Source organism: Tachysurus fulvidraco, chromosome 8 (genome assembly GCF_022655615.1).
Source record: "Tachysurus fulvidraco isolate hzauxx_2018 chromosome 8, HZAU_PFXX_2.0, whole genome shotgun sequence".
In the NCBI taxonomy this organism is placed as follows: Eukaryota; Metazoa; Chordata; class Actinopteri; order Siluriformes; family Bagridae; genus Tachysurus; species Tachysurus fulvidraco.
This window is the reverse complement of record NC_062525.1, coordinates 18106101-18250279: the sequence shown is the minus strand read 5'-3', so window position 1 is coordinate 18250279 and position 144179 is coordinate 18106101. Positions and strand designations below refer to the sequence as shown.

The 144179-nt window shown below is 38.3% G+C and overlaps 8 protein-coding genes and 1 long non-coding RNA gene across 15 annotated transcripts in view; 6 read left to right on the top strand and 3 right to left on the bottom strand.

Moving 5' to 3' along the window:
• Positions 1–10427, top strand: part of llgl2 (LLGL scribble cell polarity complex component 2) — a 16843-nt gene extending 6416 nt beyond the window's left edge. The window contains exons 3-26 of one of the 2 annotated variants that reach the window (XM_047817630.1): positions 8–105; positions 680–761; positions 1400–1515; positions 1987–2145; positions 2593–2755; positions 3121–3253; positions 3538–3592; positions 4193–4347; positions 4499–4710; positions 5014–5081; positions 5579–5732; positions 5856–5960; positions 6153–6445; positions 6830–6977; positions 7115–7265; positions 7350–7466; positions 7589–7755; positions 8121–8385; positions 8483–8645; positions 8771–8799; positions 9412–9459; positions 9840–9882; positions 9959–10020; positions 10099–10427. In XM_047817630.1, the coding sequence (XP_047673586.1) occupies positions 8–105; positions 680–761; positions 1400–1515; positions 1987–2145; positions 2593–2755; positions 3121–3253; positions 3538–3592; positions 4193–4347; positions 4499–4710; positions 5014–5081; positions 5579–5732; positions 5856–5960; positions 6153–6445; positions 6830–6977; positions 7115–7265; positions 7350–7466; positions 7589–7755; positions 8121–8385; positions 8483–8645; positions 8771–8799; positions 9412–9459; positions 9840–9882; positions 9959–10013 (2979 nt within the window). In that variant the 3' untranslated portion in view covers positions 10014–10020; positions 10099–10427. The remainder of the gene's footprint in view (positions 1–7; positions 106–679; positions 762–1399; positions 1516–1986; positions 2146–2592; positions 2756–3120; positions 3254–3537; positions 3593–4192; positions 4348–4498; positions 4711–5013; positions 5082–5578; positions 5733–5855; positions 5961–6152; positions 6446–6829; positions 6978–7114; positions 7266–7349; positions 7467–7588; positions 7756–8120; positions 8386–8482; positions 8646–8770; positions 8800–9411; positions 9460–9839; positions 9883–9958; positions 10021–10098) is intronic. The other variant, XM_047817631.1, reaches the window with a different exon arrangement.
• A 2314-nt stretch (positions 10428–12741) lies between these two features.
• Positions 12742–14988, top strand: chac2 (ChaC, cation transport regulator homolog 2 (E. coli)). 2 transcript variants are annotated; one of them, XM_027140480.2, is made up of 3 exons: positions 12742–13245; positions 13321–13356; positions 14535–14988. In XM_027140480.2, the coding sequence occupies exons 1-3, from the start codon at positions 13111–13113 to the stop codon at positions 14928–14930; spliced, it is 567 nt and encodes a 188-aa protein (XP_026996281.1). In that variant the 5' UTR covers positions 12742–13110; the 3' UTR covers positions 14931–14988. The 2 variants fall into 2 exon arrangements, with proteins under 2 accessions (XP_026996281.1, XP_026996282.1); XM_027140481.2 differs by lacking the exon at positions 13321–13356 and having other exon boundaries at positions 12833–13245.
• A 628-nt stretch (positions 14989–15616) lies between these two features.
• psme4b (proteasome activator subunit 4b) lies at positions 15617–36384 on the bottom strand. 2 transcript variants are annotated; one of them, XM_027140476.2, is made up of 47 exons: positions 35905–36384; positions 34702–34842; positions 34468–34584; positions 33983–34036; positions 32672–32716; positions 32191–32340; positions 31821–31884; positions 31658–31732; positions 31444–31566; positions 31223–31315; positions 30180–30445; positions 29805–29991; positions 29413–29502; positions 29248–29312; positions 28923–29073; positions 28673–28771; positions 28512–28581; positions 28361–28428; positions 28046–28261; positions 27575–27732; positions 27286–27381; positions 27134–27189; positions 26973–27029; positions 26725–26780; positions 26507–26605; positions 25432–25494; positions 24248–24343; positions 24028–24159; positions 23407–23616; positions 23127–23263; positions 22889–22942; positions 22648–22777; positions 22473–22554; positions 22008–22161; positions 21840–21906; positions 21612–21737; positions 21346–21498; positions 21138–21242; positions 20939–21030; positions 20015–20146; positions 19148–19442; positions 18465–18593; positions 18154–18309; positions 17904–18066; positions 17686–17819; positions 17446–17584; positions 15617–17118 (listed from the first exon to the last, which is right to left on the bottom strand). In XM_027140476.2, exons 1-46 carry the CDS (start codon positions 36099–36101, stop codon positions 17450–17452), a joined length of 5538 nt encoding a protein of 1845 aa, XP_026996277.2. In that variant the 5' UTR covers positions 36102–36384; the 3' UTR covers positions 15617–17118; positions 17446–17449. The 2 variants fall into 2 exon arrangements, with proteins under 2 accessions (XP_026996277.2, XP_026996279.2); XM_027140478.2 differs by lacking the exon at positions 33983–34036.
• Positions 36385–63516: 27132 nt separating this feature from the next.
• On the top strand, positions 63517–78368 carry thbs2b (thrombospondin 2b). The gene is made up of 21 exons (XM_027140645.2): positions 63517–63930; positions 64183–64254; positions 64497–65053; positions 65795–65879; positions 69723–69934; positions 70307–70541; positions 70637–70807; positions 70906–71082; positions 71960–72133; positions 72244–72371; positions 72471–72623; positions 72743–72961; positions 73575–73682; positions 73807–73966; positions 74078–74196; positions 74279–74513; positions 75384–75611; positions 75699–75970; positions 76170–76267; positions 76550–76689; positions 76783–78368. Exons 2-21 carry the CDS (start codon positions 64188–64190, stop codon positions 76788–76790), a joined length of 3546 nt encoding a protein of 1181 aa, XP_026996446.1. The 5' UTR covers positions 63517–63930; positions 64183–64187; the 3' UTR covers positions 76791–78368.
• A 10441-nt stretch (positions 78369–88809) lies between these two features.
• On the top strand, positions 88810–94656 carry kcnk1a (potassium channel, subfamily K, member 1a). The gene is made up of 3 exons (XM_027140630.2): positions 88810–89641; positions 92133–92528; positions 92645–94656. The coding sequence occupies exons 1-3, from the start codon at positions 89287–89289 to the stop codon at positions 92896–92898; spliced, it is 1005 nt and encodes a 334-aa protein (XP_026996431.1). The 5' UTR covers positions 88810–89286; the 3' UTR covers positions 92899–94656.
• Positions 94657–99350: 4694 nt separating this feature from the next.
• slc35f3a (solute carrier family 35 member F3a) lies at positions 99351–108798 on the top strand. The gene is made up of 8 exons (XM_027140450.2): positions 99351–99558; positions 99901–100115; positions 104576–104921; positions 105208–105427; positions 106407–106532; positions 106645–106837; positions 107055–107144; positions 108016–108798. The coding sequence occupies exons 1-8, from the start codon at positions 99542–99544 to the stop codon at positions 108255–108257; spliced, it is 1449 nt and encodes a 482-aa protein (XP_026996251.1). The 5' UTR covers positions 99351–99541; the 3' UTR covers positions 108258–108798.
• A 235-nt stretch (positions 108799–109033) lies between these two features.
• On the bottom strand, positions 109034–122579 carry entpd1 (ectonucleoside triphosphate diphosphohydrolase 1). Its single transcript, XM_027140631.2, has 10 exons — positions 122318–122579; positions 114034–114161; positions 113658–113775; positions 113289–113439; positions 112076–112235; positions 111627–111839; positions 111283–111540; positions 111056–111166; positions 110828–110965; positions 109034–110709 (listed from the first exon to the last, which is right to left on the bottom strand). Exons 1-10 carry the CDS (start codon positions 122331–122333, stop codon positions 110500–110502), a joined length of 1503 nt encoding a protein of 500 aa, XP_026996432.2. The 5' UTR covers positions 122334–122579; the 3' UTR covers positions 109034–110499.
• Positions 122580–129202: 6623 nt separating this feature from the next.
• On the bottom strand, positions 129203–130057 carry LOC113638986. Its single transcript, XR_003439737.2, has 3 exons — positions 129707–130057; positions 129601–129627; positions 129203–129522 (listed from the first exon to the last, which is right to left on the bottom strand). It is a non-coding gene; the product is annotated as an uncharacterized LOC113638986 (long non-coding RNA).
• A 665-nt stretch (positions 130058–130722) lies between these two features.
• aldh18a1 (aldehyde dehydrogenase 18 family, member A1) lies at positions 130723–143223 on the top strand. 4 transcript variants are annotated; one of them, XM_027140606.2, is made up of 18 exons: positions 130723–130820; positions 132127–132227; positions 133756–133976; positions 134151–134300; positions 134421–134525; positions 135003–135161; positions 136723–136813; positions 137065–137189; positions 137287–137431; positions 137524–137597; positions 137718–137817; positions 138233–138453; positions 138577–138714; positions 138980–139175; positions 139288–139409; positions 139883–140069; positions 140362–140457; positions 141736–143223. In XM_027140606.2, exons 2-18 carry the CDS (start codon positions 132146–132148, stop codon positions 141930–141932), a joined length of 2409 nt encoding a protein of 802 aa, XP_026996407.1. In that variant the 5' UTR covers positions 130723–130820; positions 132127–132145; the 3' UTR covers positions 141933–143223. The 4 variants fall into 4 exon arrangements, with proteins under 4 accessions (XP_026996407.1, XP_026996409.1, XP_026996408.1 ...); XM_027140608.2 differs by having other exon boundaries at positions 130724–130820; positions 133825–133976; XM_027140607.2 differs by having other exon boundaries at positions 130746–130898; positions 133825–133976.
• Positions 143224–144179: the final 956 nt, after the last annotated feature.

Sequence of the window (144179 nt, the reverse complement as noted above, 5' to 3'; positions counted from 1 at the left end):
TGTGTAGACAGTAGAGCATGGCTTTCCTCACCAACCAAGCGCGTTGGGCTTCAGTTCCAGCCTGGGACTCCTCGCTATTGGCACCAGATCTGGAGCCATCAAACTGTATCCTTAACCTCAAGTTGGAATAGGAAAGAGTTTTGGTGTTGGATCAGAGAAGGGAATGTTGGGCTGTTGTGCTTTGCTCTCTCAAGTTTCCACTTTCTGGAGAAACTTGAGAAGAGCATTTTAATAGTGGGTTCTATTACGATTTTTGTGTGAGCCGTTCCTGTTTTCTCATCTTATGACACACCCATGGGTGCTGTGTTCTGTAAAGGGGTGTGTATATATTCTTCCCACAGAATTGCGTAATGGGTGACTATTATCGATCTATAACCAGGTTTATAGGTTTGCAAAATTATAATTCTTCTCAATTTAGTGTCTTTTGTTTGTGTGTTCTTAGAATAGTAAAAATGTTAAAAAAAAAAAAGTAAAAACAGCAAGGGACCTAATTGGTGATCTCAAATCTTTTTTTCTTCTTCTTTTTTTTTGTAAACAGGAATGTTAATACTGACTGCTCTCTTCAGCCTGTTTAAAAGCTTGCTGAATCCTTCTCTTTCCATTTTTTTTTTCAAGATCCATATCCTTCTGACATGGTGGTACTTTGCATAATGATTTGTTTCACTTAACTGTCTCCCAGCTATGGAGCCCCTGGTGTTGAGTTTATGGGGCTGCATGATGAGAATGCTGCAGTTACGCAGGTGCACTTTCTCCCACACCAGGTATATCTACAAACTATATGATGCGTTTTGATTTTTATATATATATATCTTGCTACAACTGACACGCGATACCTGTCAGAAGGGGCGCGCCATATGAAAAACCAAATGGTGTGTGTGCAACATTTATCACTGCTGATGAAGTTTTATTATTTTCATAAATATTTACATGTAAAATGTTGAGCCACAAAACACCCTTGGTTTGTTTTTAATATATAAGGAGGCATGGTCTAGTAACAGCATGCCCTAAAGTCTTTTATTTCATTCATATCAAAGACGAACCGTTAAAATATTTTGCAGCTCAATATTCTGAATATTTGTAAAAAGAAGAAAACAATCTGGTTTTTTTTTGTTTTGTTTTTTACATATTGCTGATATTCTGTCTTCCATAAGCGATATATTCACATCAAAAAGTTTCAACATTACTTATTATGCATTCTGTTTTAACAAATTATTGGACATTTTTGCTCTTGATTTAAATTATTTACGAACGTCAGAGCCGTACTGTTTCAAATTAATTAATGTCATTTGACTAATCAGATTTGTGGCTTCAAGAGTTTTCTGACCCCAAACTGTTTACAGGCAGGATATTTATTTCTTTAGCTGTCAGTTGCCCAAATACCACCTTGTTATGTTTAAAGGTTGAACTGGTGACGTTACTTGATGACAATAGTCTACACATGTGGACACTTCGAGCCCATAAAGGTGTATCAGAGCTGCTGGAGATTGGACGCTTTACGCTCACTGGCCCACCTGGGTGAGTCAGTTATGGTTACTAATGTCTGTAAGGCGTCGTCATGTGATGTATGGTTTATTTTTTTAAATTACCTATTTATTAATCAGACAATCATGTTATTTGTGAACACACTGACATATATATGTACATGACGTATACTAACTCCTACACTTCGAGACACTACTGATACTCACATGGTGTGATGATGCATTCAGACATGAGCTATATAGTCTCAGTGAACATAATTTCCATTTAGTCAGACATATTGACTAATATGTCTTTTGCAAGTGCTTGTGGTACCATGTTTGACTTATGAGTCAGGATGTAATGTTACAGTTGTGGAGAAAAATATTAGTTATTAATTAATTTTTTGCAAATGATGAAATAAAACGAAAGCCTTTCATATGTTTGTGTCGTAAAAGCTTAAAGTTAAAAAAATAAATAAATGTAATAAATACATTTTTGTATCTGTGCTGGGTTTTTTTTTGGCAGTGCCATTCCTAGTGTGACGCGGGTGACTGCCGTCCTGGCCCACTCTTCAGGTGAGCTCCTTCTGCTGGGCACTGAAGCGGGCCATGTGTTTGTGGTGGAAGTGCCTGGCTTTAGGGAGCTAGAGGAGAACAATATCAGTGTAGAGGACGTTCAGAGCAGGTACAGTGAAACCTCTTTCTCAATAGATTTTAATTCCTCTCTTTCATGACAGTTTGAAGAGTTTCTTGCTCTAGCATGCCTACTAAACCTGGCAATTAGCTGATGGTTTTAATAGGGTGTCTCTGAGCAGAGAAATAACTAAACTGTTTTGGAACAGGACTGGAGTCAGTATTTGCTTTTGCTGTATGTCATTTTGCTTGCCCTTTTCCATTATCCTGGTACCAGCCATGAATTTTGTTCAGTTCTTTGTTGAAATATGTTGTGTCTTTGATATTGAGCTCAGGAAAAGGCCCTTGATAAAAAAGCAAAATATTTAATATTCCCGAATCAAATTGTTTTCAATTCCAGGCTTTGTCTAATTATGCACTGTTTGTACTCTGATTTGAGTTGATTTGTTTGTTCAGTGTATCTTGTTGATGCTCTTTTTTCTTTTTTTTTCTTTTTTAGAGTTCCAGAGGAATATGTGGGTCGTAGAAACCTGGAGTGTGTGGAGGCTCTGCAGGAGAATCCTCTCAACCCACGGCAGGTGTTGATAGGCTATAGCCGGGGCCTGATGGTTCTGTGGGACCTGGATCGTCAGTGTGCCATTCAGCACTTCTTATGCACACAGGTACATCTTTATGCCGGTGTCAGAGCCAAGGCTTTTTGTCATATAGTCACCCTTATAATCAACCTTTTTTTTCCCCTCAAAACTTTTTTTTCTGTAGACTCATTAATGTTCCAGACAGACATATTGTTTATGCCGATTTTCTTGACTAGTTATGCTTAGTTCTACAAAAACACACTCTGTCTATATTTATTTCATAATGTTTTGATGTGACCGTTGTAAGTGCACATACTGTATATTTGTGCATGTTTGGTTGGAAGTATTGTTAAATACACCTAGCAGAACAGTGTAGAATTCACGGTGCATTGCTAATGTGGTTCCTTTTAGAACTTCCTCACAGTGTTTCTTCTTTATTGTTCCCTCTGCAGCAGCTAGAGAGTGTTTGGTGGATGGAGGATGGAGGATTCATTCTTAGTTCCCATAGTGATGGCAGTTATTGCCACTGGACTGTGACAGGAGAGAACCCACAGACTGAACCAGAGAAACAGGAGACACCATACGGTAAAATGTCCTCAAGTAATTAACCAGAGTAGGAGCTATGTTGGGGACTTCCTCCAAATAATTACTATAGAAATAATAAAAGGTTAGGACAAAAGCATTAATATGAACGTTTCATAGTATGAACTGCTCGTGCTGTTATATAAAAAATTATTTGTACCTTCTCACCAGTTTGATTTGAGAATTTATCAAGGCTGTGGTATAAGGCATCCAGTTGGTCGTCTTTGGATGTGTATTACGTATATCGGTTTCTTTCTTTATTGAATTATTGTTTTGACTGTGTTCAGGATCCTTCCCGTGCAAGGCGATTTCCAAAGTTTTACAGCTGACAACAAGACAAGGGTCAGTATGAGTTTGTGTGTGTTGGGATTGGGGGATGGGTGAGATCCTGGTGAACCTGGACAGGTGTGTTTGCTCGTAATGCCATTAACCAGAAATGTTCCTGTATGACTCACCACTGCCGGTTAATTTTTAACTTCTGTGTAGAGGTTTATATTAACCTCCCGAAAGTCATTCCGAATGCATCTGTTTTTCATTCTTTAGTTATTTACTCATCTTCCATTCCAATTATCATCATACAAGTTGCATCGGAACAGTTAATATCGTGTCCGTGTCATTATCGGTATCGTATACGAAATGTTGTTTGTCCAAGACCATGGTGCAGTACTGGTACAATACACAAGAGTACAAGTGTACATGTACAACACTATAAGACGAGTTCAGGACAGCAACTAAACATGACCACGCACATTAGCTCGATAGGACAGTAACAGTGTTGTGTAGGAAAACTAATTAACAGGTTTTGGAAACCTATTGTGTAGTTTCACAGCAATAAATGTAAAATGAATGTAGCAGCAAAAAGAGTCTCATTTAAGCCTGGCTCTGTTGTTTGTGCGATGTTTCGATATTGTTAAATATTTTTAATGATTCTTTTTCTCCCAGGCCCCCGTTCCTCATCTTTAGTGGTGGCATGCCGAGAGCTAGCTATGGAGATCGCCACTGCATTTCTGTCATCCACAGCAAGACTCATGTAGCGCTGGACTTCACCTCCCGTATCATTGACTTCTTCGTCATAAGGGAAGGAGAGCCCCAAAAAGGCAAGTACAGCCTTTCAGTAATCACATTAACAGACATTGTAAATGACAAACACTTTGCGTACATTGTGCGAACTAACGCTGTTTTAATTTAATTAAAAATAACAAAGCAAGACTTGTAATGGTATCTATAATGTGTGTCTGTTTTCCGCAGGGGACCCAGTTGCATTGGTAGTGCTGGCGGAGGAGGAACTGGTGGTGGTTGATCTACAGACTGAAGGCTGGCCTGTGTTCCAGACCCCATACCTAGTGCCTCTACATTGCTCAGCAATCACCTGCTCTCATCACGTCTCTTCAATCCCGCTTAAACTGTGGGAGAGGGTGCACGCTGCTGGCAAACTGCAAAACACAAACTACTCAAAAAAGGTATTCGGTAGACAATACGCCCACTCGTGTTCATAGCTGCTGAAATACTTTGCTTCCTACACAAGTTTATGTACTTTGTTTAGCGCAGGAATTACAAGTGGATCCAATTATTTATAAATTGAAGAGGCACATGCAGTTTACAACACCCACAATATAAATACCTGTGTGAATCACTTCAGTATCGTCTCTGTTGACTTAAGCATTGGCAAAATGTGTTGTTTACTTTTATATCAAATGTACAAGTCTTCCTTTTTAATGTCACTTTCTCTATCTGTTTGTTTACTTTGTTTGCTTACTTTGTAGCATTGGCCAATAGATGGAGGACAAAACCTTGCTCCAGACCCCCCACAAAGAGACCTTTTGCTGACCGGGTGAGTGACCCGCAGCTTGCATTTATGCCCTTTGTGCATTGTGCCTTGGTGTAAATATTTACTTCTGATCTTTTTTATTTATATGAGATTTTGAAAACTAAGAGTTTTTTCCTGCATTCAAGGTTTGTTTTTTTAATTTTTTTTTAAAAGATCATAAGAGACTTTAAAGATTGAAAAAAATCTAAATAATATTTAGAGCTAAAACATTCTTAAGACATACATTTTTTTGACTTAGATTAAAAACATTAATAAACAAAAGACCCATTTGATTTACATCATGTACACACAAATAAAATATTTGAAGGCTGAATTATCTTGATATGACACTATTGTGGCTAACATAAATGTGCATCAAAAAAATGGCCAGTGTAGGTCAATTTAAACAAATCTACTCAGTGGTACGTATACAGTATTTCAAATCTGAGGATCTGACCTGACCAGCCTGAGAAACATGGAGTGTGTTAAACATATTGGTATCTGTGTGTTTCTCTGTGTAGGCATGAGGATGGAACAGTGCGTTTTTGGGATGCCTCGGGGGTCTGTCTCTACCCCGTATACAAATTGAGCACATCTGCGGTTTTCCACACCGATGCTGACCCCAATGAAAATATGAACCAGGGCACCGAGGGCGAGTGGCCACCATTCCGCAAGGTTGAAGTCAAATAACTTTCTTTTCAAATTTATCTGATTGTTTACTAAAATTACGTGACCACTGTGTGACCGTGTATACATAGTTGTGAGTTCTTAAGAATAATTGTACTGTGTTTATTTTAGGTGGGCTGCTTTGATCCATACAGCGATGACCCTCGACTTGGTATTCAGAAGATTCATCTGTGTAAATATAGCGGTTACCTGACTGTGGCAGGAACTGCAGGACAGGTAAGGTCTCAATGACTGTATTTCAACAGTAGAAGCCATCGTGTGTACATACAAGTCTTGCATTGCTGTATTTACCACACAAAACCATGTACTATAAACTGAATTCTTTGCTACTCATGGTCAGTAAATCAGACTGCTCAATAGTCTGGAAGTTTTGTAAAAATCTGGCTCTTGTAACTGAATTTGTTTTAGATTCTTGTGCTGGAAATGAACGATGAGGCAGCTCAACAGTCAGTAGAGGCCACAGTAGTGGACCTGCTGCAGGGGCAGGAAGGTTTCCGCTGGAAGGGTCAGGCACGGCTGGATCTCCGAGATGAGCCGGTCACCTTTCCCCCAGGCTTCCAGCCTTTTGCCCTGGTGCAGTGTCAGCCACCTGCAGTGGTCACAGCAATCGCTCTTCATTCTGAATGGAAGTTGGTGGCCTTTGGGACTAGCCATGGCTTTGGTGTCTATGACTACCAACAGAAGAATAATGTCTTCGTCAAGTAAGCTATTGTGTAAATTTACTGCTTTATCATTGTTGCATTAGTCATGATTGTGATGTGTTCTGGAAAACCTAGTGTGTAATTATAGTGTATAAAAGTTGCTTATTGTTTTGTTGCTACTTGCCTTGGAAATATACTTCAGGCTGTTGTTATGGTTAGTCATCTTGGCCTGGTATTGCTTGCTGGAAGCATTAAGGGCTCAGACTTGGATTTAGTCTTTATTAGATTATGTTCATTACGTTCATTACAACAAATGTCTAATTGATGTATTCCAGCCATTGAACATCCGCTATAAATGACAGTCAGTATAGTGAATATTAGTACTTGTTTGTTTTAGAAGATTAGATGACATTACACAGCCCTACTGACCATCTCCTCCTGTAGGTGCACTCTTAATCCCAGTGATCAGGTGGCCCTGGAGGGGCCGTTATCTAGAGTGAAGTCCATCAAGAAGTCTCTGCGCCAGTCTTTTCGCCGAATTCGCCGCAGTCGAGTCTCCATGCACAAACACCACACTAACAATGCAGCCAAGGTAGCTTTCTCTGCCATCTATCTGTTTCAGCACCACACACATTATTTGATTTATAGTTAGTATTTAGTCATTCCTGATGCATTGCAAAAACATTCTCGTAAATTACATAACTCCTGTTTGTGGCTTATTCAAATCAGTTGCAAGAAATAAATGCACGCCTGGAAGCAGAAGCTCTACATGAAATGGAGCTTGCACCAGTCCAGAGGAAGATTGAAGCTCGCTCTGCAGACGATTCTTTCACTGGCCTTGTCAGAACTCTCTGTTTTGCTGACACATTCCTTAGTGACAGTAAGTAGGATAATGATGAAGATTCTTTCTTTTTCTATTAATTATAGTATGGAGTAAATTCGGTAATGGTGCTCTCTTTCACAGGCTCTCATAGCACACCCTCCCTATGGGCAGGAACCAATGGTGGTGCTGTCTTTGCCTATATGATTCACCTTCCTCCTGTTGAACGGAGAATGGATGACCAAGTGGTTGCTCATGCAGGTAAAACCCATCACACACACACTATCTGATGCACTTTCTCACTTTTTAGCACTGTAAAGAAGAATATTTAGAAATGTTAGATTCTCTTTTTGCCAATTTGTGTCTCTACTCTCCCTCCTTAGCTAAAGAGATCCAGCTGATGCATCGGGCTCCAGTTGTAGGTCTGGTGGTTTTGGATGGAAGGGGAGCCCCCTTGCCTGAGCCACTGGAAGTCGCCCATGATCTTTCCCGTAGCCCTGATATGCAGGGATCCCACCAACTGCTTGTCATCTCAGAGGAACAGTTAAAGGTCAGAAAGGGCCTGATTTAATATTAGCTTCCAGTAAAATGGTTGTTGATGTGAGTTTCCTTACTATTTAAAAACTCCAACCTTTAGTTTCGGATGAGTAAAGAAGAGTTATATGATTTTAATGTATGCTGTTCTTGTTGAAACGTTTTTTTTTTTTTCTGTTTTTTTTTTAAATGTACTTTTTTTAGTCTTTAGTATGCATTTTTTATTTATATATATTATTATATATGGACTAAATTAGGTCTAATACTCTCAAGTAAAATTTAGTTTCTTCTTATTTAGCATTAAATGCTTTTATTGGTCTTTTGTTTTTTGTGGTTGTAGTATAGAATGTATAGAATTAATCACCTTGTCTTTGTCTATAGCTATTCACATTGCCTAAAGTGAACAGTAAGGCAAAGCTTAAGCTGACAGCAGTTGATGGTTCGCGGGTACGTCGGGTGGGTGTGGCCTGGTTTAGCAGCAGTCGCGTGGAGGACTACGGTGAAAGCAGCTTGGTTGTGTTGACCAATCAGGGCGAGCTACATGTCATCTCTTTACCATCAATCAAAATGCAGGTGCACTATCCCTGCATCCGAAGAGAGGATGTCAGCGGGATTGCATCCTGTGTCTTCACCAAGTATGGACAAGGTAGATTTGGGGGCACACACAGTAATACACAGTTAAAGTAACAACTTAATTACTCGCTCTGTGAAATGCAACACAAACATTACTATATTGTTTTTAGGACTCTACCTGATCTCTCCATCTGAGTTTGAGCGTTTCTCCCTCTCTGCACGCTGGGTGGTAGAGCCACGGTGTTTAGTGGAAGCTCCTTCCCAAACAATACCCACATCACCCCCAGGTCAATCTCACAGAGACCAGCCCGATGGAGCATCCACAGAACACAAGTAAGATTCATTGATATTGGCTCAACTAATGAGAGCACTAGCTGTTATTTTAAGAATGCCTTTTTTTTTTTGTTTCCGAGTTCAGCAAAAAAAATTTCACTGTGTGTATGTTTTTGCCATTTCAGGAACTATAGCAGGAACAATAAAAATTATGGTAAGTGGCAAATGGATTGTTTAATCCAAAAAGCATTGCATCATTTACTAACCACGCATGTATTCAGTGCCTCACTGAACAACTGGTTTACATTTGCTTCATATGTTCGTGCCTCACTGTTCTCTAACTGCATTATTTTAACAAAGCCTGTGCTTTTGTGAAGCTATACGTGTTTGGCTATATTTGTAGACACAGCTGGAGTGAGCATGATATTTTTTTTCTGTGAATAATTTTCTATAAGATGTCTTTTAGCTTCAGCAATGTAGGTTTGATGGCAGGATTTTGAATAGCGCAAATTAAAGATGGACTATAAGTTCCATAATTATATATAATAGATCCATTTTGTGTGCTCTTGTTGAATGCCACCATAAATTACAAGACTTGTGTTTCGTTTTGGCAAAATTCCTCACCGGAAAAAAAAAATCCATCACTCCAGTAGTTTTAGCCACAGTGGTTAAGTATAAGCAAAACAACTGACACTTTCCCCACTAGATGCATGCTGCCAAGGAAAAATCACCATCATAGCCCAAAAACGTCTTTTCTAAAGTGTTCTCTCAATGTTGTTCTCTGGCATGCTTTTGCTGAACTGACACGAATGCTTGTATATTACAGAGAATTCTGCTAGACAAGTAATGGAGCATGCTTTGCTGAACGATGAGAGTGAGTACATCACTAACTAGTGGCCATATTAGTTCCTACTGTAGCAACTGGCAAAGATGGCCACGGAAAGTTGGGATGTCCAGGATTTCATCCGTAGGGAAGATCAGCATTAGGAATATTTTTAGATGGTTTCATGTTGCTTGCTGTTTGTTTTAAAAAGTTTGATGTGCAATATTATGCATAAATGACGTCCTCAACCCTGTCTGCAAAACCATGTTAATTTGTGTGTGCATGATCCATAACAAACTCATATGTCTGCACAGTAACAATACTGTTATACATGTACATATTCCTAATATTTATTCAGGTGGTGAAGATGTTACGTTGTATGTTTTGCATTTAACATTTTCTGACATTTGTCCCGTCCCCCACACACACAGGTGTACTTCAAGAGATCCAGAAGTCTCTAGAAGATGATCAGATGTGAGTATGTTAATCAGTGTGTACGTCAGTCTCAGTTTCACAGGATATTCGTGATTCATGTTGGTTTTGCTTGCAGGGTGTTTTTGGAAAACAGTGTAAAGTCCAAGCCATCACCAGGCAAGAGGCTGTGAAATAAAGGTATGCTCTTGCTTGTCTTTTAAATTGAGTGATCTTAAACAATTTCTGACTTGTATTGTTCCCCCATCTTGATTACAGAGAGATCTTTTTAGAATTTCTGTGCCTGAAATGTCCACTCTGGCCTGGCTGAAGACCTAAACACTACTGCTAGCATCACTACTGTACGTAAAGCCCTGGAGAGAAAACCTGCTCCAGTTAAGGGGTTTTGAGTGAGAGGGAACCGCTTGTGCCTGCCAAGACCAACCACTGTATCCATAACAACCACAAACCTGCCCCCAGGCTCCAGCTTTAAGCACACCCCTTGCCTTTCTGTGAGCTGCAGCTGCATCATTGAATAGCCACGGAGCAAAGTCATGGTGACAAGGGCAATTGTTTGTCTCATTTTGTTTTGTTTTTATGTGATTTTTTTTAAAAAAATTATTTTTTTTTTGTATTTGTGATTGAAGAATTGTTGAAATATTAAGGAATGGTGTGTGTCACACAGAGAAAACATGCTGATAGTTACTGGATATAACATGGAGTTTTGTTCTAAAGTGCTAATATTAAGCTGACAAAGTGCTGACAGTGTATGTCATGTTCACAGAGTACTCTAAACGAAGTAGCAATGCCTTTTCCCAACTATCCAGGCAAAAAAAGTATATTTCTGCTGGTACTTTTCCACTACTGTGTAGCACACATGCTGTCATTTTTGGGGGATGCAACTTTCTAAGGGGATTGGTTTCTAATCTTTTTTAAATGTCTGTTTTTTTTTTTTGGTTTTTTTTTAATATGCCAGTTATGCATTATGTAATTTAGGAATGTAATTTTAAAATATTGTAGTGAAATGTTTAATATATAATTGAATGAAGACCTGTACCTGTTTTTAATGGCAGACTGTATTTTCTGATCTAAGGAAATATTTTGGTACTGTCTCTTTAAATGCTTTTAGCATTTACTTTGGCATGTAGAGTATATTTTTGTAGTTAACTGATCATGTATAAAACACTATCATTTGTATTTTGACACTACCATTAAGTCTGCTGAGTAAATTTTTTTATGATTTCCCCACACAAAAGTCTCATTTCATATTTTTTTTTCTTACTTTTAGAGCATGTAGGCTTTACTGTTGGACAGCATATACTGCCATTTGTAAAAACATCATTTCTGACCTCAGCTCCACTGTCAGTCACTTTGAGTACAAAGCATTGTAAATGTATTTATGCAAATGTAGCTTGTTGATGACCGTAGATTACAATAATCGTTTGCATTACAAATGATTTGCGCAGACAGTAAAATAATTTCTGGTTTAAAAGCTAGAATAGGATCAGTGTTTCTCTCGCTTTGCTTTTGTCACATGCGGAAGTCAAAATTATTTTATAATCCGTTTTAGTTAAGGAATCAACAAGTACAGAAATGTCAAACAAATAGTTTTTTTGCCTTCTGACAAAAAATTTGTTTTGCTATATTAACCTGGATAATAATAATTAAGGAAATTGTATAAATATACAAAGTAGAATAATATTCTGACCTATTTATTAAATCACTAAATGATAAATACATTAACTCTGAAAATGGTGAGAGGGAAAACAGATCTCCCTGATAAAAACGAGCTCAATAAGACTAACTTCATATATCAGTTTCTGTGCTACATCACTACCAGAGGTCATCTAACATGTAACAATGATAAAACATGGTTTACGGAAAAACACTGACACCTTCGTCAGGCCAAAGAAGATGCCTACAGAAATGGAGACAGGGTCTTGTACAATCAGGCTATGATTTCACACTGAATAAGGAGATTAGTGTGGCTAAGAAGAGCTATGCCAAAAAGTTGGCAGATCTGTTCACTTCTAACGACTAGGCTTCAGTCTGAAAAGGCCTGAAAGCCATCACCAACTACAAAACACCATCCTCCAGCACTGCGGTGAATCAACAACTTGCTGAAGATCTGATTTGAGTTTTATCTGAGTTTTATTGTAGATATGAAACTCCCCACACTCATTCTGACCATGTCTTTACACAACCTTTAACACCACCAGTACCCCTCTCCCCCTTTCCTGTGCTCCAGATCACTGAAGATGATGTGCGCCAGGTCTTCAGAAAGAAAAAAGAACAATGGCACCAGGCCCAGACGGTGTGACACAAGCCTGTGCTGACCAGCCGATCCCTGTCTTCACACAGATCTTCAACAGATCACTGGAGTTGTGTGAAGTCCCTGTTTGCTTCAAACGCTCAACCATCATCCCCGTCCCAAAGAAACCCAAGATAACAGGACTTAACGACTAGAGACCTGTGGTGCTGATGTCTGTCGTAATGAAGTCGTTAGAAAAACAGGTTCTGGCTTATCTGAAAGACTTCACTGGACCCTTACACAGGACCCCCTGCAGTTTGCATATTGAGCAAACAGGTCCATGGATGATGCAGTAGACTTAGGATAATATTACGCAATAACAATGTGCAATAATCTTATATTTATTTATCACCTCCATCCTAGAATCGAATAGAATGAGATACAGGGATGTACTATCATCTACAGCACAACTCTACATACAATTTCTTTATTTTTCAATTATGTGTCAATATATTATTACATATTTAATATTGTAACATGTTACAATAAATATTTGTATTTTTTTTATTCTCAACTTATTTTTATGGTCAATGTGTTGTTTAAATAAATTCCTTATATGCACAAGCATTCTTGGCAATAAAGCTCCTTTTGTTTCTGATTCTAATTCTAATAAAATAATAAAAGTCCCCAGACTCTACCTTATGGACCAAACACTGACAATAACACAATATTAGGGCAAATATATATATGTTTAACGTGTCGTTCGGTGTTAGTATTTTTTGTGATATTTAATATTTATTTTAAACTGTTATTAACATTTATGTTTGTTTCTTTGTTTGCTTTAATAACACTTGCTCACAACGCTTCCTGAATACGTGCTTCCGGATCGGGTGTCGGTTGAGACTCGGTTCAGAGTCAGAACTGTCACTGATTTGTTCACAACACAAGCAGCTCTAATATGAAATAATGAGCTGATTATAATTTCAGGTAAGACGAGATCAGGTTCGGAGCTGGAGGAAGTCGGCTGCTTTTTCAGAGACATGTGGGTTTTCGGTTACGGATCACTTATTTGGAAAGTTGACTTTCCTTTCGAGGAGAAACGAGTCGGTTTCATTAAAGGTTTCAGTCGCCGGTTCTGGCAGGGAAGCACTGATCACCGTGGGGTCCCTGGGAAGGTAACTAACACTTCATCCTGCACCTTACACAGTATTTTAATAAACAATAACCAGCCTTTTTACCCCTGTTTCCAGCCTGGACGTGTGGTGACGTTAATTGAAGATCCAGAGGTACATTTACGTTTCCATCATGACTTACATTTTATCTTAGTTTTATACAACTGGATAACTTATGTTTAAGGGCCTTGTTCAGGGGCCCAACAGTGCCAGGTCCAGCACCTTACCCACTAGGCTACAATATCCCCCACAAATGGTCCTGTTCATCCGCTCCTCTCTATTGTAGTGTAGCTGTTGGGATTTGTGTTCACACATTTACATTTACAGCCTCTGACAATCTAGAGCAAATTAAATATAGTTAATATATGCAACTGAGGAGTTAGGGGATAAACAGGGGCATTGTCATGTGAAGGGAAATCCTAATGCTTCAGTATACAGACATTCGGGCAAGTCGTGGCCTAATGGTTAGAGAGTCTGACTCATAATCCTAAGGTTGTGGGTTTGAGTCTCGGGCCGGCCACGACTGAGGTGCCCTTGAGCAAGGCAATGACCCCCCCCAACTGCTCCCTGGGTGCCGCAGCATAAATGGCTGCCCACTGCTCCTGGTGTGTGTTCATGGGGTGTGTGTGTTCACTGCTGTGTGTGCACTTTGGATGGGTCAAATGCAGAGAACGAATTCCGAGTATGGTTCACCGTACTTAGCCGTATGTCACGTCACTTTCTTGTCAGCCGTGTCCATTGTTTCAAATGTTTGTAAAATCAGAATCAGGTTTATTTATTTATTTAGTGTTAATGTTTTAACACAAGGAATTTGGTTCCAGCTGTTTGTGACTCTCACAAGTACAGACATGAATAACATCATACTTCACAAGACAGTACAGACCATGTGATACAATATAGACGGTACGAGTATTCAACACGAATACAGAATATATGACAGATCAGTCATGTACATAGTGTGAGAAGTGCATGGTAGTGCAAATAACAATATTGTGCAATATTCTGCTTTTTGTACACTATACAGCAGCAGTAGTGTGTGTAACATATACAGATGATGTGATGACTGGCAGATCTGATAATGCAGTACTTGTAAATATGAAGCAGGGAATATAATTATGGTGAGTTGTAATCAGAGTGATTGTCTGGGGAAAGAAATTGTTCCGTGTCTGGCAGTTTTGGTAAGAACTGAACAAAAAGGCCCACATAGGAGTTTCCACACATTTTTTCCATGTATTTTTACACTTATATTAAGTCTAAGATATACATTGTAAAATATTGTCATTGTTGTGCAGGGATGTGTTTGGGGTGTTGCTTACAAACTTCCATCAGGCAGAGAGAATGAGGTGAAGGAGTTTCTGGACTACAGAGAGAAAGGTGGATATAGAGTGATGAAAGTTACATTTTATCCTAAAGAAGAGGAACATGAGCCCATCCATGACACACTACTCTACGTCGGATCCTGTGACAACCCAAACTACCTCGGACCAGCACCTCTGGAACTGATCGCACAGCAGATCGTCGGCTCAGTTGGACCCAGTGGAAAAAACACAGAGTATTTATTTGAGCTGGCTGATGCACTCAGGGAGCTGATACCTGAAGACACAGATGATCACCTGTTCTCCTTGGAGCGCTTGGTCAAGGAACGTCTACAGGAAACTGCAGTTACACACCTTCGTAATGATCACTAAATTAGATGTTGTATTCACATTTGAGGGACATCAACTGTATAAAATGCACTGAAACTCCCCCTGCTTACTGAAGATGTTTACCTTTTGAGTTATTACAGTACACATTACATTTTCAGTTCTTTTTGACTACATGCACACACACTCCCCTAAACTTCCCATCTTTCTAGCACGTACAAAGTTAACGGCTGAAACAGGGGCCTCTTGTTCTTTCTCCCTAATCTGACACACAGAATTTACTGTAAAAGCACATAGGATTTTATATAATTAATGTAAATTTCCACTACACAACATAAATGGGTAGCTCATATATGATCACTAATGTAATTGCAGGTTATTAAAATCTCAGGTTTTATTTCATTTTTGTTTCCCTAATATATCATCAAATAATTTAAGTGGGTATGGATTTTCTTTATATTTATGCAACAAGAAAACTTCCCTGAAAATGGGACAGTTATAAACAAGTTATTCTGATAATGACCATTGGTCTCTGTAATAAAACATTTAGAACAGCATGTCATTTGCCATTTAATCTATGCAAAGCTTGTAAGAACAATATCTAGGTTATGATCTCTGCAGTAGGAAAGACCCGTAATATTTAGCACAGAACAGAACATTTAAAGTGCTAAAACTGGGTAATGCTTCCATGGGAAATGAATGAGATACGAAATAACTAACCAAAGAACAGATTGTGTTCCTTTTTTTTAAAAACATTTATTGGCATATTCTTAGGTAAAACAAGCAAACAAACAGTACACCTAAAAAAAAAGAAAGAAGAAAAAAAAAATAAAATGTCATTGCAGTTTTGGCACTAAGCTACACAGTGTTGCCAGTATGGATGTGCCACAATGAAGAACGGGCCTATCCATGGTTCACTCCCAGCTGGACTTAAACAGGCATAATGTAAAGATATTTGATTGTGTAAATAAACATGTCAAACAACAGCTACTGCTTTTACATAAGGGTGGCTTGAAGTACAACGTACAAGAAAGAAAAGTCTGTATATAGATGGAGAATGATGTGAGGATCCCCAGTCACATGCCACATAACATTAAACTATGAACGTGTGTGCCAACACACACACACACACACACACACACACACACGTGACAAACCAACATACACATGTACTTCAAATATTTTCATCTCGCACATAATTCCACTCTCATGACTGGTGCCTAAAATTAGTCTGGCAAAAAAACTGTTCTTTTCCAGTAGACTTGACATGTAAATCTTAGTAAAAGAATTACATTATGCATAGATATGTGCATATGTACAGTATATATACATACACAAATATAAATACAAGAATGAGACAAAAATAATTACGACGGCATGTGAACTGAGATCATTTTGAGTAAGACCCCATGAGACAGTACAGAGCTTCTGATGATCACATACTACAGTAGCACAGACTGGTGTGTCTGGTGGTGCTGGTTTTTTAAAGGGCCTCAGTTTCACCATACCGTACGCAGGAGGATCGCTCGGTGCCCACCTTTAGACTTCATTTGGCCTTGATCGAGAAAGCGTCAATCTAAAGACTGCTGATACTACATTAACCCTCGAAGCTTAAGTGCTCATTTCAGATAACTGTTCATGTGACATTTCTTGGCATTCGTTTACAAACTTCACTGGGTGAAGTGACAATAGTAACTAACCTGAAGCGATATTTGTGGTTAATGTATTTTCAAACAAATAGATCTTAATGCAAAATGAACAAAAATGGTTTAAGATTTTATGAAAAACATCTGTGAAGTCATGTTGGCTGTCAGTGGAAAGAAATGTGAGACCATAGTGGTAGAACTGCACCATACCTCTATTCAGACACAAATATCCTGCAGAACACTGAGACGCCAAGGACGACTGTTTTTAATAGATTCTCAATGCTAGACTGAAGACTAGTTGGATTGATCTAGGAGAACCATAACTGTACATGATAACACTGCATTGCCACAGGTGTATAAACAAGAAAGGCAGATGGATTCTCGTGTGAAAAATGTGTGACGTTAAAAGAAATAGGAAATGGCCCAATTTTTGCCTGCAATGTAAATGTAGTCAAAGTTAAATAACTAAAATGAATTTTTCCTAAAATTTCCATATCTCAACCTGTCCTCACAGCTTCTGAAGAGACCAGATATTTATGGCTGGAAGAATGGCTCGAGTGGGAGGTCAAATCCACAGGAGGTCGGTCCTTGATCACACATTCATGTCCACACATAAAGGGGGGGAAAAAAAAAAAAAAAAGAAATCTGTACAATAATAATATTACAGATTGCAGGCCATTTAATCCTGCTCAAATAAAGCTTAAATATTAAAGTATAGTAAAAATGTGGGTTAAATACATACACTGTACACAACTTGCCACTGCCTCATCTCCGTAAATGTTTAAGTTATTGCTTTGCTATGCTTTTCCATGTCTATACTTGTCCTTATCACGTTGTGCTCTTAATATTACACGCCAAGTAAAACAAAAACAAAATCACAAAAAATAAACAAGCTCCAAAAAGACCCGTTTCACCTGTCTAGGCGTAGTAGCATGGTGACACAAGCAGGTCTGTGAGCACCACTAGCTGGTCATCTGTGAACTGCTGCTTGTGCTCCACCCAATTATCATGGTGAGTCCGGCGGAAATTAGATAAAGTCTTTTTCACCGTCATCTAAAACGAGTTAAAACAGAATTTGAGGATTAAAAAAACAAAAACAAAAACTTGGAGAGCTTCAGAAAAGGCAGAAGTGAGAGTTAATAAATCTAGTCCACCTCAATGGGTTGCGTGTCGTTGAGGTGGGCACTAAGGTCCATGAGCAACTGGGGCATCCAAGTGGGCACATCATATGGGCTGGACAGAATGCAGGCACTGAGACCGAGCACTCCGGCATGACGCCGCACTAGATCTGGACACACACGTTCACATCAAACTATACATGTTCACACCATGTGAGTTCTATAATAATTAAAGCAGTATCGAAGCGCCTTACCGACTGAGGGTATGGTGTCCACGACAGAGCCCAAGTCTCTCTTCCTCTTCTTAGGCAGCCTGGTTTTGCATAGAGCCTCAAAATGAGTCTGCATGGAGATGTCCATGGTAAAGAAGTTACACTGCAGGAAACCACTCAGAGTAGTGGCTGCCATTTCTCTCACCTGGGAAGAATGAAGCAAATGCAAGGGGAATAAGGGATTGAATTTATTGAGATTTAACAGACAAGAGTAGCTTAGACGAGGGTGTACCTCTAGCTGCTCATCCTCCAGCAGCCTGACGACGAGAGCCCGTATACTTTGGACTGCTTGTTCATTGCTCAGGATTGTGAACAGGTTGTAGAACACCATTATTTGTAAATAGGTGAGCACAGAATAGCGCGCATGCCATGAGCTGCTCCCTGCAATCTGAGCACATATAGCACTTGTAGCATACAACTAAAATCTTGACATGGAAGAAGACTTAGAGTCATTTTAGGGATCAATATATTACAGAATATATATGAATACAACTGAATTATCTTGGGCCCATCAGGCCAACACATGATTCAGCATACACTCACTTCTTTCAGCACGCTGAGTACCAGAGGAATCTGCTCTGGATAGAGGAGGCCCTGAGACATGAGAGACAAGCAGGTCTTTGCATCCCTCTTCAGTTCATCGTAGCTGTCATCATTCTCTACAGGAGCGATCTGCACATGCGGATATAAAAGGGGAAGAAGCTTTACATACTGCATAAAAGACGGTAAGCGAACACAGAGAAGACGTGCCAAATTTCTGAGATGTACTGGGATGCTCGGTAGGAACAATATTGTTTACAATGCAGTTATTACCATATAGTATTAAAAAGTTAAATAACCATATCATAGCTGACCTATGACCTATTTTTTTGCCCAGTCCATCACTGGGACCATTTTAAAAACCCCATTTTCCTCTTTGCTCAGAAAGAGTGGCCAATCAATTGACAGGGCAGAACAATTGACACCCAGAAGACAACACTGATTATACACGTTACAGTCCAACTTTTGGCTGCAATCTTTGCTTTGTTTGGTCAGCCGTTTCTAAAAAATAGCAACAATACTGAATTGTTTATAACCTGAGAAAAGTTGCTGCATCTAATACATTAGAACCAAACAACACACACATACTACGGTATCAGTTGCACATTAGTGATGAGTAATGGTCTTTATTCATTGACAGATGGGGTAATAAGGACTACGAAAAATAATGATAGTATGTGAGAGACCTTGAAAAGCAGAGGCAGGAGCTGGAGCTGCTGAGCTACCGGAGTGGTGAAGGAACGTCCGGCGCTGGCCATCAGCCACTTGAGTACGGTTTTTAGAAGTTTGATGGCCTGAGTTCTTTCATCCTGCTCACCCACTCCATTTTCTTCCACTACATGGTTCTGGATCTCCTCTTCCCCTTCCAGCAGTGGTTTCAGGCAAGTCATGATCCTTTCTGTGAACTCTGTGATGTGAGGGGACTTTGTGGGTAGTGTGTTTGGCAGACTGACGTCAATCATGAAAATGTATGTCAGCACGCTGCAAAACCGGGAGAACAGGGGATGACGTTTAAAGAGAGGGAAAAACAGAATTAGGCAAAAAAAAAAAAAAAAAAAGTTCAATAGATTAAAACAAACACATGAGGGCAAGGAAATGTATTTTCCTCAGTATTCTTACTCGTTCAAAATGTGTTATTCTGTTGGGTTTTTTTTTCTTAGCCAATTCCCGCACACCGGTAACAGAGCACATGGCACAATATCATTCAAATTAAGGGCAGACTATTTGGTTATATTTGTTTTTGTTATAGGTATTTGGTTGTCCTAATTGTGGCAATGATCTCACATGGTTTTGTTCTACAAGTTGAACATATGAAATGAAAGGTAAAATAAAAAGAAAAGAAAATAAATAAATAAATATGATGGCATGTCAACTGAGATCATTTTTGTGTAAGACCCCGTGAGACAGTACAGAGTTTCGGGATTAAAAAAAAAAAAAAAAAGTCGATCTGGATAAAATGCTGTAAATGTAAATGACTGATGCAAACAAAACACTGTTACAGTAGTGACTGTGCATAAAATATGTACAGTATGGACATATAGTCTGCATCTTACCTGCCGATACGCTCTCGTACATTTTTGTACACCTGAGTGAGTTTGGGCTCTAGGTAGGTCAGAAGTCTATGCAGCAGCTCCGGCACCCTCCACTCCTGCTGAGCCAGACCCCCCTGTAGCACATACAGACGACTGCACAGCAAGTGGGGGAAAGACAAGCAATTTTATTACTGACATTACGCAAATCACAACATCATAATATAATTTTTACACACACACACCCACACACACACACACACACACACAAAGAGAAAAAGGTCTTGTTATGCTTTAGCATTAAGTGTTATGCATTGCACTTGGTGATGCAACTGCTTGGACATGGAAACCCATTTCATGAAACTCTCTAGTCACTGTTCTTGAGCTAATCTGAACACCACACGAACTTTGGAGGTCTGTAGCTATTGACACTGCGGAAAGTTTGTGACTTCTGTGCACCTCAGCATGCGCTGACCCTGCTCTGGGATTTTACATAGCCTACCACTGCCTCTTTGTGGCTGGGGTGCTGTTGTTCCCAAATGCTTCCACTTTGGTAGAATACCATGAATAGTTAACTGTGGAATATTTAATAGTGAGGAAATTTCACAAATGGACTTACTGCACAGACGGCAACCCGTCACTGTACCATGCTTGAATTCACTGAGCTCCTGAGAGCGACCCATTCTTTCACAGATGTACGTTGAAGCAGTCTGTATGCCTAGGTGCTTGATTTTATACACTCTTTGTATACACATTTTGTATCCTAAATTAATCTTATACATATTCCTTGGCACAAGCTTTAGAATCTTGAATGTTTTCATATAAATATAGACGTATAACTACTAAACTGACAAATGGTATCGGTTACATTTTCTCTTTTTGTAGTTAATAGACAAATACATTGAGGAAAGATGCAGTCTTGGGTAAAACCCATGAGTCCCTTCTTACCAGGCATCTACAAAGGACCCTCCTTCTCCACTAAGAGGACATTCCATCAGCATCTCCAGCAGCCAGTAAAGTTTCCGTGGGTCCCTGCTCTCCTAAAAGTCAAGACAGCATTCTGTTAACCGTAATTCAACGATGAAAAGCTTAAAAAAACACAAACAAACAAACATTAAGATGTGGGTAATGGATAGGGAGAACATACACAGGCAGTAGCTACACATGTGCCCCAGTCAGTGTAGGTTTCCACTGTGATGTTGGAAAGTGCTCTTCTCATCAAAGGAATCAAGAATTTCCACAGGGCCTCCACCTGCACTCAAGAATGAGGGGAAAAAGAGAAGAAGTATGACAGAGAAGAAAAAAGAGGACATTGTTTTAACATTAAGTTTTAAGGTTATACTTTAATTCCTCACCTGACTAAAGCTCCAGTGCTTGCTGCCTCTCGCTAAGCCAGCAACGATCTCAGCCACACAGCGTTGTGTACTCTCGTGGGAATCACCTGCCAAACGCTCCATGTGAGGTTTAAGCACCGGCAGGAAGGCATCACTGTAGTTCCTAAATAGACCCTGTACAATGTAGAACACAGATATATCTGAAATGTATGACCAGCCTACTGACAAAAAAGTACATTATATTGTCCAGTTGTGAATGAGAACTTTTTGTTCCATGAGCTTATAACCTTAAACAGGCAGAAACGACGTGGATTGAATTTGTCTTTTCCCTTGCGGTCCTCAAGTGACAAAAACTCAATGAGCTGATTGATGAACATTGGGTTCGAGAAATGGTCATAGATGATTCGTTCACTCTGTGAATAGAAAGGAACATTTTTTTGTTAAATCCTGTGAGAAAAGTTGTAACAAACTCTCCAGATAGAAGTAATACCATCTGACAGAGACCATGTGCTCACCTCATTCATCTCCTCTGGCCTGAGGTCTTTCAGCTGCTGCTCCAGAGGAGCATATAACATTAACTTTCTACAGAAAATAAAGAGTGATGGAAAAAAAAAGGTTAAGCTCAGACTCAGTGTGGTACAAATCCTGGTATTGGTGAGATGTAGTTGGTGGGATGTGCCTACTTCGGCCAGCAGTAGTAACCCCAGTGAGTCTTCTCCACAAAATGGAAATTGTCCCAGTCCTGCTGAGTGCAGGGTAAGCGATCTGCATGATACTGAAGCCAGTCATTTCCTGGTCTGTCTCCAGCTACCAATTCCTTTGGCTCCATCACTCCACCTACAACAAAGCACTAATACCATTAGCCTACATCCTGTAGAGCTATAGTTAATCATCATAGCTAATGAGTCAGCACCTGATATGAGACAGGCACGGATAAATTGTATGCGGTCACCTGGAATAAGTAGAATGTGTATTCAGCCTGTAATAATTTTCCCCTATTTGTCATTGCATGACTGATAAGTGATAAATTTCATGTGCCTGGTGGGCAAGCTATTGTATTTTGTTTGTTTGATTTGAACACCTCTGTGAGAAATAGAGTGCCTGTTACTGAAGTGGTGGTTCTTTAGCTATAGGGAGTGCTTACTCACTGATGTCACTGGGTGCGATGGCCACTTTTGTGCGGGGCCTTTTCAGCTGCTTGAGGATTCCTGCTACAGCAGATATTGCCACCTAGAGAAAAAGAGGGATATTAAAACAGATAATAAATGCAAAAACATAAATACTGGTACTATTATTTTAAACTGGCTGGCTAAGCAAAGTCACCTTGCGCACAACAAGTGCATCATGATTGAGACTTTGGACAAAGAAGTGAACAGCTGGAGAAGGTAGAGGATAATCATCTCTCAGCAGGAGGGAAAGGAAGCCGATGGCCATGTGCTCAAACTTCCATGGTCTTTAAGGTGATTTAAGACACACATTTAAAATTCGTTCATCATGCATCGTGCATGCGTGTAACATGGCTATTTAATAAAGGAGTAATGATTAGAAAATACATGGAACTTACAGGTCTCTTTCACTGAGTTGATCTAATAGATCATGAACCAGCTTTTCATAATTCCTGCATAGAATTAATAAACAGCATATATTTCATATATTTGAGGATTCATTTTATTATTGAACAACCACAGTGCTCTCAGTCAATCCACAATGTTAATAAACAACAGAGAGGAGAGGGAGAGAGAGAGGGAGAGAGAGAGAGAGAGAGAGAGAGAGAGAGAGAGAGAGAGAGAGACCATACTGACCTCACAGCTTCTAGATTTCTGGCTCGCTCCATGGCAAGTCCCTGGGCCAGCTCCTGTTCTGATGGAGGACTAATGTGAGCAACAGGGCTACCTGACTCTGTGATCTTGCGGCCAACCTCCACCGTGCTCTGGGGTACCTACACACACATGCACGCACACACACCACATATATCTGATCCACACCGGAGGCAGGACACTCCACAATATAACATCAGAATCAATTTCTCAGCATATTGCTCATGTTAGTAACAGAGGTGGGTGGAGGGCGGAAGTTACTTACGGTAAAGTCAATGCCGATTGTCTCATACTGACGATGGACTTTATCTGCAAGGTCATCAAAGAGCCTGACAATGGAGGGTTTCTCCAAGGACATGGCAGGACTAAGGCCTGAGCGCACAAGGGCTGGCCATGTCAGAGTAATGCAGTCCCAGTCATGCAGGTTAGCCAGACAAACACCTCCATGATTCCCCAACAGACAATACAGAGCACCCTGACAGTACAGAAGATTTTGTCTGAATATATTGAGAATATATATTTGGTTTATTACACATGTATTACATTAAGATTTTAGCTTATTTGGCTTGATTATTCTTTTTTTAATCTCTTCGTGGCTTTGCACATTCACATGTCACTTGTGCTGGCTTAAACACTCAAAAATGAAAATCTCAAAGCTTAAATCACATGGAAAACCAGAAACAACTATCGACAGTTAAACAAAAAAAGGTGTTGTGCACAATCATCTACTTTGCACAAATATTTGGAAAGCTAGCACAGATCTTGAACGTTTCCTCAAATGGTCACTGACTTTATGCCTACAGCACCGCAAATGAATCTGCACTACACATAAGGCATTAAACATGACTTGAGGGTGGATCCGTGATGATTCATTGTTTCTCTGTACCTTGAACTGCTGCTGAGTTACATCGGTTCGGGCTGGCTCGAGCAGCTCCAGCACTTTAGGAGTGAGGTCTCGACAGCAGAAGTTATAAGTTGCCAGAGCAGTGAACAAAACGCTTTGAGCCTTACTGCGGACCTGGGGGCAAACAGGGTATTTAGACCTACTGTCAATTCTGTAACAGATATGATTATTACAAACAGAATACTTATGAACTCCAGTGTACTTGACTGTAGGTGCTGGTGGACAGATGCAGAAGGTCTCTGAGCAGATCCTGGTGGACAGTTTTGTATTCACAGCCATCCACTAGAAGTTTACGCATCTGCCAGTGGAAAATCTCATTAAAACTACACACATAACCCTTTTTGTCTAAAGTGACCCAAATGCTTTATGTTTTTTTCCCCATACATCATATTTCTTTTACATATAAGACATGCAATCATAAATGAATAAAGAGTATAATAATAAGGATAAATAAATAAAAATACACACACACAATTATATGCATGTATAAGCCTACATATATATGTTTAGTGATGCGCGGATCTTGATTATATTCCTGCGTTGCAGAAAATCCACGGGTTGGGTAGTAAAAAATTACGTTTTTACCAACTTTGGGTGGGTTGCAGGTGGATGAGAGGCACAAGTCATTAATGATGCAAATTTTAACTACATACTCTAAATAGCAGATGAAAATTGGCTTTCATTCTGAAAGATCGATTCCCACAGCTGCAGCAGCTTGCTAGGAGAAGCTTGTGAATTCCTTCACCAAGCAGTGCGGCCGAACGCTCATTTAGTGCAACAGGCTGTGTTTAAGAGACATGGCAGAATTGTCCGTGTTCATCTGTTTGGGAAGTTAACATAAACGGTGACATTCCAGCTAAAGTGTGAAAGGGAGTAAAGCCTGTGTTTATGCTATTAATAAAATGTAGTTTAATCTGGCCAAAGAAGAACATTTTGTTTCAATAATAAAAAACAAACAAAAACAGACAAACAACTAAACAACTAAATGTTCATTTAAAAGCAGCATCCGTTCAGTGTATTAGGTTACGCGTGGATCACTCTAACTGCACCGAATACCATCCATTGTCCATATCATCATCATCCTGAAAACTAAGAATTAGAATAACTGTAATGTGACGTTCGGGTGTAGATATCTTAATCATAGAAAATTGGTAGGTGGCAGGTGGATGATTTATTTAAAGGAGCGGAGTCGGGTAAGGTTTTGAGCTAATCAGCGCAACTCTAATACACACACACACACACACACACACATATGTTGAGATAAAAACAATAGAAAAACAAAAGGTAGTACATTAGTGCTAACTGAGTACAGTGCATTTCCTAGAACTAAGAACTGGCCAAGGGTAAACAAATCAAGTGTACAAATGTCTCTCTCATGATTGATACCTCATGTTGCAGAAGTACTCTGTCTATGAGTAGGGCTCGTATGTGTTGCTTCTTTCCATGGAGCTATAAAACAAAACCAATATTTCAAAGTTTCGTTTAAAATGCACAGTATAAACAAGTTTTAACACATAAAAACTTTGCTTTTGCGTGTCTAGAACAGGGGTCGGCAACCCATGGCTCCGGAGCCGCAAGTGGCTCTTTCATCCCTCTGCTGCGGCTCCCTGTAGATTTGGAAAATAAATATTTAATTTAAGTTTATTTTATTTTAGTTAGTTAGTTTTTAAAAATACTTGCGAAATCCGACACACACAAGCAGACTCATTTTTGGTTTGCTGTAGCCGGCAAGTTCGAATTTTGAGGTCATGCAGGGCTGTCAAGTGTCACGCATTGAGAGTGACAGTCACGCATTTCGGTCATTTCCTCACGCTCTCCCGCCACATATCGTATTTCTCACGCAGAATTTTTTTTGACTATTTATCATATATTTAATAAGCCGCAGCGCCCAAAATGCATCAGTCCACACCGCTGTCTCTAAGGAACTGGGCAGGAATCAAGCGCGTCTTAGTTCTTAGTCGTGCCCGACACTTATCAGCCAATCAAAAAAAGGAGGCTACACAATAGCCAATCAGAAAATAATGGGAAAGATTTAAGGCAACAACCAATGTGGAGATGTCACGCTTGCCTGTCTTCAAAACTTGAGCGCCCTGGCCATGAATACGAAGATGACTCAATTAGACATTGAACATTTTATTTAAAAGTAACCTTCAACCCAGCATCTTTTTTCTTAAGGTTAGTTCAAACTGTTCAACATATTTTTGTTTGCCTGCAGAAATAAAATTTCGTTTACTCGGTAGCAGTTCATTGATTTCATAAATGCAACACACTACAGTTTTTTTCTATACTTTCCATAAAGGTAAAAAAAACAATATATGCAGTGTTATCTCTTTTTTTGTTCCCTGTGTTTTTATTTCTGTGGGAAACGGGCCCAAATGGCTCTTTGAGTGTTAAGGTTGCCGACCTCTGGTCTAGAATAAGAAAGCATTTTTCATCCAATATGTAATGGACAGTAACTCACTCGATTCTCCATAGATTTCTTAACCAAAGTAAAACTCTTCCAACGAGAGTCAAACTCGTGCTTGTGGGAGCCTTTAAAATGCATGAGGTCATTGATGATCTGAGAGACATAAAGGGAAATGACCAGCATAAACCAATGTATACTTATCCAAGTGTTTACAAAAGGTAATCACATGAATAAAACAGATATAACAGGGCTAACAGTTGCTAACATTTCACCTTGATGATGGCAAAAAGGGACTTGGTGTCATCCTCCGATTGCTCCAGGATGTAATCTAGGTAGAGAACCAAAAAGAACTAATTATTTAGTAGCAGAGTTAAGTAGCTCCAAAGGCTGGTGCTGTAGGAGTTTTATAGTTCTGTCGATAGAACCGAAAATCAAATGATGAGTACGGCACAATAGATCAGAATTTCAGTTTTTACTTCCTCGTATGTGAATATAAAAACTTTAAATGTAAAGTACTCACGCAGTAGCTGTCTCATAACTTTATAGATGGCCTCTCTGTAGTTCTCTCTGGACTCATCTGTTGGAATTGAGAATGACTTAAATTGCTGTCCAGGGACAATTTATGAAATATGGTTAGAAGGTTTGAATGATCATTTAAAGAGAAGTATTATTATGGCTTACCATATTCAACCCCAACATAGTTCTTTGTCTCCTGCAGTCTAACTGAGCTATTAACTCTGTAAAGGTTAAGACATATTAGCACAAACAAAATCTTACATGAACCTGTAAATTATCTTAAGAATAACAGATAAGTAAAACAAGTATTTTCGTACAGGCCAGTAACAGGGGGTCCATCCAAAGGGGGCAACATGCAGCCAGCCCCCAGTAAGCAGTGCTGCACAACTGACAAACTCTGTAGAACATCATCCCTGTGTGAAAAGGTCAAAATATTTACAACAAATACTGAACTCATTCAGAAGAAAACTGAAATGTTCGGTGCAAGTTATTACATACATCGATGCCCTTTGTTTAATTCTTGCATTCATTTCATTACCGATACCCCACCGAGATTAACAGGTATCTAGGTATCCATTCACCGCTATTTGACCCATGGTCACTGACCTGCTCATGTTCTGCTCTCCCTGGGCATATCTTTGCAGGCGTTGCAGCTCTGGCTGGAGTAGAAGGTCTAATATATAGTATAAAAAGGCTTTCTCCTCTGCACTGGCCACATGCCAATGGATCTGCAGGTTCCACAGGTCTCCTGAAAGGCCCCAGGCCTATAGAGGCAGGAGAGAGCAAGCAAGGATTACAAAAAACATTGTCCTTTCATGTCTGCCCCACAAACATTTCCCCATATCAAAAGTTGGGTGTGGACTAATTTAATCACGGCCAAGATTATTTCTGTTGTACTGTTTCTTTTTTAAATTAACACATTCTTATCCTATAAAATATTTATCTTGGTTTGCTTGTCAGCATTCAGTCTAAATAATCTCCACAAACACTGCTATCATTAAGAAGCATCTCAGCTGAAAACATGAGCAGACAGATATAAAACATCTCCCGTTCTTCTATCTACTGCAATTACAGTACCTTAATGGGCATATATTCGCTGAGTGGTCTGTTAAAGCCACCAGGCATGCTGCAGTAGTCTGTGGGGTAGGTAAGGGCCATGGAGCGCAGGACATGATGCAGCAGGTTGCAGGCCAGACTGTAGCCCTGCTTACAGCGCAGCCGCAGTGTCAGCTGCAGGATCTGTACCAACTGTGTACGGTATGGCAGCAACTTCTCTCCATCTACACGGGTCACCTATAAAGACAAGAGGAAATATAAATTCAGACATGTTTTGTTCTAACTTTGGACACTATATTGTGTGTTTTTTTTTTAATAGACACCAGGCTTCCACACCTCAGAAAGCAGCTGAAGGTTCCACAGCAGCTCTTTATCCAGCTCCTCTTCATTCAAAACATCCTCATCTAGTAAACAAAAAATAATTAGCGCACGGTTGCTCCTCCACACACAGCAAATGGGACAAAGCAGACTGATCTACTGTACATACTAGCAGTGATGTGACTGATAGCGTTGCAGCAGTGGGGCACGAACAGTCTCAACGACTCAGCTGGATGACACTAATTGAGAGAGGTGATATAAAAGTGAACGTGTTAAATTGCTATTGTATTCTCTAATTTCCTTGAACTATATACAGGTCTGAGCTCATACCTTAGCTGCAGCTCTGCACATGTCTGCCACCATTCGACCTGCCACACGTGTCTCAAAGATATTGGTAGTGGCAAAGTTAAACACTTTCTCAAGAGCCACCTGTTTAAAAATACCACAAATAGAAACTTAAAAGTCAGAATGTAATTACATGGAAGGCAGGAAACATATTAGTGATGAGTCATGAGTAAAGTTAAAGCATGAATAAAGACCACTGAGACAGAGGCTGTCAGGTACAGTAGGTGAAGCACACCTTGAATATTTCTATGGAACACTGAGTGAGGATGGTGCTGAAGGTGGAGGACAGACCAAGCTCCACAAGACTCTCCACGTGAGTCATTTTTTCTGTCTCCGTCTCTTCTCGTGTCTGCTCTAGAGTACTGCTCTCAATCAGTGCAAAGCACCTGCATACACGGATAGACATCACATTTCTGATACACAAGACACTGTATAACAAAAACGCCACGCTCTTTTTATTTAGGTGAAAAACAGGAAATTGAAACAAATAATTATACGAGAATACAGACAGAAAAAGAAACAGTATCATGTGGCATTTAAGCTCCCACACGATTAGTTACCTGTCCATAAACTGCAAGACAAAGTCCTCAAACTCAGCTGAGGCTGAACACAACTCTCTCTCTATCTAGAAAAGAAATACATTACATTATAATCCATGTTTATTTTTTTTGCATGTACATTCTAAGTGTGCTATAATAAACACGACAGACTCTAAAAACCGTCACCTCTGACAAGTCATTCTGCTCATGGAGGGCAGAGGAGCAGTCCACCAAAGGCACAAGGGTAGTAAAGGTAGCAATGAACTGGAATGTTATCTAAAATATAGAGGGGAAAAAGTTAAGACCCATTACTGTGACGATAACTCGGAAATAGCAATAAATGATGGCTTCAGTAAAAAAGTCAGTTAACAAATATGACATCGACGTGACATTTTCATGTGAACATTATACATGTCATAGTTACGCTGTACTTGAGGCTGTGAAGTCTGTACCGATCAACGTGTGTGAAGCATTTAAAAGCAGCTGTTGTTGCTTTGAACTTCCAGTTGTTTTGATATTTACTTGGAAGGCTTTATTAGGTTCACAAGTGCAAGTTATTTTAAGATCTGTAAACACACCATGCACTTGCTGAAATCATTGGGGTCTACACCGGGCAGAGCCCTCATCAGCAGTGGCAGCACATGAGCAGGGCCTTCTGGATAGTGTCGTCCACCACCGACCAGGCTGCGAGCCATACCAATCATACAGCTGAGTGTAGCGGTCAGCTGGTGTGGTTCTGTTAAGGTCTCCATGGCAGGGTATGTCCTGCAGAGGGCAAAAACAAACACACACACACACCCAAAATGTTCAAAATGTCATAAATCTGGTGAAAACTCAGTGCAATGCTTAGCTAAATTCAAAACAACAGTTCAGAAAGCCTCTTTATAATCCTACAGTAATTCCCAGATAGCCACAGAGAAAAAAATATGGCTATATTAAGGTCAGGCACTTACCTTTCCAGCACAGGCGGAATGACCAGCTCTGGTCTCATCAGAGCTAGATTCTGCAGTGCTTGGGCTGCATCCATGCTGCCTGTCTTACTGAACATGGCCATCAGAACAGGTTGCTTCATGCTCTCCACAAACTCTGTGATGTTGTCATCAGTAAGGCGATGGCTTGGGTGTATTGGAGTGATCCAGCAAGGTTTCTTATAGCGTTCGCGATGTAGCCGTCTAACCACACTTGCTGGCAAACGCTGCAGAAGCTTCATCAGCTTTACCTGCAATCAGAGCACACAAATACCTAGTCCAAAAATACTGTGTGAAGTAATAGGACAGAAAATGTCATGATAACACACATATACACATAAGAAACAAGAATGAATAAAGCATATTGTTAAGGAACATAAGTGTAAAAGAGAAAACAGTGCGAGCTGCATTTTAAAAAGCTATTAGTTTAAAAGCATAAGACATTCACCATTAATCACGCCGTTATAAAGTAATACAGAGTCTAATTTCAGTCTGTTTACAATAAATGAACGCTTTGTAAAAATTCTTTTGGTAGTCATCTTCTGAATGCGACACATAAAATCATGTAATATCATGGTATGCTTGCTAATGTGTCTGCTATGTCAGCTAAAGGAAAGATAAACTGATCTCGATCACATTTAAATGGTGTTTGCGTGTAAAAAGTCTATTTTGTTAAAATGACTAACTATGGCAAACTGTCCAGGGCATGTTTACTGTTGGCAGACAAAAAGCAAACATCCAGCTAACAGTGCAGTTACAGAGTAGTAAAAACTCTGGAATGAAGAAGTAGTGATGGACTTTAAAGTGGGGTCTAGGTATTTTTTGGAAAACAGGACAACGGCTATTTTCAAATAAAAAAAAGGGTATCTAATGTTTTTTGGGGGGTTGCAGTTATATTATCCTTAGCAAAGGTGATCTCTAATTGTATTGGCACAAGATACATTTAAAGCAACGTTCATCCAGGATTTGAACACACTTTCATATTGCTTCACTTAAAACCAAGCATGGAATTGGGTCAAATTTCTCACCAGCCAGCGGCCATTGTTGGAAGGGTGGTAGAAGGAGGCGATACTGTTAAAAAGACCATTGAGCTGCTTCTGGGCCTGGTTCTGAACCCCTCCCTTAAACAAGAAGGCAGAAAAAAGGAAGGAAATATTTATGTAAAAACATAAACCTATTTATCTCCCACAATACACAGATGTATAGTACTGGCCTGAACAGTGAGGCACAACACAATCCTGTGACTAACCAGCATGGAAGAGATCCAGAGGACAACATGGCCAATGTCATAAGAGTTTGTGAGGTACTTAGGAACCATCATCTGACTTGTACCGACAGGCAAGTTGAAACTTCGTAAGATTCTAGTGAAAATCTAACCATAAAACCACAAAACATTAGAACAAACCCAATAATACAACAAGACTTGAAATTTAACTGGATTTAATCTGAATTTACTTCAATACCTTGGGGATATAAGGGTCCCAGTTGATGTAGCCGATGTTGTCATTGGCCAACCGGGCAAAAAGATTCACAAGATTCTAACCCAGAGAAAAGAGAGAGACAGACAGTCAGAGTTTATAAATTAACTGGCTGTTTTAAAACACTAGCTCAAATACAAATACTCACCCCCTCCCAGCTAGGTAGATTTTGTACAGAGACCCACAGACCCATCAGCTCATCAAACCACAGCCTAAACACACAATAATACAAAGTGTTCCATACTTTAAATACACCAGCACTTTCCAATGCTTGGAAAATTTAGGAATATTGTGTGTCAAAGTATCACACAGTCACCACTGAAGACACGTTTAAAAATATGGCATGTTAATTAGTTTAAAACAAGCTATACAAATAAAATATCTAGTTAACAGTTGTGGGTAGGGAACAACAAGAAATTAAGCCAATAAATCTCTGGTTACTATATAATCAAAATTGAATTGTTAAAAGAAAATGTTTTTCCATCAATCTCAGTAAAATACTAAGAGAGCAACATTACTTGAAGCCTTTATGGTGCTTCTCTGGAGGCATGATGGTTGGGAGAAAAAGCTCCAAGTAGCTGATGGCTTTCTGCATAGTGACATCAAATGGGCACAGCAATGGGCGCCACTCATCCAATATCTCCTGCGTTGCTGAATCGGGGAAATACCTACATACACAAAGCATGTAAACTACACGTAGATATGTACTTATGTACAAGTACAAATGCCAAAAGACTTTCTATAGTAGGTTTTAAACTATGTCAAAATAGCTGTTGGGAAATAATAGACAAATTATTGAAACGTTCTGGTGTCTTAACAGAAAGCTGTAATCATCTCAAGATGAACACAACATACTGGCTCAGACATCAATGACTTGATTACATTACTCGCTCAACAGCGAACGGAAAATCTGATTATCGAATTGTGAACACGTCAACCTTTTAATGCCTTAAATTGACAGCATTACACTTTGATAGCTAACATTTGAAATGTACTCACAATCTGCAACTCTTCACCAGTGTCTTCAGCACATTCTCCACAGAGCTAACAAGGGAGAAGGGGAAAGAAAAGGAAAGGAAAAAATTCAGAACATGGATTAATGTAATAATTAACATGACATTAAAATGACACAGGATGCGAAAGGATTGCGTGCAAAGCAGCAATTATGGGATTTTGTTTAAGTCTAATGGAAAGATAATGAGACACAAACTTAACAAAATTTCAAAATGCATGCCAAAAATTGATTACAAAAAAATGTATTTGTATTTCATTACTGAGTGCACATAACTAAGCACTATAACAAAAGATAAACACCTACTAAGCCGATCCTCCACTGACACTGAATCCTAAAATGACCTTAGAGTGCTAATTAAACAATACGTTCCATTTAGTGATTTTTATTATATTTAGCGGTTTATTTAGTCAACTGTTTTGGAGAAAACAGAGATTCTATTACTGCGTGAATCAGCATCTTTCAGTTCCTCATAAACCATTTTGTAAATATAGTATCTTTTATCATGTGTCTTACAGCATGTGATAGAGTAAGTAATATAATAAATATAGTCAGGAATGTTGATATCCTTCCAAATACACTCCTCATCCCTCATTCAAAAAACATCAGCAGGCACGCTCTGTACACTCAATGCCACCATGACGAGGTGGAGGGGTTTAAAATAGAATGCTTACTGATACTAGACACCAAAAGGGAAACTTTCCAACAAGGAGCGCAACAAGTAATGTCACTGTATTTTATCAAGCAAGTATTTAACCATCCTTTGAGGCAAATAAAGATGTACCATTACCTCATCTGCACAGAAGGATTAGTGAGTATACACAAAAGCTTTGTAGATGCATCACTAATCATTCAGGTATCTGTCTGGCATAAAGCCCATAAGACAGTGGTGAGACAGAGGACCATTCAGATTGTGTCGATAAGCAGAAAACAGCCATGAAATACCAGAGAAAAAAGAAACTACTGTTTGCTTCTTCACTTAAAATGGTTTCAAACTGTGATCTTCACATGAACACTTAGCCAGGTTGATCCAGGTCACCACTTTACTGCAATAACAAGCTTGCCTACAGGTTTTAAAGTGAAATATAGTCAGTCTGGTGCAGTGTTGTTATACAGCACCACAAGGCTGAAGCTTTCTCAGGTCAGGGATACAAGGAATATGATTCAAAACAACATAAATGTAAGCTGTGTGAACTTTTCTTTCTGAATTTGGTCGAATATTCAAAAGCATGCAAACAACCCCAGAGGCTCCCATTATAAATGCAATCCAACATATAAAAAACACTGGCTGTGCTTACCGCTTGCGCACAAAATTAAGCATTTTTTGTTTAGGGGAGGCTTCTGCTTGATAACTGAATGTGAAAAAAGGAAAGAGGCATAAGCCAAAGCTAAACACAACATCAACTGATATCTTACACAGCAATCACCATTTCATGGGACCTTCTAAAAATAGCTGTGTCAGGTGTTATGTTAATTTGATATTCTGCCATTAAGAATGTCCAAAACAAAAATTTTACATACATCAACAAGCCACCATGTACTGAGCAGGGACTGTGTCTTCTATGAAGCATGCACAGCCTTCAGAAGCTTTTCCCCATGACTTCATTTTATTCAGCAGACTGACCCACTTAAACACTCAGCTCTAGCTCTTCCCCTCTCTTATGCATGTGCAAAACAATGTAGAAACATTTGTAATCATGCGTACCATCTATAATGAATTTTTCAACAGAGGTAATATTCTTCTGCAAGCACTGGACATCAGGATCCAGACTAAGGAACTTACTTTGGGAACCAGTTGAGCCCAAGATGTTCAGTTTTGGAGTAAAGGATCTTCTCATAGAGCTCATACAAAGGCCTCCAAGGCAACTCAAGGTCATCCTGTGAGAGCAGTTCTTTTTTTCTACATGAAAACAGAACAGGTTTAGCACAATATAAATAAACTTAATGCCGAAAAGTAAGCGTTCGTTATTGGACATTACTTATAAGTGTTACAACATGGTGCATTTAGGATACATACTTGAGTAAGGTGATTAGGAGTCGTGCAAAGCCCTGCAACATACTGATTTCCAGCTGAGGGATGGTGACCAGCTCATACAAGAGCTTAACAAAGAGCACATGGTCCTCTTTGCTGAACTTTCTCCCATAAAGACGAAGGTACCTGTCCATGTACAACAGTGTCAAGAGTAGAGCACAATTCATAAAATCGTGCCTTAAACATACATCACTAATAGCCTAACCTCTGTCCAATAAACAATTTACAATAAACACACCACAGTATTGAATATCAACTAAACAAGGAATTACATTCTCAAGAAGTCACTTGACCATATCTTATCTAAACAGGATGTTTATTGGCACTGGCTCTTGGTACAGAAAGAGTGTGAGGTGAGGTGAGGTTGTGTCAGGTCAGTAAGTTATGGATAAAGGACCTAAATAACCATTTAGTAGCTGATACTGAAACTACAATTTACTTTAGTTTAGTTTGTATACAACAAACCAGTTTCTATCCATAGAGAACATTATAAGAATACAGTACAGGCTATGCAAAACACTGAACTTTAACGTTTAAATAAAAATAGAAAGCCATAAAACGAAGCAAAAAGAAATCTGATAAACAATTATAACAAATCATTCCAGTTGGGGGGGTGGTGGTGGTTTACTTTTACGTGCTGTCTGTTGCTGGGGATGTGGGGGTGCAAATGTGTGTAATAGTATAACAAATAAACGATAACTATCATGTTCTGGCATTAAACTTAGAGGACGTAGCTAACTAACTATAAAACCGAACTTAAAAGTAAACTTCCTCCTACTGCGAACTGTTCGTTCTTAATAAAGCTATTCACACAAACTCCTGTAGAATTAGCCACGACCAGCAGATCATAGCAAGCGAAGCCAAGATCCGATAACTAGCGGATGATAGACTTACAAATACTAAGTCAAAACATTTTCTTTATTTAATTAGACTACTTTTCTGGCATTCTTTGTACCCTGTAGTTATAAAGTAAAGACTCTTACGTTGCTAAGCGATTTAGCAGCTGAGTGACTCAGGAGTAGCAGGCTAGCCGTTTGCTAGCTAACTAATGCTAGCCTGCTAGCTAGCAGCAATCTTTCCATCGCCTCGGACAGAACTATGCACCAAAGCTCTGATTATCTACTTTTTTTAATCGTTAACGACGACATATTAACTCCGAGAGCTTTTATATACTCGGTTGATACTCACGTTGAGAGTTTTCTTGTCCAGAACAAAACTCCGGGCCATAACTCTCTGAGTTGGACGGCGCGACCCAAGTTCCCTTTGATTCGAGACAAAATGTCATTGGATTCATCGTCTAGTTTATCTGCATAAGGAAGGAGTTTGTTGTAGACGATGTCTTTTTGAGGGACAAAACCTAATGTTTCTGCCTGCTCCTTTTTCATATTACGATTCCAGAATATGCCTCTTTCTTGTGTGGTTATCTTTATCTTTAGTCCTTGACAAGTTCCGTTAAATCTTTTATTTACAGATCTTCTCCTCTCGCTTTGCCATGAGAAACTGTAGCTTATTTCGGAGAGAATCAAACTTCCACCGGCTAAAACGTTATTCCTCGACGTTTCTGACCTCCCGGTGTCACACGTTAGCTTCAGTCATTCACATATAGTCAGTTTTCACACACTTGTATACACACACACACCACGAGTCATGCGAATACACAGTTCACCTCTGCATCTACAGGGCGCCCTCTATAGGGGACTTTCTGCCACTTCATCCTACTCCAGCTGCATGTCTACACACATCTGTACTCAAACGTGCAACTAATATAAACACTAATTGCATTATCGATGTCTAATATCTAATTCTGTATCTTAAAACTGCTCCTTTATAATAATAGTAGTAATACAATAATGCTCTTACTAAAGAATATAAGTCTTTTATTTTGTCAGATATACATAACAGCAAACTGAAATTCTTTCTTAACATAGGCCAACTTTGGAGGTTGGGGTCAGATTACAGGGTGAGCCATGAAACAGCACCCCTGGAGCAGAGAGGGTTAAGGGCCCTGTACAAAGGCCCCACAGTGGCAGCTTGGCAGTGCTGGGGCTTGAACCTCAATCCTCAACCCAGAGCCTTAACTGCTTGAGCCACCACTGCCACTAAAGGAATAGATTAGTACCTTTTGTTTCTGAGTATCTAGTGTTTAGAGAGGAAACCTACTGTAAGTGTTCACGTTACATACACTGAGCATGGCGGTAATTTTGGCTATTTATTACTAAAATTGGAACCTTTTAGTAAATACATCACACCACAGAATAATGCTCCTGTCTTTCTTCCACGTTTTACTGTATCTTCTATTTCTTTGCAAGATACATTAATATCCTAAATTAAAGGTGGACTATTTAGCTTACATCTGGGTGTGTTTGAGAGTTTAATAAATCCTAAAAAAATGTTACTGATCTATGAACCAGGTAACTACATTTTTGTTCCATATAGGACATATAGTGTCAATGAGATCATTTCAATCAACTCTTTGTGCATTTACCAGGTTTCTCATAATAGTATTTGTTGCATAAAATATTCTCTCATTGTTTTTGGTAAGTCCAGCTGCATTTATTATGATGTATAGAAACACCCAGCTTTTTTTTTTCCAAGGTCTGAGTTACGTCATTTTATTATTATTTTTTCGAAACAGTCCTTTCATCAATGTACCAACAAGATTGCTCTGTATTGAGGATCGCATACACAAACCTAGGTACACTCAACTCTTTCCAAGAGTTAAGCCAAGTCTAATCTCATCAAGCCAATCTCTTGCAGCCAACCGGAAATGTTACATTCTGCTACACCAATCATATGTGCTGACCTATTGCTGACAAACCAATCAGTCTGCTCGCTTGCAGGATCAGTTAGCTATATGCAAGTAGATTTATTCTTCTGGATCATCAGCAGTGTTAATGAAATCCTGGATTAACTAGCCTTCTGGTGTCAACACTGTCTCAACAACAGGCTCTATTAACTGAAGTAGACAGTGATAGAAATTAAGTAAGAAAGACACTTAATATGTTTACAACTTTTTTAACTCATTCATATAAGATTTTTCTACAGTTGTAGAGGCTACATTTATTGAGAATCTCAGTTCATTTGCTCTGTTACGGTTATTAAGAGCCAAATGATCCTCTTTCATTCCCTACAGACAATCAAGAAAAAGCCCCCTGACAGGAGACCCTCTATGTCATCATAAATAACATCCTTATAACTATTATCTCTGGTTTCCTTTGATTGTCACAGTGGTGACCCTTAGATCCAGCAGGATGACACTCATGCTGCATGCTGCTTAATGACCAACTAAAAGCTTATACATGACTGCCATCTTGAGGGTAAATTAATAAACTCCACAAAATATCCACAGTGTTTAAAAGGGAAGGACAAATTAACCACTTTAACTAGACAGCTATTTAGGCTCATATCTAGTAGTGAATTATTGAATAATAACAATGGGACGAAGAAACTAGCCCTGTGAAGGAACCCATATATATATATATATATATATATATATATATATATATATATATATATATATATATATATATATATATATATATATACCTTTCCTTTGTTCCAAAGTAGAACTACACAACTTTAATTCCAGTATCAAAAACTACAAAATATACAAAATAATAATGACTTCAATATTCAATATATAACATCATCCTATAACAAACAGTGTTTGCATTTTCTACACAATCTGTGGCCTGTGACTCAGGGATGGCTTTTATAAAGTAATTTTACCTGTCTACCTTTAGCTAGGTGTTAAATGGAGTTAAGAGACTGTAAATCATTTTCTTCCTGTCTGGATCCAGGGTTGACTGATCCTTGTTAAGCTTCTAAGCAGAGGCAATGCACAACATATGTCAAAAGAATGGGAGTAGTGCTTGGTCCACAGGGATATGATCTCATCAAGCTGATCTTTGGTGTTTAGTTTAGTTTGTGTCTATGGAACACGGCTGTTTTTCGGTTACTGGGTTTCATAGGAGTGTTTGGGAATCTAAGAGGAGGCCTTACCCGTATTCTGAAATTACAGTACAGTATGTGGATCACTGGCTCCTAAACACACTACGGGGAGTACAGCATCTGAAGAAAAGTGCAGTCAGCAGAAAACCTCTCATTTCAGATTACTGCACAACTCTTCTGCAGTATTATGTGGCCTTTACTGATAACTGCAGTATGTTTTATATTCCATCTGGGGGCAGTAAAAGTTTTTGTAGAGTCAAGACAAGTGCAGGCCTACAGTCAAATTTGGAAACCCAGCACAGGAACAGAAACAGAGATCTATATCTCTTAGGTAAAAATGAGTAATGCAGTAGATCCTGGCAGTCATTATTTAGTACTAAGACTTGGTAGTTATTATTCTTTTTGTCATTTGACTCTATGCCAACTAATATTCTCAGATATAACTGAAACATAAAAACAAACTATTGGCTTGGTTTTATTTATTTTTTATTGATTTTATTTACTATAGAAAAATTGCTTCTTGTGAACTGTAGCACTTGAATTGAATAAAAAAAAACCCAACATGCATTGTTTAACACATTGTTATCTCAGTGAGGTGGCAAAGTGCTTCCATATGAAATGAGATAATAAGGTAGCAACTCTGTGTCATATAAATAGTTAACGATGAACTCTGTCCTTCCACTTATTAACTTTTGAAAAGACAAAGAGTTCTACATCAGTTCTGTATTTTTTTCCACATAAAAAAAAAAAAGAAATTACAGAAAATTCATGCATCTTCTCAGTCACTGCACAAACCGCCAGAAGTAGAATTTGTAGATGAGGAAAAAAAAAAAAGACTTGTAGATGGAAAAATAACACACACTTTAATCCTGTTTTCAACCTTTAAACTGCATTGCATCACTACTTAAGCCTGAGGTAGTCATTTACATTTATGACATTTGGCAGGTAGACTTAGGAACATAGAACTGCCATCGTATGTCATGAAATATTCATTAAAGCCTTTTGTGTTTAACTGCTTTCTCTTCCTTGGCTATTAGTCAGGTAAGACCCTGAATAAACACAGTCAGTAAGGCTTTAGAAATGGTTGGTTTAAAATTGGTCTATTTCTCATTACAGCAGCATTATAAAGCAGAGAATAAAAGAGCCAGGGGGACGGATATCGGTGCCAGGGCAGGGTGACCTAAGTGTGAAAAGGAAAGTGGGACACCCAAGAAAGGCCGTTGACAGGCTTCTGGGATTTCCCGTGATGTGAACCTCACTTATGAGTTTTCACTGGACACGGTTCAGTTGGAAGTTGGCATTCATACTGACAGTAATTCATGCCCACATACACATTTCAACACTGTGTTTTTGCATCGTTTTTCTATGACCTGACATTTAGCTCTAATTTGATGACCAAGTGTTTTCACTTAAGCTCCGGTACAAATGCAGCCTGGTTCAAATACGCAAACTGCCCAGTCAGGATGGCAAACTCACAAAGCCTCAGCAATATCCTGCTGAGTAGACAGACTTGCTGTTCATCTGAACACTCTCTCACGCAATGAATTTCATAAGAAGACATGCTTCTAAGTCTAGGTTTTTCGAAACCTAAAGTTTTCTAGAGTTATTTATAACTAGTGTAACTTTGCCTCTCATAAAAGTGGCATAATAGGTTTTGTGGGCTGACTCAGTTCACACAGGGTAAACCTAATGACTACCAATATATCTATATTTTCCCCCAAATATACTTAATTGTTGAATTATTTATTTTGGTTCACAAGAATCTTACTAGAAACGAGAAGCTCCTTCCAAAAATTCTTCTGGACTCCCTGGAGTACATTTAGTGTTTTGTTTCATGTAGTGTATTCTCTCGTGAAGTAATACAAAGCATTAGTCTGGGCAGTTAATGTTGTGGAAAACAGATATGAGAAAGTGGTAAGATTTTCCATCCTTGAGTGATATGTTCAGAAATCCACATTGTTACATAAACAACCAGTGAACTCATTGACATGTGGGCACTCCAAGAGAGATAAAGATTATAGATTGCAGCTGGTGTGAATTGAAGGATAACAGAGAGCAAAAATCTTCTTTCTGTCTGTGTAAGGTAGGAAAAAAGAATATGAGGGGAAAAAAGGGAAATGTGAGGAAAAATTCTATTTGGCCAGAGTCTCTGTTTGTTTATTGTAATGTTAACCATGGGTTAATGATGGGAGAACATCTGTCCAACAATTCCTTTAGTTACCTTTATTTTCTTTTATTTCATGAAAAAAAACCCCATCTTGCTATCATATTACTGAGAAAAATGCATCTAACTCCTCTGAATGCATGATTAGTTACTGCATGCTATTAATTTCATGCAAATAGTTTTGAATATAGAGAATATGAGAGAACCGTAATAAAAGAACAGTAAACATGTGACAGAAATCGATAAATGAATGTAGCTCAAAGGCTTGAACCAATAACCATCTCTATTCAGGCACAAACGTTCATAACCTGGGAAGGATGAGTGATGAAAAGTAAGAAAGAAAGAGGGCTGTGTTCACAGATGGAACTAGAAAATGAATGCAGGCTTTTACCATGGTGTCAGCACATTCTTTCTAACAGGCCATGTTTTTACAATATCACCCATCCCTGTTTCCTCCCTGGAGTTATGGACAAAAGTAGCCTACATGTGACTCACTATTGTGACTGACTTACATCCATCTGCCTGCTGCAGGGGGTTATCTATGGGTTTCTAGTTGTCCCCACATCATTGAGCCTATATTAAGTAAAGCACTACATGACTCACATGTCCCTTTTTACTCCCCTTATGCTTTACGCCATTCACATTCTCAACACTCTCTATCACCTGGCTTTAGCTCTATGTTCTTATAACTTTATACTTATTGCTCAGTATACTTAATGTTTCTCTACAATGATCTGAATGTTCCACTTAACCAGACCAAACTTTACCAGCTTTATCTTGTCTTCGTTATTCCATGACAAATATGTAAAATTATGCTAGCTCATTTTCTGCATGATATCGGTAGTGTTTTTCAGGGGAAGACTGCTCGTGATGTGTATAATGGAAACCAAAATAATATACCTCTACCGTGATGGCAACTCTTGGCAAGCTGGTTAAATATATTTTATTGCAGTTAATAAAAGCTATTCCTTCTTTCCCCTTTCAGGCTTGGTTATGATTAGTAGCAATGATGCGGTAATGCGGTAAGTGCACCAGCCTCACCCTGCAATTAGTCTACACTGCTGGATCTGTGAGATACTACAAGGGGCGCTCTTCTCACCACACATACCAACCAGACAGTTCTGTCATCATTTTAACAAGCAACAGTGGAAATATTATATTAAACACATATGTATGTTTGACTTTAAAATATAAAGACACACTTGGCATGATATCAGATTCATATAGAGCTCTGGGGAGGTATATTAAATGCTTATATTAACATTCTTCTGAACCTCTTCCAGAACCTCATAAAGGTTAAAAATGGATGCTTAAGGAAGCATATTTGCAGCCTTTCACAAATAATTATGCTTCAAGGAAATCCCCCTTTTTTCTCACTGAATGAATTAGCAAACTGACACTTTTACAGGCCTATCAAAAATGGTGCTAATCTAAGGTATAAAAAATACAAACGTTAAAGGTTTTTTATTTTATTTTATTGCTTTATCCATTTGTTAAAAATAGAATAAAATGAGGAGCATTTTGTTAGCTTTTCTAATGTTTTGATGATTTAGACAATGAGCCAAATCAAGGAACACCCCCGAGCAGGAAATCTGACCCAAGATGTCTCAAATCCAGACTCACGTAATGTTTCCTTTTGCTCCCAATTTCCAAGACCTTTGCAAAGATAATTTGATGTGCTTTATCAGTGTACTTCCTCCATTTGATTGGTTCCAGATAACAGTTGCATTGGCAAAGAACAGGCCTTTGTGTACTCTAAAAAGGAAGTAATGGGCAATGAAAAATCTAAGTTGGAACAACATGTAGATATAGATGACTAAAATGTGTCGTACTAGGTTGCAGTTAAGGTAACCCATATGCTCTCTATTTTGCACTAGCCAAATGCTAACTCATTTATCTGAGCTTAACAAGGAGACCTTGGGGTGCACAAAGCTTTTTTTCTGATTTCATTTCAGTTTCAACACAGAAAAAAAATACATCAACTGATTGAGTTTACAGTAATCTAACTCCACAGTGCATTGTAAAACTCATGAAATCAGTGAATAGAAAGAAATAGTGTTCCATAAATATATGGATCCTTTGTGATATTTTCTTCAGGTGTATGTGTATGAACGAGATGATTTCCGTGAATACATATGGTATTTATCAATTCAATATGGATAGCTTGTAGGCCAAAGAAAACAATAATCAGGTAGACAAATAAATAGACAAAAGTGTCTTTCACATTGTTAGAGTAAACGTCTCTCCTTTTTCTGCTTCTTGGATGCAAATTGATCTTTCTTTCCAGCTTCCTTAATATCCCAAAGTTAAATAGGAAAAGGAACAAGCAGAGTGCTTTTTGAAGGCTCATGAAATAATATATGGGTATAGCTCTTATTAATTATGTGCACTGCCAAGCTGTGGAACATCATCTCCAAACGTTCCACAGAGCTTAGATTTTTTCCAGAAGTTACTGACAATCAAATTTGAGGCTCCCAAAAGAGCACTTCCTAAGCTGGTCCAGTTTCCCCTCATACTAATATTTTAGCACACAATAGAAAACAAAGCAGTGCTCTTCTATTTCCAGACTGTATAGTTAACAATTATCTGCAATGTTGGTTGGTGAAGTGTGACCACAGATGTTCATAGCTACTGCAGTACAGGATAGCTGTACTGAAAGAAGTGTGTGAGGCATCGCAAGTGAATTATGGCTGAGGATGCTAAGCACGAATAACGCTGAGGGAATATGGCAGTTTATCACAAAACTAAATCAAGGCCACCGTGCTGGGAAGACACGAGACAGAAAAATGAGGTTAGCAGAACAAACAAATCCCAACTAATGTGATCATGCATCTCACTTAATGCTCCACTGCAATCTGTAATTTTTGATAGTAGTGCTTTCAGCATGCACGATTAGCCTTAATTAGTGACATTCGCCACTGACTGTCTGCCTTAAACTGTAGCAACCTTAATGCTCAGTAAGTACACATGAGCAGCCCTGTAATGTTTGTCATATGTATCCCAGTATTTGGTTCAGGGGAGCCAAAATGGAAAACACCTGCCACAGTCTTGGTGATCCTCTGTCTGGTAGGAAAGGCCAAGCATCTGGTTTCATCTGTACTTGACACAGATGGTGGATTATTCTTAAAGTCCTGTCCATTTCTCTAGCACTCACTTGTGTCCCCCTACTTCATCTTATTTTTTTCTTTATTCGAATATCATATGGAACATTCCTTTCCTACTCTCAGTAAAAAACAGACAAAAATCCTGTCTGGATTCCTGCACAGCAGCAACAACAGTGATTGATAGAGATGTAGCTGTTTTCATCTTAAAATGTTGGATAAAACAAACAGCCATTAATCTACCAGTGTGCTTGAGTTCTAGGGGTCCAGGAAAAAAAAACAGCTACTCAGTGAAAACTTTATGGCAGCGACAGCATTAATGTCTTTGGATGGTTTCAGCGACTCTGTGGGATCAGACTCAACATGCTGATGCCAGAAACCGTCATTTATCTCCCATGATATACCGATCCTTTACCTATGACTCACAAGTACACTTGTGAGTTAAGTCATATTACACTATCTAAAAGTCATAATGCATCTATCTTATGTTTTTTTTTTAAGATATAAAAATAGCAAATTACACTAAGAGAGAATAAAAATAAAATAAAGGGAAAAAATAAGGCAAAAGTTCTTTTACAAATTATGAACAAAAAAAAAATAAAAAAATAGAAGTAGTAACTGAATATAGTACAGTGATGCATGTGAATATGAACTTAATGTCACATACTCTATATTGTTAAAGTAAAAAATGTGCATGTAAAATGTATCTATGATAAATAAAATCTGACATCTGGAATGCTAGATATATTTGGTATTTCATGCAGAAAGTTGGCAACTTTCTAGACAATTCCAGTAACAGCTAAAACATATTGAATTGTAACTCATTTGACTTTTCCACACAAAGCACAGCAATATGTATGGGAACCACTAGTGGTCAATAGAATTACACAGAATCGGACTGATAAGTTTGTAACGTTCCTGAAAAAGCAATATTAATAGTAGGTGAGCAATCTGAGCGGTAATGAAAAGTGATGTTGGGGGAAGTCAAAGAATCAGAATCAGAATCAGAACCAGAAAGTACTGTTTTATTCATACTTGCATATTAATATGAATGCAGATCTCGTTTTACTGTCACATACAGTATACAGCAATAGGTTCAATCTAAGGGATGTTGTGATTACCTATCTTTTTAAACTTAATTCCTAATGCACCAAACCTATGTGTCTGTCTAGGTGTTGACATATTTGCAAAATCATTATCATGTTTTTCTTATCCTACCCTTGTTTGAATGGAAATTAGATGCCACATAGGTAGTCTGCTACAAGATCTGCTTCACCCAGTCTACCACCTGGCTCAACAATCCCATCGAGGGTTATGGTGGTGGTTCAACGGTTAGGGATCTAGAATAATAAACCAGACTATAAGTCATTTTGGGTAAAATGTGTCTCTCAAATATACAGTAATAGTCTTCTTTTGACTATTCTACACACTAAGTCTTTTTTAATAAGCAAATAATTTTATTGCAAAGTTACACTATACAGCATAAAATCATGTGAACAGTAATATTCAGTGGGGATCAGTTCAGGGCTTTTGCAGGCCACTTCTTGGCAAGTCAACTCAACCTCATGAGTTCAAATCTTTGTAGACCTTGCTTTGTGCACAGGGACACTGTCATGCTGGAACAGGGTTCTGACTTTTAGTTATACCGTAGTGAAGGAAAATTGTAGTTTTACAGCTTACAAAGGCATCCTGTACAATCGTGTACTTCCAACCATTTGGCAGCAGTTTAGGGAAACCACATATGGTGTGATGGTCAGGATACTTGTCCACATACTTTTGAGCAAAAAGTGTATGAAATTTCATTAAAAGATCTAGAACTCCATGTTCACGACTGATGATGTGAATGTGTACTAAGGAAGTACATGACAAGTGAAAATACTGGCTTACCCTGAAATTCTTAGTAGTTCTTGGTAGTCTCTCAGCTTCCTCTGAGATTGTTAAAAGATTTCCCTTTTATATGTTGTTCCATCAAATCTAGGCTGATGTTAGTGTGGAAATACTTTGGCCAGATTACATAAGGACTTTCATAATTACTTCATAAATCTTTGTCCAAAACAAGGAGTAAACAGATTTACAATGATTTTAACAAAATCTCCTAGAGACAGAGTAGACAGAGCAGTGAGATTCTTTCATCAATCTCCATTCCCTGTTTCTATGCCAAGCTCAAAATAAACACACACACACACACAAAAATCTTCCACCATTTTTATTTATTATAACACAAACTTTTTTAACCCACTCAAAAAAAAAAGCATATGAGTTTTGCTTTGTATACAAAACTCATATGGGATTCAGTAATTATAGTTGAATGTACTTTAATTTATTTATCGGACAATAAACCTTTCTTAACCTACATCTGACATCCTTTTTCTCATGAAAATGGTTACATGGCATGCTCTCTGAATTCACAAGCAAGGCCAAGCACCATGAAAATGAATTATTCTAGCTGTACTATATCACACAAATCTGCTTTATTACAAATGTTTTCTTAGTTGTAAATAACCAGATTGTTAAAAAAAATACAGCATCAAATTATGCAGATGAAAAAAACAGATGCAGAACATGACACACGCACGCACGCACGCACGCACGCACGCACACACACACACACACACACACACACACACACAGAGTTAGCATTTGAGCTGTATGTCTATTAGCATGAAAATAGTAAAAAACACAGACACACACATGCACATACTCACACACACACACACACACACACACACACACACACACACACACACACACACACACACACACACACACACACACAGAGTTTTGTATATTAGCATTTGAGCTGTATGTATATTAGCATGAAAACAGTAAAAAACACACAGACACACACGCACACGCGCGCACACACACACACACACACACACACACACACACACACACACACACACACACACACACACACACACACACACAGAGTTAGCATTTGAGCTGTATGTCTATTAGCATGAAAATAGTAAAAAACATAGACACACACGTGCACACACACACACACACACACACACACACACACACACACACACACACACACACACACACACACACAGAGTTTTGTATATTAGCATTTGAGCTGTATGTATATTAGCATGAAAACAGTAAAAAACACACAGACACACACGCACACGCGCGCGCACACACACACACACACACACACACACACACACACACACACACACACACACACACACACACACACAGAGTTAGCATTTGAGCTGTATGTCTATTAGCATGAAAATAGTAAAAAACACAGACACACACACACACACACACACACACACAAACACACACACAGAGTTTTGTATATTAGCATTTGAGCTGTATGTATATTAGCATGAAAACAGTAAAAAACACACAGACACACACAAGCACGCATGCATGCACACACACACACACACACACACACACACACACACACACACACACACACACACACACTGTTTTGTATATTAGCATTTGAGCTGTATGTCTATTAGCATGAAAATAGTAAAAAACACACAGACACACACATGCACATACACACACACACACACACACACACACACACACACACACGCACGCACGCGCGCGCACGCACGCACACACACACACACACACACACACACACACACACACACACACACACACACACACACACACTGTTTTGTATATTAGCATTTGAGCTGTATGTCTATTAGCATGAAAATAGTAAAAACACACACACACACACACACACACACACACACACGCACGCACACACACACACACACACACACACACATACGCACACACACGCACGCACACACACGCACGCACTCACACACACACACACACACACACACACACACACACACACACACACACACACACACACACACACACACACAGAGTTAGCATTTGAGCTGTATGTGTATTAGCATGAAAATAGTAAACAACACACAGACACACACATGCACATACACACACACACACACACACACACACACACACACACACACACACACACACACACACACACACACACACACACACACACACACACACACACACACACACACACACTGTTTTGTATATTAGCAATTGAGCTGTATCTCTATTAGCATGAAAATAGTAAAAAACTCACACACACACAAAAAACCATAAAGTCCTAGGAAACTAGTAAAGAAATGCTACTCCTTCATACATAATACGACATCATATTAGTGAGATTGAGCACTTTTCAGTGCCCAGTGAATCACTGTGGCCTACTGTTGGCTGACTTAGCCTGTGTTCTTGGTTCATGTTTAAAAGGGGTGCTGTTCACTGGGAACTTGGACATGCAATATGTTAAAGTAATCATGCACATAACCAAGACCTGGCTACAACCTGAGGTAGAGGAGGAGACCTTTTCTCTCTGACTGCTTCTCCTCAGTCACAGAATCAACGGCAGAAAAGCAGACTCTGCACAGGCATTGCAATTATGCATGCAGGCCAACTGGAAAAAAGTCAGTAACTATATCTTTCTGTAATTCACATCCTGGCAGTAATGTTAATGTTACAGAAATTGAAGAGCATATTCAAACAAATTGATGCAAATTGAATTAATATGAACTGAAAAATTACTGCTGTTGAATCTACAGATTTGGGTTGCTTGGTCCCCAAAGCACATAAAGTTCCAGAAAACCACTAACAACTACTGATGACAACACAGAATACTTGGTCGCGATGGTTGCTATTTAAGAATGTAATGACTGAATGCTCTGGTTGCAATTTGGTTTCAGTGGATGTAAAGTGTTGCACAAACAAAATCATTATGTTAGAAGGTCTGTATGTGTTGAACTTATACTAAGTAGCTGCATATGGAAACCATGTTCCATTTGTTGGGCCAAAAGCAAAGCAAGATGTCCCCTAATATTAATGTGAACTTCTTGAAAAGTCATTATAAACGTGACGCATGCTGATAAGAAAAGAGTTTTCTGTTGTCAGACTTTTGAACCCTTCAGTAGTCCAAATTCAGTCCAGACAAAATGGACAACTGCCCAAGATGAGCTCCTTTGGACCCAAACATTGTTGGATTGCCAGCAATCAAGCATGTTCCTTACAACTCTGTCAGGGAGGTAGAACATTATATTATAACTATTGGCTCCCTTTATTAAAATTGAGTATCCTTTCACTACTATTAAGATAAATGTATTAAATTTGGAAAATTAATTCTGTGGTATTAAATATAGAACATTTTGATACCTCAATGTTATACAGGCATCTGCTAGAAATATGTGAATTTACTATCCATTGCCATTACTTATCACTAAAAATGTGTGTCTGCACATGCCTGTCCCTACTTGTAAGGCATTAAAGTGCTTCCAAATGTCTAATAAGAAGTCTTTTATTTCCTATTTTGCCCAAAGGAAAGTTTGAAATTTTATGATAAAAAAAATATGAGCCTAATAATTTGTCATTCGTGGGAAAGATACGGTATAGTAATTCCAAAAACATTTCCATGCACAAAAAATCTGAATACATTTATGGAAAAGTTTGCAAAAAAAAAAAAATGCAATGTTCCTGATCAAAAAAGTACAATTTTAATGGTAGGTCAACCATGTATTTGGCAATCGAGAAATTAACTCGATTGCTAAGTCAAGATGTTACCAAAAAACACTGATTTGAAGACAAATCTGAGCTTTTTCCAGTTAATAATCATCTCCGAACAGCTTGTGTCAAAGCGTTTTACAACAGCTGCAGTGAGCATTTGTTTATAATATCGTTTTTCTTTGTTTTCACTTCAAACATCTGGGTGACCAGTTGGATAAATGTGATTTAGGTGGACATCTAACTAAATAATAGAGTGATTTCATCACACATCATATTCAAAACTATTTGCTGCAGCCCCTTGACTAAGAAATATCTCATTTATGTTGTAAGGCAAAATGTATTCTTCTGTGTCAATTACATATGTCACAAAAAATTAAGCACGTGCAAATAAACAGTGCTTCAGTCCTGTGAACTTGACCATGTTGAACTTGACTTAAGTAGCATATGTTGTAAAATAGTGTTCAGTGCTGTAATGGCTTCCTCCCATGCCTGCTGTCTTTCAGTCGTAAAAAGGATCCACACCACTTTAGGTTATGATCTGTAGTAAAGGAAATCAGTAAACCAAGCATTTGAACGTTTTGCATTAAGCAGAAAAGTACCCAAAGCCTCTAATTAAAACCACCAGAGACCCTGCAATATGTCCGCCGGTGTTCTTATTCTTTTGTAGCTACACAAATGCAGGACAGTGAAGCAGATGGATCGGAGCAGGATGTAGCAGAGACAAAACATACACAGGTTTACACATGGCAATTCACAAAGTGTCACAAACAGGCCTTTGGAAAAAATGTACAATACAGTGCTCAGTGCAGAACAAATTTGAAGACATCCTGTTGGCTAACTTTAGTTTCCTTGTATGACCTGCATATAAATATTTATAACAAATAAGTTTTCTTTGGTGATGCAGAGGGGGGCACGGTGGCTTAGTGGTTAGCACGTTTGCCTCACACCTCCAGGGTTGGGGGTTTGATTCCCACCTCCGCCTTGTGTGTGTGGAATTTTTATGTTCTCCCCGTGCCTCGGGGGTTTCCTCCGGGTACTCCGGTTTCCTCCCCCGGTCCAAAGACATGCATGGTAGGTTGATTGGCATCTCTGGAAAATTGTCCGTAATGTGTGAGTGTGTGAGTGAATGAGTGTGTGTGTGTGTGCCCTGTGATGGGTTGGCACTCCGTCCAGGGTGTATCCTGCCTCGATGCCCGATGACGCCTGAGATAGGCACAGGCTCCCCGTGACCCGAGGTAGCTCGGATAAAGCGGTAGAAAATGATGATGAGATGAGTTAATCTGATGACCGCATGAAAGAAAACCACTCACTTCCAAAAGCTCAAGCATGCTTAGAAAACCATGTAACCAACTGAAGCTGACCACTGATAAAACAAAGTGAACCAAAAAAGAGGAAAAAACAGAGTCACACATTGCATGTGAATGTAATAAGTTGCTCTGCGGCATGTTACTATTGAAAGTCCCATTCTGGCTCTGAACACATGGAATAGTCAATTATGTAAAATTATGACCTGAACAAAGGATATGTTCAGAATCCTGCATGGAATACCGTAGGAAATGTTTGGAAATGATGTTCTCTCACTCACTTTGTCATATAAACTCTGAATGAAAGAATGAAAAATAATATTATTCCTTCACCACGAGTCCAGGTTTAATTGAATAATACCATGATTTTGGCAAGAAATAAATGTAACTGCAGATGTTACCTCGCTAATGAGCAGGGGAAAAGAGTTGCTTTAAGAGAAATGCTGATGGCCTGTTTTTTTTTTGTTTTTTTTTTTAATGGCTTTATAGTGGTTCCTCACACACAACACACAGACTACAGTGAAGCAAGACAGAGAAAGCAATGGTTCTAATCGAATAAGTTAAAAAGACAGTACTGATGCTCACATGGATAAAAATAAGAAGCCCTGCATAGGGTTTCCGCTTGTCTCAGCACAGAGAGCCCAGACTGAGCCAGAGAAAACAGCTGCACAAACTAAATCCTCATTCTTCTTCTTTATTTTCACAGGTTCGAAGTAAATTAAAGGTTCAGACTCTGTCAATCTATTTACTCAACTTTAATCAGCCACATTCACATAATGTCACACAAACATGAATTTTTGTAGGAGATACGGATAAACCGATTCGGATAAACTGATAAACAGCAAGAGCTTTTGTGATGTGTGAGCACATCCATAATATCCAGGTGTTTTGTCAATTCTAGCCATGCTGGTAAGTGTGCTGCAGAGTTCCTTGTGGAGTAGTTTTTTTTTTTTCTTCTTTACTCTCACCAAAGCATAAAATCCTGGAGAGAGTTGTCAGTCATAGTAAAGAGAGCTGGGCATCACCATAGGAAGCATCTAACATTTGGCTTCAGTAGATGCACTCCAGGGATTTGGTTTCCAAGCACTGTGTTGAGAGATGGGACGTAGACCTTGGTTTTGTTTTTTTTTGTTTGTTTCTTTCCTTTTTTTTTAGTGCTTATATGTGCACGTCTGCAACCTTTGTACCATCAATCAGTTTACGTAAGTTTGGTTGCATGATTTGTAGTGTATATTCGAATCACTTTCCCCAGAGTCATTTTTCATGCTCCGAGTATGCCTCTATCACTATTCTCAGTGTGGGTGAGTCAGGGTATGAAAGCTATGACTCACCATCTCCAGCCTTTTTCCACAGGAATGTTCCTTTGCCTCCCTGTAAATCAGCATTCACATCTGGCTGAGGTAATCCATCCAGCCTCCCCATCTCACCCCTGAAACAGTCCTCTATTAAACACATTAAGCTCTAATACAACTTCTTTAATTTAGTAATCATTTTTTATTTTAATAAAAATGATTTACCTTTTTATCAGCTCCGCAGGCACGAGTGTCAGTTAATATGGCCGTACATTAACTACGCATTCGAAATAAAGTTTTATATAAATAAATGTCATTTATATAATGTTTTAGATAAATAAAACTATTTTGAGAATTTTACTAATTGTACAAAGTCCTAAGCCCTAAACGTTTCTACAAAACCCAGACAAGCGAACAGACCCAAAAAGAAGGTCGCGTCTGAGGCAGAATTAGTGTTTAAATGGGAAATATTTTTCAGAATCTGTTGATCAGATACACTTTTGCTGTCCAAGCTCACAGCAGAGGTCTACCATGGGATGTGAACAATAAGAGAACGTGAGAGGATTTGGACAACTGCAGGCTTTGCTCCAAGATCAATATAAAGAGTTACAGTATGTCTGGGTTTGGTTAGTCCCAATTAACCCAATTTAAACAGTCTAAGAGAGGAGGATGAGGAAAAAAGAGTCCAGGATAAATATATTTACTAAGTGATTTTTCTTCTGTGGCCAAGTATCACCAGATTACATGCCTTGCAGGTAAAAGAAAGACATTTTTAAACATTCTATTCTCACATGAGGCTTCCCGAACTAAGGTTCTATATTTTTAATTTGATGAATTTATACTGTAAACCGATGCAAAAATGATGGAAAGTAAGTTATTTTCCCCCTTATTGATAATGAAAAATTTGTCATCTTTACATTTATACTGTATATGAACCAAGATAATATTCAGCCAAAAAAACTAAACATGGGGTAATGAAATCTTCCGGCACCCATCTGTCGTTTAAATGTGACATTAACACTCCTAAGCAAAACATCTGGAAATAGTTCAATATTATTTTTATAGTTGAATAATATTATTCAACATCTGTTACTTTGATTTTGATGTATACATTTTGAAATGATGGAAAATTTAGAATGATGGAAATCTACTATGTTTTATGGCTGAATATATCTAAAAGTTCAACAGAAAAGGTGAGGCATACGTGTGGAGTATCGCACAAATATTTGCTTGATGCGCTGGATCAGATAAAAGAGTATAGATATTAATTGTGTGTGTGTGTCTGTGTGTGTGTGTGTGTGTGTGTGTGTGTGTGTGTGTGTGTGTGTGAGTGCGTGCACGCGTATGTGTGTGCATGCTTGCGTGGCTTTTTAAAATGAAAGTGAACAGTAAGTGCCAAGTCCATATAACATATCAACCGTCTATATATCAACTGACACAAAAATCTTTAGAGTCGATGTCTTGGGGCTATGTTGTAGGCCTTGTTGCAACTTCAATGAAAGTGCATTAAGTAGTTATTTTAAGTGCCAGAAGGCAGTGAGAGAAATTAACACACACACACACACACACACACACACACACACACACACACACACACACACACACACACACACACACACACATTATGTAGAAAATATCACCGTAGGAATTTGTTTGCCAATCTGCATGCCTTTAATCTGTTGTGTCACATCTTATCCTTCCCCTACTATGAACTGTTATCACCTGGGGTAAGCCATGATGTATCTACAGCTCAGTTTCAGTTACCAGTAATAGTGCTCTGTAGTGATTTTTCTTTCTAGACCCTGGAGCTTTAAATTCCATGCCAGATCATGGCAGGCAAAATCATCACTAGTGTCAGATAAGATTATGCTGGGACTCAAACCATGTGTCCCTTTAAAAAAAGAGAGACATTTGTTACTGGGTCCCCATTCATTCCTTTTGACAGGCATTCCCAAATACTATGAGGCTCACAGGAGGTGCTTACTAATAAAAAAGCATATCTTATCCCACATGGAATTGAAGAGTGTCATTGAATTTCAGACGAGCTGGACCCCATGCAACCATATCTACCCCCTCTGCTGCTGAAACCAAAGCCATGGAATCCTTCTAGCAGGGGATTATCAGATGCTCCAAGTCTCTGGGTTTTTATTTTATTTTAAGAAAAAGAAAGAAGCCTTGAAGGCATTACAGTACAACATATTGTTTAGTATCTGCTGTCATGCAATAGATAAAGAAATACTGAGATATGTGTGAATGTATGTATGCATGAATGTATGTTCTTTTTCTCTTACCATGTCAAGCTCTCTCTGTCTAATACATTTTCCTGCCTGCTTGATCTTGTCTCTCTGTTATCCCTGCTTCTATCTTTTATCGTATTACCTTGTATTGATTTTTTGCTGCTATGTTTCTACTGCTCAACTGGAACACTTCTATTTCCAACACTTTATTACAGATGTCTTAAGAGTAACATTTTTAAATATAATACTGATAAACATGATATTTTAATGACAGACCCTATGTGTCCAAATATCCAGAACCTACAGTCGTGGCCAAAAGTTTTGAGAATTACATAAATATTGGAAATTGGAAAAGTTGCTGCTTAAGTTTTTATAATAGCAATTTGCATATACTCCAGAATATTATGAAGAGTGATCAGATGAATTGCATAGTCCTTCTTTGCCATGAAAATGAACTTAATCCCAAAAAACCTTTCCACTGCATTTCATTGCTGTCATTAAAAGACCTGCTGAGATCATTTCAGTAATCGTCTTGTTAACTCAGGTGAGAATGTTGACGAGCACAAGGCTGGAGATCATTATGTCAGGCTGATTGGGATAGAATGGCAGACTTGACATGTTAAAAGGAGGGTGATGCTTGAAATCATTGTTCTTCCATTGTTAACCATGGTGACCTGCAAAGAAACGCGTGCAGCCATCATTGCGGTGCATAAAAATGGCTTCACAGGCAAGGATATTGTGGCTACTAAGATTGCACCTAAATCAACAATTTATAGGATCATCAAGAACTTCAAGGAAAGAAGTTCAATTCTGGTAAAGAAGGCTTCAGGGCATCCAAGAAAGTCCAGCAAGCGCCAGGATCGTCTCCTAAAGAGGATTCGGCTGTGGGATCGGAGTGCCACACGTGCAGAGCTTGCTCAGGAATGGCAGCAGGCAGGTGTGAGCGCATCTGCTCGCACAGTGAGGCGAAGACTTTTGGATGATGGCCTGGTGTCAAGAAGGGCAGCAAAGAAGCCACTTCTCTCCAAAAAAAAACATCAGGGACAGATTGATCTTCTGCAGAAAGTATAGTGAATGGACTGCTGAGGACTGGGTCAAAGTCATATTGTCCGATGAAGCCCCTTTCTGATTGTTTGGGGCATCTGGAAATAGGCTTGTCAGGACGAGAAAAGGTGAGCGCTACCATCAGTCCTGTGTCATGCCAACAGTAAAGCATGTTGGCATGACATGGCCTGGAAACTCCCCAGATCTTAATCCCATTGAGAACTTGTGGTCAATCCTCAACAGACGGGTGGACAAACAAAAACCCACTAATTCTGACAAACTCCAAGAAGTGATTATGAAAGAATGGGTTGCTATCAGTCAGGATTTGGCCCAGAAGTTGATTGAGAGCATGCCCAGTCGAATTGCAAAGGTCCTGGAAAAGAACGGCCAACACTGCAAATACTGACTCTTCGCATAAATGTCATGTAATTGTCGATAAAAGCCTTTGAAGTGCTTGTAATTATATTTCAGTACATCACAGAAACAACTGAAACAAAGATCTAAAAGCAGTTTAGCAGCAAACTTTGTGAAAACTAATATTTATGTAATTCTCAAAACGTTTGGCCACGACTGTATTAACATTAATGGAGTCATTATTAACTCATTAAACTCATTAAACTCTCTACCTTTGTGCAAAACGTGGGCACAATATATGCTTTCATATTTTCATGTCCATCAAGGTGGGGGGGACGATGGCCTAGTGGTTCGGGGGTTCGGTTCTCGCCTCTGCCTAGTGTGTGTGGAGTTTGCATGTTCTCCCCGTGCCTCGGGGGTTTCCTCCGGGTACTCCGGTTTCCTCCCCCGGTCCAAAGACATGCATGGTAGGTTGATTGGCATCTCTGGAAAATTGTCTGTTGTGTGTGAGTGAATAAGAGTGTGTGTGTGTGCCCTGTAATGGGTTGGCACTCCGTCCAGGGTGTATCCTGCCTTGATGCCCGATGACGCCTGAGATGTTCGGATAAGCGGTCGAAAATGAATGAATGAATGTCCATCAAGTCTACACCACAACCTAACCATAGCAATTTCTATGATTTACTTTGAGTAACTTCTCCTTCTACTTTAACTTTCAGACCATGTTTTTAGATGTACTCAGCCAATCAGCAAACCAACATTTAAAATCTTTAGGGATTTTTTTTTTAACTGATGTTCAAACATATTTTTAACTGATATTTCCATCTCATAGCTTTTAAAGCAACTCCAGAATCACACATACAGTATGGTATCCCATCTGTTTCGTTGCAGATAATAAGAATAAACAGATGTAAACAGAACCTTCTGAAAGCTTTCTGAGCATTGTCAGACCCATGCCATTTATTCCAGACTTATTGTGTTTAGTTTTCTAGTCACACAAATATTATGTTATGTTGTATTTTAAATTGCATAACTTGGTCTTGCTATGCATGCATTTTCATTGCAGTTGTGAAAGAGGGTTATAAATTTTCTAGTTCTGTGTTTGCATTCTGGTTTTGACCTTTGCCTGTCTGTTTGCATTTGTCTGTCTTAACTGTGTCTGTGTCATATATTCTGACCTCTGCCATAGACCTTGACAGGGTCATTGTGGCTGGGGCACGAGCAGCCGAGTGGTGGCTGACACAATTACTACCATTCTTTGTTTATATTGCATGCTCACACAGCCCTTCATAAAGTTACAAGATTAGCATTCAGGTTTTATAAATGCATGTGGCCAAACAGCACATTTACAGTAACTCTTCATAATTAAGTGCTTCTAAACAAATGCCTGTAGGTTCACCTACAACACATGAATTAGAGAACGATTAAAGAACAGCTTTTTTCCTAGAGCTGTCTCTTTACTGAACTCTGCCCCTCGCTGATCCTACTGTCCTTCACTCTACTGCCACACTCACACTATGCTATTGCGCTAATGGACTGTCTAAACTAAAACTTCTGATCACTTGTACATTTGCTCAATCACACCCCACAATTCGTTATTGCACTAATGGACTGTTACATAAAATCATGCTCATTTGCACACTTGCTCTCCTTTTTTTTGCATTGCAGCTCACCATTGCATATAGCCACCTAATTTCTGTTCATAATAACAGCAATATATTATATTATGACCATAGTACATATCCTCCTGTATATTTCGGTTTATCGTAATAACAATATAAAAATATATTTTAATATAATATAAATATAAAATATATATTTCGTTTATAGCACATACCCTCTGTAAATTTTAGTTTATAGTAATAGACATCTGTATTTTATGTTCATAGCACATATACATTATATTCATCTGTATATTATATTCATAGAACATACATATCTGTAAATTCCTGTTTATAGTAATAGCCATATATTTATTACACCACATATCCTTCTGTAAATCTGTATATTGTTCATAGTATGCACACAACTGTAAATCACTCCATATTATCACTTTCCTAACTTATTTAAATCTTGTACAAACTGTATATCCTGCACTTGCTGCTATTGCACTCTGGTTAGACCTAAACTGCATTTCGTTGCCTTGTACTTGTACATGTGTAATGACAATAACATTGAATCTAATCTAGTCTAATCTAATCTAATCTAATCTGAATGTGATAGCTGTGCCGAAAACAGATGTTGAACTTCTGTGTTTTTATCACCTTACTCCTTCATGTATGAGAGACTATCCATAACCCTTATTAATCTGTAATTAGTGCAATTTGTAAGGTCAGAAGAAATAGAGGATTTTAAAATTTGGGGATTTTAGACAAAGAGCTCTTATGCAGACTTCAGTTATTGGGTAATCCTATGCTGGCTCAAAGGATACAAACCACCTGCTATGTGGAATACATTTCAGCAATCCAGAATCTTGCTGTGCAGCTAGGGATCATGGAATACAATTACATAATTGAGTACTGTATCAGCCAACAGACTGAAAATGTCAAATGGGCCTGTCAAAAAAGCAAGCTACAGACAAATTAAAGTAAAATTGGTGGGTTTGTTTTGCTGTAATGAGTGATTTATTTTGCTGGAATGGTTTTGGGTCCACTTAGCCCCTTTGTGGGAGGTGCCACAGCACATCAGTACAAAGTTATTTATGATGAAATATTTCTATGCTGATGAGAGTACTCCCTTCCATGATGAAATTATTCGCACCCACAGTCACACTGCTGTTTGTATTCACAGTATGTATACTGGATACTGTACGTGATTTGTGATCTGTCACCAGGTGAGGGGGCACGGTGGCTTAGTGGGTAGCACGTTCGCCTCACACCTCCAGGGTCGGGGGTTCGATTCCCGCCTCCGCCTTGTGTGTGTGGAGTTTGCATGTTCTCCCCGTGCCTCGGGGGTTTCCTCCGGGTACTCCGGTTTCTACGGTTTGCATGGTAGGTTGATTGGCACCTCTGGAAAATTGTCCGTAGTGTGTGAATGAGAGTGTGTGTGCCCTGTGATGGGTTAGCACTCCGTCCAGGGTGTATCCTGCCTCGATGCCCGATGACGCCTGAGATAGGCACAGGCTCCCCGTGACCCGAGGTAGTTTGGATAAGCGGTAGAAAATGAGTGAGAGAGTGTCACCAGGTGATGACAAGCTGCATTTAAGCTACTCAAACGGAACGGAGTAACTAGAATAATAGTAGGGATTTGGTACTAAACTGCAAAAAAAATACTTAAACAGGATGGCTCTGTTCTCGCTCACATGTAACATAGACCAGCTCCTTGTGAAATTGTTACAGCAAACCCAGTTAAACTTTTTAGGAGCAGAACGATTAGAATCACTAGTGCTCTGGAAACTATTTGACCTAGATTTTTCAACGAGAAAAGAATAAAAGAAAGTATGGCAAAAGAATGCACTTGGAAAAAGAAAACAGAGTTACAATGTCATGGGGCGAGGCCATATCAGTCTGTATTTGGGTGATGTCAGACTCATCTAGATAGAGTGTGAGAAAGCCTGGGTTATTCCTGCAGGCATCTTTTGAGAAAGTGTTACCATAATGTTGTACCTCATTAAATGCTTCAGTTAGCTCGGCTGCATGGCAACTTAATATCTCTCAAACAAAAGCCATAGCCTAGTCTTCTGCACAACTTTGCAAGCAACTACACCTAAACTCTGAATACTGACACAGACTCATATGCCTTGCTCTCGCTCTCTCTTCAGGTGCTCATGGTCACAGCTCATTCTCTGTCTCCTTTCAAACTAATAGTTCGGTCACTGCTCCTGTTCTTGACATCGTCTAAGTCTTTATTTCTCGAGTTTTCCGTATTTGTGATCTTCGTGTCTCAGTCTTTCATTCAGACCCTGGATCATTATCAGGCACCGACCTTGAGTCTTAGAAACATTTGAATCATACACTTTAGTCATACACTGATCCTGTTTCATGTCTTGAACCATTTCTGGTCTTTGTCACTAGCTTTGACTCTGTCAACCCTGCATATTTATTATTTTCTTGGCTTTGTAGAAGCCAACATTCTGTTTTCCTATTTTAGCTTAGACAAAAATTTATCAAGAGTAACTCCTCCTAGGGCTTTGGAGCCACATGCACCAAATTCGGATATGTTGTAGAACCTGGTCTGATGTTTGTTGCTATTACTTTTCTAAGCGATCCGAGTGCCGGTACTTCCAGTACCGGGTCACACAATGAGGGGAACTGCCTCGCGGGTATTTTGATGACATCACGTGATGTCACGTGAAAATGAAAAATGAGCACAACATGGACATGTGACATATCAAAACACTCAGCCAAATGAGGGGAACTTCCTCAAGAGTATTTGGATGATGTCACATGCTTGTCTCCACTTACCTCCAAATGTTTTGGCACCCTAGCTTTCTGTCCACTTGCCTCCAAAAGCAAGACTAACCCTTATGTTGACTTGCCTCCAAAAGCACCATCCTTTGCGAATACTTGCACCGTCAAAGCCAACATCAAAGTTTGTCTTGATGAACTTTACAAATCTAGTTTTGCTTTACTTTTGCATGGGTGCTACAGTCTATTGTACACACCACTAATCACAATGGGCCCTAATAATTAACCTCATTGTGTCTAATTTCTAAACTGTTTATTTGTAGGTTCTCTTATAGGTACAGTATTATCTATGCAATTCTGAGTTGTGTTACTTGTACACTGTTTCCATTGCCTTATAATTTTATTATGACAATGGACTTAAATGAATTTAGATCATATATTTTACTTCTACTTGAAAAGCCCTCACCATGAACTTAGACAGCGATTTATAGAAAGGCATGACTAACTCCCAAACAACCTTTCAGTAATTCACAAGCAGCCATAAACAACAAGGTAGCTAACCCAGGCATAACAATGGAAAAAATACTGGCCAAAACAAAACTGTCTCAATGCAATACTGATACAAAAGCAAGAGGGATTTGTTTTACTATCTGATGCCATCATATCACGAGAAATATGACTTGATCAGTGGTTCAGTGTTCTACTTTGCTTCAGGCTACTAAAGATGTTTGAACTTGAATAAAAGCAACTCAAGAGGTTGTCATCTTTTTGTTATTCTATTTTAATGATGATAAATGTGTTCATTTAAAGTCAAGTCTTTAAAAAAATAGATGGTCATTTATAAAAAAAAACTTTAAATGATAAGAGCTGTGTATGAAAAAGACTGCATATCTAGACACGGAATGGAAAAACAATCCCACTAATTTATTGCTTTATGTGAGATGAAAAGAAGATTTAAGGTCAGGTTTTCAGAAGGAATTTAGGAAATGTTGACTCATATAGTCCAATCATTTTGTAACGTATGAGCCCTCATAATGTAAGAAACAGAATTGTAAAAATAGTTTGCATGTAAACAGTTTGAGGACAATATGTTTTAAAAGTTGTTTATTGTAAATAAATGAAAGGTATACAGTATAAGTTACAATTTTTTTTTCCCCAGGTCCCAGACAATGGCAAAGATCTGTAAATGGCTGAGGCAATGATGTGTCATACTGCCCCTGTTCATGGTCAGCGCTTAAGGACTGTATGCCAGTCTGGAAGCAATTAGCTGAAAGCTAGCTATGTAAATTCTTTGCAGGTCAGCTTAGGGAAGAAGACAGGAACGATATTTCTGCTTGTTATGGACTTTAATACATTTCACCAGTAAAGGGAAACAGACATAGTTCATTTTAATAATGCCATAAATGGAAATAAACTTCAATGTGAGCAAGGTTAGTAGAAAATGTTACTCATGATAAGCCATACTTATGAGGTAGCTGAACTAAGGGTGGAGCTGAGCAAAACCAAAAATAGGAATTGATTTATGGGGCACTGCAACACAAGAGATCAACCATAAACACTCACTAAAACATATACACACCCTAATGGGATTTCTCTGTCTACCCTGCGCATAAATATGAATGTATGGACTTCAATGCATGGAAGTCCATGAAGTCATGAATTTACATTTCTCTGGATGATTTACTTTTAATATATATTAACTTGTCAAAAAGGGTATAACTGTCCCTAAAATCGGCAGGAGCAACATAACCGGTGCTAACTCACATAAATACATAGATACAGTATATAATAATGGCTAACAAACTAACATGCAACATCATAATGCCTAGTTTAGGAAATGACTGTGACTCTATGACATGATCTAACATTTATGAAACAATGTCATGCTTCATGCAAACCCTCTTTTTTTGTTTAGTGCTGTACAACATTACATCATTTCCTCATTTACACACGTTTCCCAAACAGGTTAACATTATAGTTTGATGTAATAGGTCAGAGCAATCATTCACACATCTTTTTGTACCTTTAAAGGAAATTAAATTAAAATGGAAATTAGAGGAAATTAGAGGAAATTAAAATGACCAGAAATAAATAGTTTCTTGATTGCTCTCTAGCATTTAAACTACAAGATAGAAAAACAATCTCACACCTGGGTTTATTCATTCGGAGGACACAGGACTTTTTGCAAACTGCTGCTTCACGAGATAGATTTTTCCACAGGGCTCAGAAAGCTGCACATATATATATCCTATAACCACAGACAAATACCATGTAATGTGGCAGATATTTTTGTGGAAAAGTTTGCATTTTTCATGTTATAATGTAAATAGTTTAGATACAGTTTGTTCATCATTTCTGTTCAAAAAATATATATTCCATGTAATACTACATATGTGATCATCATAATAAAATAACCCAATGTATTGTACCTAATTAGCTAATGTGGCATGCTTGTAAATCTGAAATGCATGTTCAGCAGTAGCCTGACCCAAATACAGCATATCAAGAGCTTTAGGAAGTCATTACTGCCATCCCCTATTGGGTTTTTACAGCAACATACGTGCTGGGACTCGGACAATAGAGGTTTGTGGATGAAAATCTTGAAATCCTTTGCTTGTGACTAATATGAAACAGATTTTACCATACAATCATATATCACTTGGAATTGTGCAATCTAGAACTGTGCAATAAATCTGACATTTCTAGGAACGGAACGATATTGTCAGCATTATATTATCACTTCCATTCTTTTTCCTAAGTATTTGTAATGTCTTAGACTAGTTATGATATGACAGTCCTGCTGTAATTTATATTCCACATAACACCTACTTTATTTTAAGGATTTCATTTATTGTCTTTGAATAGACTTCTTATTTATAATTCTTATATATAATATTTAAACTTTGATAATATTCAAGCTTTTGTGATATTTGTTTATTATTTCATTAGTAAAAGTATTGACTTCAACAAAATGACACCTTTTTATGTAGTTTATTATTCAATCCATCTAGTCATTGGTTTGTCTTAGCTTTAGGGTATTATCTTCCTTCCCAAAGAAGTACATTCTGAGTCCATTCCCAAGTAGCACAGTGGATTAAATGGCAGACAATATAAAATTAAGAATAGCTCATTGTAGACTCTTTGACTGACAATAACATATTGATTAGGTTTAACCCGGAGGTATAATGAAATAACCCACATTTATATTTATGGTTAAAAGTATATACATTTAACATTGCTGTTAAATGTATAAACTGGCACAAGCATTGGATGGGTAGCTCTGTTTTAGTGCTGTCTAACCCGGACCTCCTCTTGGCTAGGGGTAACCTTCAGATGATGGTGAAGTCATCCTAACCCTAAACCCCAAAGCAAAATTGTTGGTACGTCCTTTGGTGAGCAGAAAATCTATTACGCAAATAGCAGCCCCGATGCCGTCCGTACACTGCACACCCTCTTCATGCCTTAAGACTCCTCCTTACAACCTCAGAAACACACTGGCGATAAGCCCCGGTTTCAGACGCACATATGCAGGAGGAGTGCGCGAGGCTGGGATCACCGGTATCGATCAAATTTCAAGCTTTGGAGCACATACACTGCACGACTGCATCCCAACCCACGACCACAAGGTTTTAACAGGAGACGTGATTGACGGCTATCCTCGGAGTGAACACAAAGACCCTGCGTGCCGTGCGCGCTGGAACCTCCCTTTACGCACACAGTGCCTGGATTTCTTTGGTGACTTTACCCCCTGCAGATCTGATTCATGACAAGACCAGGCATCCACTTACAACTTGTTTGAGGACTTGTTTACCCCCATAACTTGTTTACCCCCATAAATCCAAGGACTTCATCTTTGGCTCAGGTAGGACAGATGTGCACTATAATTTTTGTGGATTTTTGTAAATGTGGAACCAATTATAAGACGTCTTTTCGTGAACTTGAACTTTTGCGCATGCAGTATATAGACTATTATGAGCATTATTTCTGTGAACTGTGAATCATATATGAATTGGTGTAACTGTTAATGCAGTTATTAATGCAAAAGGCATCAAAATCTATAATAAACTACATTAGAAGTGACTGCACATATAACAGGTCCTTATGCGTTGTTTAGGAATTATGATTCTCCGAAAATGTCACTTGGGGCTCGTCCTTTTGTTTCTGTGCGCCTCCGCCATCGATCCAGGTAATTTTTCGATTTGTTCTTAATACACATTCCTACTTTCACTGCGTACACGCTAAGAAAACATCAGCTCCTTAAGGTCTCTTACAGAAACTTTCAAAGAACCCCACATCAATGTTTCCCTTTCAAAAACGCATCCAGTTAGAACCCATTTTGGAAGCAAATAAAGATTAATGATCCAAACAACAGGGATGTCTGGGTTATTACATGTCAATTATTCCTATTGCTTCATGTATGTCTTTTAGACGAGCCGGTGGAGGACGTGACCGTATTTGACTTATTCGAAAGCAGTGGAATCACACAGAGGACCATCGGGGTGAAAATGTTCCGTGGCCCGGACCCCGATTCTCCGGCGTATCGCTTTATCCGTTTCGACCAGCTTCCATCAGTTAAACCGCAAATTCTAGAGCAGCTCGTGCAGCAAATTCAGAACAACGAGGGCTTCACATTGACGGCGACTCTGCGTCAAGACCGCGCGTCACGCGGCACTCTGCTCTCCATCGAGGGTCCCGGCGAGCGCCGGCAGTTTGAAGTGCTTTCTGACGGCAGAGCTAACACGCTCGAGCTGGTGTACTGGTGGGCCGACGGCTCGCGTAACGTCATCGCATTTGAGGATGTGGAGCTGGTGGACTCGCAGTGGAAAAACGTCACGTTGCACGTTCACGGCGAGACGGCTACGCTGTACGTTGGCTGCAGCCTCATAGACAGCTTCATTCTCGACGAACCTTTCTACGAGCACCTGGGCGTCTCGGGTGGACGGATGTACGTGGGTAAAGGTTCCAGCCGCGAGACACATTTTAGGGTGAGAGCGCATCCTAGTTCATGGTCTACAATTAAAACTATTGTTCACAACACCCCAGATAATAAGCAATCTACGGCTGTTACACGAACCTGGCTTAGAAAAAAATAAAGGATTAGTGGGTCCGGAGATAGCAAATCCAGTACACTGAGGACTTAAGCAATGGCATTTCCAGGAGGATTATAGGCCTGGGGTAGAAAAGTGGTGACAATAAAGCACACAAAGTTGTAGGAAACACATCAATATATACACAACAACGTTGATTTGGTTACATAGAGCAAAATGAATGGCAATTAAAATAGTACTGGCTTGTTCAGAAAACTTTGGATTAATTTTTGCCCTACAGTCCTTATACTATTTGTGTACAACATACCATGATTTAAATCAATATGAGTTAGATATGATTAATTAAGATATTAGGTCTGCCAGAACTCTCAGACATGTGATTTCAGGTCGAAGACAGATATAATGTACAAGGTGGCAGGTGGTTATTGCCATCCTGTGCCAACCATGTGCTGCCACCCTTGAATTGAACGAAGAAACATACAAAAGCCAGATTCTAAATAACTAAACTACTGTATAAGTATCATGATGTTGATTTCACACAACAGGTAATTCACTCAAGCTAGAAATTTGATGTGCCACTTCTTTGTGTGTGTTCTTTGTTTAAACAATTTTTATATCCATTCTGGCTGTCTGTAAGATCTTTATATTTAATCATTATATTTATATATTTGTGTTTAGGGGCTACTGCAGAACGTGCAGTTTATTTTCGACATCCCACTTGAGGACATATTAGAGAGCCAAGGATGTGAGCTGGCAAACACAGGTATAGTGTAATGCTTTTTCTATATATATATATATATAACATTACATCTTCAGACTCTTCCAACGTAAAGTCTGTCCTAAGAAGAATAAAACAGATAAGCAGCACTTTTTATATCAGCTGAATATTGAATCTCTGAAGTCCTCACTAGAATGGGGTGACAAGTCAGCGTTTCCATGTTTGTTCCTGAAGGGCTGCAGCAAACCAGCCCTGACGCATAAATTTCAACTTATCAGATTATCAAGTATTGAATTTAATAGATTGGTTTGGATGCAGTTCAGAAAAGAAGATATGAGAGCAGTGTTTTGGAGCTCCTGGAGCAGAATTGAGGAATCTCAACACAATGGTGTTCTGGAAATATTCTATAACAGTCCAGCAAACTGTCCCTTGTGATCATGTGAGTTTTTTAAATCACTGGCTAAAGAAGGAAATCGAAATGTCCTAAGTAACTCTGATTTTCTTACACTGATCCAGAACAGACACAATAGCCAAGCAAAAGAAACGATTAGTAACAGGATAGCTTAAGTGTATATTTGCTTGACGTTGTCAATGCCATTTGCTTGAAGGCTGGTTTGTTTGTATATTCAATTTGAATAAAATCCTATTAATAATAATTTGAAACATATATATATATATATATATATATATATATATATATATATATATATATATATATATATATATATATATATATATGTGTGTGTCAGATTTTACACACAGGTAGATATTGGTTTGTTCAGTCTTGTAATAAGATATGTCCTGGACCAAAAGGTCATCCATGAAGTCATGTAATAAGAGCAGCTAAGAAGGGTTTTTACACACACACACACACACACACACACACACACACACACACACACACACACACACACACACACACACACACACACACACACACACACACATAGATAATCGATGTTACACCTAAACGTAAGTCTGATCTGACCCTTTTGGTTTTTAAAAAGACCACTTTTTGTAAAACAAACAAATAAATAAAATTAAAAATGGTCAGAATTTGGTGCTCATCAAGATATAAACACACACACACACACACACACACACACACACACACACACACACACACACACACACACACACACACACACACACACACACACACACACACAGAGCCAAGCAGCTGACCTAACAGTCATTAGGGATTTGAATGAGTTCCGCAGACATGGGACTGAAGCGTGAAAAAATTTGCTGGCTCAAGAAATAGCACTCAAGGCCAACTAGCCCTCTTGATTTAAAAATCTCCGAGGTGTCTGTATGACCAGTAAATATCTCATGTATACAGGATCTACTTGGTGGCTCATTATCTCAAAACAACTATTCTGCAAGATGTATTATGTTTCCGCTGAATTCTCTATCTAATCCTCTTTTTATCAACTGTTATGAAATTTCAGTTGAATGTTTTTCGATGAAAATGGCAGATATAATCAGTACAGAAGGCTTGACAATCAGTTGAGAAGGCTTTGTTACATTTTTGCTGTACATACAATGGATATAAGTATATAGACCAAAAAAATTTTCACCCTCAATGTGAATTTACAAGATATAAAAAAGCATAACTGTGTCTTTTCAAAACAAATACTTTGCTGAAGTACGTTTTGATTTTATTACACCACTCAGTCTTTTTGGGTAAGAATCTGTCAGCGTGGCTTGACTTGGCAATATTTTCCTTCTTTTTCTTGCAAAAACATTCTAGATCCATCAACATGTAAGGGAATCTCCTGTGCATGCCTGCTTCAGGTCACCCCACAGATTGTAGTTGGATTCAGGTCTGGGTTCTGGCTACCTCATTCATAAATATTGATTTTCCTTTGGCCATTCCTCTGTTGATTTGGATGTTTGAAAGGTAAAATTCCTTTACATATTTAGCTTGACACTCAAAGGTTTTGCGCTAAAATGGAATGGTATTTTTTTTTTTTGCTATCAATGATTCCCTCCAGCTTGATGAAAGCCCAAGGTCTGGCTGAAGCTAACTAGCTCTAACACACCATGCTACTGCCTCTATGGTGTTCTTTTAGATATGCATATTTTTTGTACCAAACATAACTTTTAGAATTATGGAATTATTATACTCTTTGACATTGGGCACATCAGACCTTAACAAATTTGGCCACATAATTTGGAGTGATGTTTTTTGTGAGAAAAGGGTTCTGTCTAGCCACGCTAACCTGTAGCTCAGACGTGAAAAATATGAAAGATTGTCACATGCATAAAGTAATCAGTACTCTCCTGGCAGGCTCCCTTTGAATTATTTTTTGTTCTTTTACAAATCTTGGAGGGACGTGCTGTTCTCGGTGACGTGGTACTCCGTTCTCTCTGTTTACAGGGTTCCATGGTACATCTAATGTTTTGGGGAAAAATGTATACCGCACTCTTGAATGATACTTTTCAACAAGTGAGATAGCATGCATGCTTTGCAAGATTTGTGTGGCCTATTGCTTCAGCAGCTGGATGTAACCGAGAAGATTTAAAGAAACCCTATGAAACAGCTGATCTTTATCTGGGGTTAATCAGAATCAGTTTATTGATGACAGATGTATGATAATTACGTTTGAATATGAGATTGAATGTGATTCATTCTGAACATAGCCACATTCATAATTATATAAGGGTGGGTACACTTATGCAGCCAGGTTATTGTCGTTTTTTTTTTTTTTTTGGTAACTTTCCTGTTTTGCCCTCAGTTGTTTTTGACTGTTTTCATTTTTTTTAATGTAATTTCAAATTGAGGGTGGAGTTCAGATAAATGATTTAGCTTTTGTGTATAAATTGTTTTCTATCCGTTGTACAAGGAAGGGAAGTATGAAGAGTGCTTGGAAAATGAAATGATGTTTGATAAGAAAAATGCTTGCTTTACGACGCTGGCTTTCCTCTTTATTTCTCTTTGAGGAATGTAGTATTTATGTTCAAGATTTATCAGTGAGAAAGAGAAGGAGACGGAAGTGAAAACAAGAAATATGTTACACAACTAGCAAAAGCAACTTCTACTGTACATATGGCTGTTAAATGAATTTATCCATATTAAATCTAATTTTGAATAAATCTAATTAACTGGTATTTATCTACAGTATGCATTGCAAAACTTTGAGGAACATTGTTATAGTGACATATAGTCAGTGGTCCATCCCCAAAAGGCACAATAGTTTTATGGACATAATTTCCTTTTTAATAATAACGTTAAATTTGCCCCCCCAATCAAGTCCATGTACTGGCTCAAAGCTTATTGTTGCACATGTATGATGTCACTCCAGCAAAGGCTTCTAGCCATAATTTCACTTGGAAAAGCTTTTTTATATTTAAACCTTTCACATAATGAGGGTTCATTTCAATCAGGTTTAGACGACATGCTGAGGACCCCTTCCAAGCTTTTCTGCACGGTCTCTGTTTCCATATTCGCACACAGCCAGGCACATTCTAGCAGTATGCACGGGTAGCATGGGAAACGCTGATTGCTATCCCATCCACAAGGGCAACAGTACTGGAAATGACCCTGGCCTCCCATGGACTCCCATAACTCTAAATTACTACTCCTGACACTCACTTTTCCAGAACACATTTGCTGTTCTTTAGGCTGAATCCCATACATGTGACTTTTTTTTTAAGAAACTGAACATACATGTAAAACAAGCTAAAGTACAAGGGGATTACTAGGGAAACTAGAATAGGTCAAATACTGTACACATTCACATTCCATACTTTCTCCTGGATGACTGACAGCATGATGTAACTGAATTGTTACATTAGACAAATGAATGTCCCATTGTACGGTGCTTTGTCTGACACCCTTTAACACTTTAACTATCATGCATTTGTCTGCCTTTCTTTGCACAGAGGAGCTGAACACAGTAAGTGAGAGCGCTGAACTTGTGGATGTTGCCTCCTCCATCTCTACTAACTTGATCAGCCCGAACACAGACCCCCCAACACAGAGCCCCTCTGAGATGATGTGTGAGCGTTCGTGTGAGGAGTTGGCTAACCTCTTCCAAGAGCTCAAGGGCCTCCGGGTTGTTGTTAGCAACCTCATTGATGGCTTGCAGAAAGTGGTGAGTCTCTCAGAAAGTCTTTTTTGAGTTGAGACCGGCATGTCATTCTGCTGGTTTTGTGAACAGTCCCAGAAAAAAAGTGAAGTTGGAAATCCCACTGAGGCATTTTCATTGTTTCCGATTGCTTAAGCTGGGTAATTGGGTCATAATTGGTGTTTACACACATACCTGTGGAAGGAATTCTTGCGCAGTAAATCAGTTTTATGCACTTTTATAGACGTGTGGAAATTTATGACTATTTGATTAAGCTTGCTGCGTTAACCATATATCTGTATGTACTTGGGTAAATAGAACCCTAGTTGAAAAAAAAAAAAACAGCTCCATCTGGCACACGATTATGGGGATACTCATTTGTTTAGTACTGGATTTCAGACTGAGGAGAACACTGCTATGCGTGAGGCCTTAAATAAGATGCAGGATCCGGTGCAGCAGAGCATTTGCTGGCAGGATGGGCGACAGTTTGAGAATAAGGAGGACTGGATTGTGGATAGCTGCACAAAATGCACATGCCAGGATGGTAAGGTGGTCTGCCGTCAGATCACTTGCCCACCAGTATCCTGCGCCAATCCATCCTTCATTGATGGGGAGTGCTGTCCTGTTTGCCTTCGTAAGTGATTCTCACACTTCATATATCATATTTTTTTAGGTTATTGTGTTACAGCTTAAAAAAATGTCTTACTTTGTGTCTGTCTTGGGGTACAGCAATGGAAAGTGAGGATGGCTGGTCTCCATGGTCAGAGTGGACTCAGTGTACAGTCACCTGTGGCAGCGGTACGCAACAAAGGGGAAGATCATGTGACGACACCAGCAACACATGCTCTGGACCCTCGATCCAGACTCGGAGGTGTAGCTTAGGAAAATGTGACCGCAGAGGTATGGAAAACATTTTCTTTGTGCCAGTCATAATTCTCTGTGGGGCAAGTGGAAAAAGTGGGGCAAATGGAGAAAACATTGAGATCCTGTGTGTTTAGTTCGTCAGGATGGTGGTTGGAGTCTGTGGTCACCCTGGTCTTCGTGCTCAGTGACATGTGGGGAAGGGCTGATTACTCGCATCCGTCATTGTAACTCCCCTATTCCTCAGCGAGGAGGTAAAGACTGCGATGGCGAAGGACGAGAGACACAAAGGTGCCAGGCTATGCCCTGCCCGAGTGAGTTTGAGCGATACACACATATGCTCATTTAAATCCCATCCTTTCCCTGCTGCCCAAAGCTAAGAATGAGAGAGCGAGAGAGTGATGTCATTCTTTCCAGGCATCATATTATCCTTAGAGCCTGGAGGAAACACAGCTATAGGGCTGGCAAATCATACCACAGAGGCTTATGGATAAGACTCCCATGACACGCCCAATAAATGAGATTGTCCAGAGGGAAACAAGAGGCAACTGTGTTGAGTTGGAAGCAGAATAGGGTTTTTATAGCCAGAATAATCACTGGTTTAAGATCTAGCCAATCACTTGAATAGTTAAATGAATGTTTTAGCTGGTGAAAGCTTCAAAGATAGCCAGTGTGCACTTTACTTTGCTTACTTTATCTATTAATGGGCAGGATGTGTTTCAACTCGCACATCCTTTACCATTTTATGACCATTTTATGATAACTTTAAAAGTAGTAGACAGACATCTGTATGAGCTTCTGTACTGTATGCACATTACGTATATGAATATTGAAAATCTGATATCGATTTTCATTTTTTCTGCTAATTTGAAGCCAAAGCTAAATTAGTGCTTTGCCATCTCCTATTTAATAGGTATAATTATGCATTTTTCCAATTTCCCAAAAGAGAACAAAAAGAACATAAAAAACAAATCACAAACAGGGAAAAACATCTAACCAAAGAACAGATGTCGTGTCAAAGTAAATGCATACCCCTGAAGTTGAAGCAAAACAAAATCTTTCCATCACATAAACATTATTCTCACCATGCCACAATAAGTGTTTCTTGAACCCTGATCTGAGACTAGAGCTGACATGTGTATTCTAAAGCTAAATGTAATTGATGTATATGAGGTATATCTGTTCAAACAGTTGATGGTGGCTGGGGCCCGTGGTCGCCTTGGGCAACCTGCTCAGCTACATGTGGTGGGGGTCTGAAAAGTCGTGAGAGAGAGTGTAATAGCCCTGTTCCACAGCATGGGGGCCGGAAATGTATGGGAGATTCTATTGAAAATGAAGTATGCAACAAAAAGGATTGCCCTATTAGTGAGTATCCATTATTTCTTTTGTCATAGAACAGGTTTTTGTTCTTTATTGTTCACATTAATTGAACAATGCATGAGAAATTAAAATATTCTTCGGATTTTTTGTGTTAGATGGATGTCTTTCAAATCCTTGCTTTGGAGGTGTGGACTGTAGCACTGCTAATGATGGCTCTTGGGAATGTGGGCCTTGTCCACCAGGTTACCGTGGTAATGGCACTTTCTGTGAAGATGTGAATGAGGTAAGTAATCTGGTAGAAGAATGAACACATCAAGAATATTATGTACATTTTCTGCTCAGGACAATTTCAAGCTGTTAATCTCCCTGTGGTCTTGTGCAGTGTGATATGGTGTCAGATGTGTGTCATAAAGTGGGTGGGTTTCAGCAGTGTGTGAATACAGACCCAGGATTTCACTGCCTACCATGCCCTCCACGTTACAAAGGCTCACAACCGTATGGCCTTGGAGTGGAGTCAGCTAAAACAAACAAACAGGTCAAACAGAATGAACAGAGTATATTCATTCCTCTACAAGAGCTACTGTACAAAAACTGATGATTCCTGAGCTGTGTTTTAAGCCATGTCTTTCTTTGATTTATTTTTTTTTTGAATAGGTGTGTGAACCTTACAACCCATGTAAAGACAATACCCACAGCTGTCATAAGAACGCTGAGTGTATCTTCCTTAGCCACGTCACAGAGCCCATGTACAAGTGCGAGTGTCGCATTGGTTATGCTGGAGATGGCATTATATGTGGAGAGGACTTTGATCTTGATGGTTGGCCCAATCAGGATCTGGTGTGTGGAGCCAATGCTACATACCATTGCAAAAAGGTACTGCATAGCTGATATTTATTAAATGAGCTATATGCCAGTATATCCCTGACAAACAATATAATGATTAAGATATTATTCTGGAGTGACAAGGGGACAGTGTGTTTTATAGACTTTTGAAAAACATTAGGAAAAAAATGATTCACCCATAATGTCCTGCACGTTGAAAAAAATGAAGCATTTGTCTTTAATATACCATTCTCTCAAAGAAAACATGCAGTAATATATTTCACGTGCAGCAAAACCTTTGTATGTCTTTCATCTGGAGTTTTTAAATAGGGGGAATAAAAGTACAAGAAGAACTCACAAAAGTAATGATTTCATCGTTCTTCATGTTTGATGGATAATTGGCTGGTTATGTAATAACACACCCTGGAAAGAAACCAAAACTGCAATCTGCAAGTTGTTATATAATAATAAGGTTAGGACGTACAACATATGTACAAAACATGCACGAAAAAGAACAACAAATAGTAAACAAGCACCTGGGAAAATGAAGTGTAACACAGTCAACTGACTTTATGACTTCCCCTAGATTTCATCGTGTAAATGGGGTCGAACACTTAAACACTTATCATTTTCACAGCATTATTCATTTAATAACCATTTTTAGGACAACTGCCCAACACTTCCCAACTCTGGTCAAGAAGACCTTGACGGTGATGGACAGGGAGATGCCTGTGACAAGGATGATGACAATGATGAAATTGTGGATGAACGGGTGAGTGTTTTTCACAGTTTGTCACAAGCGAGCTAACTAGCACTGACTAGAACAATGTGCATAATGAATACACAATTCTGTGTTCTAACCATGTAAAATATTAAATTTACTATATTACTTTCAGGACAACTGCCCGCTAATGTACAACCCTCGGCAATATGACTACGATAAAGATGCTGTAGGTGATCGGTGCGATAACTGCCCCTATGAGCCCAACCCTGCTCAGACCGACACAGACAACAATGGCGAAGGAGACGCCTGTGCGATCGACATCGATGGAGATGGTACAAGACATGACCTATCCTTAATATATTACTGACATATCTTATTACCATTACATTACCATAAAAACAGGTAATGGTTATAAATGTTTCTTTTCTTTTCTTGATTTTCAGAGATTCTGAATGAGAAAGACAACTGTCCATTTGTTTACAATACTGACCAGAAAGACACAGATTTAGATGGTGTTGGTGACCAGTGTGATAACTGCCCTCTCATCCACAACCCACAGCAGGTCAGGACATTAAAACATGAGCATGAACTATTTCTGGGAAATAAATGTGAGAAAGCCTCATTCCTACTGCCCTGTTTTGTAGACGGATGCAGATAACGATTTGATCGGGGACCAGTGTGATAATAACCAGGACATCGATGAGGATGGCCATCAAAATAACCTGGATAACTGTCCCTATATTGCCAATGCTAACCAAGCAGACCATGACAATGATGGTAAAGGAGATGCCTGTGACCATGATGATGACAATGATGGAATTCCTGATGACAGGGACAACTGCAGGCTTGTGCCTAATCCAGATCAGGTTGATGCAAACGGTGAGGGCAGGATAAGTCTCACTTTGACCATGTGGAAGCTCTTGAGGCATCACTATCTCTAAGCTACTTTGTAAAATACTCTGTGATAACGTACTGTAGTAGGTCAAGGGTTCAAACCTACCTCGGGGCAAATTCCTCCTTCACTAAAATGGGATTAGACTTGAAATGAAGCTAAAATGCTAATACCCCGACAGCCAGAGTCATTAGTCCATATTTGCCTATACTGATTAAAATAAATGAATTTGGTTTCAGGGTTATATATGACAGGAATGCACCTAATGCTGTGGCCTGCAGAAAGCAAGCGCTGTGGGTGAGGATTTGAGAGAGGTAGGGGTCGCCTGGGGCAACAGTGATTTGTGATATGTTGAAACAAAGGCTTGTGAAGACTCTGCAGAAAATCAGGGAACTCTGAGACATGATACACATTTCTCCTGGAATGTTCCTCTGGGCTTCTCACATGTGTTTATTCCAGCGTATGAGGCTTCCTTCATTTGTGTGGGGTCCAAGCCTTTATTATTATGGTACATTTCATGTTTTCTATGAAGGTAATCCAAGACCCTGTCTCATAAAATATGAGAAAATAAAAAGAGCATGATAGGAGAAGCAATATGAAATACATCAATTCTAACTGGCACAAAAATGCAGAAGATCTGTATCTAAAGTTTTAATGACTGTCTTCAGTTAGTATCAAATTTAAATTCAGGATAATTATGATGGAACGGTGGATACAGATTTGTACAACTTTCGACGTCGTTGTGTTTTCAAGATATTTGTTTGAACTAAAACCCTACCATTTTTGTGGATTTTTGTATTTGTTTTACATATGACGCATTTGATTGGTGGTTGATAACTTGTGAATGCATTCCGCAGGAGATGGTCGCGGTGATGCCTGTAAAGATGACTTTGACAACGACAACATTCCTGACCTCTTCGACGCTTGCCCAGAGAACAATGGCATCAGTGTTACAGACTTCAGGAAGTTTCAGATGGTGCACCTGGACCCCAAGGGAACCCTTCAGATCGACCCCCACTGGGTGGTGAGAAACCAGGGCAAAGAACTGGTTCAGACTGCAAATTCTGACCCTGGAATTGCAGTCGGTATGCAAACAGAATGACAAAGCCAATTAGTATTCACTCTTCTTTATGTTTACTCAGCATTTATAGCATTTTCATTTGCAACGACAGGCTTTGATGAGTTCAGTGCTGTGGATTTCAGCGGAACCTTCTATGTGAACACGGATCGGGATGATGACTATGCAGGTTTTGTGTTCGGCTATCAGTCCAGTCGACGCTTCTATGTGGTCATGTGGAAACAGATAACGCAGACCTACTGGGAGGACAAGCCATCGAAAGCCTTTGGTATCTCTGGAGTATCACTTAAAGTTGTCAACTCCACCACTGGCACTGGAGAGTATCTACGCAATGCCCTCTGGCACACAGGCAACACTAAAAACCAGGTGGGCTTGCACCTTCTATATCAGCCATCCTGAAAGACCCCTTGATAAAGATGCTATAAAGTTATAAAGAAGATCATTTGAAACATGTTTGTTAAACAAACTGCAGTGCAGAGCTGCTAATATTCATGGCTCACCCATGAATAACAACTCTTTAAATGGAATTTGAGAAACATGCTTGTTTTGTCTGTGATACGTTCAGGTACGAACACTCTGGCATGATCCAAAGAACATTGGCTGGAAAGACTACACTGCTTACCGCTGGCATCTTATCCACAGACCCAAGACTGGTTTCATTAGGTATGGACTCACTCCTGGGTCACATTCTGTTCTTGAACAGTTATAACAGTTAATGCCCATAAATCTTATTTATTGAAGAATGTGTTTGAAATATTATTTTCGTTTGTATTAAAATGATTGCGTAAAAAGTCTAGATCTATAATCAGGAATAATTTAGATGCAGAAACCATGATCCCTTACAGTATATATGTATCTTGATGCAAAAAAGTGATGCAACATTCAATCTTTTACGTTGGATAAAAGGGAAGTGTGATTTATTTTCTGTCTCTTGTTTGCCTTCAGGGTTGTAGTGTATGAAGGCAAGCAGATCATGGCAGACTCAGGGCCTATCTATGACAAGACGTTTGCTGGTGGTAGACTAGGGTTGTTCGTCTTCTCTCAAGAGCTTGTCTTCTTCTCTGACCTCAAATATGAATGCAGAGGTGAGACCCATTGACTGAGATTGCAGATTATTTGTATATTTAGTGCAATGTTTAATGACGTAATTAACATGTTTTTTTTTTGTTGCTTTACAGACAACTGATTCTATGACTTTACACCTCCTGTCATTGAAATCTAAACTCAGAACAAGAGTTTCAGACCAGTCTTCTGAGAACATCTGCAGTGTTTTTCCACTTTATTAGAACGCACAGATTTATGAACTCCAGGGGCCTTCGTCAGACTCCATCTTGGACACCCAAGATAAGCGTTTAAGTTACTACAGTACATTCCTGTGTATTTTTAAGTGCCTCCGCAGCTTTGTTGCACAAATACCCTTCATGATAACAATTAAGTCCTGTCTTCTTGAATATAAACCCAAGGGTTTTAAATATTATACATTTTTTTATGTAGTCTTGTAGTCTTTTTGAATGTGTTATATTAGTCATAAGTAGTTTTGCATTGGTTACAAGTGCTGATTTGAGATGTATGATATTCAGAATAATACCGTTTCTGTTGTAACTTATTTTTCTGTTGTGCAAGTTTATGAATTAACAAGTTGTTTTTTTGCTTTTGCCAAAAATTGTAAATACTTATTTATTAGTTTTCACAGACATTAAAAATCATAACTGAATTGTAAAAATCTTATAAAGTACTTCTGCCGTTAAAATATATTCCCTACTAGGCATTAAAGGTATCGGAGTTTTTAACGGTAGTGAACCATTAGACATGATTGTGTTAATTACAATGATTTAGTTAAATACTCAATAATTCAGCATTTATATGGCCAAGAATTTTTTTCATGTGTCGGGATAGAATTTAACTTAAAAACGTAAAATAAACCTAAAAATAATTTCAATGGTTTCCAGTCATTATATGTTAGATATCTTTATTTAACAGAATGAAGAGCAAAAAAAAAAAGATATAATATGTTTGTAAATGAAGCCAATGTGAATAAATATAGATGAGTGACATATTAAAGGAAAAACCAACACAGTGTCTTTCCTTTAATTTGTTACACGTCTCTATATGTGGTTGGAGGTGGCATTACTTACTGTTCAAGTGACATAGAGTGACATGATGATTTAACACAAATTAGTGTTGCACTACTTTGGTGTAGTTGTAGATATGAATATCAAGTAGCACAGATCTTACTTTTCCATCAGCATCATAAAGAAAAGTAAAGTAGTATATAGAGTGAATATAGAAAAGGAAATCGAAGACAAAGAGTCCGTTCTATTGTCTTTTTTTTTGTTCAAAGAACTACCGGACATCACAGATTGTACTTGCAATAATGAACCACTAGAAGCCAAAAAAGCCAGATAACCAGTAGGCTAAACCAGGTTCATGCTCAATGAAACACAATAAACACATAGAATCAGTTAGCAGTAGTTTTTTTTTTTAGTTCTGAGAGTGAAGTATCATGTTCTTTTTAAATGAATGGCATTAAACTCATTAAAAAAGAACTTAATGACTGATCCACCATCAGTGGGTCTGTAATTTCTGCATGTATACCTACAATGCCTTAACCAGTTTCATATTTTGTATCACATTCCAGTTCCTCTACATTGTAGAGCTAAATGTTGTCTTTTTATGTATATTGAAGCAATTTTTTTGTCGCAAACTTGACGTTTGAAATAAATACATTATATAAAAGGGTTAATAAAAATATCTATTCATTGTATTTTTTATCTACTTTTCTTTTGGAAATACGAAAGGTGCAAATTAACATTATCTTACACACACACACACACACACACACACACACACACACACACACACACACACACACACACACACACACACACACACACACACACACACACACACACTTTCATCTAACCTAAATGATGCTTACTATAATTAAAGTAATTCAATAAATGAACAAAGATAAAAAAACTATGTAAGTATTGTGTATAGATAACACTGAGAGAACACTAAAGTCCTGTTTTTAAGCTCTCTTGTGATTTATGCAGTAAAGACAGTTAGGACATACCAGAAAAGGTTTTCAAGACAGGTTATATACTATGTTAATATCAGTTTTGATGATCGTCTGAGGTGAAGGCATCAGCCTTGTGATAAAAATGGCTCTAATGAAATCCCTCTGTGAATTTTTGGCTGTGCTAAAATCCACAGCTGTAAATCAATCCCAGCAATTGACTATATGGAAATAGCACGTTAAAATGTGAAGGATGATGAGGCTATCCAACTCTGGATGCTCTTTTCTGTTATTAAGTCATGTCTTAGAGTAAGTGAGGAGATTGAAGTGCATACAGTTTTTGATTATGATGGATTATGCAGTGGGTGAATATGAAATCCATCAGAAATATATATTCTCTGATGGAATGTCCCATTTCACAACTTTCAGATGTGATCTTTTAGAGTGTTATGGTGCAGGGAAGCTATTTGTTTGTCCGTGTATCCAGCTGGCACAACTATGTAAATAAAAGTCTCATTCAAGGGATGTGCTTTGTTAAATTCAAGTATCCTGTTATGTGTCAACAGCCATATGAAATTTATTTCTCGTTTTCTCCTACTTTCTCCCTCCTGCACACACACACACACACACACACACACACACACACACACACACACACACACACACACACACACACACACACACACACACACACACACACGAGCGTTAGCATGGAGATTTCTTTATTCACTTATTTACCTTGAGCACCATGTGACCCCTTAGGGGCACAAGCGCATAGCTTTACATCAGGCTTCTATATTCTATATACATACCACCCACACACACACACACACACACACACACACACACACACACACACACACACACACACACACACACACACACACACACATTTTTGGGGGTTTTCAAAATAAAAATAATGCTAATACAACCTCTAAATCAAACTATTTTATATTTATTAAACATTGCTCAGTTACTTTATATTTGATCAATGTAAAAAAGAGGTGGAAAAAATAGTAATTATTGCACTTGTTACTCAGTGTCATCAGAAATTGTGTATAATCAGAGCATAATACATTTGCTGACTCTTCAAACCTGGTGCTAACATCCAACAAACATGGACTGCGCTCAGCAGCTGTCTAAGTATCTAAAAGTCTCCAAAAAGCGTGTGCAAGCTGTACATATATTATTGCATAGTGAAAGACATTATTACTTTGTGTATAATTTGAATATGTAACTGTGCAGATGACAAATAAAATGGACTCTGACTTTAACTGTTGGACTGGGCTCCAGTTTACTGTTATAATTATGCTTTAACAGTCATATAAACACTTGCCAAGTATAAATGTTTTGGAGCCAAATTTGAAGAAAATAAAACAACTTTGGGTGCAAATTGAAAACAGGGCATCTCTACAGCAAAGGCTTATGTAGTATATGCAATTGTGCTTATTTGTAATCCTGTTTTACAGCAAAGTAACTGGGTGTTCTGCTGAAGCACAGAAATAACTCAATGAAAAGAAATTGCAATTACATTTTAATTATTTTCCTGTTTTCCTTTTAAACATGGATTAAGTGTCCTCAATTTACTTGATTTATACCACCGTGATGAAGGAATGGAAGGCCTGAGAGCCTGATGAACAAAGCATTCTTGATATCTGTGTGCTACTGTATTTGCCAAGAACACTTAAGCTGCATTGAGTTGGATGTTAAAACAGGAACCTTCAGATCACATCAGAAATCAGATTCACATCATTCCAGCTCACCCTCACCGTCACTTCAAATGAAACCAGATCTCCTTTGTGCCATGATGTGAATATATTTTGGTTCTTTGGCTCTAGATAACCGGATAATTTAAGTGATTATGCTGAGAAAAGTTATTCAGAAAAACTTCAGATAACATGGTGACTAAAAAGACCTCAGATGGTATGTTCTGTTCAAAAACACATAAAAAAGGCCATACTGTATATATAGGTCATGTACTAACATATTCCTTTCAATCTATTTGTTTGGCAGCAGTGGAACAAGTCTTCAGAGGCCAAGTGGAAAAGAAAACGTTTTCCATTTCAACGAGCCTCCTCAGACCAGTATAGTAACACCAGATGGACGTCTCTGCTATAGCACGATGGGGATATGAGGTCATGAAAATGGATTTTCCTGAAATTAAGGACAAAGCTCGAAGTTTATGTTATAATGTTCTATACTGAGACCGTAACACTCCATGATATTTATTATATTATAAATAAAACTACATGGTTACTCATTTGAGGTGTACCGATTTCATCACCGTCATTTTTGTTTTAATTCTAGACATACAAAATAATTTAAAGCTTAACTATGAAATCACTTTGAAGGCTTGGTGATCGATTGTCTCTCAGCAACACTAGTTGACATGTGTTCTTTTGCTTTTCTGCATTAACTATGACATATATGGTGTCATGTGATTGGCCAAGCAAAAAAACCCCAAAAAACCCCCCCAAAAAACCTTCATTTTAAATAAAAAAAAGACTTTATATCAACCCTGATAACACCACAGCCAAAATTAACAGGCCGTTGATCACTCACAGAGTCAGAAGTACTGGAATGCCCAGTTGGCATCAGCTTCCAAAGTTATCACCCAGTCTACAGTCATTAAGTGATTAATCACATCCTCATACTTATACTCGCTTATCAGCATGTTTGTAATCTGTAGTCTGGGGCTATTGGAGCAACATCTGTGCATTTTCTCATCTCTCTAAAGCTAGACAGTTTAGTGACCCAAAAATGTCAGACACTTTTGATGATCGACAGATATAAATTTGTGTTTAAAACTACTAGCAAAAAGCAGAGAATGAAGGAACAATCATAGTTAATTATTACCATTAATTCCACTTTTGCAGACTTCAGGAATGAGCCCTGGGAGCATTTAAGGATATGGAAAAAGGATACGTGAAAAAAGGCAAGTGGGGGTTGGAATGAAAGAGTATGATTATGTTCATTAATGTTCATCCAAGAAACAACAAGACTGCTTTGCTATGCACAATGCTGCCTTTCAGAAAATTCCAAAAACTAAAGGAAAAATCAATCTTCCTTGATGTCTCCCATTTCATGGTTGATTAGAATTTTTGAAGACACTTTTGGACACTTTTCCCACATATACCATGACTGTAAGCAGACTGTCAACAACTAAAAATCACATTAAAACCACCATAAGCTCAGACAGTTGATTTTTATAAAGGAAATAAGGTAGTTTGCTTATAATAAGAAACATCTGCATTCCACACTTTACTATCCCACATCTAATTAAGACACATGGAAAACAGGGCATTTAAAAGTTAAGCCATTATTTACCTGACATGCTGCGTATATTAAATGCCAACACTAAAAACTTAAAGGCCCAGTAAATAATTGTCTTCTGTGAGGTCTGAATAGTATAACATTAAACTTAGACCTCTTTACTGACACCTAGGGGATGGGCTGTTGTGGAAGATATTCTGCCCCAGGTTTAGTAGTATATGTTTATTATAGCAATAATAGGCTGTTTGTTATATCAATGTTAGTGCTTCCATGCTCTGAAATTAAAAACTGGGGTGGTTGTTGTTATAGCAAGTCTAGACAGTATTATGGCACACTTTAATTTAATTGATCAATCAAAATACCCAACTTCGTACAGAGAAACTCTGCTGCTGCATCAAACCACCCCATAATGAATTTATTTTACTATAACACTTTCTATCAACATAATCTAACAAAGCCTTGAATACTATATGTATTTTTCCCTTGAACTTTAGTCACCTTGTACCAGAGGTTTCCTGGACTGATAAGAGTTCAGGTGTTTGTAAGTCTGGTGTTTAAAAAAAAAAAAACATTTCTTGTACAGAAATTGTAGAATTGTGTATCTCTAAACAAAAAATGTACTTTCTCACTTCATCAATCTTTCTGGCTTCATTTTCCAAACAAGCGGAAATGTACTGAAGGACAGTGGCAGATGGAATAAGGAGATAATACATGACTTGGCTTCATCTCTTTAAGTGTGTGGAACCGTCTTAATAGTATTTGCCATTTGAGAATAGGAGTCATAATTCTTTATAGACTCTTTAAAATTTTCACTGAAAAACAGAAATGAGTTTTTATCTGTGTACCTCATTACATGTCTTAATATGCAATACAATGATATTGCTTGCATTTACATAAAGTTTTCTTCTGATTCACTTCCTAACCCTAACCCTGTTAATAGGTCTTCTGAGTGCCTAATCCTCTGTGTTAAAAAGAATGGCTAATTGAATTAACAGCTGAACACAAATGGATGCTATATGATTCAAGTCAGCACTAGGGAATTTGCTGTGTGAATATACACATATTCCTAACATTCTAAACATTTCCATAAGTGTCATGTAGCTGTAGGAGATAAATCAGCAAAAGTAACACATTGCGTATTCCTTAGATGAGTTTACAGCATGCATTCTCCTTATGTCTTTGCATAGCCTAGGCTAGCTTAAACACCCCAGTGGGGTGGCCTTGTTGGCAGTAATGAGTTTTCCAGATGCTTCTGTCCAGCAGATACAGTGAAACCAGTGCCATCTGGGAACTCTCCCTCTCTGTCTCTACTCTGGCCAGGACCAGAACCTCCCCAAGAATAACTGGCTTGTTCTGAGAGCTGTGTTGGGCCAGGAAAATGCACTTATTCTTAACCTGAAACATATGCAGTGGTATGTATGTGTTGTATGTGGTCCCAATCAAAGGCAGGCATCAAGAACTGCCTCTAAAAACCCTGAAAATTAATCAGACATCCTTGGGGAGTTATGTCATCAAGGTACTTCCATGTGCAACTATAGACAAGCCATGATCAAATGACACAGGATCTGAAAGCAGAACTGAAATTTCAGTATATTGTTACTGTTATGCTGTCATAAGCTGACCCTCATTATGTTACTTCCATACAAATTGTACCGGACACAACTAGCCAGTCTAGAGACTTACGGGACAGTTTGGAAGACACTGTATGTGCCATGATATTATGTCAAATGAGATGAAAAATCAAAGTGAATGTCTGTTCTCTGTAAATAGGACATGTAATCCCTGTTAGCTCCCTGGCTTTTCATCTGTCACTGTTTCATGCCAGTAGCAGAGAGACAAATGTAGTGTTGAGAGCTGTGGAACCTTAAAAAGAGCCTTAATGTTTTTATGGAGTTGTTCAGAGGAACATTTAAACATAGACATTTTCTTTAGTAGGTGAGCTGCTTTTACTTTTACTCAAATACATAAAAACCTACTAATGTATTCCTGCTCCTTCACCGTTTATGAAATCATAATTTCTCTGTTATCTAACAATTTGCTGAATGTACTGAACATAATCTCTATGTTTAGAAGTAATGCCCTGCATTTTGATCCTAAAAAAGCCAATTTTATAATGAAACTTTACATTAATCTTCCATTAGGCCTTTAGAATAACCATAAATCATACAGAAATTCTGAGCATGCAAGGCTAGAGAGAATTATATCATGAGGGCATGTAAAATGACATACATTTTTCCAAAATCACACTATACAAGCTTTCCATCAATGTGTTCAATAAATAAAATCACTTATATGTAGTCACTCCCGATCTGTGGATAAAAGGTTTTATCATCATGAAGACCCTGCATCATGGGCAGACTGCAAGGTTCAAATTTAGGACCACTAAGATTTAACCTAAACATCTGTACTTACTGATATTAAGATTCAGATAAATAAAGATTATACACTAAGAATGTGAATTATACACTGTGAATGGAGTAATTTTAAATTTGATCAACAAAAGAAATATGTTGATTGATGTGCATTTTGGTAAATAAGCAAAAATCGGGAACGTAGAAAATTTTCAATACCTGGGAATTGTTTTTGATCCATATAATTACCATCAATTAATATATAAAAAGAAATGTCTCAGACAATAAAATAAAGTAAGTAACTTTATCTTCTCTTAAACCTGTATTTTAAAATATTTTTATATCTTCTCTAAAAATATATGCTGTATAATAAATTATTATTCATCCTAAGGACAGTAAACAGTGACCAGAAAGACAAGATATGTGAAAGCAAATATTTTTTCTATAAGGAAACTTCTTTTTTACATTGTGGCTGTTAGAGAAGGACAAACATTTACTGATTAATTTAGAAACGTAATAACAAAAGAACAAAAATACTTTACTAGCTGGATAAATGTTCTAGAAGTTTGTCTATCTCAGCTTGTGGATTTTTGCATGGTTCTGAGTCCTGAAAGGTATTTCATTCCATCTATGTACGTATGAATTAATAACCTTTAGTCCATCTTTTTAAACCTGCATTCATTTTACTTCATTTGGACATATAGCTCCCTCTGGTGTTAGGTGAAAATGTGATAAAAGCCTGAAGCTGGAATTAGGGATTAGAAAAGGAAATAAAGTATGCTATATTGTTTATACACACATTTGGGTACCTTTGGCCAACGCATTGTGGAATGTTCAACACTCTACTAAGCCTGTATTTACTACAAATGATTTAGGCAACTAGGAAAAAGGTAACGTGTACAAACTTCTTGAGTCTTGAGTCCCATTTGTTGATAGATATAGGAATCCATTCATCCATCAATAAATGCAGTGCTTCCGGTGTCACTGCCTGCCATACATGCCCATAGCATAACAGATCCACCCTCATATTTAATATTTGGCAGGGCACACTGTTCCTCCAAATATATACCTAAGGTGATTAAGACAAGTTCCTTTTTTGCCTTATCAGTTCACAGCACATGTTTGCAAAAAGACTCTGGCCTGTTCGTTTGCATACATCACACAATCACTTTTTGTGAAGAGTTCACATGTAAGATTTCCTTCTAATGAATCTTCAGTTCATGTTTCTGCAACTTTGCAAAGAAAAAAAATCACCATTACTCCAGTGTCATCTATACCTTTCTGCAGATCCTTGCTTTGACTTGCAGTCCTGCATATATGCAGTTCTATCCGAAGGTTTTTCAAATCTTACTTCGACCTCTACAGTTCCTGTTAACTGCCATTTATTAATGACATTTCAGACAGTGGTAATTGTGCACTTTACAATCATAAATAGCCTTCCCCTACAATGTAGGCATCAGTTATCTCAGTTTCAGATCTTGCTTAGAGGAGCTCAATATTGTTCAGAGTTAGCACAATATTTGAAGAGTCTAAAACACAATGGAATTTCTTATTCCTAATTCTTGATCTACTTTTTGAGACCTAATGAGCCAATTAAGGTCTAGCAAGTGGATTCTCGGACTTTACAAAAGGAAAAGGTATTCAAACATTATTATATGCCACGATTACTATTTTTTTTAGATTAATATGCATAAACTATCTGCACATTAACATTGGCAGAATTTATTTATTTTTTATCTTTTGGCTTCAGGGGCTGTATTTACTTGGATTGATGCATATTAACCGATGCGTATTAACAATTCATTGTGCTGCCTACATTCAGGCCAGTTTCCCATGTAGTGTTAGGAAAATGCATCCTAAAATAGGATGGAATATAAAAATAACTTTTGACAAAAATGTAGACCTAATATAGTACAGCAGATGGATAGAAACCCTACATCAAATTCCTGTTTATCTCAATCAAATAGACTAGCTTTATTTCAGAAACATTATACTAAATCAACGGTTTAATAAACACCGATAATCAAATCAGAACACCTCGCTGATATATAACATTTAACTTTTTGTTGCCGATTCTAGCTCCTTGCTTCTCAAAAATGAAGTTGAGCTAACTTTGTGGCTTACAGTTTTTACCTGCTTCTTCTTATTCCTGCTTATTTCCTATTTTTTTGTTTGACTTCCTCATAAGCAGACCTATTCATGGATTCAGCACTTGACACACATGAGACAAGGTGTTTTGTTTCTGCCCACTGAGAGTTTTAGAGGGTTCCTCATTTTGATGTTTGCTTTTACTTCTATACTTCATCTCTGCATTGCACATTTTGTGTTTACCTACCTGTAGTGTACTTGACTTATCAGCTCATTCACAACTATTCATGAGATTAAAATGGACACATTAGATGATGAAAAAAACTAGACCATGAGACAAATTAGATCAGAGGGGGAAAAATGGGTGTTTATCTAGGGCAATTAACCACTCTGAGCACATGGACTGGTTTAGATTTTGTTTGGAAAAAAAGTAAAAATGTCATATTTTCACAATTTGATTACTGGATGTTTTGGTAAGTAGGTATTTGTAAGGGAAGATTGCCTCCATCAAAAGTTTCTCATTTCCACCAGGCCAGAGATCTTACATTTCATATTCCCTTCTAGATATAGTCCAAAATGGCTGAAAGACCTATTATTGGTCACCTTTTGCCAACTGGCCAATGTTCAGGGCTCACAGTGAACAGCCTATATTCAAGGCAGCAGCTTGCTGTGCTATTGCATGCTTGAGGCGCCACATGATGTTTCGTACAGTAAAAATGGATATAGATGCACCGATGTTTCTGATTGGTGCTGATGCTATGGTGTGATTATTTTTGTGTGAATTTTGTGTTGTTCTTTTCCAAAACAAATAATATTTCTTCTTTGGTTGTGTAGGCATATTATTGAAATAATAAAAAGCCTAAAAATCACTAAGCACAAGTCGTCTGCATGTCTGGCAAGACAAATCATCATGGATGTCAGCTTACAGTCCCAGAAAAACTGCTGGTCATCCCGAATGATTCATCCCCAGGTCAGGTTCTTGCGATATCCCAACAGAACATTCTGATCTCCCTTTTGGCCACTGCTCACAACCTTGGGGTAACAATGGACATGCTTATTCACTCTCTTGTAATTATAAAGACTGGATTACTGCTACTTTCTGTTGGCAGGTTTAACTCTGAACACAATTCATCCTCTGCAAATGATCCAAAATGCAGCTGTACGACTAGTTTTCAACCTGCCTAAATTCTCACACACCACACCACTGCTGCGCTCCCTGCACTGGCTTCTGGTAGCTGCACACATCAGATTCAAAACACTGATGCTTGTCTACAAAGCCAAAAATGGACCAGCAACCTCTTACCTCAAAGAGCTACTGAAAATCTACCTAATGATTATTTACCTGTTTGTTTTATGTACTGTGTTAAAAATAGGGGTCCCAATAAAATTTTAGATTTAGTATCCTTAACCTGTCACCTAGTGAACCAGTGTTGTTGTATTCATTGATAGAGACTTTAACACAAAGAGTTTAAAACAGCTCCCATTAGAATTTTTTTATATGCTGTTAACTTATACTGGCTTAAATACAACCCGAATTTTAAAAAAGTTGGGACGTTTTTAAATTTGAATAAATTAAAAAAAAAAAACTTCAGAAACTCATAACCTTGATGCCCAGACATCTTCACACTGTTTAGAAAAGAAGAGAAGTAAACATGCCCCCGTCCCAAATTTTTTGAGACCGGTAGCAGGCATCAAATTTGAAATAAGCTAATTTAATGGCTAAAAGTGTAAAGTTTCGGTGTTTAAACGTTTATGTTAACTATTTTCTATTGTGAATAAAATATTGGCTCATGTGATTTAAATGTCTTTTAGTTTTCATTTTATTCATATTTAAAAAAAAAACGTCCCAATTTTTTTCCAAGAATTCGGGTTGTATTGTTATTTGTGGTAGGACTAAAGTGCTCTTATATATGCCAATTGTCACTGCAAAAAAAAAAAAATTAAGCACTTAATGCACACATTGTTACTGTATTTATTGATGTAATTACTGCTCATTTAATATTGAGCACTACATGTACATATTCATTTGCTCAAAACACTTACGATGCAAACTCTATCTAATAATACTATACGTAAAACTGGAGGAAAAGTGCTTGCTACCTACTACAAGGACAAATTTGTACAATGATCAAGCTGCAAGGAAACTGGCCTTGCAACAAGGACAATGAACAAGACTTTGGTGTTTTTTATCTAGATTCACCATGTGACATTTTGCATATAAGAAACAGACAATTTGCTTATAGAGAAAAATCAACAACAGCATATCATTTCCTTGATATTCATACAGACATCCATTAGACAGGTTAGGCAAATAACTGTAAACGGTGTGGTTGTGATTCTTGTTGATTCCTCAACAAAAGTAGGGAATGAATACAATCACAATGAGGTCCATGTACAACCTTTTTATTTAGACCAAGAGAAAGGATGCATTCAAAGGAAGTTTTCTTCTAAAGCAGAAGGTGTGAAGCACCAAACCCTGCCCCAGTGACGCATTTTCATTACTGCTTCTCTTTTTCACTTCATGCTTGCACATAGTCACCAAATACATCTCACTAAACGGGTTCAGCAAGTCCACCGACTGATATCTCCATCGCCCAAAGGTGGAGACCTTGTCCTAAGGTATGCGGGTGGCACTGCGAGTTCCGTGTCTAATGCGACATGAACGACTGCTACAATAAGTTTACAGTAAACGTCAGCATTAACGCTGTGATTGAGACGCGCCCTGTCTGTCCTATAGGCTGAACCTGAGCGAGGTGACGCGTGGAAGGAAGCGACGCCATGCGCTCAGTCCTCTCGACACTGCTCACATCACCATAGCGTCATATCCAATATATCAGCCGACAAAAAACCTACACAGACCATCGTGTGCTTTAGCGTTACATACTGTAGCTGTACGTTCGATACCTTTCGAGGTGCTAGCTGTGTTTGTGTCATCACTCCGGCAACAGAAAATGCTCGAGTGTCTTTGTGGGAACTGGTGCTTGCGTGTGTTTGAAGGAAACAAATCGACGTGGTATTTTCTGCTCTTGCTGCTCGTCTATGTGCTTTATCTCGTTTTTGGGGCTGTCGTTTTCTCTCTGGTGGAATTGCCGTATGAGGACTTGCTCCGTAAAGAGCTCATTGACGCGAAGCAGCAGTTTCTGCGTGAAAATGAATGTTTATCTGAAGAGAAACTGGAGGCTTTTCTGTCCAGAGCGCTGCAGGCGAATAATTACGGCGTGTCCGTATTAAACAACAACACAACCAACTGGAACTGGGATTTCACATCAGCGCTATTTTTCGCCAGCACAGTTCTCTCCACGACAGGTGAGTCCGGCCATCATTGACTAAAAATAGTCTCAACTGTAAGCTATAGAATGTCCTATCAAATATTTAAAGCATTTCCTGTTTGCTAAGACAAACTAACGTCTCATCTTCAATAGGCCTCAATCAGCCTCACTGTTCTCCTGCTCTGGCCTTCTGTTTGTTACCTGGAAATTACATTTATGGTTAAACCCAGTCTTACTTTCATTCATTCATGTATGAATTTAAAAAAGGACCTTTTTTGTTGTCGGTCTGTCTAGGTCTATGTGTAATACACTTTGACAGCTCCTTTAAATTACGCATTGGCGCATCTCACGTATTTATTGAAAAAATGCAGTCAGATGTAATGATGATACATGTGATCAGTGCTTCAGTTGAATGTGATCAGTGCCTCAGTTAAATGTGATCAGTGCCTCAGTTGAATGTGATCAGTGCCTCAGTTGAATGTGATCAGTGCCTCAGTTGAATGTGATCAGTGCCAGTTGAATGTGATCAGTGCCAGGTGAATGTGATCAGTGCCAGGTGTATGTGATCAGTGCCAGGTGAATGTGATCAGTGCCAGGTGTATGTGATCAGTGACAGATGAATGTGATCAGTGCCAGGTGAATGTGATCAGTGCCAGGTGAATGTGATCAGTGCCAGTTGAATGTGATCAGTGCCAGGTGAATGTGATCAGTGCCAGTTGAATGTGATCAGTGCCAGGTGAATGTGATCAGTGACTCAGTTGAATGTGATCAGTGCCAGTTGAATGTGATCAGTGCCAGGTGAATGTGAACAGTGCCAGGTGAATGTGATCAGTGCCAGGTGTATGTGATCAGTGACAGATGAATGTGATCAGTGCCAGGTGTATGTGATCAGTGACAGATGAATGTGATCAGTGACTCAGGTGTATGATCAGTGTCAGGAGAATGTGATCAGTGCCAGGTGAATGTTAGGCTCCTAGAGCATGTGGACACAGAAGGACAGTGCAGCAGCACTGCAGGTGTGTTGAAGGTTGAGTGGAGGAAACTAGGTGTTGTGTTTCCTGGAATTAAATAACTTCATCCGGCATGGGGATCAAAGAAAGGTGTGTATTAACGCACTGCCCAGGGAGTAATCTAGTTGCTTTTTTATTTACTTTTATTAATACCATTTAAAATAAGCTTTATCCTAAAGCCTATACTAAATAATCTCCTCATGGGTAGAAGGCCATGAGCTGTTTACACATAACTACTGTATAACAAAAAAATGTTATTCTTATGTTACTGAACATTGAAATTTCAAGACATTAATATACAATATACAAGTATACAGTTAAAGCAAATGTTGCTCCACCAAAACTGTAGTACAACATATTACCATACAGTGTACATAACAGCAAATGCACTACAAATGTAAATAAATCTGCCAGACAAAGGGCATGCCAAACAAAGTAACGGTGTATAAATGCTGAGCATATCATTGCAAACATAACAATGTAAAATGTAAAAATAACAGCATAAGAGTGGAACAACATGATAATAAAAATATTATCGGTATTATGATACATGACAGACATTTTGACCTGTATGTGAATGAAGAAATATGATTAACGAAGAGACTCAATTTATTTCTGATGTATACACAAGGCAAAAAAAGGGGGGGGGGCATGTTTGGTTACAACTGTGCACATCAAAAATACCTATAAACAGAGGTTTAATATTGTAAACTTTATAAAATTTATTCAGCCTTTTGTTTAAAAATATGCTACAGGTTTACTTTATCTTATAATAAATCAATAAAATGTATTTAAATTCTTTATTTAATTAATGAAGGATCTGACTGAGCTCCATAGCAAGGACTGAGCTCCAAAGTTGGCTAAATTGCTAGAGTTTTGTTTCCTTTGCTATTGCTTTATAACTGTTATAACATGGATGTGCAATTGTGTAATGTTTGTTGCAATGCTATTGGACTGTCAGATTTCACAAGTGCACATCTTGGCGGTTTTCCACGAAAGAATCTCTAACGAACATACAACTTATCAACAGCAGATAATGCTGTGGTGTTTGTAAGTGCAAATAAAAGAGGGTGTAACGTGTGTGAGCAATCTAGTCTGGTTTGTTTACTTGAGCTCAGGTGGGTGTATAGGGCATCAGAATATTGAGACTGCCTGAGGGAGGAGCTGTTGCTGTGTCTAGTAGAGAAGGCCTAGATACTGTGGAATCTTTTGACAGCAGACATGAGAATGGGACATACATAATGTTGTTGACTTTATAGATTTAACATACAAGTATATTTAAGCTCTTGTATGCATCAAGGCCTGGTTTTCTCTGTCAATTTGAATGTTACACACACACACACACACACACACACACACACACACACACACACACATTAGAAAATGTTTGGTCACCTTAATTTCGAAGGTACAGGGATGGAGACACTGCAGAGCTCTAAGTTCCATACCAATAATATGTTGTACTCCTATGCACAAAAGTGTGTATCTCATAGAACCTGTGCACATTTGTGTTGTTAGGGTATGGCCACACAGTTCCTCTGTCAGATGAGGGAAAAGCCTTTTGCATCTTCTACTCTGTGGTTGGAATCCCATTCACCCTCCTGTTCCTGACCGCCGTGGTGCAGAGGGTTATGGTGTTCAGCACTCGACGTCCTGTAGCCTTCATACAGCGCCATTGGGGTCTGTCCAAGTCTCTGGTGACAAGTGTGCATGCATTCGTGTTAGCTGTCGTCATTGTCTCCTGCTTTTTCCTTATCCCTGCTGTAATCTTCTCTGTAATGGAGGAGAACTGGAACTTCCTGGAGTCTTTCTACTTCTGCTTTATCTCACTCAGCACCATTGGCCTGGGTGACTATGTGCCAGGAGAGGGCTACAACCAGAAGTTCAGGCAGCTGTATAAAGTGGGAATTACTGGTGAGTGTGAAAACTGAGTTCAATGTAAATGAAATGAACCTAACAAATAAATGTTTTGTATTCAGATGTCTAGTATGTAGCCAGTGTTATTGTATAAGTCTGTCTTTTCTCTTCAGTCTATCTGTTACTGGGCCTAATCGCCATGCTGGTGGTTCTGGAGACATTGTGTGAGCTTCAGCAGTTGAAGAAACTAAGAAAGTTATTTTATCTCAAGAAAGAGAAACCCGAAGACCAGCTTACAATCATGGAACATGATCATCTCTCTTTCACCTCTATGTCCGATCAAGGAGCCCCAGTCAGAGACTATAAGACAGATCTTTCCCCTGACATATCCCCAATGTCAGCCTGTGATTCTCCTGTCATTAGGTAAGGTCCTAAGCAAATGTCAGATTTGGATAGTGAATGATCAAATGCTTCTGAAGTAGATTAGTAGTACTTGAAACAAGGGTTGGAATACTTGCCGACTTTTACAAAACGGACCTATGATTGTAGCATTCATAGCATAGCTCATCATTGTGTAATAATAAATTATGAGACAGGAAATAAATCATGTAAAGTTTTTAAATTGTTTGTAGAATTGAATTTGTCCTTAACAGCTTTTAGGTACTAAATATCTATAGGGACATGTGGAGTACCTTAGTAATTTAAAGTATTTAAAAGTGGTAGAAATGTGTTAAAAAGGGATATATCGTTAATAAGAAATCAACGTCATTGATCATTCTGTGAATGTGTATTGATAGATACCTAATTAAGCACTTTTCCTGTGTGTGTATTCGTGTTACCAGTGCCACCACTGTAAGTGAGCTGTAATTATAAATGAAAATTATTATTATTAGTCAAAAGTTTGGGCACGCATGCTCAGAGAGGATTTCTTCATTTGTATTATTTTTCACATTTAAAAATAAGAAGTCACCAAAACTATGAAAAAACATAGAGTATAGAGGCAGTGACCATTAATTGTTAAACAAATTCAATTATTTAACGTTTTAGATTCTTTTTTAACCTTGATCTCACACACTTTACATGCCCTCGGTCACGCTTCTTAACAGCTTTTTATAAACGTTGTGTTATTAATACCCCCACCCCCACCCTTCACTTTAATATGGCTGTAGGGGTTGTGGTTTTTGATTGGTATGTGTAGGTGTGTGCATGTGGGTTGGACGGGGTGTATGAATGAAACATTCTTTGGTAAATGAGGAAAACACTAGGGGAAAAACTGAGCAACTGAAATGCAAAACAAGTTCCAAAAAACATAAAACGCAGAACAGCAGGAAACACATGACGAGGTCTTAGCGATGGAGGGTAATTGGCAAGACACGAGGAACGTGTGTAGAGGTGGGAAGGGAAAACACATGATAAATATTTAACAATCATTAACTTAAGATGAATTATAATCCCTTTTACTGTCTCCCACGTACAAACGGGGATGGGGGAAAATAAATATAAGTAAACATACATTTAAGATTAAATGTGCTTCATGCAGACACTTAGAGATCAATATAGTGTATTTTAAAAATGTGTAAGATATAAAAAATGCTAAACAAGCATTTAACAAGCTGTGTCCAAACTTTTGACTGCTGCTGTACTGTAATGTCATTAATGTAGTTGATTGATGTTGTGAGTAAATACTGACTTCACGCAATATAGGAACATCTTTAAAGCAGAAGAAGGTGAAAACACACCACATATCCTGGATTCATATATGATTTGCATTAACTGAAACAGACTGGATCTTAATGCTGTTATAATGCTGTATTAGCTGACGTTGCAGTAGTAAATACTGTAGTTTTTCACCTGAGGGCATTGTTTTGCGTTGTATTAGCAGTACGATGAAGGGCAATTACAAAATCAATTCTACGGACATGTTTTCAAATTGTGGTAATGGAAACTAGCTTGAAGCTACAATTCCCATGATCGGGATAATACATCATTCTTTTTTGTAATCTGTTTCTGTAACGTTGTTGAGGTGTTTATAGCTTGTTTGTTACAGTACATGAAAGTGTATGCTTTAAGACAGGGTATTAAAGAATCACTGCTACAAAATTCTTATGATCATTTTGTATGTTGGAATTAGTGTATGTAAAGCTTCAAAATTGTGAATAAAGAGTGCTGTCATGTAAAACTATAATACCTGTGCAGTCACCTGTAGAAATAAGAACTCTTAGGGGTTAAACTAGCATCTCTAGATAATTGTTAGTCATGTAAACACTGGACTCATCAGCCACACATCAGAATTATACTGTACAAACACAGCCGTGCAGACGGTGAGTTCATTTTGAGGGCATGCAACCAGGTTTGGATGAACTGCTGGTTTCAGTGAGGCCTTGTGACCAGCTGCAGCTGTACTGTGTGATGACAGCGTACCAATATGTCTGCTCAGATCTGTTAGCAGGAATATGTGCACTGCTACAGGAAGTCAATGATGTGCTACTTTTTATAGGCATGCTGAAATTGCATCAGGGTTATCAACTTCCACAAAAAAAAAAAACTGTTGTCAAGTTTGAACCTGAAAGAAAATAATATTTTTCTTTAAAAGAAAATATTTTTTCTGCTTTCTTCATTTTACAGGGTAGAACAATGTTTATACAGAAGGAGGCTGATGGCCTATCACTGTATATCACTTTAACACTCCATATAAAGCATTTAATATTACTCTCATTGATGTTTCCATACAAAATGATTTAATGCTTTAATTACGGCATCCTCAACTGGTTCAGCTGGTTGTTTGTCTTTATCAGGCTTATGGAAATGATGAACAAAACAGGTCGTCATATTTATGTACAATTTTATAGCACAATTCAGTTTCCCAAAGTGCTATACAATATCATAAGGAATATCCAATTAGTAATTACTCACTCACTCACTCACTCACTCATTTTCTACCGCTTATCCGAACTACTCGGGTCACGGGGAGCCTGTGCCTATCTCAGGCGTCATCGGGCATCGAGGCAGGATACACCCTGGACGGAGTGCCAACCCATTGCAGGGCACACACACACACTCTCATTCACTCACACACACACACACACACACACACACACACACACACACACACACACACACACACACACACACACACACACACACACACACACACACACACTCATTCACTCACACACTACGGACAATTTTCCAAAGATGCCAATCAACCTACCATGCATGTCTTTGGACCGGGGGAGGAAACCGGAGTACCCGGAGGAAACCCACGAGGCACGGGGAGAACATGCAAACTCCACACACACAAGGCGGAGGTGGGAATTGAACCCCCAACCCTGGAAGTGTGAGACGAACGTGCTACTAAGCCACCGTGCCCACCTCAATTAGTAATTAGTGTAAATAAAATACAAATTTAATGAAATAAAACAATAAACATCACAAGACTCAACAGAAGAAGTCGTGATACAACAGATCTTAAATGACTCAAATGCCTGGAAGAAAAAATATGTTTTTTAAATTAGATTTGAAATTGTCTACCATGCAGGATGCTTGGTAAGGAAAAAAAAAGGTAAGTTGTTTGAAAATCTTACGATAGAGGTATATCGAATCACATTATTAACGATTCTATGGGCTTCAGGGACATTGTGAAATATATAGACTTGCAAGATTGCAAGAATACTTGTAGAGAATCCATGGACAATTAATTTTATTTTGAATAAATAGTGCATACTATCATCAACAGGAATGTATTATGGCATGGAAAAAAAGCTGAGGGTGTAGTTCAGCTCACAGGTCGTAGCATTCTGTGATAAATTTAATAGAAATTCTAATTAACAGTATGTCTAATTCTATATAAAAATCTGTCTAAACTCTAGGAAGTAAGTAAATGGAGGTTGGTGTAAAATAAGTGTTTCTTTTAAAGATTAAATGTACAAGGTTTTATAATCAGAACTAAGCTTACTCTGATAACATCCATTCAATAGTGTGATAACATTCGAAGCGGGTGAACGGGGTTGAGTATGTGCAGAATAGACGTGGATATTTCTTCTTGTGGTATTGATCACCCGAAGGTGTCCAGCTGCTTATTAGTGAGCATTGTCAGAGCTTTTTGCCTGACTAAGCACAGGTCTCCTCACTGAAGCTTCCAAGAGGTGAGGAAGTTCATCTTGATCAGTCCCCTATGAACAGCTCCCCCCTCCTTTATCCCAAACACACACCCACCTGCACCGCCAGCCATCTTTCAAAACCTGGCTCTGGGCAGTAATGCTGCCACACTGCTGGGTGAAGATCCCACACATGATGTGCCGGCGCAATGCAGAGAGGCTATCAAACTCCGGCATTTCCCCCAAAGCTGCAGCCACTGACACACAGGTAAAGACTTCTAAATTCTATCATCTGAATCAGTAGTCTGCTAAAGTCTTGCATAGTCTTAAGCAGTAAACTTTTTTATGCATTTAATAATAACAAAATTATTTTTTATTTTATGTCTCCATTACACTGTTGAAGAAATTATTTTAGGATATTTTTGGAGTTCAGACACTCCTCACATAATGAACGATTTGATTGATTTGCTCCTTAAACATGGATCCAGTCACAGTCTGATGGTAAGGGGTAGAGGATACAATTATATTATATTTACACATGGTTCTGATTTGTTTTGTATGTTTCAGTATAAACCTACACACCATACCTTTCTAGAATTTAGCTTTTCAGCCTGAAATCCTTTTATTGTGAGTGGCCATATAATTAAAATAGATTTTTTTTTTAAATAAATAAAATACAAGCCATAAAAACATCAGTACAGCAGGACAGAAGTAACGACCCTGCAACTCTGTACGTGGCTCCCATGCTATCCTAAGCGGCCTATTTTAAGATTCTTGAAGTTTAGACAGGACAGATTGAGCCTGTTATAGGAGGTAAGACAAAGAGACCCCAGCGTGCCTTATTGATCTTTTTCCTTCACCCGCTTCTCCCTGTGTTGATTGTGAACTGTACTCTGTTCCTATATGCCTCGTCTCTGTGGTGTCTGGCTGCTTCATTTACTGCAGTTAACCTGTCCAACAAGACTTTTAATAAAATCAGTGCATGCAAACAAACTTAAAGAAAATATAAAAATGTCTGTACGGAATAAATGTTTCATAAGTGTGAATGGTTTTTCACCCCCCACATTTTTTTTTATTAATTTCAAGCCTCACAAATGTAGTTTATTTGGTACCAAACAAAACCCAGTCATTTGGTAACATTTTTTAAATATGGTATAATGTTTGGAAAGCTATTAGACCTGCAGCTGTGTTTGTATTAAGGAACTGTTCAGGGTGGGTGAGTTGGGGGGGATTTTCATGTTTTACTTCATCATATCTGTGAAATAGCTCATAATAATTTATAGCTAGCTAAACAGTTTTCCTGTCATTCTCATAAGGGCACAAAAACAGACTTGTATATTTGTCCAATGCAAATTTTAAAGTTGGGAAAATTATTTATAGTTCTATTAAATTTGTTTCGTCATCCAGAAACTGTACCCACATTATGTTCAACAGCACTTGTAAAATAGTGAGCTATGCAGAGGAAGAAGATCTGGTTTTCATTGATAACAGAGATTTCAAATACATGTTTTTAGGAACATGAAGGAGGATGACAAGTGTATTTAATTGCTATCAAAACACAGTTTGGATCCCATTTCTTTGGATCCCTGATTATGGACATGTATTTATTGAACAGAGATGACAGTAATACACAAATGACCCTTACCATTGTATTTTTTGGCCTGTGAATTTCCTTCAGATGTATTTAGTGTGTATGAATAGTTTGTGTGTTTTTTGGTTTATAAGGGAAATCTTCTGCATTAAGTCTATACCTGTCTGCAATATATTGTCTCTGTAGTGTGTGTGTGTGTGTGTGTGTGTGTGTGTGTGTGTGTGTGTGTGTGTGTGTGTGTGTGTGTGTGTGTGTGTGTGTTGGCACCACATCCAAGGTGTTTCCCACCTTGTGCTCCGAATCCCCTAGATAGGATCAGAAAATAAGATAAACGTAAAGGTAAAGGTTTACTCAGGTAAAGAGTTCAGAAAATGTAAATGTTGATTAGGATATATGGAAATTTCTGTGATTAATAGATATTATTAAACAAACACTATGATTAAAGAAAATACTATTGTATATGACTGTTCATATTTTTTATAAATGTCAAACATTACAAATTCTGCCATGGTAACGATAAATTATTAGAAGAACTGCATCTGATTTAAAACTTGTTTAAAAATGGCATCTTTGCTTTTGTGAGAATTCCAGTAATCAGTGCACGACTGCTTTAGTTTGATTAGTGATTTCTCTTCATTTCCTGTAGGGGGTCTTTCTGCAGGGTGTTTACAAAATTGTAGGGGTTTTGTGTATCGCTTAGCTGTGCACTAATTTCAGCTTTCTTCATTTTCCAGGACACGCGATACTATGGGGTAAATACTTGCTTTATGGTATATCATATTGACACATCTGGACAAAATGTCACTCGTGTGTGTGTGTGTGTGTGTGTGTGTGTGTGTGTGTGTGTGTGTGTGTGTGTGTGTGTGTGTGTGTGTGTGTGTGTGAGAGAGAGAGAGAGAGAGAGTGAGAGAGTGTGCGTGTGTGTGAGTGTGCGTGTGTGTCACTGTGTGTGTCACGGTGTGTGTGTGTGTGTGTGTGTGTGTGTGTGTGTGTGTGTGTGTGTGTGTGTGTGTGTGTGAGAGAGAGAGAGAGAGAGAGAGAGAGAGAGAGAGAGAGAGAGAGAGAGTGCGTGTGTGTGAGTGTGCGTGTGTGTCACTGTGTGTGTCACTGTGTGTGTGCGACGTGTGTGGCTGTGTGTGAGTGTGTGGCTGTGTGTGTGTGTGTGTGTATGTGTGTGAGAGAGACTGTGTGTGTGTGTGTGTGTGTGTGTGTGTGTGTGTGTGTGTGTGTGTGTGTGTGTGTGTGTGTGTGTGTGTGTGTGTGTGTGGCTGCGTTTTCGCCGCATGAACGCGGTACTTCTACAGAGTGCGCTGCATTGATTTCGACTCGAGCTCTCAGGGTCCTTAACATCGTCCTCTCAAATATGCTCATCGCTGTATCAGATGGAAAAGTTACCGGAGTGAGTTGTTACGTCGTGCTGGTATTATTTCTTCATGTTCTTTATCTGGACAGAATGCAGATCTCAGTTATATTTCAGCGTGGTCTCTCGACTTGCAAATGAATGCAAATGAATGGCTATAAGTTAGAAACGGTTGAGGTTAGAGAGATTTCTTTTTTCTTTAAGTGTGTAGAATCGTTCTCGATCTTTAAAAACCATCACTTGTGTTGCTGAAGCTCTGTTTAGGCTTCATGCTGCAAGAGAACCGATTATTGTCCCTTCCCCATGTAACCGGTGCAGAGCTCAAAGCTTTCTGCATTTGCGCATGAATTACTAAACTGCAGTCTTCTTTGTTTTGCCCAGTGGAATGTGGAAATCACCGGCTGCGAGCCCACGTCGTCTGTCAGACATCAGCCCACAACTTCGACAGTTAAAATCCCTGGCCGTCGAAGAAGAAATAAAGGAGGACTTCAAGTCTTCCCGCTCGGTGGAGGACATAAAAAACGCGTCAATCGAGGAGCGCATTCTCAGGATCACGGGCTATTACGGCTACCAGCCATGGAGCTCCAATGGCCCAGGTGACTCTGAGCATTACATCATTTTAATCACACTGATAACAATCATAATGATTAACAATACGCAATCCCAGGGAACTCGCCTATCTGGTCTAGAAAGCTCACAGGAGCATCCAGAACTGCAAACAAAATCAAATGCTCTCCAAAATATTTACACCGCACTGCGCTGCATGCTCTAATATATATATATTTTTTCATTCCCATACCATATAAAACTGTTGCACCACATAGCACCTGAAGTTTCATTTATTCCCCTTTTTTGTTACTTTATCATCATTTTGTCATTCGAACACTTAAAGGAACACTTTAACACATAGATCTAGAGAAATAAACCAATAAATAAATAAATAAATAAATAAATAAATAAATAAATAAACCCTTGATTTAAAAACCCAATATATCATGTATCTGTAAAATTACTGATCTATTTTGTCTCAACTGATCTTAGAGCATTTTCAAACTCCAACGTCTACTAACATCTAGTGAACTCCTGGCATTTGACTTATCTGATCAGAGGAATGTAGAGGCGTTCTTCTGGTTTTTCCTCCAAATAATTCTCTGGCATAGATCTAGGGGGCATCAAATTGTAGATTTAGTAATGAGGTGACCCATAATATGACTCTATACCCATTCTGCTCATGTTCAAAAGAGCTGTTAGTGTTGTCAATTATTGTGAAACTTGATGTATAGCTTCTGACGAGTTTTAGAATTTGTCTACTAAAAAATAGTTTGGCCTCAGATTTTTAGTGTGAGATTTAAGCTACCACAAAGTATAAACACGAAGACGTATTTATCACCTTTCAGTCAGCTCCAATTTTCAAGGTTAGACTGGAAACTATGTCAGATCCCAAGGTTTTTGTCTCTTGGAATCTGATTTAGTATTTTAGACCAGCATTGACCCAGATACCTACAGTCAGTGTTATGTTGGTGCATCTGCAACAAATGTTTTATACTGATAATGAACAATGTTACTTAATTTCACTTTACTGACAGAGTATATCACCCTGCAGCACCTTTTACATTAATATTGAATATATTGCACTTATCTAAGTTATAGAAAAGATTTACTGCAGTAATAAATCATAGAACACATTTAACATGTTAGACACGCACACACTCGCACACACTCGCACACACACACATACACACACACACACACACACACACACACACACACACACACACACACACACACACACACACACACACACACACACATACAGAAATATATCTTCTCTTAGAAACAAGGGATTAATCCTTTTCTCTTACTTCAGAAGAATGACTTCTTGAAGTATGAGGAACAATAGGCTGTCTTGCTTTTCATCTGTGACATGTTGTCATTTTTCTTTTTACTTGAGTGAGTTTCTCCAGACTTTTTATCATTGTTTTTCACCATTGCTTCAACTGGATGACTGGCTGTCACTCCTTGGAATATGACCTTTTCTCATTTAGGTACACCAAAATTGGGGTAGAAGATGGATGTTTTTATTTGATGAGCACTTTATGGACACTTTGTGAGTGTAATTGGTCAGACATGTACATGGCATAATGAACTTTTTTTAACCAGCTCTTTTTAAAAGTCTATAAATACGGTTTTATTGGTCTTCCACATCCAATAATTTGCTGTAAACACATCGGTTTTGTTGGATTAGTTCAAATTTTTGCAGAACCATGTGTAGCATGGTATGGTATGAATAACTGTGGCTTCATACCTTATTTTTTCCTAATCCACACTCTATAGTAATGGATCTTATTGCAGTCTGATTGAGACAAACGTTTGAAAAATTGATGTAATGAACAAAAAGATTACATAGATGTATAACTCGTACATAGGGGTAGATTACATACTCATCCCCCAACCCCCCTTGCCTCCCCCCACATTTAAATGAAAAAATAGATAGCTTTAAAAGTAGACTAAGCATGATGTTTAGTAGAGATCTTTATTAATAAATCCTGCATATTTGCCTTTAACTGTGTAGTTTACACCACATTATTCATATCACGACATCTATGGCACATTTGAAATATTGCATTGCTCAACCCTAATAGCTTTGTTATTAAGCTATTTATAGATGTTAGTTATTCCGACTAGCCGTCACTGATGAAGTCTATTGTTTGCTAAATAACATTACGTAATCAGTCATTCACACCAGTTCAAACGGCCTCTAAGTACAAGCCATAAACAATTCTGTTTTTGCTGTTGTGTCTTCTGGTCGATGAGTAATATGAATGAACCTTTCCTGTGAGTTTACTGTAAAAGAGAAATTAACTAAGACTATATTTGTTGAGTCATCGGCGGTAGAGGAAGACTCTCGGCTTCACTTGCTATCTTCGCCTTGATATATGTAATATGCATTGCTTGATTTGTATGCACTCTCAGGCAGCAGACTCTCTGTGTGTGCAGTGTAGTGATGATTCTGTACACCAATACATCTTGTTGATGCAGCTTTAAATCTGCTTAAATAACGTTTTAACGTTATTCACACTGAAGCATATTATTCTGCATTTACGACCAACTGTCAGTAACTACTGTGAAATAAGAAACATGTCTAGTTATGACATTTAGGAATGATCTGGATCTGCTGATTGCATGCAAAAATGTACCTCCATGAAGCTGAGTGCATAACAAGTGTCTAATCAGCAATCAGACATAAGGGACAGATTCTGTAGGACTTTACAGAAATGTAGGTGCTTCCACATTTCCCTATTCAAGAACTTTGTCAGATTACTGGAGCTGCAGTGGTCTGATGGAGGGTGATTGATCTTGTGACCATGGCAGTGTCTCTGTGCTTTTCGATTTGCAAGGTGAAATATGGAGGGTGGCTGCTCCTGTCTAAATTAAACTAGGATCGATGGTGAGGTGAAACCTAGTGGTCAAACAGAGTAACAGATCTATCAAACTATCAAAGAAAACACTGAGTCACTCCCTATAATAAGTGTGATCATAGGGTCTATTTGTACTGTGCAATTTAAGTACTTTTTTTTTATTCTGCATGTATCATAAATTGCATGAATAGCAGATAGGTATGTGAATGACAGAGAATGGAAATCCTGTGCAATATGTAAAAGCATTTTCTTTCTTTTAATTATACAAAGCAATGTTGTCGCTTGAGGATACTTTAAATTTTGTTTCTCGAACATTTTGATATGTTTTAATGAACATATCAAATCAAATCATATCAAATCTATTTAGTCAAATTAAATTAATTAAATTAATATTTAGCTTGGGGGGCAGGGTGGCTTAGTGGTTAGCACGTTTGCCTCACACCTCCAGGGTTGGGGGTTTGATTCCCGCCTCCGCCTTGTGTGTGTGGAGTTTGCATGTTCTCCCGGTGCCTCGGGGGTTTCCTCCGGGTACTCCGGTTTCCTCCCCCGGTCCAAAGACATGCATGGTAGGTTGATTGGCATCTCTGGAAAATTGTCCATAGTGTGTGTGTGTGTGTGTGAGTGAATGTGAGTGTGTGTGTGCCCTGCGATGGGTTGGCACTCCGTCCAGGGTGTATCCAGCCTTGATGCCCAATGACAGGCTCCCCGTGACCCGAGAAGTTCGGATAAAAGTGGTAAAAAATAAATGAATGAATGAATAATATTTAGCTAATTTCTCAGATGAATGAAATAAAACTTTGCCTATTTTTTGGCTAGGACACTTTGAGCTTTCTAGCAGTAGCGTACACTGGGTCGACATCATTAATAGGCTAATTTGTTACTGAATTTTTAATTTTTGAATGTAAACCTGAGTATAAGAGATTCTTAAGTAAAATAATTTAATGAGAAAATATTTTTTGCATTCGATTCCAAAAAACAGAATATTGGGTTATTCAGGCAGATCCTCTATAAGACATAATTAACTGGTTATTATTAAATCTTAGGAGTCATAGTCTTCTGGACGACTATTGCTTGGGGCCATCTGTCTGCCCCTCAGACCAGATTATTAACTGCTGCAATAACAGCTCTATAAAGCTCTGCTATAATAAGTTCCCGTGCTGAATTTCATTAACTTTTTTGTCAGTGTGTCATGAATGATGAACAGGTACATGTAGATGGAGCTTGAACTGATTGGTTAAACACAATAATTCTTTGAGTAATGTTGTTGTTATGGCGTAATAAGTATGGAACTGCGGATATGTGAACTAATGTAACTAGCAGTAAAGTTTACTGTTGTATATGATTCAGCAGAGAATATTGATTCTCTTCTAACTTGTAGGCACATATATAAATATAAATATATAGATATAAATATAGATATAAATATAAGCTGATGTGTCTGTGTCGAAACAAGCTGTGTTATTCCATGGTCCTGTGAAACGACATTTTTTGCCAAATTACACGAGTTATTATAGAGAAATGATGATTAAAACCCACTTGATTTCACCTTTCTTTTAACTCACTATGAAATGAACAGGCCACATGTAGGTTTTCTGACTATAGTTAAACTTCACACTGTGTTATGTTTGTGTCTGCAGTTGATGAGAAGCCAAACAAAGAGAGGGTGGAAGTGAAGGTTGACAGCCATATTGGGACAAACGTGATAAGTGTGGAGAGTACAAGTAGGCAGCAGACGGTACGTTGCTGTCTGTGCTGGACTGTAGCCCACCTGAAGCAGGCACTGTGGGGCGTCACTGTGGTTCTCTGTGTCTGTTCATCATGGACGGGATCCACTCAGCTGGCCAAACTGACTCTCAGACAGCTCAATGTTCCCTTCACGCTCACCTGGTTCTCTACCTCCTGGAACTGTCTTCTTTTCCCACTATACTACCTGGGCCACATGTGTTGGAGCAAAGAGAGACAGAGCATTCGACAGTGCTTCAGGTGAGAGCTGGCTGATAATCTTCAGAGGGCTTTGAATGTTGGGTCTACAAGAAAGTCCTGTTTTTTATCTGTTTCCTTTTGACAGCTCATAAGGATGAAAAGGGATGTTTTGTCTGTGCTCAAGCAAAAGTATTTCTTTCTTACTAACAAGGCCTGATTTGTATGGCACGTAAGTTCATGCTGATTGACATTCTGTGTATGTGTGTGTGTGTGTGTGTGTGTGTGTGTGTGTGTGTGTGTGTGTGTGTGTGTGTGTGTGTGTGTGTGTGTGTGTGTGTAAACACAGGGAGTGCTGTCAGTTCCTGGGTGATGATAGACTGTCAGTGAAAACTCTGCTGTCAGTAGTGGCACCATTCGGAGTGCTGTGGACGCTCACCAGCTACTTATACCTGCAGGGTCTACGCAGGATACCTGCAACAGATGCCTCAGCTCTCTTCTGCTGTAGCCGTGCGTTTGTCTTTCTCATTTCCTGGATCGTGCTGCGTGATCGCTTCATGGGTGTCAGGGTGAGATTGACACTGTGAGGACATTTAGATTTTCTTTCAAGTGCAGAAAACGGCAAATAACGATACAAAATAGCTGTTGGTCTTGTTACACGCTTCATTTTACTGTGTATTTTTTTATGCATTTATGTTTATTTACTGTCTTTTAGATATTACTTTTTTGTATGTACTTTTGAACAGGATTAGAATACAATGGAAGTATCTGTGTATATTACTGACCGAACATGTTTGTTCGTATACGTCCAAAAATGGATGAATGTCGCTGAGGTATTCTTCCATGCAACGGCCATCTGTTGCAATGACAAATAATCCCTTGGGAATTTGTCAGGGGTCATTCACACCTCATTTGAGGTCATTTGTGTTTCACACCTTTGTGCCACTCTGCTCTCCCCTGTTTTCATTGATGTCAATCTGGATTGGTTGATTTTAAGTAAAAACCTACCTCAAAACCAGACAGCTATTGGGCTAGTACTATCTTTTTCATAAATATCTTTATACCAGCCTTCCTTTTTAATGTTGTATATTTTGCATTACATTTTGTTCACATAGTCCAGGCCAGTTCATGCTTGTCAAAATTAATCAAAACCTGCCCTCAGAAACTGTATTGGAATGAAAGAATGATTTACATGCAGGGCACTTATTCTACTTTAACTGTGGTTAGAGATCTGATTTTGGTCTGCTTGCCCTCCTGTATGGTAATTGCAGTGAAACTTTTATGCCTCCCTAAAATGGGTCAAATCTGATATGGGGCTGTAAGTATTTATAAGCTTGTTTGTGCAAGAGAGACACACAGTGATGCATGAAGTAGTTCATACTTTTATTCATAAATAATAAAAGAGTTCACAGGATTCTTTCATAAAGTCTTTGCCACCTGCTTATGTGGTCCCTGTCATGATACTGTCAAAACCATCAATCTCTTCCTGTCAGCCTGCTTTAAATACAACAAAAAAAACAACAACATTTGTTTCTTCTTTGCTTGTAGATTGTCGCAGCTATTTTAGCCATTGCAGGCATAGTGATGATAACATACGCTGATGGGTTTCACAGTCATTCTGTGATTGGAATTTCCCTGGTGGTTGGATCTGCGTCAACAGCAGCCATGTACAAGGTAACACTAGATAGATCGTTTTATACTTCATATTGAGCACTAAAATGCTGCATTGTTTCATGCTGTGGCTGACTACAGAGTGATTTATGAGCATGCACTTTTCTCTCTGCAGGTATTGTTCAAGCTGGTTTTGGGTAGTGCCAAGATAGGGGAGGCCACATTGTACTTGACTGTCCTTGGAGGAGCCAACATGGTCTTTGTCAGCATTGTCCCTCTGATACTCATCCTCACTGGAGCTGAGGATTTTGGCTCACCCAGAGAGATACCTTGGCACAGTCTGTGTTGTACAGCTGCACTACTGCTGGGTAAGATTAATTTGTGCTACATTTTCATTTTGGAATGTGAATGTGTATACATACACACACACACACACACACACACACACACACACACACACACACACACACACACAAAACCTGTAATGTCACCCATTATTAATCATTATTGTGCTGATACTACTTTTATACATGTGTAATTCTTTGAATTGAACATGCAGTCTGATTTATCTTTTTTGTGCCCTAGCGTTCAATTTCCTGATAAATTTTGGTGTTTTGATAACGCTTCCTACATTGATTTCTTTGAGCGTTGTCCTCAGTGTGCCTGTTAATGCTGGTGAGTTGCCCTCATACCTGTGACATGGATGTTTCGGATAAACGTTAATAAATATTCAACATATTTCAATCTAATTTAAAAGGCGTGATGTCAAACATGGCAGTGCCTTTTGCAGTTCATAGTAGAGGTCTTCTCGGGTCTAAAAGATGTACCCGAACCCGACGTGCATATATATATATATATATATATATATATATATATATATATATATATATATATATATATATATATATATATATATATATATAAAGAAAGACCCGACCCGAACAAACCCGAAAAAACAGACCCGAGTCCGACCCGACCCGTTGGCATTTTTTTTTTAACCAGACTGGACCCGAATGTTGCGTAACTCTACACTAAAGTAACCGCTACAGCGTGGATTCAAAATTGATTGACAGGTCTGTTTCAACGAAAATTACAGTAGCTTACTGCCAGCCACACGTCGCCAGCCACACGTCGCAAGCGGTCTTGGCAAACAGAGGAGAGGTTGGAAAAGGACTCGAGTCGATGCACACACACGAGATACAGTACAGTATTTCGGGTCTTCTCGGGTCCTTTCGGTAAAAACACATTCATTTTAAATGACCCGAGACCCGATGCCGCTATTATTATACCCGACCCGTGTCCGAGGTACACGTGAAACTTTTAGACCCGAACCCGCTTGGGTCTCGGGTCGGACCTCGGGTTTTCGGATCTAAGTGGACCCGTGAAGACCTCTAGTTCATAGTCTGCAATGTCTGTGTCGTTACATGCAACTCTATTGTAATAACATTGTAACTATAATGATGCATATGTATTAGGGGCACTTAGTATAAACTGGATCTAAATTCACCTGACGTTTACATCCTGCTCTTTTTCCTCCTTTTTCCAGTAATAGACCGCTACATGTGTGATATCCAGTTCAACAGTGTGCGCATCATTGCCTTGTCCACTATCTGCCTGGGCTTTCTGTTGCTGCTGCTCCCAGAGGACTGGGATGAATATCTGCTTCAGCTTTACTCTATGGTGTATAACAGGAAGAAGCCAAAAGAGGGAAGCAGAGACACACACACTGAAACACTTAGCTCTAGCAAGACTGGAAAGTGCAACGCTAAAACAGCAAGTTCTTGTTAAGATGATGTTTGTTTCATGCAAGAGGAGCATTGCATTCATAACAATGCTACAGAAATAACAGCACTTCCACAAGAAGATAAAGCTATGTACGTAGGACTGCAGATTCGGAGGAGCAGAATACGCAATACCTCTTCAGTTGATATTTACAGAGACTGTCAAAACATGAGGTATAAGATGAACAATGACTCCATCTTTTATTTATTTATTGCATCAAAGCACAAGACTGCATAATGAAGCATCTTGCATAATTCAGAGTTCTAGATAGAAACTGATCTATGCTGCATTTGTTTTGTATTGAATAGTTATGTTTAATACAGCTGAATATATTGTGACCTTAATGAATATCCCATCCATTCTTAACCCAGATAGAACCTTCTAATACAATATAACACAGTATAATGGCAATTTATGGACTGAAAGCATATATGGATATACAGTACTAATCTTCAATTTCAATGCATTGCCAAAGCCTTCACAGTAATGCTCTTATTAAAAAGATATATATATATATATATATATATATATATATATATATATATATATATATATATATATATATATATATATACATATATATATATATGCACAGATTGGTTTTTCTATCTATCTATCTATCTATCTATCTATCTATCTATCTATCTATCTCTCTATCTATATAACTATATATATATATATATATATATATATATATATATATATATATATTACATAATATAATATAACATTATAACCACGGACACCATTATCAAATCAATAATTCATATAATATATTTCAATAACAGTGGCAATGTGTATTTATTATATTCCTGTGGAATTGTGGCTCACTGTAAACCTTTGTAAGGCATGACAGCTGTTTATTACTTTGACATGCTGAACAGCTAAAAATAAAGAACAAAAGAAACTAAGGAACTTTGTTTCTATTATGTATACTGTATATGCAGAGTATGAGGGCTCACTGAATGGCTTGATGAGTATAACAATTGTGTAAATGATATTCTATGGCCTTCAGAGACTGATGTGTTAGACTGTGTTCTTCATCACTACGATCAAAACACTGGCTGAGGTAATAATATTCCATAGTGTTCATCCTTCGAATACACTAACAGCAGCATCTATGCCAGGCACATTCACGCTCCTCGGGGTGAGCCACCATCTTATTAAAATGCTTTATATATTGTCACCCATCTGTATCTATTACACTCTATATGCCACATGTATATAGTATGCTTCATGGACACTATAGGCCAAATGTTTGGAAGCAACACTAACATTTTTAAAAAGCAGGATTTGACTGAATGTCTATAGAAGTCATGTACGACTAAATATGACTTAAATCATATTACGTTTTTAAATCATTTGGAATTGTTGAGAGTTGGGATTATTTGGAAAAATCTTTGGTTATACTAGTTGTTAACTAATAGCAAAAACACACATGAAGCTTCAGAAAGCACTTGCTTGCTTCCATACCTTTGGTCTATAGAGTACATGCCACATGAATAAAATAGCATTAGACAGTACACAGTGCTTATAAAAGAATGTGCCCCCATTTAACCAAACAGTCTGCCATTTTGAACTTCTATCATTGTTATATTTATCATACATTATAAACACTATATATTTGGATAAAAAGACAGAAAAATGAAACAGGTCTAACAGTGTACCTTGTTTTTCAGTAACAGAAACAGTGTGCGTGCAGAAACATTATAATGAATTAATACTGTAACTACTCACATTTAAGTACATTAAATGTAAATATGGCTGTAACATAGCTATAGGGCTACATTGCTAACACCTGCCTTTTCCTGTCAGGCAGTTATATTGCATTTTGCATAAAATATTTTTGTATGTGCAAGGATTAATATGGGTTCTTCATAAGGTTTGAAGGCACACAGTATACATATCAGTGCATTTTCTTTTAGATGAAGCCTACCGCCTTCTGTAATTTCAGTTATAATCTTTACTCCTGAGAGTTTTTTTTAAAATCAGCCTTTAAAATCTAGAAATCAGAAATGTAAATAAACATCATGTTCTCCAATTCAAGAAGATTTCAAATACTTGATTTCAGCCTTAGTCACCTTGAGGTATAGAGTCTCTATTGTCTTACACTGACCTGTTATTAAATCACACAGCTTAAAACTCTTGACAAGAGCATAAAAAGATGGTTATCAGTCCCATAGGATTAATTTTTCAGAAATATTTGTTCCATAAGGGCAGAGAGTAGAATGTCAGTCCTTGTCAAAGGCTAAATGATTTCTTTATGGGCTGGGCCAGATGGTCGGTGGAAGAATATACAACCAAGTATTAAACAGACAAAAATCAGGAGAGACAGGACAAGCATGAGTGAGACATAGCCCCCAAATGGCAGAAGTGGAGTGTCTGGCGCTTCAGCAGGAATCATGTTTGTCAGGTTCAGCATGTAACCCAGTGTCCAGCCAGCTTCACTGCCCTTAATCTGCACAAGCACAAAACATTATCACACACTGACATTGTCATACACTGACAGCCAAAATCAGCCATTTGGGGATACCAAATTTAGACCCAATCAATATAGCTTTGTGATTTTTGCATACCGTCCTGATGAAGTTAGTGTTTTTCCAGTCTTCAGCCTTGAATTTATATCCATCTTCAAGCAAGGTTATGATATAGGTACCCGAGAAGCAATATTCTGAAAGATACTTCTCCTTCACTCCAGGATGTTTCTGCTTTAACTGTAGTGGACAAAGTTCAATATAAGCATTGTTCTAATGGTGAAATAAACAGACTAATGCTCTTTTTGGGTTTGAAGGATAAGGACTTACAATGTTCCAGTGAGTGGAGCAGTAAGATCCCAGAATTTCTTTTGCCTCATCTAAGCTATGATTATTGGTCACGTTTAAAAAGTTCATGACAAAGAAGTAAGCAGAAAATGCCTAAAAGACAAATACTGTACATATCAGCTACATTTCACAATATGGACTGTATTTCTCAATGCCATTGATTTTATGCATGAATGCAAGTACTCAGCTTGTTTTCTGAACATCCTTACCCCAAATGTTCCTTTCACAGGCGGCTGGAAGACGTCATTAAAGGAACATCTTGAATAACGACAGTTAGAAGTATCGAAGACCTTCTTGATTGCTTCTTGGCATTTATTCCAATCGCCAATGCCTTTATGTATGAAAATCTGTTCTGTCTTGTATTGGGTAACCTTTTTGACACAGGGACTGTCAAAAACACTCTGAAAGTTCTTATTTATTTCGTAGCCTGGATGGAAACAAGGGTCCTCCAGAATTATGTTATCTGTCTTAGGAAAGAACAGATGAGAGTACAAGAATATAAGATTGGCTTAATATGTCTTAATCATTTACCCATTTATCTAAAATATCTCACCATGATAAGTTTTGGTTGTATTTGCTGTTCCAAAGAAAGCCTTAGCACTTGGTCCTTTCCATAACAAAGGAAACTGTGGGTGTAAAGATGATAATCGTTTCCATAGAGGCGGAAATCAATAGAGTTGTCTAGAGACTCCACTTCCTGTCCAGACACGAAGGTGATTTGAGTAGATGCTCCGCCGAGGTCAAGAGCTCCCATTGTCCCTGAAGCCTGCAAATCAAAAACATACATATATATATGCAGGTGTGTGTGTGTGTGTGTGTGTGTATGTGTATGTGTATGTGTGTGCGTGTGTGTATGTGTATGTGTATGTGTGTGTGGGTGTGTGTGTGTGCGTGTGTGTGTGTGTGCGTGCATGTGTGTGACTTTAGTTGAAGTCTATAATATTAATTCACGTATACCAGGCACCAAAAATAAAAGATAAAACACTGGAATATCTGCTCTACCTTTATGAAGTTTTCACTCAGGTAGTTGACAGTGATCCAACCAAAAGCTCCCTCCTCTTGACCAGTGATAATACGAGCTCCCTGATAGTTAAACGGATAAGTCTGAAGAGACGTCTCCACAGACTCCAACACCTTATCGGAGGCAATATCATTGTCCATCCTTAACAACACACACAGTGTTACCTATAGTTATTTGCTACAGCACAAGTAAGTGTATAAATTTGTACATTATGCTGTTCTGCACTATACTCCAGCACAATAGATTTAGCTTACACGGTGCAAGTTATTTATTCATTATTTAGAAACTCACAGGCATTATTACTTTCAAAGCTAGTGAGCTGGTGTACAAAGTTAAAGCATTGTGTCATTAGTGTATTAGCAATATAGTAGATATTGGTTGGTTGTCACTTGGGTTTGCTGTTTAAAAATGTTGTCTCTCTAGCAACAGGACAGTTGATGTGAGGCAAACCTGTGAGTCTGTAAGTGAGATAATTCTACTTGTTGTGCTACTGTTCTTTTTAAGTGCAAGTGCACTTGTTACCTGACAGTACAGATTAAAGCTGTATGATGACACATAGATTACATGTGTGCAAAGTACTGATCCAGACATTTGTCATATTGCACGTTTAGAAGAATGTACAATACACGTGGTATTTGTGTACACATAAGAATTGCCTGACCAGTAAAAATTGCATTAGTATTAGAATCTATATTGAGGTGGTAACTCAGTGGCTAAGGTGTTGGATTACTAATTAGAAGGTTGTGAGTTCAAATCCCAGGATTGCCAAGCTACCCCTGACCCGGAACTGTTCAGTTCAGGACACTCATGTTCTTTCACACCAGCTTTTTCAATCCATGTCTACATTATTCAAGAATTAATCTTCTGAAAAATCAAAATTCAATAAATTCCCTTGAATTTAGTTACTTAAATTATTATAAATATCAAAAGTGACAATAAAGGCCATGATAAGTTTGGTTGTCATAAATTATACTAATAAAGTATGTAATTATTTAGTGTTATTTATTCATTTTGTGTGAGACACTTAATTTTTAGTATTGTCAAGTCATCGTAATTACACTTATAATCAATGAGTAATAGATTTTCTGCCAAGGATCATCAGGCCCAGTGATTCATAAGCATCTGTTTTTATCTGAAGCATACTAAACATAATGATTGTATTGAAATATTTAGATGATATTAAGATATACTTACTTGAGTAGTCTCATGCCTGCTGTGGCTCCCAGGTATACAGGAGTTTCTTGGTGTCTGTGTATAGGTATGATCTTCTTGGCCTCATCCATACACTCCTTTAGTGACTCACCAGCCTTCTCTGGGGTCCCTGAGTAACTGGATATCCCTTTGCCTTTTAAAAATGGTGTCAGTTGCAAAGAAGAATGATTTACTAATTCAAGGAAACTCTGACACAGAGCACTTTTCTTAGAGAAGAGACATTTGCAGCATTGTGGATTCATTATTGTTTGGATATAATTTGCTCATGGGAAAGAATGCAACTTTTAATCAAGCTGGAAGACCTTTCCCTTGAAAAAAGGAACAGATAATAAATATAGTGTTCTGTTTTACCTTTTACACTGCACGCATGTTTTTGCCTGACCATGCCAGTGTTGTTCTCTTTCTCAGCTGGCCACTCGTAGATATAAACAGATGTGTGTGAAGACCCGGCATCGAGGACTATCCCATACTGCAAAACACAGGCATACATGAAAGGGGAAAAATCTAAATCTGGATATTGTTAGCAAGACTATAAACTGCCAGAACGTTCCGCACTCAAAATGTGTCTCCTTAACGGTTAGCACAGTGTCATCATTAGAAAATGATTAAGAATATGTACTGTAAATATGAACTTGTGTGCGTATTTCATGAAAGTATCCATGTATGCGTTCTGAATGATATATAAATAATTGATATCCTACATAAGACTCCAAGCCAGCTTTCATACCTTGTATTTCTGATGTAGAGGTTTGTTCTGTACAACTGCAATGGCCACCATTATGATGATTCCCACTGAGATACCAAAAGCGACAAGGAAGATGTGTGGCCTGTGCCACGGATTCTTGACTTTCGTTTCTAAAAAAGACAGTGAGAAGAGACGGCTTGATATCAGCTATGCATAACCAATAACTACAAACCCATGTTATGGTTTACTTATTATGCCAACTTTAGGATTTGGTTTTAGGCCATTTCTCAGTGTTTTTTCTTTTATTTAACTATTTTGAATGGATAATAATTGGCTAATGTCCATCTGAATAATACTAAATTACTTCATGTTGGGAAAGGGACACCTGAATAAATCTGTGGTTTGTGAGCTTTGTGGAAAATCATATAAAGAATTAACTATCATACTGTTTACATATTTACTCCATATCAGTTACTGTTGCTATCCTGTGTTTGGATAAAGAAGATGGGGAATTCTGCTCTGTGTTTGATCTGGTCTGGCCTTTATTTTTCACAACCATATCATTAAATACATTGTACTGATTACAGAAATAGCTGTGTGTGTGTGTGTGTGTGTGTGTGTGTGTGTGTGTGTGTGTGTGTGTGTGTGTGTGTGTGTGTGTGTGTGTGTGTGTGTGTGTGTGTGTGTGTGTGTGTTATTTTTTTCCTTTTATTTCTTTTTTTTTAATGGTCCTACAGCTGTGTAAGCAAAGTGCAGGTTATTATTTTCCCAGATACCAAAAGTAAGCAATATTTTACTTACATTCATTGCATCAGCTAGGAATGATGTCTTTAATGTAGTTCCAATTACTGCCGAGTTTGAAGTATTAAAATGCTGTATTAAGATCATGTGCTATGTGTTATTGTAATACATGCTCTCAAAAATGCGTTTAAAGATCTTAACAAGTCATTCTGCAGTTATAGTTTAACAAAACATGGATCTCTATCTGTTCTCATAACCCAGACCTCTATCATCATTTGTGTTTACAGTACTTTACAAGGCAAAACAATAGAGCTGATCTCAGTCTAAACCACAACAATCTCTAGAGCACTTATCTGTGGTACTCTAATGTATGTGAATGCTAACTTGCTCCTCAGAAAAATGAGTAGTTTCTCAACATTTAGTCATTGACCACTTATAATATATTATGCAATATTTCCCAAAGACAGTGTGATGCCAGAGCAAGCCTGTTTCTGGTCATTTCCAACTGGATTTCTGTGAATTCCTGAAGTCTCCCGTACAGATCAGTAACAAACTCTTGTTTGAAATTTATCCAAGCCATTACTATGGAGAAAGTGAAAACAAATAAGCATGTGTGAACCTCATGGTAAAAAAGAAATGTCTTTCAGCTACATTGTAAAAAGGAAGTCAGGAATCGCTCACCCTTTCTGAGTATGTAATCTGTCCTTAATCCTTTTTCCTATGGTAGTCCTGTATAAGTTCATTAACAGGAATTTGTAGTTCCTATAAATTTTGCTCTCTTCACCACACTGTGTCTTAAAATGGACAAAGAGAGTCTAAAGCCAGAGTGTCTGGGACTGAAGAAGAAGGCATAGCCGGATATGTGCATCATAGGTGAGACTTGTCTGTACTTATCCTCATTTGGCTGAGGTACATACAAGTGCAATCCATAGATTGTGGTATAATAATGTCTCAAAAGTCCAAAGTAAATAACAGTAGATTCTGCATTATACCTTCCATAGTTGAGTAGGATTACGGTTAAGGGGATCTATTATAAATACATCTAGTTCCTTAAAGGAATAATTACTAAAATTGGACAGTTTTAGCATTGCACTCACAGTTTGTTTTATATAACAATAACACTCTTACTAAAATGGATATGGACATTATTCAATCTCTCTGTTATGACATTCAGATCAGACTCTGGTCATGTTCATAACACTGTTATGATAAATGGTCCTTGACGTATTTTGTAGAAGAGAATAAAAAAAAAAAGTTTACTTTAGCGCAGCAGTTTGAAGGAACTGAATTATTTTGCTCATCTAGAATAAAGATTATTTTACATGTATTTATTTATTTATTTATTTATTTATTTATTTATTTATTTATTTATTTATTTATTTATTAAGTATTTCAATACATTTATTTGAAATACATGGCTATTTCACTTCATGGCTAAATAAATAAACATTTTTATATTACGTCACAATGTCTGTTGAATGGTCCAGAGACATTGATTTATTTTAAGAAACTCTCAGCTTCTCTGGAAGTGCTGATGACTACATAGATTTATATCAGTGAGCTTATTGCCAATGTATTATTGCTGCTATAACAATTTAGTCAGATTCTCCATAGCAACGCTTGTTTGTGGGGTTTGTGCTTTGTTTGTTTGAGTGCAGATTTGAAAGAAATGCCACTGCCAGATGTTTGAAAGATTCAGAGGACAGATAGTATTTATTAGTACTTCAGGGCAGAAGGTTTTCTCTGTAACATGACAAGCTGCTCTTTTATCTTAATCATGCCAAATGTAAGAAAACAGAGAAGCTGACATTTCTAACCTCTTATAGAACTAGGTTCTTTCAACACTTACTATAAATATGCGGAAAAAAACATAATGTGGCATTTTTAACTAAATTAGAAAAAAAAATTATCAGTGGGGGGAACGGTGGCTTAGTGGTTAGCACGTTCGCCTCACACTTCCAGGGTTGGGGATTCAATTCCCGCCTTGTGTGTGTGGAGTTTGCATGTTCTCCCCGTGCCTCTGGGATTTCCTCCGGGTACTCCGGTTTCCTCCCCCGGTCCAAAGACATGCATGGTAGGTTGATTGGCATCTCCGGAAAATTGTCCGTAGTGTGTGAGTGTGTGAGTGAATGAGTGTGTGTGTGTGTGCCCTGTGATGGGTTGGCAGTCCGTCCAGGGTGTGCATCCTACCTCGATACCCGATGACGCCTGAGATAGACACAGGCTCCCCGTGACCCGAGAAGTTTGGATAGGTGGCAGAAAATGAATGAATGAATGACTGAATTAATGAATGTTATCACTGGCAATTTGTGGTAAAATAAATAATTGCTATTTTTTAATATACATAATAGGAACTTAAGAACTCAACAGATCATTATTCTGTCTCTAGGTCTCTAGTGGTCTTTTATTTTTTTCTACCCATTGGTTGCTAGGTAAATTTGAAAATTGTGCACAATGATGATGGATTTCAGTATCAGAGTGGACCTTTTAGGAGAATATGATTGATTCGATGAGGATTCAGATTGTGAGCTCTGTAACTCAATTTTTACATGATCATAAAATCTGTAATGACCTCCAGAGGAGAGGAGAGGAGAGGAGAGGAGAGGAGAGGAGGCGGCGGCAGCATACAAGGTCCGGATATTTGAAATTACGTTATGGTGAATGAAGGTCTAATGGAGGTGTTTCAAAGTATACCTTTAACCAAAAATGAAGCCTTGAGCCAACACAGTAATCTACTTTTCAGGCTTACAAAACCTTGCATTATTATCTTTTGTCTGCACTTTATGTTAGACATGTGTCATCTGTTTTAACCACAACCATTATCCTGATCACTAAACTTCCCCATGTGAATTAAGCAGTTTGACTAAAATATAAGGCTATGATCTCAGCATTCTGCTTTATTGCTGTGTCATCGACTGAGATTAAAAGAATCTTAGACATTTTAAAATAAATGATATGGACCTGTGATGAATCACCCAAAATATCCTGTTGTAATCATCTGGTTGAAGATGTAATAAAGTCTAATTAATCATGTTCAGTGCATGAGTAATGTCACCAGTGAGGAGGATATATATATATATATATATATATCACTTATGTTGGGTAGGTCATGCTCCTGGAGTCATACAGTACTTAGTCAGGGTGACACACTGACTGCATTACGAAATGCATTTTTTATATTATGTTTAAGATAATGTCTGTGGAGGAAACGAAACAAGGTACTAGCAAGATTCTAGTTTTGAACATGGTTATTACGTTGGCTTTGTAGAAGTCAACATTCTGTTTTCCTATTTAAGCTTAGACAAAAATTTATCAAGAGTAACTCCTCCTAGGGCTTTTGAGCCACATGCACCAAATTCGGATATGTTGTAGAACCTGGTCTCAAGTTTTATGCTATTACTTTTCTAAGCGATCCGAGTACCGGTACTTCCGGTACCGGGTCTCAAATTGGCCTTTTTTCCCATAGGCTCTCATGATAAACTTTGGAGGTTTATAACTCGAATTTCGAACAATCTACACCAAACTCGGCCAGCTCCTTTAGGGTGATACTCTGAACAAAGTTTTAAATTGGTGTATCAACTGGCCTTCCGGTTGTGCCACAGCCCCGCACCCGAAAATATGCAAAATCAAAAAACTTTTTACAACATTGACATGTGACATATCGAAACACTCAGAACAATGAGGGGAACTTCCTCACGGGTATTCTGAAGACATCATATGATGTCACGTGATGTCACACGAAAATAACTAGCACAACATGGACATGTGACATATCAAAACACTCAGCCTAATATGGGGAACTTCCTCAAGAGTATTCGGATGACGTCACATGCTCATCTCCACTTACCTCCAAATGTTTTGCCACCCTAGCTTTCTGTCCACTTGCCTCCAAAAGTAACACTAACCCTTATGTCCACTCACCTCCAAAAAAGCACCGGCCTTTGCAAATACTTGCGTCATCAAAGCCAACACGAAAGTTTGTCATGGCGAACTTTACAAATCTAGTTAATCTTGTGTTTAATAAAAGACACAAGCACAGGTTTTACAGATAAAAATTAATGTCTAGAAAAAAAGCAACTGCCGTGCAAGGTTTGAGGTGCATGTTTGGGTGGTCTGCTTGGGGAAAACCATGTTACATGATTTCCATCAGATCAGAAAGCTTTGACCATGTGGGACTACATATGGTCACACTTATGATGCTAACACTCTGTGTTCTATTTAGATTTGCTTTCAATTAAGTGCTTCATTTTGTTTTAAAGAATTTATTGAGCAGTTGGATTTATGTGTTTTTTCTGGCTCCTTTAGGATTCTTTCCTTTTCTTTCCTTTAGGATCATTTTATTTAAGATAAAAGGGCAAGGTATATGTTTTTAAAACTTGACAAATGCCTACGCAGATAATGTCAGATGAGTTTTGTGCAGTTAAAGAAAAATCAGCATATCAGTGCTGTGTGGTCTGGCTTTGAAATGACTAATAGCTGCAAGACCGAGCTACACATGCAACACAACCCCCCTACCACTTTTCCATGATGTCATCAAAGCACAATGGCCATGTCTCAACAACAAAATAAGGTACTTTCTTACATTTAATCTCTTTCTGGTTATCAGTTATCTAAAAGGATCCAGTTGAATAAAATGATCCAACTATATATATATATATATGAGTCCTGAGAATTTGAAATAACTTTCTGGTGATAAAGTCGTCAATGATAGTCACTGATATTCATGCAAACATTCTTCAGTGTACAAAACCAACAGCATCGATACAGCATGTTTAACTCCTTTCAAACTACGACTCATAGAGGCTCACTTTTTTGCAGCCACGCTCCTTAATTTGTTTTAACAGTCAATGTCAGGATAATGATTCAATAACACTTCCTCTGCAGGAAGCTCTGGGGTACAGGATGAATCTCATTTTCTTCGCTCTTCAGTCAACACATTTAAATATGGAATGGCTTCAATGTTTTTTCAGCAATCACTTTAATTCCTAAAAACAGCGTCATCAAGGACAACATTTGGAACATTTCCAAATGCACTAGGAATTTCGACCTCCATCTTTACAAAGGAATAGTTACAAAGGGCATGATCCTTCTAACTTAAATTTTGGTACCACCACATTCTGCTGTTGTGATCAAATAAGTACCAGAGTGTAGCTCCTTACAGTGTAACAGTAATCATGACTGAAACAATATTTTATTAGTCATTGTTAATGTTTTTTCTTTTTTATTATGTCTGAGCTTATGTTATAAGGATGCATGCAATTATTTGCGAATTTATTAAATAAAATGTGGTTTACTAAAACTGATGTTAGGCTTTCGTCTACTGTACATAGACATAAACATGCTAATGTATATTGTGTATTTTTATCTGCATTGAAACTTTTAATGTTTTAAAGACAGTTTTCACACATTGTCTGCTTTCACAGGTTTATCTAACCTGATGTTCGTGGCTTAAAATGTCACGCTAAATGTGAACGATATGTGATATTACAAGTCACCCACGCAAGTATGACATTTCCTCACCCACAGGTTTGAAGTAAGCATTAGAAGATGGTAAACTGTGGCCATGAAGAGATGCACAAGATCAGCATTAATACTCAAATAGGCTGTCATTCAAATGGGTATTGATTGGTTTTAATTGGCCCAAAGTGCTCCAGGAAAAGATTCCTTACACCATTAAGAGTCCATGGTTTCATGTTGTTGGGTCCAAAAGTCTGATCCTACCATTTGTGTACTGTATCTCAACAAAAACGGAGTTTCATCAGACCAGGCTACATTTTCCTACTATTGTACTGTGCAGTTTTTGGTGAGACTGTGCCCACTGCAGCATCAGCTTTCTGTTCTTAGCTGAAAGAAGTGTATCCTCACATGTTCCTCTATAGTTGCAGCCCATCAGACTGAAAGTTCAATGTCTTACAAATTCTGAGAAGATACTCTGCTCACCACAATTGTACAGAGTGGTTATCTGAGATACGTTAGCATGTCAGTTTGAACCTAGTCATTCTCTGTTGACCTCTTCCGTCTGCAGAGCTGCTGCTCACTGACTGCTTTTTTTTGTTATTTATGACACCTTTTTGTTGTTTCAGTCTATTGTAAAATCTAGAGAATACTATGCGCAAAATCCCATCATACTCAAACCAGTCTGGCTTTCCCTAGCATTACACAGCTGGCCTGTATCTGCATGATTTTATGCACTGCACTGCACTGCACTGCATTATTTCTACGTCTTTTTATATTAGACAAACCCAACCATCCATTTTTTAATAATTTGTCCATAATTTATCACTGACAGCTATATTCATTTTGGTCATTAATCAGTTTGTAAAGTATGGGCTTTGCTTGCCTGTAGGCTTTTCCTCTTGGGCAGGGAAGCTTTGCTTGTCATAAATAACAACTAAAGCTCTTGAAAATGGAATCACCCGGGCCCCTCTTGGGGAACTTCCTCAAATGACACATGACTGGAATAATAAGGGAAGTTCACAGCCCAGAGTCTGGAATTCTGGTTTACTCAGAATAGTAAAATAAGAGGCTTATTGATGGATGGATCTATCCTACAATATGAGAATGGGAAATTAAATCCCAAACTTTTAATATGTCCCCTTTTAGGTTAATTCCATTTTTGGAACATCAAAACTAACTGTCTGCACTTTAATATGTACAATGGTTGAAAATGTTGCCAGCATTCTGTCTTCTTTGGGCTTTCTAGGTTTCCAGATGGCCTGTGTGCACTAGCAGAGGGAACCTTTGTGTTGCATAACAGTCTTTTCTCTCATTCTCCCCTCTGTTATAGTTTCAGACTTAAGCATTTCCAGCAATAAAGAAACCTCCCTACCCCCTCCCAGACTCCTTGTCAGCCACAATTGTTTGGACTGAGTCCAGCAGCCAAGTATGGACACATTAGAGGCCCATTCACTATCTCATGTATTCCTTTACAGGAGCTCCATAACTTCCATTACCTGCTCATCTGACCTTAATGGAAAGACGATATTAAATCAACTATCCTTGATGTACTTCACTGTCTTTGAGAATCCCTAATGCATTAATGCTGGGTGCAAACCATTCCAGTAGCTTCCAGTAGAAACAGACTATTTTCTCATAGACTCACAGGTTGACTGATACAGCCTGAGCACTACTGTATGTGCTGAAGTTTTCTTAAGCAGATGCAAACTTTAGAAGGTGTTACTAGGTCCTTTTCTACTTAATGTTTTCTGTTAAAATGTATTTTAACATTCTGATACCTTATTTTTAATTGATCTTCTGCCACAAACTGATTGAATTCCTATATTTAATTATTTCTCAAATATTGGTTAATGCAAAATGAAGTACATCCTGTCCAAAAAGTAAAATATAGTATTTAGACAATAAAGCATCTGGATAAGATATAAACCTAGTGTTTTGAAAAAGGCCGCAAGCCTTTTTCCAGACCAGATGAAATCATCTGTAAACCATCTGGATCCAAGCAAAACCTGAAAACCTCAGTTTAACCCCCTGCTTTTTGTGGCCTTTCCTCTACCAATCATAAGTACGTTTTAGCAGCCAGATTACACATACACGAGAATGTGTGTGAAAAAGGTTGTGCATGCCCTACCTTGCTGTTCATCCATTTGTGCAGCCTTTGTAAAGTCCTTTCTTGTTTCCTCTATTTGTTCTCTCTCCTCTCTCTCCCTCTCTCTCTCTCTCTCTCTCTCTCTCTCTCTCTCGTTCTGGGTTTCCCTCTTTTATCTCAGTTGTTGGCTTGTATTTCTCAGCAGGTCTTTTCCATTCTTGAGGTCCTTTATAAGTCGAGGGCAAGAGTGGGCGGGATTGCCTCCAGCTTTCTCCCTCCCTTCCTTCACTCGCACTCTCACAAACCTCTACTCACTAGCTCACTATCTCACTGTCTACTCGCTAATGTCTAGCTTAGAATGGAGCATTTGTATGTGTGTCTAAATAATGTGTGTGTGGGTGAGTGTGTGCATTGTAAAAGAGAAGCACATAGAATCTAAAAAGGAAAGTAAGACAGACTATCAGAACTATGAAAGAAAGTCAACTCGGTTCCCCCAGCCTCAATTAATAATACACACATTCTCCCTCTCTCTCTCACACACACTAGCTGGTATTGTCTCACCATGATTTGCGTTGTACCAGGCCTGACTCCTGAGCCAAGGGTTCATCAATCACAAATGCATGTTTGTTTAGTTTTTTTTCTCAAACTCTTTTTTTTCTTTCAATTATACTGTTTTTATATTGTCATAACTATGATAAAATATTTAACCCTGTTGTAAAAATCTGTCTCCAGGATTATATTACAGCCATTGTCCATGTACATTTTCTCTGTTTTCATTGAGGTTATGTCCCGAGGGAGGACAGAAGATACAAAGAGTGCTGACACTAGATAGTGTTAAAAGCACACAAGAACTGAAAGGTGGATTCCGCATGGAGTTTCATATAAACAATGGTAGAAAGGCTTGTTTACCTTATCTTTCTACGCCTATGTATTATAGCCAGAGTCATTTACTCTCTTGTTCATAACATTACCAAGGTACATTATCAGTATTTTACAAACAGATTGACATTGAGCATGGTGTCAGAAATACAGAGAGAGAAGGACAACAATTTTCTACATCAGCATTTTCGGTTCCCATGTTAAATGTTACATAAGGAAACATAAAAAGGGAAAGACTAGTTTCACTCTTTGCAATGGTACAGAAACAGGAAATCTAAGGAAGAAGATTCTTATCTCTCCACTTTTCACTGTCATTTTCATGAACTTTGTCTCAGTTTAAATATTTACTTTAAAAAGCACAAACAGTGGCATGGTAACGTATGTATACCCTTCGGAACAAAAAAGGAAGTAGACAAGGAAACAAAATGTAAAAGGTGACAAATGTTCGATATAAGTTTATAGTCTCGGATCAGAAAGTGTGCATTCATTTCCGATAGCAACATGGCTCTGATTAGTTCCAGATATAACATAAAAAAAATGTTCATTTAAAAATTTCTTTAATGATTTTGGGTATTTACCAAAAAAAATAAAATAACAATAATTTTGAGATGGTGATGTTATTGTTTAATTATAGCCATTAAACTTTTGTTCAGTTTTGAAACACAGGAAAGCCTTTAGGGCAGATGAAATTGTGCTTTGCAGTTTCTTGGTAATACAAGTTTTCAATTTATTTATCAAATTGAAATGTAATCAAATAATTTATTTAAAATTATTCCTTAAATATTTTTTCTACCTGTCTGTATGAAAACCATATAAAACACACATAAAGACAGGTAGAAAAAATATTTAAGGAATAATTTAAAATAAATTATTTGATTACAATTCAATTTGATAAGGTGCATACTGACCTGAAGTCAGACCGGTTTCCCATCTTTTCCATTTTTCCCATACCCATTGTTCCTGAGATCAAAAACAATGAGTCATTAGCAGATGTGAACCTAGAGCTGGAAAATATATTTATCATTATCAGTATCAAATGATCATATAACTATCATTATTATTATCGTTAGTTATCATTATAGGAAACTATCATTAGTTATCATTATAGGAAATAGGTATAGTCCTATACTATATTATTATTTCTTTATTACTTCTATAGTGTGTATAGGAGGCCGTCTAGTATCTGTGTGTTTATTTGAGACCACTGGAACAGAGGCCTGCATAGATCTGTCATTATGGCATTTTTAGAATGATGAGAACTCATGGAATCATGGAAATGATGTTAAAAGACATGGACATACAGAATGGCACATAAGTGACCTCACATATTTAGAACACACTTGGTGTCTCTGTTGCACTAAAATGCATAATTCATGAAAATACACATGTCCAGCCAGCTTCCTTCTGGAGAAAACATATGGACTACAGAAGGGGAACAGAATTAACCTCTTTAATTAATGTCAGAAAGCTTCATCCCTAGGAGAAAGTGTTCGGATCATGGAAACATAAATAATGTAAACCATATTGTTCTCTATTAGCATAAAGTGCCGGTATGACATCCACATATGGCCAATTAGTTTAGGTGCCTGGTGTTCATGTTCTAAAATAAAAGTATTTGTATTGTGGGATGAAATAGTCAACATTGTATAATATCAAATCAGATCGAAATCAGGTATGAATCATTTTCTAGTTGTGAATCTCACAGAAATGATACATGAATCAGCATTTCATAGCACTCAAGTTCCTGAGACATGATTCTTGAGTGAGTCTTCCCACTGTTCTATGTACTATAAACTAGATTTTAAATGAATATAGCTGCCAGTGGTAATTCCCAGCACTGTTTGCATATAAATGTATCCCCGTACATGATATACCATTCACATTTCATAACATCTAATGCTGATACCTGCTGAAATCTGATTGTATGATGGCAGCCAGTGTTTTTTTTTAGCTGAGTGAGTCAGCAATGTGAAAAATGTATTGAAGACATAATGGTGTACTGTAGATATAGATTAGGAGATAGATATAGCACACATTTTAATTTCATTGGCTTGTGGTTTGCAAGTAGGACTGTTACCAAATATAAAAAAAGCATTATTCATATACTTACTATTAGATAATGTGTTACTAACAGTTTTAAATAGTATAAATAACCACACTCTTTGTGGTTTTCTTCAATTGTCTGCTGGTTAATGGTGGTGGCAGGGCTCCAGACCTCAGCTTGAGAGCCGGATTTCCTGTCTTCTATGCACAATGTATGTCTACAAGTGGTAGATTGAATGCAATGCCTTCTTATATGCAATAGTTAGTGCCCTGGTCTGAGCAGTCAGGGGGCTTCTAGACCTTCTGTGGTGTGATGTGCATTTGTTCTAAAAACATTTCCTGTTTATAATGTCACCTTGTAAATTCCCAGGAGTCACTGCACAATATCGCCCACACAACCCATACAATTTGCACAGCAAGGGCTCACTGCTAGGGTTTCAGTCTTACTATACTTGTTTTGCTCTTAATCCAGAGTCTCACAAAGACATCTGGAAGGTATTTTACATTGCTGTCTTATTATCTAGAATGTAGCTATTGTACCTTGAGATCTTGACTGGAATAATCAAATGCTAAAGTATTGTAATTATTATTATAAACAACACTGCATGCCAAGCAGTTAGTGATATTTCTTTAGAGATGGTAAAGGACGGTAAAATCACAATTATGGACCTAGAGTAAGTTACATCTTGTGATTAATTATTTATTACAGAAAAGTGGACTGCATTCTTTTGTTTCTTTAGGCATTTGTATTAAATATGCATATGCATAGTTTTTTTTTTAAAGTCCCCCAGTGGTCCACTGGCAGGATCCCATACTCACATTGCCATGGCCTGGGTTCAATTCCTGAGTTTCATCAGAAAGGGTATCCGGTGTATAACCTGTACCAAATCTAATATGAGGACCACGTGATCTGCCGTGGCGTCCCCGAACAGGGAGCAGTCAAAATAAAAAAAAAGTTCCTATTTCAGAAACATTTATATATCACATGTGAGCATTGTGAATTGAAGAATTTGCATCAGATGAATTCCTTTAGTTCTGTACATTCTGCATTTCTTCACTGGCATAATTAGTTTATATACTATTCATGTAGTTATTGACCAAGTCTGACAAAGCATAAACTACAGCAATATGGTCTCTTACAGGAAGAAAATAATCAGAAGGAAATCTGGTGAAGTTTGATTGCAGAAGGAAATTCTTTGGTCTTTCAGATAAATATAGATTTTAGTGTTAGGGTTAGGGTAGGGTGTAAGTAGACAGTACAGACTTGTGTACAGTATTTTGTAAATGAGTGTAATGGAGGCTAGGTAAAATGTTTTAAATAAGGTTTAACTAAAAAGCTGGCCAAATGTCTCCACACCTCTAGATATCCCACTTCAGGTTAACGTTTGAAATGGCACCCATATGAGGATGAGGTTCCCCTTTGAGGTTTCTTTCTTCCATTCTAGGGAGTTTTTTCCTCACCACCTCAGACTTGCTCACTAGGGATAAATACAAACACATTTAAATAGATCTAATATTAATCTTGAATTTTGTATTCTATTCATCTTTATACTATTCTTTATAATAGACTTTTCTGCTTTGAGACAATGTCAATTGTAAAAAGCACTATACAAATAAACTTTAATTGAATTGAACACACACACATAATATGTATAATGCCACATTTTACCTTGTTATAGTCATCATTAAATACACACACACACACACACACACACACACACACACACACACACACACACACACACACACACACACACACACACACGGGTCTGGTGAGGAAGTGAGGAATTTTCTCTGGAATTATTTATAACGTCCATGCCCATCACATCAGAGCACAACCTGAAACATCTTTAAAAGACCTACTAAAGAATTGTGTAAACCTTTTCCTGGAAAATATCTTGAAACATTTATACAGATTTACTTTACAAAATGTTACAGATTTTTTTTTAATGAACTTACAAGGCAGAAGTTTCATAGATGCTTTACACACTGCTCTTCATTCCACTGAAGAGACACAGTAATATCAGATTTTAATCTTAAACAACATTTTTTCACCTACAATAATAATCATATTCTAAAATTCTGTTTTATAATAGAATAGCCTGTACTGTATCTAACATAAATGTCATACATACCACAACTATGATTTGATGTGGTCAGAAACTACTCCCATGTCACAAGGTCAGATATTTCTATCAGATATGTCTATTCTTGTGGGATAATTTGGTTCCCACAAAGATAAAGACATGCCTGCATGCTGACACCCAAATAGATAACCACATATGACAAGATTGCAATCTGGTACATTTAGGGCTGCATTAAATTAACATAATGACTATAACAGGGCTCCAAAGAACTTGTAGCTAAGTAACTGCAGACTGGAACGTGGATGAACTCTATGGGAACATCTGGGTGGGATCTCTTCAAGGAGGGATTTTTGTCAAAGGCTTTTCCTGTAGGACTGGTGTAGTCTGGAATACTGTATCACTAACAATCCAGAGCATTTTGGCAATTGTGTTTTTCTCTGATTTTTCTTTTTGCTTGCACTGCCCCCTGGAGACTGAAAGTGTCTACTATTTTGCATTGTGGTTGCTGTATGTACAGTCTTGCTGTAAGCACAGAAATATATAGACAAAGATATTACATTGTCTGATGCATTTGATGCATTTGATGTTGGTAAAATAATATGCACTAAAAATATAATAGTAAAAATACCATAAAACAGCATAAACTTTATTTATTTTACTACATTATTTACATTTTGTTATTGTTTATTAGTTTGGTTCTTTCATAAACATGTTCAAAATATGTGGACACGGGGGGCACGGAGAGTTAGTGGTTAGCACGTTTGCCTCACACCTCCAGGGTTGGGGGTTCGATTCCCACCTCCGCCTTGTGTGTGTGGAGTTTGAATGTTCTCCCCGTGCCTCGCGGGTTTCCTCCGGGTACTCCGGTTTCCTCCCTCGGTCCAAAGACATGCATGGTAGGTTGATTGGCATCTCTGGAAAATTGTCCATAGTGTGTGAGTGTGTGAGTGAATGAGAGTTTGTGTGTGCCCTGCGATGGGTTGGCACTCCGTTCAGGGTGTATCCTGCCTTGATACCCAAAGACGCCTGAGAAAGGCACAGGCTCCCCGTGACCCGAGAAGTTCGGATAAGTGGTAGAAAATGAATGAATATGTGGAGACCTGACCTTCACACCCATATGAAGTTCTGCTCCAAACCAGTCCTGCACAGTCCCTGACCTAAACCACACGGAAAACCTTTGAGATGACTTGGCATGACAACTGAATCCTGATGTTTGTGGCTGACCTCAATAATGCTCTTGTGGCTGAATGGGAAAATCCCCACACTCACACTCCAAAATATGAACTTCATATTAATCCTCATGGCTCTGTAATGGGATGGCCACAAACTTTAGGCCATGTGATGTATGTTTGTGAATTAAGTCCCAGTAGGTAAGTTTTAGTTACTGCAGGCATGTGTGTGGTTCTGAGGATGTCACCTGGCTTGGTGCAGTGAATATGCATGACATTTTAATTGTTTTCTGACTGTGTATCAGTGCCACCAACTCATCATGAACCTCATGATAACATATGACATAATATATATTTTTTTCTTTCAGCAAAGTAACCAGTTTCTCTTCACCTATTTATCCCATTTTCTTTATTTATGACAATATTTTTAAATCAACAGTTCACATCAGGGGAGATCCTAGGGTCAGAGCTTTAGGGGTGCTGAGCACCCAATGAGCCCCACTGCCACCACCCACCCTCTTTTCACACAAAAACAAAAAATATGTCTATTGAAAACTTTAGCATTTTAACATTGATTCAACTAACTCCAAAATCCAGATTTTTCATTTTTGAGATCATTTCAGAACACAAGCTTAGTTGTGAGAGTTCACTCAGACAGACACCTGTAACAAACACAAAACCTTCTTCACTCAGCTGCTTTTCCTGACCGTTAACTCCATGTGCCTCCATTTATATCAACAGTCATCAGATTGGTTTAATTAGATTCAACTTTATTGTCACTGAACAAAGTAACAGATACTTGGACACCAAAATGTAAATCATATTCTGTAAATTATTTACAAATGGCCATCTATCAAATTAACGATAAACTTGACCAACAGAGACAAACGTACACATGTACGCAGTTTATTTGTCACGCTGCTGTTTTTGTTTCACGCACTAGCAGTTAATAATAAACAGAACGCCATGCGTCTTGCGGAAGAACATTGTAACCGGCGCTACTTCTCTCCGTTTATGACTATGGACGTGTCACCCAGGTCCTGTGCTACTCCACAGCGGCGGTGACTCGCTGGAATAAAATAGTCCGAAAATAAGCATTTATTATAGGTGTACCGTAGTGATTCAGGATACTGACTCCAGTACTCACCGATATGGTTTTGGAATCGGAACAACTCTAGGTAAAAGGAAAGAAGTGTGAGACACAGCTTTGGAGCAACTCAGTTGATTCACAACATTACATAACGGGTTCTTACTCTGAGTGTGTTTCGCGCTGGATGACGGTCGTGCTGAGCGGTGCAGGTGCAGAGGAGTAGAAGTACAGAAGAGGATGACACCATTTGCTAAGGGGGATGTTTTCATTTTCATCCTTGACACACATTTTAAACCACAAACTACGGAGTATGTTTTGGACGTTATTTAACCATGTAAAAGAATAACATTTGTTACTACAAGTATTAGGTGTGCTGAAGCACCCCTAAAAAGGGGCTAGCCTCGCCCATGGCTCACATTCTGAGTTCACCCCATGATTGCCAGATCCTCTTCACTCAAGCAAACAAATGACCAACCAGAGCTCACAGATCTCTCTCTAACCATGTGCACTAATATAAATCATATTTTTAGTCAAACCAAATGCTTATGTTTAAAGTAACACTATATTTCACGCAACATAATGTAATGTGAAAATATTTATTGAACATAAAAGGTTATTTTTAAAATATTCCAGCGATATCTCGTATAACAGAATACATTTTCGTTAGTAAAGAACGAGAAAAAAACATTTATTGACGGAAATACCAGGCATTTAGATGTTAAAACTACTCTAATATCACTCTACAGTATATTACAAGCAACGTGTTATTTCTAGCGCCAAGCTGATGCAACCGCAAACCTGGCAACCTTGCTTTTTCACTATTTACCACACCTGTATTCCGACAAATATTACATTCTGTACAAGGATTGGCTAACGGTTTATACAAGCGGCTCACTGATTGGACGGTGACATGACTCACCCGTTATTCACATATATTTGAATACATAAATTTTCTCTTCTCAGGCCTGCATATATTTAGCAGTTAAGTATTTCTAGTGATAATATAAACTTCTGGTTCTTTACAGAAAAAAATAAACTACTGTAAAGTAAATCTATATGAAATCCATGTTTTATGTTAATATTTTAAAACCACGTTTAATATTTTTAAACAATTTCGCGTTGTTTAACCGTTTATATTGACGGATTTCTGATTTCTTTACCATCCGATCGAACAGGTTTTATGTCAAAACTAATCGTACAACAGGAGGCGGGAGTTATCCGGAAAACGGGTGTGAGAACATGCGGACGTCAAGCGGCTAAAAGTTGCAGCAGACGTGGTGAGTTGATGTGGCACTCGCAGCTAGTCATAGACGTTGTACTTGAACCGAGGAAACGACTCCTGGATTGTAATTTGGGTATGTAATAATAAATGCTGTATATATTTAAGTTGTAAATATTGGTGTAATCTTATGCTGTTAGCATCCGGAGTGCTCCTTATTATGGTGGAGTGTGTACATGAAACGTGGCCGTGTGGCTTTTTTGCTAACACATGACTGCTAAAACTCCAACACAACTCCTGCACCGTCACCGTGTTGTATTCAATAACACGCAGATAAGCGGTAGGTGTTTCTGCGGATTGGTTTTAAACAGATTTTACTTGTTGTGTAAACTGTTAGTTAGTTTAAAGGGTTGTTTTAGCTGGATAAACGTGATCCAACTAGCTAAGCTAACGTTACCATGTACGTAATGTGCTGTTGGACCTGAGTAGGATGCTTTAGCTTTGCTGTGTTGAGTTTAAGATGCTAGTTAACCGGTAGGTAATAAAGCAGGCTGGTTACAAGAAGCTTATAAAGAGTAAACTATACGTTAGATGTAGTGCAGTGTATAAGCGATGATAACTGACATCTGAGGCTCAGGCTAACAGACAGGTTGAAACTGTACTTCCCCATGATACCTGTGGTGAAATGAAGTGTCTGTATTGTCACAGTGATGTAATGGGACTCCAGTAAATGAGCAGTTTGGCTGTGAACGTGTTTAAATCAGCTCAAAGTGTTCATAAAGGAGCAGAGATGTTCAAAGAGATGTTCATAAAGGAGCAGAGGTGTTCATAAAGGAGCAGAGATGTTCATAAAGATGTTCATAAAGGAGCAGAGATGTTCATGAAGATGTTCATAAAGGAGCAGAGATGTTCATAAAGGAGCAGAGATGTTCATAAAGGAGCAGAGATGTTCATAAAGATGTTCATAAAGGAGCAGAGATGTTCATAAAGATGTTCATAAAGGAGCAGAGATGTTCATAAAGCAGAGGAGAGGCATCACTTAAACACCTGTTTTGTTGTTGTTGTCCCCAACACATCTGAAGTGTACGAGATTACCACAAAGGTGAACTTAGACATCAGATTTCTGTGGGTGGGTGTTTGATTTCTGTATCCAAAACAGCAAGAGCTTTGTTCTCATTCAACATATTCCAATGATGACATTTGTCCTGTTAATCTGAAGTTTGGCCAAAGCTGGACTCCAAGTGTCAGAGCTTGTTCGTTCTTGTCCGTGTGAATGACACAAACATTACAATTTGTTGAATTATTCTTTAAGTACGTATTTAAATATCTATGGTATGTATCTAAATATCCTCTGTGTTTTGCAGTGTAAAGCACGTGATCAGCATGTTGCTGCAGAGGCTGTCTCTGTGCTCCCGGCTTTCTGTGGGACACACAACCTTCACAAGATCCGTTTCTATCGGGAAAAGTGAGTTTCCATCACATGCATTTCGTCTACAAGCCCATGAGTTATAGCAGGTTTAGAAATTTTTAGTTTTAAATTCTGTTGCTATAATGATCTCAGAATATCATTGCAAATGTTTTGTTGCCAACAAAGCCAACAAATAGTACTTTTTTCCTCCTTTGTGTGTCAGGGTTTTTTCTTTCTTTTTCTCTCTGAATATTTTTCTTTTATTTACCGGGTTTCATGCCGTGCTCAGCGTTGTGGTGTTGTGCAGCACCAGGGCCTGTTGTTTGGCTTTGCTGATGTGGCAGCTTTAACACTGTCATTAGGTTTCACTGACTTTTGCCCCTTTTCCACCGAGGCAATTCGAGTGCTGGTTCGGAGCCAGAGCCTAATTTAGAACCAGTTCTTTCTGTTTCGACCGCCAAAGCACCGGCTCCGAACCAGGAAAAGTGGTTCTTAAGTAGCACCAAAACGTTGCTGGTCTAGCCTTAAGAACCGCTTGCGCCAGGAGCTGTGGGCGGGGCTACTGTTAGCGCATTTGATAATGTACCTTAAGTATACTAATGTTTAATACACTTTTACTTTACCGAGATATGATATATTATCAGCACACATGATCGTAGGTAGCTACATGCTAAGGCTAAATTTTTTTCTGTGTTAACGATAAAATAACGTTATGTACTTTATCGATTACAACCTCCGTTTATACAGATTACATGGAGCTGCACGTACACGTTTTATTCGATGTTGTTGTGTTTGTGTTTGCCGCTGCTGCCTAACGTTGCTGGGACACGCGACACGTATACAGTGACGTCACACTCGGCGCTGTGATGGCTCTCTAGCCGGTGGAAAGGCAAACCGGTTCTTAGAAGGTTGCCAGTGTTTGAACCAGCACCAGCGCTAGCTCTGAACCAGCACACGGTTCTTTCCAGTGGAAAAGAGGCATTTGGTGTGTGCTGTGAGTCAAGTTAGCAGTGATAGCATGTCTTCACTGACCAGTTATGATCATGTTTTGTCTGTAGCAGATTTGATGTGTTGCATTTTGCATCTTGTGCTTTTAAAAATGCCAAAGATTCATGTCATCTAATAAAGGAGACATTAATACATGAAATTAATGTTGCATTCAGTCAGACAGCTCTATTAAAGTTGAACAAATCAGGGTACAATGAGAATGTAGCAAACAGTTTCACATGTGTTTCACCCAAGATGGCAATCAATACCATGTCTGAGTGGGATGATGGTGTATTAAGGTACACTAGATAGTATAACTGGAGCATTATCAGTTGCTGCTGGACCACTTAATAGCACCACAATCATAACTTTTATTCATTTATTTATTTAGCAATTTCTGTCTGTCTCATTCCACAGAACGGCAACATCTGTCTTCACGTATTTGTCTTTAATTCTGACACTGACACATTGCTCCAATCAGAATTCTGCACATCTCTTTGCTAAAATATCCCTTGATTTTCCCTTACTTTGTCCGCTTTGTTTCCCTGCATGCCATTTCTCCTCATTGGCTCCTGTCCTTGGGTCTCTCTCTTACCAGATCCTTCTACTTCTCCGTCTGTCAGACGCCATGCTGTGCGTCATTGGAGTAACGTGCCTTTTCTTACAGTGCCGTTGGCGCGTGCCCATGGTAAGTCATTCGCACACCGGGGTGAACTTCGGCAGGCCAAGCGGATCGTTGTGAAGCTGGGCAGTGCTGTAGTAACTCGAGGTGATGAATGCGGCCTTGCACTTGGAAGGCTTGCATCTATTGTAGAACAGGTAAGAGACATATGAGGAGATGGTTGCTTTATCTGTTGATAATTAGTTTGGTAGCATGACATCGTGTAAGCATTAAAGACGAACCCCATACAATTATAGTACCTGGATTTTTAACACTGACATTGTAATTAGCCCTGGCTAATTATATGTATTGGAACATATTTGTTGTTTTAGGTAGCAGTGCTGCAGAACCAAGGCAGAGAAATGATGATCGTCACAAGCGGAGCTGTAGCATTTGGGAGACAGAGACTGAGGCACGAGATTCTTCTCTCCCAGAGTGTCAGACAAGCCCTTCATTCAGGACAAAATCAGCTTAAAGACATGGTGAGAACAACCATATTAAACCAGTTATAATCATTAAATGCCACTTAAAATGTATCATATAACATTTGTGATAAAGTGAAATGTTGGATGACCAGAAGAGAACTATTTTTGTGTCTGCAGTCTCTGCCTGTTCTGGAGGCGAGGGCGTGTGCCGCCGCAGGACAAAGTGGACTGATGGCACTGTATGAGGCAATGTTCACTCAGTACAGCACCTGCACAGCACAGGTACACACACATGCACACACACACACACACACACAAGATCAATGATGTAGCTTATAGGCGAATTTATATTCCATAATGCATGTTAACACACATTGATTAAAGAAATACACCTCCATTTTTAGTCCTTCACAGATAATATTTAAGAATGAATAATTTTCATTAAAAAAAAAGCAACCTACAACTAAAAGCAGTTTTATTTTAGTAGTTATGATATCAGTCTACAAAAGTTTGCTTGGCATTAACGGTTCTTGTCTGACGCAACAACTGCACTTGGGCTTGCAGTTTCTGTTCTTTTCTCAGTACAGAAAAACATAATTGTTTACACTTACATGCCTATTTGGTTAATAGAGATTATGGTTAACTGAACCCTCCAGCAATTAACTGTAAATCTCAGTGTCTTGTAACTTAATTTATTACTTTTATTTCTGTTTATTATTTTAGCATGATATATGAAATGCCCTTTTTTTTCATTTCCAGATCTTGGTTACAAACTTGGACTTCCACGATGACCAGAAGAGACGAAATCTGAACAGCACGCTGCACGAGCTTCTGCGTATGAACATCGTGCCTATCATCAACACTAATGATGCAGTGGTGCCTCCCCCTGAGCCAAACAGTGATCTGCAGGGGGTAAATGTGAGTATAGTGCCGAGAAAGGGCCTGGGGGAAGAGGGGCTGGTAGAATACCCTGAATTTTTTTTTTTACTGGTCTGTGAAAGCTGCATGCAGGGAGGGGGCTATTAACACATGCATGCTGTGCATCTAAGAGAGACTGGAGCTCGGTAGACTACATGGACACAGCTTGACTTTTCTCTCATTTCTTGCACCTCTGTGGAAAGATGCAATCTAACATTACACTTTCTTATATTGAACTGCTCATTTTGCTTTACTTTTCTGTCTGCATGCCTCCTTAACCTTCCTATTTTCCCTGGGTCTTTTTGACCCGGCTGGAAGGTTTTAATGTGTTAACTTGGGTTTTCTTCCACATATTTGCCTGAAATTTACCAGGATTGTTCCAAATTATGAACTTTGCAAGTAAAATTAATTTTGTCTATTTTCGTTGAACTATATGTTCAGACAAATATATAATTTGCGTTTTGGATCCGCTTGGGTCATTTTGACCCGGCCACATTTAGTGGGGCAATAGGTCACACTTTTGCCCTTTTCAGCGCAATGAACATACATACAGACACAAAATGGCCACTAACACACGCACCCAAAACACCCCCCCCCCCAAAAGAAAAAAGAGAAAAAAATGCCAATCATTTGTAAATATTTCACACTTGTTGTATGCATTTGTCCTGCTGGGGACAATATCTTCTCTTCTTCATCTACCAACAATCTTTACACACACACACACACACACACAGGTCATGTTTTCATATGTTTCCTCTTTCTTATTTATGAATTTCGTTGCATCAGTCAGCTTTGGCCTGGAGATATGCTGAGTAATGTTTGACATTTATCAGTCAGTGGTTATCCAAAATAATATTTAATAATTTCTGCTTATTTTACTCAAAACATGGCAAAATTTCATAAGGTTTATCGTTCATAAATAAAGTGTAATAAAAAAACATAAGGAGTGTAAACGAAGTTTTGAAATCATGAAATTATAGCGTGAGTGAGAGTGTGTTGTGTGTAGCCTGTTGCTGGTTGATCAGATGACATCAGGTGGGAAAAATAGATATTACAAGTGCAAAATAGATATTACACACAGCATGGTGATAGTAATTGTAGAATTTTTGATTTAAAAGCATTCAAGTCAGTTTGGCCTGGAAAAAAACAGGTTTTATTATATGCTGACATTAAAAATGGTCAAAATGGTTTCAAAACGATCTCCTGCCCTTGAAATATACCTGTAATTGTGCATCAACTTTTGTGCCTCTATAGTGAAAATAATTAAAAATTTCTGTTTTTTTTTTTATTTTGTTTTGTTTTTTTGACTAAAAATGAGGCATTTTTGTATATAAATAAGGTTTATTATACCAAATTTTTATTTGCAAAATATATGTTAATATGTTGGAAACAAGTTAGACTAATAAGGTGGGGGGAAAAAACGGCTATCATATATACATAAGCAGTCAAAACGGACAAGGTCAAGTTGACTCTGCGCTCCTAAATTGTATAGGAGGACAATAGGAGGGTTATCCCGTGTTTTAGGTTTAATGGTCATGTACTTTGTTTTATCACATCACAGGTTATCAGCATCAAGGACAATGACAGTTTGGCAGCACGGCTTGCAGTGGAGATGAGAGCAGATCTCCTTATCGCTCTTTCTGATGTAGAAGGTAAGAAATGAATATGTTGCATTAGGATTGAATTTCAGTTATTTAAAGAATAACCCCCCAAACACTAGTACATGAACAATTCACTGGTTTATGTTTTTGGCCATGCAAAAGCACTTACTGTACAAAGTAGAAAAGGTTTTTGTGTGTTGTTTATTTATTTATTAATGACACAACCTTGAAAACTACAATATTATGTTTAAAAAAAAAAAAAAAAAGACTCTTTTGTCTAATCTTGCCACTGCCCCCAACAGGTCTATATGACAGCCCTCCCAGTTCTGATGATGCTAAATTTATTGACACTTTCTACCCCGGAGACCAGCAGTCTATAACCTATGGCAGCAAATCCAGAGTTGGCATTGGGGGAATGGAAGCAAAGGTATGACCTCTGAGTTCATTCATTATTTGACTGAGGAACACAGGCCAGTTTTGCGTAATTAAATTCATTAAAGATGTACTGACCACTCTGTTCACAGGTGAAAGCTGCACTGTGGGCTCTTCAGGGGGGCACATCTGTAGTCATCGCTAATGGCACTCACCCTAAAGTCACAGGCCATGTCATCGCAGACATTGTAGAGGGAAAGAAAGTGGGCACCTTCTTTTCCGAGGTCAAGCCTGCTGGTATGTATTTTTTTCCTTCCAGTGTTGTTCTTTGACATCATCTGTTAAAGAATGTCGTGGTGATGTTTCGTCTCCTGTTATTAATGCTACAGGGCCCACAGTGGAGCAACAGACAGATATGGCTCGCACTGCAGGGAGAACACTGGCATCCCTTCTTCCAGAAGAGGTATATATCTCGTGATGCTGACTGTTTTGTAGCTCTTTGGTGTTAAATGTAAAGCACAGGGAATATAGGGTAAGAAGATAAATAATATGTCCCCTTCACATGTAATGTTCCCTCTTACAGCGGAGCGAGATCATTTATTCCATGGCTGACCTTCTGACTGAGAAGAGAGAGGAAATTATGTCAGCTAATAAAAAGGACATGGAACTGGCTATGGATTCGGGTATATTGATTGTGTACTGTTTTATCCTTAACATGCGATCTCGTATGGATAGTCTTAAGTCTTGAGGCCTTCCTGCAAGTCGACAGTTTGTACATATTATCACGGTGCGAGCCAGCGATACGCCTCATGGTGTAAAAGGTCTTCACCATATTTTGTTCACCAATTCACAAAGAAATTGAAACTAAAGTCTTAAATAGTAATTCTGAAGCAAAAAAATAAATTAGGATATTAAAACCAAAAAATTTGGTTTGCATCAGCCACTTTGAATAGCAAATTTTAAAAATGGCCTCGCAGACTTTGCAGATGCAGATTGTGAGACTGCCACTTTGCTCTTTGAATGATTGTGTTACTAGCTAATGAATCACCTGAATGTTGACCTTGGTGTTCTTACACTATGCCTTATTTTACATTACAGGGCGTATGCCTCCTGCCATGCTTAATCGGCTGAGTTTGTCAACAGCTAAGCTGAACAGTCTGGCCATCGGCTTGCGTCAGATCGCAGTGTCCTCTCAAGACAGCGTGGGACAAGTACTGCGCAGAACCCGTGTGGCCAACAACCTTGAGCTGGAACAGATCACTGTGCCCATTGGGGTACTACTCGTCATCTTCGAATCACGTCCAGACTGCCTGCCTCAGGTCTGTCCTTTCTCATATACACATACAGTAGCAATAGTGTAAATTTGATCATGTTCAGTTACTTGCGTTGCTTGTTCATTTGGTGTTTCTTCTACATTTCATGGTGAATGTTTTTCGGCAAAGGTATCTGCATTAGCTATTGCTAGTGGGAATGCTTTGCTGGTGAAGGGTGGAAGGGAGGCAGCTAACACCAACCGTGTCTTACATGAGGTAGCACAGGAGGCTCTATCTATACACGGTGTCAAAGACGCCATCCAACTGGTAAGATGTCAGGATTTATGTGAATATACACAATAACATGCACAATATAATTTACAAATCAAAGCCCAAAGTCCTACATTTAGGCATGGCATTTAGGTCAGACTGTCCACAATGCGTCTCGTCTGCTTAACCGAATATGTTGCACTATATAAATATATTGGGAATATGTAGCAGGGGTAGCGGTATGACAGCCAAGTGGCTTAATATAGCTGGATAGTAAATGATACTGTGACCCTTAATCTCTGTGTATTTTTGTGTGTTGTAGGTAAGCACACGTGAGGATGTGGAAGACTTGTGTCGGCTGGAGAAGATGATTGATCTAATCATCCCCCGTGGTTCGTCTCAGCTGGTCCGAGATATCCAGCGGGCTGCTAAAGGCATTCCTGTGCTGGGTCACAGTGAGGGCATCTGCCATGTCTATATCGACCATGAGGCCAGCATAGACAAAGTTGTCAAAATTGGTTAGCATCACTATGAGAATGTTCTTCTTATATACTATAATAATAAACATGTGTTGTTAAAAGTTTTACTAATGATTAGTTTGATGTGAAATGTTGTCTTTTCTTCCTGCAGTCAGAGACTCGAAATGTGATTACCCTGCAGCCTGCAATGCTATGGAAACCCTGCTAGTTCACAGAGATGTGCTTCGGACCCCACTGTTTGATCAGATCATTGACATGCTGAGAACAGAGCAGGTAAATCTATGCAGATCATGAATAGTGTAACGTACTTTCACTCTGTGTGAATTTTCTGGCAGGTTGTTCAGTGTGTATTCTGGCACTGTGTTTAGTTTTCCCAAGATAGGCATCGGATTCACCAAAACCCTGACGGGGATAATGTGGTTACTGAAGCTTCGTGAATTAATGTCATCAATATAAATATACCCTCTACATTCGGGGGAAACTTTTAAGGAGAACATTTTGAGAGCATTCATACACCGAATAATGGTTTAGTTAAATAGGGTTATAGATGGCTCTTGCATTTATGTGTTTTAATGCTGGTGGCATTGACAACTGAAAGGGCTGCAGCTTTCTTATATCCTTGATTCTTAGGGACTGAGCATTGCTGTAGATTATTTTTGCCAGATTTAATCAGGTTTTATAAAATTGTTCTTACAAATCAGAAGAACGTGGTGCTTATTTCCTCTTTAATAACTTGCTGTATGCAGGTGAAGATACACGCTGGCCCCAGGTTTGCATCATACCTGACCTTCAGCCCGTCCGAGGTAAAGTCACTGCGCACAGAATATGGAGACCTGGAATGCTGCATAGAGGTGGTAGACAGCATGTACGAGGCAGTGGATCATATTCATAAATATGGCAGCTCCCACACAGATGTGATCGTTACTGAGAATGGTAAGCTTTTTATTCTATGCAGCCTGTTGGCTTATTTCTTTCTAGTCTGCTTTCTTGTAGTTCACATAATGATAAATAAATATCGATTTAAAAAATAGGATGTTTGTTAAAACATGATTTGTAGGACAATACTACCATCTTGTGGTGATGGGTGGTATTTACACTTTAAAACATGTTACTATTGTAATATTTTTGGTAAATGAATCAAACCTTTTCATTAATGGTGATGTATATAGTTTTATATATTAATGTGTGAGTTCAGTAATTATTAAAAATTGTTTTTTTTTTGTAGAGGAGACAGCAGAGCAGTTCCTGCAGTTGGTGGACAGTGCCTGTGTCTTCTGGAATGCCAGTTCAAGGTTTGCTGATGGATATCGCTTTGGTCTCGGTAAGACCTGTTGTTACATGTATGCTTTAAAGGTTCTGATAAAACAAGCCAATATATTTTGAATGGGTTAAATTGCTCTGAGTCTATACTAGGGATGCACCGATACCTCTTCCGATCCGGTTCCGAAAGCAGAGTTTGCCGGTATCGGCCGATCCGATATCTGTGTTCTTTTCTACCTTTAAAACTAAAGAATGTATACAACTCGTTTAGTTATTATGATTTATTGAAATAATCTTTTTATTAAAGAAATACAAAAATGCCCATTACTGGATAAAAATGAAAACACAAGAAACCTTAAAAGTATTAATGCAGTAGCAAACAGTACTTTTAACAGTTAGTGGTATAACAATCTAAACCATATATACTGCAATTATTAAATTGATTTATTTTCTGAAGAAAAGGCCATATTTAAATTTAAATATTTAATTTACACAATGCAAAATGTTTTAAACAGTAAATCTTGCACTTGCTAAGAAAGCTTTAAGGCAGACTGTGACTGGATGCCAAATTCAATATAGACCTATTATCAATGGCTATGTACTAAATAAGTGACAAGAGGAATGGAATACATGGTCGAATAACAAGCTGTTTGAAATACACCCTGAAATTACTAACAGGTCTCTAATACCTATGAAATCAAGATTAGATCAGGTGAGCTTAACCAGATGTAGAATCGGGCACACAAGACTGACACATGAATACTTGCTGAAAGGAGAAGACCCCATTCAGTGCTTGTACTGCAGCATTCACCTTACTGTCAAGCACATGTTGTTGGACTATCCTGCGCATAATGCCCACAGAAGGTTATTTTATGAGGCCAATTCATTTAAAGAGCTATTTTACAAGGTCTCATCAGAAAAAGTTTGAGTTTCTGTCATATATTAATGTAAAAAATTTCTTTTAAGTTGTTTATATTTGTCTATATTTATTTCTTTGTGATTTTAGGTTATTTTAGTTCTTATTAACCGTTCTTGCCATGTAGCGGACATGACAGTAAATTATAGCAACTAACTAACTAAACCTTGCACTCATCAAAAAAAGTGCATGCAACATTGCTACAACCAATAGAACAACCATGTCTAAGTATATAGACGTCACCAATGACATAAACCTGTTTCAGGATTCGCCCCGACTTCACCGCTTACCTTCCTCACCAAAATATTGGATCGGTGCATCCCTAGTCTGTACTAATGACAGAACATGCAGGACTCGAGGAACACACATTTCTCTGATTTAACAGGCCAGAGTTTAACAGCAATACCCTTTTGTCTCTCATAGGTGCAGAGGTTGGTATCAGCACTTCTCGTATCCATGCTCGTGGACCCGTAGGCCTGGAGGGGCTTCTCACCACCAAATGGGTTCTGAGAGGAGACGGCCACACAGCAGCAGACTTTTCCGAGCAAGGCAGTATGAAGTTCCTTCATGAGAATCTGCCTGTTGCACAGCCCCGAACTGGACATAGAACCTCCAACTAGAGCTGGTCAACAAATAAACCCCTTTCAAGATGCACAGCATTCCCTATCGATAACAACCTTGTCTGGATCCTGGAATTTATAATCGGAAAGCATAACAAGGAATAGCAAAGAATAAGAAGACTAAAATTGTATATTTTAATATGTGAAGAGCTGGTGCAGTGTTCTGTGTTTGTTGAATTTCCTTTTTCCTTTAAATTTACCAATTTCATTAACTCACCATTGGATGCAGTGGGTTGTATACTATAGGAATTAGAAACACTGACCCATTTAAAGACTAGGAAGCAACATTCCCTCTAGCTACATTTGCGTAACAACTTATAGGGAAACACAATGCATATGGTTTTCTGGCAGGTTCTTGTGACTGATCACCTTTATTCTATGACAAACATTTCTATCTTGATTGGTGTGGTCTCTCCCAGGAAGACAATATCCCCATTCACAGCGCCTGAGGGCTCACTGCACTGAACAGCTTCATGAGTGACAATATGTTGTGGACCTCAAATTTCAGCCCAAGTAAATAAAAGAGATTTTGGACAAGCATCGTCTACCACCACCATCATAAAAACAACATTATATATTAAATATATATTTTTTGGAAGAATGGTGTTCATCCCTCTGGTACAGTGAAGAGACCTGTAGCATCTTTACCAAGGTTCTGGTGGGTCATTGATCCTTTTCTTTGTTTCATCACTTGTCTGTAGCTTGTGTATTTTTTTTGCCTCCTTGCTGAGACATATGTGGTTCTGTACAATATTAGAGTTATAAAACTTAAATCATGCATGAGGTTATATGTTCACAAACTTGTTAATCTAAGAGTGTCAGGCGGTGACTGTGGTTATTGTGCACAATATGTAACTCTGGACCATTATGCCCAGTTATGGGATATTGTCTTGTAATCCTTTTGCTTTTTCCTGAAATCCAAAATTGTTTTATACTATGTATCTAATAACTGAACATGATATACTGTCTCGCAGTAGAATTAATCAAATTCAAGTTTATTTAAAATTAACCGCATATTTTTTTTCAATGAAACTACAATATGCTTTTGCTTTATTTTGTTGTTTTGCCATACTACACTACAGACTCTGCCTCAAATAGAAAGACTTTGCAGCACCCGGCATTTCTTGCTTACCGTGTTGCACTGTTAGCAAGGGTGGCTACTGCTGATGGGTTTATTGTCTTTAGGTGAAAGGGCTGTAACATTTGTGGCGTTTGGCGTTGGTCAGTGAACGATGAACATATTCAGTAATTTGTATATCTGAATTGTACATTAAATTTTTGCAGAATCCCCCCCCCCCCCCCCTTTTTTTTTTGGTCAAAGATATCTTGTGTCTCTGCTTTCACGTACATTTTAAACTTCAGTGTGTCAAGACAGTTTAACAGCTAAGTTTCTGCTTTTAAAGTATAGTAATATCCAGGATATGCAACCGGCCCATAATAAATTTTTGTACATTAAAAAAAAAAAAAACAGACTTAAGTGAGTTTTCTTAAGTGAAAGTGGCTCCACAGTGAGAGGCTTTAGACAAGTGATAAGAATTCTACAGAGGCTTAATTATGTAGCTGTTAGAAAATACTTATTTCCTGCTTTGCCTTTTTTCATTAGCAAATAGCAGGGCTTCAAAAATAATGTCAAATGCTACTATTTTACATTTTGTACTAAATTGAACTGAATTTCTAAAATCTTCATTCATTTTAATTTTTTACATTTTTTAACAATTTCTTAGTTGACAATCATCCTTAAGGTTGAAAGAAAATCTAGAATGAGTAAATGTTGAAGAATATTGTTCTTTTGCTGTGTTTTTATTGATTTCTCAATCTGTGAACAATAACAGACTGTGTTTCAGATCTAACTCGAGAAGGGCTGAAGGACTGCGGATGAAAAATTAAGGAGGTTAGTCTCGTAGCAAGCTGTCAAACCTTTCATAGCAAATCTGGCCTAGCTCTAATTGAACATTACTCAAGGCCAAAACTCATATTTCTTGTTTTGCTTGATCTTCAGAGACTCTGAAATGTGTTCCCTGTAGAGCTTAGATTTCTTTCAAATCAATAATTAATCGGCAGTTATTTATTCATTTGTATCATTGGCGATTATAGGTGTCTAATTAACAATTTCAATAATTGATGTTTATCTCTAAAGGGCTTGATATGCTTGGCCAATGAAAAATGCATGAACTGGGATATAGACTTGGTTTTGTTTTGTGTTCTGAGACAAGTGCGTGCTTGCGGTATCAGGACACTTTGACTTTT

Bases quoted from the DNA above. Each gene is read 5' to 3' on its own strand.
- slc35f3a (XM_027140450.2), top strand. The intron at 105,428-106,406 runs GTGAGATTGACA...CTTTGCTTGTAG, and splicing joins ATCGCTTCATGGGTGTCAGG to ATTGTCGCAGCTATTTTAGC. The intron at 107,145-108,015 runs GTGAGTTGCCCT...TCCTTTTTCCAG, and splicing joins CAGTGTGCCTGTTAATGCTG to TAATAGACCGCTACATGTGT.
- entpd1 (XM_027140631.2), bottom strand. The intron at 113,440-113,657 runs GTAAAACAGAAC...CATTTTTAAAAG, and splicing joins ACATGCGTGCAGTGTAAAAG to GCAAAGGGATATCCAGTTAC. The intron at 110,710-110,827 runs GTATGCAAAAAT...GTGCTTGTGCAG, and splicing joins ACACTAACTTCATCAGGACG to ATTAAGGGCAGTGAAGCTGG.
- aldh18a1 (XM_027140606.2), top strand. From the start codon at position 132,146: ATGTTGCTGCAGAGGCTGTCTCTGTGCTCCCGGCTTTCTGTGGGACAC. The intron at 136,814-137,064 runs GTAAGAAATGAA...TGCCCCCAACAG, and splicing joins CGCTCTTTCTGATGTAGAAG to GTCTATATGACAGCCCTCCC. The intron at 140,070-140,361 runs GTAAGCTTTTTA...TTTTTTTTGTAG, and splicing joins TGTGATCGTTACTGAGAATG to AGGAGACAGCAGAGCAGTTC.
- chac2 (XM_027140480.2), top strand. From the start codon at position 13,111: ATGTGGGTTTTCGGTTACGGATCACTTATTTGGAAAGTTGACTTTCCT. The intron at 13,246-13,320 runs GTAACTAACACT...CCCTGTTTCCAG, and splicing joins ACCGTGGGGTCCCTGGGAAG to CCTGGACGTGTGGTGACGTT. The intron at 13,357-14,534 runs GTACATTTACGT...ATTGTTGTGCAG, and splicing joins CGTTAATTGAAGATCCAGAG to GGATGTGTTTGGGGTGTTGC.
- thbs2b (XM_027140645.2), top strand. From the start codon at position 64,188: ATGATTCTCCGAAAATGTCACTTGGGGCTCGTCCTTTTGTTTCTGTGC. The intron at 64,255-64,496 runs GTAATTTTTCGA...TATGTCTTTTAG, and splicing joins CGCCTCCGCCATCGATCCAG to ACGAGCCGGTGGAGGACGTG. The intron at 74,197-74,278 runs GTCAGGACATTA...CCTGTTTTGTAG, and splicing joins TCATCCACAACCCACAGCAG to ACGGATGCAGATAACGATTT.
- kcnk1a (XM_027140630.2), top strand. From the start codon at position 89,287: ATGCTCGAGTGTCTTTGTGGGAACTGGTGCTTGCGTGTGTTTGAAGGA. The intron at 89,642-92,132 runs GTGAGTCCGGCC...TTGTGTTGTTAG, and splicing joins CACAGTTCTCTCCACGACAG to GGTATGGCCACACAGTTCCT. The intron at 92,529-92,644 runs GTGAGTGTGAAA...TTTTCTCTTCAG, and splicing joins GTATAAAGTGGGAATTACTG to TCTATCTGTTACTGGGCCTA.
- psme4b (XM_027140476.2), bottom strand. From the start codon at position 36,101: ATGAAAAAGGAGCAGGCAGAAACATTAGGTTTTGTCCCTCAAAAAGAC. The intron at 31,733-31,820 runs GTGAGTATTTGT...TCTCTGGGTTAG, and splicing joins ATCTACCTAGCTGGGAGGGG to AATCTTGTGAATCTTTTTGC. The intron at 18,067-18,153 runs GTACACCCTCGT...CATTCTTCCCAG, and splicing joins TGGAGGATGAGCAGCTAGAG to GTGAGAGAAATGGCAGCCAC.